This window comes from Triturus cristatus, chromosome 12, assembly GCF_964204655.1.
Source record: "Triturus cristatus chromosome 12, aTriCri1.1, whole genome shotgun sequence".
Taxonomy (NCBI): Eukaryota; Metazoa; Chordata; class Amphibia; order Caudata; family Salamandridae; genus Triturus; species Triturus cristatus.
In genome coordinates this window covers 810434047-810578225 of record NC_140595.1, presented here as the reverse complement: position 1 = coordinate 810578225, position 144179 = coordinate 810434047, and the positions used below count along the sequence as shown (strand labels likewise).

The 144179-nt window shown below is 47.8% G+C and overlaps 1 protein-coding gene across 1 annotated transcript; it reads right to left on the bottom strand.

Annotated features, from left to right (window-relative positions):
* Positions 1–27861: 27861 nt before the first annotated feature.
* Positions 27862–136573, bottom strand: CD68 (CD68 molecule). The gene is made up of 6 exons (XM_085637332.1): positions 136185–136573; positions 119926–120683; positions 90841–90963; positions 46891–46963; positions 43686–43853; positions 27862–29357 (listed from the first exon to the last, which is right to left on the bottom strand). Exons 1-6 carry the CDS (start codon positions 136231–136233, stop codon positions 29218–29220), a joined length of 1311 nt encoding a protein of 436 aa, XP_085493458.1. The 5' UTR covers positions 136234–136573; the 3' UTR covers positions 27862–29217.
* Between the last annotated feature and the right edge of the window lie 7606 nt (positions 136574–144179).

The window sequence follows — 144179 nt, the reverse complement described above, 5'->3', positions numbered from 1 at the left end:
CTGAGCACCCACACTGGATGTGCACCTCCCTCCCCAGGACTTGAGGAGTGTTTGCGGGGCCCACCCTCCCACAGCATGCGGCCTCTTACCATGGTGAAGGGGAGTGAGTGCCGAGAAGCAAAGGGCAGTTCACTTTATTGCAAGGATCACTCCCCTTGGGTCCTGCAGCACTAGCCCACAACTTCTCTCTCCTCCCTGCCCCCTTCTGCACTCCCCACTGAGTGCCTTCACTCCTCCCTGCCTGGATCCCTCTGTTCTTATCCACATCCCCTTAGAGCTCTCCCCTAGTACACCATGGTCTCTCTCCATGACCTTCCTCACTCTCCTCCTGCTGCACTCACTCTTGGGACCGCCACTCTCACATGGGTGCTGTTGCACTGCTCCCTGGACCCTTCCCTCTTACCTGGGTCCTGCTGCGCCCCCCTTCCAGACTCACGGCACTTTCCACAGGGACCTTCACTCTCCCCATCACCCTGCGGCACTCTCTCCTGGGGCCATCCCTCTCCCCCGTGGCCTCGGTGCACTATCCATGGGGCATGTGGCTCTCCACGGGGACCCACACTCTCTCCTAGGGTTGTCCCTTTCCCCCGGGGCCTCAGTGCACTATCCATGGGGCATGTGGCTCTCCACAGGGACCCACACTCTCTCCTAGGGCTGTCCCTCTCCCCCGTGGCCTCAGTGCACTATCCATGTGTCTCGTGGCTCTCCACAGGGACCCACACTCTCTCCTGGGGCCGTCCCTCTCCCCTGTGGCCTCAGTGCACTATCTATGGGGCTCGTGGCTCTCCACAGGGACCCACACTCTCTCCTGGGGCCGTCCCTCTCCCCCGTGGCCTCAGTGCACTATCCATGGGGCTCGTGGCTCTCCACAGGGACCCACACTCTCTCCTAGGGCTGTCCCTCTCCGCCGTGGCCTCGGTGCACTATCCATGGGGTGTGTGGCTCTCCACAGGAACCCACACTCTCTCCTGGGGCCATCCCTCTCCCCTGTGGCCTCGGTGCACTACCCATGGAGCATGTGGCTCTCCACAGGGACCCACACTCTCTCCTGGGGCAGTCCCTCTCCCCTGTGGCCTCAGTGCACTATCTATGGGGCTCGTGGCTCTCCACAGGGACCAACACTCTCTCCTGCGGCCATCCCTCTCCCCCGTGGCCTCGGTGCACTATCCATGGGGCTCGTGGCTCTCCACAGGGACCCACACTCTCTCCTGGGGCCGTCCCTCTCCCCGTGGCCTCGGTGCACTATCCATGGGGCATGTGGCTCTCCACAGGGACCCACACTCTCTCCTGGGGCCGTCCCTCTCCCCCGTGGCCTCGGTGCACTATCCATGGGGCATGTGGCTCTCCACAGGGACCCACACTCTCTCCTGGGGCCATCCCTCTCCCCCGTGGCCTCGGTGCACTATCCATGGGGCTTGTGGCTCTCCACAGGGACCCACACTCTCTCCTGGGGCCATCCCTCTCCCCTGTGGCCTCGGTGCACTATCCATGGGGCTCGTGGCTCTCCACAGGGACCCACACTCTCTCATAGGGCTGTCCCTCTCCCCCGTGGCCTCAGAGCACTATCCATGGGGCTCGTGGCTCTCCCCAGGGACCCACACTCTCTCCTAGGGCTGTCCCTCTCCCCTGTGGCCTCGGTGCACTATCCATGGGGCTCGTGGCTCTCCACAGGGACCCACACTCTCTCATAGGGCTGTCCCTCTCCCCCGTGGCCTCAGTGCACTATCCATGGGGCTCGTGGCTCTCCACAGGGACCCACACTCTCTCCTGGGGCCGCCCCTCTCCCCCGTAGCCTCAGAGCACTATCCATGGGGCATGTGGCTCTCCACAGAGACCCACACTCTCTCCTGGGGCCATCCCTCTCCCCTGTGGCCTCGGTGCACTATCCATGTGTCTCGTGGCTCTCCCCAGGGACCCACACTCTCTCCTAGGGCTGTCCCTCTCCCCTGTGGCCTCGGTGCACTATCCATGGGGCTCGTGGCTCTCCCCAGGGACCCACACTCTCTCCTAGGGCCATCCCTCTCCCCATGTTGAAAACTAAAACGGCGATATGATTAAGCATTCACTAAAGACATGAATTTTCTCTAGTTAAAACATGTTTCTTGTCTTATGTTGACTAATGTCCGGACTCCATTTTGTATTGTCATGTCTCCATGTGCTTTGCACGAGAAGAGTCCTATCTTTTCGTTAGTTGCTCTTGTAATCTGCCCAGTAACAGTCTATAAATTGCTCCTTTGTCCGGCTGGCGCATGCCCAGACTTGACCACATCTGTTATCAGTTAGTCCTTGTTTGACCATGTTTTCGCGGGCTTAGGAAATTGTTAACTCCGCCCACATATTGATCCTGTATCGAAAATGTCCATAAATGGTAATGAATTTTGCTCCATGTTGTATCCACCCACTTATGAGCCCCTCTGTTGTGTATAAAAGGGGACCGTGTACGCAAGTTCTTTGTGCTACTCTATGCAATACTGATGAGTGTTGTGTAGGTTGTAGGACCACCCTTAAGGGTTAATAAACTCTGTCTTTGTATTTGCAGTTTCCGTGCCAACTTCCTTCTAGCTTTTGTTACAGGAGAGCGAACCCTTGTATTCTGCGGGCCTAGCTGGGGCCTGTATTCATCACCCAGTGGCCTCGGTGCACTATCAATGGGGCTCGTGGCTCTCCACAGGGACCCACACTCTCTCCTGGGGCCGTCCCTCTCCCCCGTGGCCTTGGTGCACTATCCATGGGGCATGTGGCTCTACACAGGGACCCACACTCTCTCCTAGGGCTGTCCCTCTCCCCTGTGGCCTCGGTGCACTATCCATGGGGCATGTGGCATTCCACAGGGACCCACACTCTCTCCCAGGGCTGTCCCTCTCCCCAGTGCCCTCGGTGCACTATTCATGGGGGTTGTGGCTCTCCACAGGGACCCACACTCTCTCCTGGGCCATCCCTCTCCCCCGTGGCCTCGGTGCACTATCCATGAGGCATGTGGCTCTCCACATAGACCCACACTCTCTCCTGGGGCTGTCCCTCTCCCCTGTGGCCTTGGTGCACTATCCATGGGGCTTGTGGCTCTCCACAGGGACCCACACTCTCTCCTGAGGCCGCCCCTCTCCCCTGTGGCCTCGGTGCACTATCCATGGGGCTCGTGACTCTCTCCACAGGGACCCACACTCTCTCCTGGGGCCGCCCCTCTCCCCTGTGGCCTCGGTGCACTATCCATGGGGCTCGTGGCTCTCTCCACAGGCTCTCACAGGGCATTGCACCCTAAGACCTCCAGGTTGCAATTAATGTGCCCCACTCTGCTTTGCAGGTTTCCCTAGAAATTAGGTTCAGGCTTTTGGCTGTGCAGCCAGAAATGCTTTGTAAAAAAAAACGCAGACAGTCATGCCAACCAGTGGCGTAGCAAGGGTTTTGGGGGTGGCGGCCTCCTACAGGTCTTATCTGCCATCTTGGGGTGGCACTTGGCGGAATCACGTCAGCACCCCCCCCCCCCTTCTTGCTCTCATGCTGTTTTTAGTAGTAAGCAGAATGAGAGCAATGCATGGATTGGTGGAGCAGGCAAACCCAGCGCTCCAGAGAAGATTGGGGGGACTGTGCTGTATTTTCCTCTTGCTCCTTGGCAGCGCGGGTTCAAGAAGCCTAAAGTGCGCATGTCAGGTTGGCCACAGTAAGACACCTGCCCAGCCTAGTATGTGCTCTTGGCCTAATAGCCACTGACTGCCAATCAGCAGGATTGGCCATGCCCTGCCCAGCCTTCTAATGAATGACAGTGCGTGTGGGACTTACCAGAGGCTTCCCTGAATCTGCCCAGCTTATCAGTTCCAACTGGACCTTCCCTGGACCCTGCCTCTGGCCTCTGCGAGGGCGAATCCTAAACCCCACAGTAGTGCCCTCCGAGGTGCTGGACCCTTGGCTGGTGTTAGAGTGCACTCCTACTGTCTCAACAATTGGGATTTTACAACTTCTTGCCAACTTTCTGCAAGGAGAACCTCTCCTCATTTTCTTTTTAAATTGATCTTTTATATCTATTTTCTTTACATGTCACATTTTCTCTCTTTTCCTTCTCTTTTAATGTGTTGTTTGTTTTGCCTAGAAAAAGGGGGCAGGAGGAACACATCTGGAGCACGGTCGCCCGTTGCCCCACCCTGGTGACTCCACTGGTTATGAAATATATTTATCGAAAGGAAAGGATGTTGATATCTGTATAAGGAAAGAGACTAGCAAGGTCTGGCCTCATGTCAAAGTGACAGCGAAGAAGTATGCAGGGCAGAGGAAATGAAAGTTTAACAGAGATCATGGGAAGACGGCGTGACAGCCCAAGCGAGCGAAGAAGCAGAGGACGTGACAGCAAAGAGAGTGCACGCATAGAGGAAGTGACACCTTAAAAAACACAAGGACAGGATGAGGCAACTTCAAAGCATGCAGGAGCAGAGGAAGTTGCAGCCAGAGGGTACAGGGTGCAGTAAGACAGGATGTGAAAGTTTGACAAAGTGACTGATTCAGAAAGTGTAGTGAGGGAGCATGTTACAGATATTTATACCAGAGAGAGTGTGGGAGGAGACAACAGCACAGATCAAAACAACACAGGTGTAGAACATGCGAGTGCATAGGAGAGCAGAGGCAGGGAAATAAACTTGTGAAAAAGAGAGATGGTGCAAAGAACATGATAGAGCAAGAGAAAAAGCTACGGTGAAAAGGATGTGACACTGCAAAAGTACAGGTGGGGAAGATGTAAGAGTCAGCGTGAGTGGTTGTATGTGATTTCCTAGTAGAAAACTGATTTCATGGAATACCATTACTGAGAAACCATTTCATCTAAGCTATTTAATGGGAATTTTCTGAATTAATGGCATTTACAATTTCATAGAAACCACTGCTTAATTTGAGCTGGTGGTTTCCAGTGCTTTGCACCAGCACTTAATTGTCAACACCAGTGCTTACGACAGTCTGCCACATGGTGGTGTTGTCTGTCTAATTTACAAATGAGAACAACAACAGATGTCTATTACTTCAACATACTTTAAAATGGCTAATACCTGCTGCACAAGCCATTCTCATAGCTTTGGGGCTTGGAATAGTCTGAATTGTCACTCTAAACTCCACCCATTCCTGAATCATTAAACTATTTTCTATGCCTAAATCCCGCCCATCCCAGACTCCTTAAAACCCCTCACCACCCTCAAACCACCCATACCTGAACGGGAGACAGCGTTTACAACACTGTCAGTACCACACGCGTTGATAACTACGTGGACGTTACATTGTCCGCGTTGTTACCACGCATGGCATTACATCGCAAGTCGTTTCAGTGACTTGCGCTAGATGGCATGCAACACCAGCGAATGTGTTGGATTTTAAGTCCAACACATTCCCTGCTGTCGCGCTAACTGGAGTAGGAATAGAAATTTATACTATTCCTAAGTCCAGCGTGCCATCTAGTGCAAGTGGTAGAAACGACTTGCGATGTAATGCCATGCGTGGTAACAACACGGATGATGTAACGTTTGCGTTGTAACCTACCGCGTGGTATTTGCTCGCGGTGTAACGTCAGATATTCTACCTGGACCCTGAAAACACCTCTCCACCCTTAAGCACCACTCATCCATGACCCCTAGAAACCCCTCACCATCCCTAAACTCCACCCATCCCTAAATCTTAAAAATCACTTACTCCACCCTTCCCTGAATCCTTAAGAACCCTCACCACCCTCAATTGCACCCAATCCTGAACCCTAAAAACGTGTTACTACCCCTAACCTCTACCCACCACTGTGCCTTGAAAACACTCACCAGCCCTAAACTGGTCTATCTATGAACCATAAAACCTCTCAACATCCCCACTCCTCACCACCCTAAATCCACTCATCCATGAACCCTAAAAACCCTCACCACCCATAAACTCTACCCATTCCTGATACCTAAAAAACCCTCATCATCCTTTAAACGCCACTCACTCCGGATCCCTAAAAACCGCTTTCTATGCCTTTACTCCACATGTTCCTGTCCCCTAAAATCGCTCATCACCCCTAAAAATTACCCATCCCTAAACTCGAAAAACCCTCACTTGTCTTAAACTCCACCCAAGTTGAATGCAATTTTGGGTTTTTCTTATAGATATCATTCCTTTCAAATGTTTCCTTTAATTTGTTATTTATTTGCATTTTCTTAACATTGACTTTTCTTAAGCTTGGTTTTCCGTGATTTTGTTTCCTTGAATGTGATTTCTCAGTTTTAGTTTTTCCATTAATTCACATTTACCAGTCAGAGTTTGTGGCAGTTGAAAAAAGTGCAGAGTATTTGAAAAGTCTAAAAGGGAGCACAGGGTATGATAGAATGAGAAACAGCAGAGGATGTGGCAGCATGAGAGAGAGGTGAAGGAAGAGTCTAAGGGAGTGCAGAGTATGTGAAAGTTTAGGGTAGTGCAGAGTGTGTGAAAGCCTGAGAGAGAGTAAAGTGTGTGAAGTCCTAAGAGAGTGCACAATATGTGACAGCTTGACAGAGGGATTATGAAACGGTTTGAGAGAGTGTAGATTATGACAGGATGTGACAGTTTGAAAGAGACATTGTGAAACGGTCTAAGATAGTGCAGAGTATGTGACAGTCTTAGAGAGTGCAAAGTATGTGAGAGCCGAGAGAGCACGAAGGATGTGCTAGTATGAGACTGTAGAGTGTGTGAAAGCATGAGAGACTCCTGAGCGTGGTAAATGCTAAGAGAGTGAGCAGTATGTGACAGCTTGAAAGAGAGATTATGAAATAGTCTAAGAGAGTGCAGAGTATGTAAAAACTTGAGAGAGCACGAAGGACGGGAAGAGTGAGAGACCGGAGATTATGTGTAAACCTGAGAGAATGCAGAATAAGTGGAAGCTCTGGGAGTGTGCACAGGGTGTCACAGCTTAAGAGACTGCTGAGGATTGTTTAGACTGAGCTCCACTTCAGAGGCGTTACTCTGGGCCCTGCTGGAGAGACAGATGGAAATGAACCCCGGGTGCTGCTGACAGGATGAGAGCACTTTGCTGATGGTCCATCTTGGACTGTCTGCCAGAGTGTAAGCACAGTGACTAGAGACAGCTATAGCAGAGAGAGTGACACTTGCATCTGGAAGCATACACCTCTCTCCCCAGGTGAGTATGAAGAGTGACTGACAGCTTAGACAGGGAGGGGGCGTGACAGCTGGGCTCCTGAGCCCCGCCCAGGGATAAGGAGAGAGAAGAGACTGACAGCTGTGACTGAGGCAGGATGTGACAGCTCGGCCTAGTTCCCTCCGTCTAATCGGTAGGTAAAGAGATCACAGACCCTCTCTCTCTGTCTGTCCCCCCTGTTCCTTCATCCTGTAAGAAACAGCATCCTCTTTACATTGGCTTGCCTGGCTCTTAAATGTCTCTATAGACCAATCCAAGTGGCTTTGGGGATTGGCTGGTATGAGCCAATCGGGTCCTTGCTCATTTCTTCGGGGTATGTGCACTTTGTGCCACTGTTTTTTGCTGACAGACATTTGGCTGTCTGCACTGCAGAGCCTCATTAAACAGCGCTGCCATTGGAGGTGGCGAAATGCCCTTGAGCAGGGTGGGTAGAGAAGCGGGAGCACCTGGGGAAGGAAATGTCCGCAGATCTTCTCTGGGCGCAGGTAACCTAAGCCGCACTAACTACAAAAGGTGTTTCTTGGATAGACGTCTGAATCTGTAGAGATTGGTACATGCTCCAGTGCTTAATTTGAGCCGGTAGTTTCCGGTGCTCAGCACCAGCACTTAATCATCAACATCAGTGCATTTCGTGAGCACCAGTAAGGACACATTTTATTATGATATGCATGAGGTGTTTAAGTGATTTGGCCAGAATCACAGGATGTTGAGCCGATGCCGAGACTTTGAAGCTGGTTCCACAGTATAATTTACTATTCCAACTCCAGTCTCCGCAACAGTAAGGAAAATGTTGGATTTATAGTCCAACATCTGTCCAACAACGCTTTCGTTAAGGCAAGTCGTTGTAAGTACTTGCGTGGTAAAGGAATGCGTTGTAAAGATGCACTCGTGGTTCAGACCGTGATGTTCAGGGACCGCGTGGTTCGAGCCGCGATGCAAAGGCTGTTTCCCCTGTGTGCTTACTTTGTGGCAGTGGGACTGGGAGGTAATCTCACGGGCAGTCCCCAACCCGGCAGTAAACCATTGTGTCCCTAGCTGCCTGTCCTGTCCCTGAGGCCAGGTCAGGCATTCATGTTCATATGCCTGTAGGCACAAGTCCATTGTTGGCACAGCAGTGCAGGCCGTCCATCCCTGCGCATGACTCTCTCATCCCAGTCACTGGTCAGGTTTGGCGCCTGCTGCTCAGGTGGGGTCGCAGCATTCTGGGTGTTCAGACACCTCAGGAGAGCTCCCTGTGACAGTGAAATCACTGGAATATTTCATGCTTGGCCTCTCGCAAGCCTATGGCTTTTTAGCAACTTTAAATGCAAAATATATCGCGTGTCCCGTTAATTCGACGTTTTATCGGGGGGGGGGGGGGGGAGTCCTTGAGGACGGCTGCTCAATCAATCAAGGATTTATAAACACAGCAAATCACCCGTGAGGGTCTCAAGGCGCGCTCAAGCTTTCAAAATAGGCATTACACGACAGCACTTTCAGGTCATCATCTGTCATGAGGTAGAATGCTCGATTTACAGATATAGAGGGATTCATCTGTTGTGTCGACTAACACCACAACATTCAAGACTCTAAGTTAAAAAAAATTACAGCACTTCTACATAAACACACACCCACCTACCCACCCCCCCCCTTGCCAGAGAGTTAGCGAGAGCACCAAAGGCTCTTGGGGTCCATGTTTGCAGTGGGCAGAGCCGGTTGTGGGCTGCGTCCAGTTGAAAGTGGACAGTCTCAGTGCTGGAAATGTGTGGCACCAATAATGGGATGGGTGGTACAAGTGTTCCCCAAGAAACATTTTGGGCACTGACACTAATGGTTTTTAATTAATGAAATCATTTATAAATTAAGTGCAACGGATTACTGGGAACTGAGGGCTCGGCGGTGCTAACAGGTAATAAAAGCAGATTCTGACTCAGTGTAAATGTTTCCTGTCTGCAGAGTACATCACGTGACCAGGAGCGAGGAGGGGAGTCACCCTGTGCACGAGGAAGGCAGCAGCACCCTGGCAGGCATCAATCATGTGATTCGTGGAGAGTCTGGGAGCGGGTCAAAAACAAGTACTGCCCGCTCAACCTCACTTCAAAAAACTTCAACAAATCTTTATTTTGAATGTCAGAGACAATCGTAAAAAGGAAAAAAAATTAAAAAACATACAAATACAGTTTTAAAAGTTTCAGCAACGTACAATAGGTTTTTTAAAAAAAGATCCAAGCATAAAGCAAACAATATCGTCTCTTAGCACTTGTAAAAAGAAATACAGGGTAATGCTGCAGTTTTTAAAAGTTTTGGACCACATGCATCAAAGTCAGGATTTGCGATTCCTAAATAGGGATTTTTAAGAAATCGTTATTTAGGAATCGCAAATCCCTATGCATGTACGAATTAAAAAAAAATGTGTGATTCCTACACATTCCTTAATTGCAACTCGCAAATTGCGAGTCACAATTAAGGAATGGCTTTCCATTCATTCCTATGGGCCTACAGGCCCATAGGAATGAATAGGAATTGCACACGCAATTTGCGAGTACCCAATAGCTACTCGCAAACTGCGCATGCAATTTCAAGGGTGCAAGGGGGCCAACTGGACACCCTGTTGCACCCCTGAAATTTCCATGTTACCACATGTTGCGCACACACATGCCCTTTGAACATGGAACCTTGAAAAATGTACTTTAGTGCTTTTTTTCAAAGTTTTCACAAATTACCATCAAGTTTAAATAGATGGTAATTTGCGACCTCTAATAGCTAAATCGCAATTTAAAATTGCATCATGCATTGCATTTAGGGAATCGCAATTTGCGATTCCCTAAATGCATTCTCAAGTTAAGTAATCGCAATTTTTACGATTACTCAATTTGCAAATTTGCATTTGGGTTGATGCATCCCAAATGCAAAAATACCGGTCGCAAATGCACCTTTGCGGCCGGTATTTAGTATGATGCATGTGCCCGTAGTGTCTAAGTAACTTAGGTAAAACTGCCTAGTAAAAAGTTGATCAAATTTACAAAGGAAAATAAAGTGCTAAAGTGACTGAAATGAAACACAGAAACAAGGACAGGTACAAATACTAGAATTAGTGCACTGCCTAGAGGGAAACACAGTAAATTATGAATAGTTCCGGGTCTAAACCCTTTCTCATTGACCCGGAACCAATGCCAGATAGGACTCAATGCTAGTACAAGCTTGCACATTACCTGATTTTCTTACTGAGGGTATGGTCAGTTCATAGCTTCACTTCTGTACTGTTAAAAAGTACATTTAGCTCATATTTTGACTTTCTTACATACAAAAGATGAATTTTCCAACATGAAAAGCGGATCAAGCCCCTTTAGCCTTTTAACATATTGTAGCCAGGGAACCTTGAATCTTTGAAAACAGACTGAGTAATCTTTAATGATTAACTGGCACATGCATCAAAAAATGCGATTTGCGAGGGAGGAGCTTAGCGCGTGATCAAGATGGCCGCGTGAGCCTAGAGCTCCCGAGACCCTCGCTCCCTCCGGCATCTATCCTGTCTATTATCCTGTACTTGATGCCCGGGCTATTGGAGAGGATCTGCTGCTGAGGCGGGAACCGTTGTCCGGGTCGAAATCGCCCACCGGAGACCGAAGTTATACTGCCTGGAAGTTTGGGGCCTAATCCCCGCACGGTGCCCGGGACTTGCGTTGGCACAGTGCCCGTGCCCTAATTGAACAACAGCGGCCTGGTCGGGGAGGAGTCGTCGGAGGTGGAGGGGATTTCACTTTCACTTTCGATTTCGCCTTCCAGTCTCCAGGGCGCCCGTGACGGGGCGTGCGCGGCGCCAGCCACTGGTTGCATGCCCATTTACCCTGTACGGGCCAGGAGATTGTCTACACGGCAGATTGAGATGTCGACCAGGTCGGACGCCGAAAAGCAGAAGCCCAAGAACACCAGGCGGGGCACCTCCACCCAGACTAATACCATGGACCGCTATGCCCATCAGAGGGGGTCCCCGGGCGAATCGGGCCCGACGTCGGAAGCCTCGAAGGATGCGGCGTCCCCCTCCACAGAATTAACCCTGCAGGACATCATGGGGGCCATCGAAGGGATGAAGTCCTCGATTGGGCAGCAATTTGAGACCCTGGCACAAAAAGTAGATGCCATATCGATAGATGTCAACCTGGTTCGGGCCGACCTCGGCAAAACTAATGAGCGGGTTCAGTCCTTGGACCTCAAGACTGCCGGCCTCCTGGGCGATGTCTCCGGCCTCCAGCAGGAAGTCCGTACTCTCCGGGCAGCAAATGATCACTTCGCCCGCCGGTTGGAGGACTTCGAAGGCCGTGCTAGGCGCAACAACGTCCGCATCATTGGGGTCCCGGAAAATTCGGAGGAGCAGTCGGTGGACCTGTTCGTGGAGGACCTGGTGGTGAACCATCTGGCACCCAAAGGCCTTAGCAAGTTCTTTACCGTCGAACGGGCCCATAGAGTTCCTGGCGGGAGGCCCAAGGTGGGGGCCCCACCAAGGCCGATTGTCGCCCGGATCTTTAATTTCAGGGATCGAGATGCCATACTACAAGCATCGCGGATGGCCGGCCCGCTGCCATTCCAGAACACTACTGTAAGCTTTTATCCGGACTTCACTCAGATGGTGCAAAAGCAGCGGCAAGGCTTCATGGCGGTCAAGAGAAGACTGCGTGAGATGGGACTAAAATATGCCATGCTCTTTCCTGCAAGGTTGCGGGTGGTGTTCGAAGAGCGAACTTTCTTTTTTGAGGCACCCGACATGGTCGGAGACTGGTTGGACACTCTGCCCCAAGGGCGGCCTGGCATGGAACGCTCTGGTGGCGCAGATGGTGCCGGTGACGAACATTGAACCGGGACTTAAGTACCACGACTCCGATCCCTCCGGGAGGTTGATAGTCCGGGGGGTGGCGGGGGCAGTAGGGGAGCTTTTCCTCCTCTGGGGTTCTTTCCGTAGACTAGTTTTATAAGGGGCGACAGGCACACTGCAAGTTGGGGGGCACTTTAGAGCTTACGCAGGGGTGCAGGGTGGGGGGTGGGTGGGGTTTGTTGTTGGGGTTGTTGTTGTTTTTGGTTCTGCAAGGCGTCATGATGCAAGCTCCTGTGGTTCGGGTCGGGTTCCGCGTGGGTGGTGGTGGTCTCCTTACATGCTGGGATGGGGGGTAGGGGCCTCAAAATACTCAGTTGGAATGTGAATGGCCTGGGGGATCGTATTAAGCGTGGGATTGTACTGCAATTTCTGAAGAGATGTGCCCCTGATATTGTCCTCTTGCAAGAGACGCACTTGATTGGCAACACGTGCCATGCACTCAATCGTAAAGGCTATAAGTTTGTTGCGCATTCCGGGTTCACCTCGGGTTCCAGAGGGGCGGGAATACTAGTCAGGTCCTCTCTCCCATTTGAGGTTGACTCTACTACTGTAGACGATAGGGGGCGCTTCGCGGCAGTAGCGGGACGGTGGGAGGGCAGGACGCTGGTCCTGGTGTCGGTTTATGTCCCCCCTGCATTGCAGCCCACTACCCTAGCGGACTTAGAGAGGACATTACTGGATCTCCCAGAGGGCGTGTTGGTGGTGGGTGGTGACTTTAATGCGGTCGGCTCAGGCCTGCTTGACAGGCACCCGCAGAGGATTTCGGGGGGGGCTCAGAAGTGGCTTCCTGATTTCATAGATACCCTAGGGCTGGTTGATTGTTGGAGAATGTTGCATCCCACACAACGGCAGTACACTTTCCACTCAGGTGCGCATGGCAGTCTCTCCAGAATTGATTATGTCCTTACTCTGGCTGCACACGCTTCCAGTGTCTCTGAGGCCAGGCACATGGCACGAGGTATTTCTGACCATTCTCCGGTGTGGATCTGTATGGATGTTGCCAGAGGAGTGGGTGGTAGGGTGGCCCCAATTAACCCGTGGCATCTTAGAGACCCTGTGACTCGTAGTGAGGTACTTAAGGTGATCGACCGTTATTTTCAAGAAAACCTCGGTTCGGTCACGTCGGCGGTGTCCTTGTGGGAAGCATTCAAAACCGTGATTCGGGGTGAGGCCCTCTCCTTGATTACAGCGGCCAAGCGTCGGAGGGACGCGGAGGTCGCCCAGCTTGAGGCGGAGATCGCAGACCTAGGGCTGGCCCTGGAGGGTGAGGTCACGGAGGAGGCGCTGCACGAATTGAGCCTTAAGCAATCGGAGTACAGGGCCCTCGTGACTGACGCAGCCAAGGCTCTGAGTAGGGAACAGCGGGGCCGTCTGTACGACGTCGGGGACAAGGCCGGGAAATTGATCGCGTGGCTGGACAAGAAGGAGAGGGTCAATCGAGTGGTCCCGGACCTAGTGACGGAGGCTGGCGTCCTGGTCACGGAGCCGGAGGACATAGTCCAGTGCTTTGCGGATTACTTCCGCACGGTCTATACATCCGTGTCGGACAGGCCTGTGGAGGACTCATGTGCACTCCTGCGCGATCTCGCCCTGCCTTGCCTCTCCGACGTGGACAGGGACGACCTTGATGGCGACATCACGGTCGATGAGATTGCGGGGGCGATCCGTTCTTTGCGTCCGGGCAAGGCCTCGGGTCCGAATGGTCTGCCCATTGAGCTCTACAAACTCCAGCCGGACAAGATCGCTCCGCATCTACGAGCCATGTTTGTGGAGGCGCGGGCGACGGGTTCCCTCCCGCTCGACCAGCGCCTGGCAATGATCGTGGTCATCCATAAAGATGGCAAGCCTAGAGACAGGTGCAGTTCATACCGGCCGATCTCGCTCCTTAACGCTGAGCCGAAGATCCTTGCTAAAATCCTCGCAAACCGGCTAGTCAGGGTGATCGGTGACCTGATCCACCCCGACCAATCTGGATTCATCCCACATCGGAATACTGCGTTGAATCTTAGGCGCATTCATGGTGTGATCGCAAGGGTCGGGACGATGCGGGAACCGGCCGTGGTGGCGGCGCTCGACGCAACGATGGCGTTCGACACGGTTGAGTGGGCATATTTGTGGGCCGCGCTCGCGAAGTTCGGCTTCGGGCCCGGATTTGTGGGCTGGGTGAGGCTCTTATACGAAGGACCTCTCGCCAAAGTTGCGGTTAACGGGAGGGCCTCCAATCCCTTCGACTTGGGAAGGGGTACCAGGCAGGGTTGTCCCCTCTCGCCGCTGTTGTTCGCTCTCGCCCTTGAGCCACTAGCGGCATGGATACGGTGGCACCCAGACGTGAGGGGGATTCGCTGGTCCCCCGATCACGAGGACCGCATTTCCCTCTATGCCGACGACATTCTGCTCTATCTTACCTCACCCCGGAAGTCCCTTATAGTTGTCTGCGACATCTTGACTTCCTTCGGGAGGAACTCGGGGCTCACCATCAACTGGGGTAAGTCATATCTGTACGCCCTGTGTGGAGACGCTCCGGTTCCCCCGCGGAATTGCCCGATCCAGATCGCCCGGGAGGGCTTTCAGTATCTTGGGATCTATATTTCAGCCGACCCCACGGTACGGTATGAGCGAAACCTGCTCCCTCCGTTGGCGCGCCTGCGGCGGGACGTGGCAGGCTGGAGGCGGCTGCCGCTTTCCCTCCTCGGTCGTGCGGCGCTCTTTAAAATGATGTCGCTTCCCCGCTTTCTCTATGCCCTGCAGAACACCCAGGAGCCGGTCCCGGCCAGTTACTTTCGGGAGATTGAGAGTCTACAGCGTTCGCTGCTGTGGGACGGCCGCCCGCGTATAGCGATAGCAAAACTAACTCTCCCTTGGTATGACGGGGGTATCGCGCTTCCCGACATCCGGAGATACTATTGGGCCTCCCAACTGAGCGCAGTCAACCACGGAGTCTACGGTCCTGCGCTTAGCCCCGGCTTCACTATGGACCGGTGGTTGTTGCGGGGTGGTGGCTACTATAGAGCACTTTATTCAAGGGCCCCGGCTGGATCCCTCACGGGGCCGACCGGGGTGGTGGTGCACGTGTGGAAGGCAGTCACGAACTCCCTGGGGTGGAAGGATAGACTCACACTGGCCACTCCGCTGTTTGACTCGGACATGCTGGGGAAACTCTGGAACTCTAAGGGTTTCGACAAATGGGACCTGATTGGTATCTCCAGGGTGGGGGACATGCTGGCCAAGGGGCGGATTAAGTCGTTTACAGAGCTGCAGACGGAATATGCGCTAGAGGGCACGGAATACTTCCGGTACGCGCAGGTACGTCATGCGCTGCGGTCGGTCCTCGTTGAGGGGGAGAAGGTGCCCGAATCCTCTCCGTTGGAGGACCGGATCTTGGACGGCCATGTGCCGGAGAGCACAATCTCTCTCATTTACAAGAAGCTGGTGAACGTCCGTACCGATCTCCTCCTGGGGGTGCGGGACCAGTGGACTAGAGACGGTCTTGAGCTGGACGATGAGGACTGGCAGTGCGCTGTCTCCTCCCCGAAAGAGGTTGCCATCCCCGCCAGGCTGCGGCTGGTCCAGCTTAAGATACTCCACAGAGTCTATGTCACTGGCCCCCGGTTGGTCCACATGGGTTTCTCCGAGGACGGGCTGTGTAAGAGGGGCTGCGGGATGGTGGGCACCTTTCTGCACATTATATGGGAGTGTGGTGTGATTGCGGAATTGTGGAAGCAGATTCATGTTGTGATGCAGGAGGTCACGGGTATTGTGTTGCACTCAGAGGCGCGGCGCTGTCTCTTGAACGTGTGGGGCCCTACAGACTACGATGCTGCGCAGACTCAATGGGTGACCCTTGGTAATATGGTGGCCAAGCGGGATATTGCACGATTGTGGGGATCCCCTAGCCCGCCCACCCTGGATGCATGGAAGAACAACATGGACTGGTGCATGTTTCAGGAGAAAACAGTGTATTGTGCACGGGGGAGGCCCAAGAAATGGCACAAGGTGTGGGGGGGGTGGAACCAGTATAGGGGGTACATCTGCCTGCCTCCTGCCACTGACCCACCAGAGGAGCACCTTTCCCCCTAGCCCCACTTCCGACTTGAGTTTTGCGGATGAAATCTGATAGAAAGTTAGTGCCTCTGCCTCTCCCTCCCCTCCACACTTGAGGGCTGATCTGATGGTGGATATGGGGCCGCCTCATCGGTGGGATTTGACGCGAACACATGATGTATATTGCCTTGCTCGTTATGTTTTTCTTTAAAAATTGAAACCTTTTTTCTCTCCTGCATGACAGCTATAGAAGACTACATATGTTGATTGACGAGCTGCCGAACCTCCGGGTTGTCGGCTGAATAGCTGTGTCTCTGAAATATCCGAATAAAGGTTTTAAAAAAAAAAAAAAAAAAAAAAAAAAAAAAATTAAAAAAAAAAAAAAAAAAAATGCGATTTGCGATTCCTTATTAGCGAAAAATAAGGAATCGCAAAAGCCTATGCATGAAGGAATCGCTAAAAAGATAGCGATTCCTAGAAATTCCTTAATTGCAACTCGCAAATAGCAAGTCGCAATTAAGGAGTGGCTTCCTATTCATTCCTATGGGCCCAGAGGCCCATAGGAATTAATGGGAGGTGCATGTACAATTGGCGAGTACCCACTAGGTACTCGCAAGTTGCGCATGCAATTTCAAGGGTGCAAGGGTGTCAAAAGGACTCCCTGTTGCACCCCTGAAATTAATATGGAACTTTGAAAAATGCACTTTAGTAAATTTTTCAAAGATTTCGCTAAATACCATCAGGTTTAATTTTTCGGTATTTAGCGGTTCATATTAGCGAAATCGCAATTTGAAATGCCATCTTGCATTGCATTCAATGCATCGCAATTTGCGATGCCTTAAATGCAGTCGCAATTTGCGATTTTTGCATTTGGAATGATGCATCCCAAATGCAAAAATAGGGGTCGCATATGGGCAGATTCTGATAATCTGCCTGTTTGCGACCGGATTTTCTTTTGATGCATGGGCCCCTAAATGCTTAAGACTATCGAGTAGTGCGGGGATTAATCCAAAGGGACGGCCATACCATAATAGGTCTGAGTTTAATAAGATCCTCTAAGTAAGGGAGCTCAAGTTCTTTATGACAAATAAAATATGAAGAACAGGGGGAGAGAGAAAGGACTACAAATTTTTACAAGGTTCCCGATTTTGGTCCTTGACGTAATTTGCCTTTACCGTTGACAAAATTAATTATGTATTTAATTTTCCCTCGTCATTGTCTGTCGAAATTCCCCCCCCCCCCCCCCCCGCCTGGCCCCACCGCTCTTACCTGCATGGGCTGCGGCTGGTATCAGTGGCTAGAGTAAACCCCCCTATTTAAATACCCATTGAAACATAAAAGCTTCAATATTTACACGTCTGGTGTGCAGAACTATCTAGTGGGGATCTGGCCAATTTGGTTTTTCATCTAACTGTAATTAATTATACATACACATTTACACATAGCCTTTCTTAAAGTTTGAGTAGCAAGCATAAACCCCTCTATACATGCAGCAGCAATTATGGCGCGGTCTGATATACATGTGTATCATGCGGTGTAATATACATGTTTACCATTACTGTATCTGCTTATAGCAGGAAGCATAGTTCAATGTACAGTGATAGACAACCCCATCTCCATTCCGCGAGGAGCATAGTGTGTCATGTCTCAGTACGCTGTTGTGGTGTGAGTTTAATCATCAAGTTGGGAGGAACCAACTGTTTGTGGCTAGCAAATTCCATAGTCTGCCTGCAGCTTGAAGAGGGAAAGATGTGCCACCCATTTTGTTTCCTTGCATGTAGGAATGTTGAGGCAGGGAGACATTCTTGAGGGTAGGTTCCTTTGTTGATGTATTTGGTAATTTTCGTCCTGATGAAGAGTGGTCCATCGCCATGCAGTGCTGTGTGCGTGATACTCAGCAGCTTGAAGGTAGACGGTCCGGCAAGTGGTAACCAGTGTAGGGCCCTTAAGGCAGGAGAGATGTGCGCTTGTGGCTTCACAAGTAGGAGGAGTCTGGGGGCCGCGTGCTTCATTTCCTGTAATCTCATACAGATGTGCAGCACGTGGGGGAGGGGCCATGACTCGCAAGAGGTGAAGCCTAGAGTGAGTTGTGATGCCCGTCTTCTCCCTCAGCAAGGGGAATAAATAGCATTTTATATTATGTGCGTCTGCATTTATAGTTTATGCCTTGGCAATACTTATGCGTATTTGCTTTAACAAAAGATATTTAAGAGAAACCAGGATACAGGGTTTATGTTTGTGGCGGGCAGTATATTCATACTGAAGAGATATCTTGCCTTTCAGACAAGTTGTTTTCCTGTGTGAGGTGGATGCTCCATGTTATCTTTCAGGATGTGAACAGTGTTGTTCTCATGTCAGCTGTGTGTGACCTCTGCACTGCAATGACAGGTGTCTGAATGGCGTTCATTGCTACAGTTGCTCCAAATACCACGAGTTCTTGGGGGGCACGTTTGTTTTCTCTGTCATCATTTACATGTTATTGTAGAAGTGAATGAGCCCTTTTGTCACCCGAGAAAGAGTCCACACTGCTTCGAGACAGTCTGACTGATGGAAACATGGGTACATTCAAAAGAAGCCCCTGGAATCCTCCAGAGCTCTGGTTGGTCAGTCACATGTCAGGCTTGTCTCAGGGCTAGGCAAGAACCAGTCACAAGCCACTGCTCCAGCACTGCCAGCCCCCTGCGCTTCCCATTGGTCTGTATATACACACCTCCACTAATCCTAGTATTACTATGCAAAGATCTGGTCTGATTTACTACAAAACATTTTCTAAAAAAAACAGTGTACCTGTAAATATGTCAAATAAAGTCATTAGAACTGTGCAGAGTCAGAGGGCGTGGCTACCCAGGCTTTGGAAGGCGGTGCCTTCCTGATGCCTCAGAGTTGATGCTGTCTCCTCCCCTCACAAGATGGAGGCGGGACACTTTCAGAGTCGCCAGACCACACGGTGCTGGTGCAGACTTGAACGGAGTGTGGTTGAGTGGCTTTAAGTTGTGTCTGATTGGCAGTCTCCCAAGATGGCATCATCCATCCGGAGAAGCAGTGGCATGGTACCCTGACAAGCGACAGCATGTGGTACCTGGAGGGCTACAGAGCTGGGATGCTCTAGGAGACATCAAAGCCTTACAGCCTGGCCAGCAGAGCTGAGAGAAGTCCTCCAGGCTACATTGGAGGCGGGTGGGGGCGGGGGTATCTGTGGGAGCCCAGTGCTGCTTGCTTTTCACTAGGTTCAGTTAGATTTGGACTTTAGGGGCAACTAGGACTAGGCCTTAACACTGTGAGGGGCACCAATGTACCACTGCAGTGACTGTGCAAAGTGCTAGGGAATCACCAGAAAGCTGTCCCTGCCTTGCCCGTTCCATTGGCCACAGGTGCTTGATTGACATCTCCCAAAAGCCCCTGGGTGACTAGTGGTTGCTCCCAGGAGACACCGGTGCAGTAGCCTGATTTGTAAAAAAATAAAATAATAAGTGCCAGGTCTCTCATCAGGAGGGCACTGCAGCTTGCACCACAAACTATCCCGTCATGCTGCCAGTGATAGCAACAACACATCTACTAACCATCCCACTCCTACAAATGTGATAATTCAGACTATTCCAGGCCACCAAAACTATAAGAATAGATTGGGTGGCAGGTAATAGTCATTTTTAATGTATATTGAATTAATAATTGACTGTTGCTGCGGTTATCTCTCTAATTTAGCTAGACAGCGCCATATTTTGGCAGACTGTCACAATCCCTGGTGTTGACAACTAAATGCCAGTGCAAAGCACCGGAAACCACTGGCTCAAATTAAGCACTGATAATAAGCCATGAGACGAAAGAGAGGGTAAACGGGACGTAGCGGGAGGGTTTGAGCCAGTGATGGACACTATACCCATAAAGTAGTTTGTTCAATATCGCACTCGCTCTAAGAGGAAGACAGGATCTTGTCTGACTTGAAAAAAGAGAGGAATTGCTTTTGATGGCCTCCGTAGGGAACATTCACTGGCCCCAGTGCAATGCTTTTGATAGATTTCGAGAAGGCCTTTGACTCCCTTAACTGGGATTTCTTCTGTCAGGTTCTTCATAAGATGAACTTTGATCCACAATTTCTCACTTCTATTCCGATCCTTGACAACACTCCCTGGGTCTGCGCAGGAGTAAATGGCTGCTTGCATGCCCTCTTCTCCATGGAAGGTGCACTCTCCAGAAGCCTTTTCGATATCAACTTGATCAAGGCCTGAAAAAAGCTGACACCGTCTTTTATTAAATGCGCCCAACCAGGGCACGATTGAGGACTTGGAAGGGCAGACATGCAGCTCTACTGTTGGGCAGCTCAACTCAGTGCCGTTAATCAGACGCTTTTGGTAGCAGAGACGACCCAGCTCACCGGCTGGAACTAACCTTATTTGAAGGCCCCATTTGGATTGGATCTCTCTAAACAGCTCCTCAAGACCTTCTCATCTCTCCTCCACTACTAGGGATACATTGGTTTGTTGGTGCTTAATGATGGACAGGCTAGGATGGCCGGCACACAAGAAAAACCACACTGTGGCAGGGCACATGGCTGGCTTATCCAGGGAAATCGCCAGGCTTTAGGGCATGGGACCACATTGGTAGTTGAACAGAGGAGACATATGAGTAGGGAACCACATGAAATCACTTAAATAATTGAAAGAGGACTTTTCTCTTCTTAACTCACATTACCTGCAACAGAGGCACTCTCTAGATATCTAATAGGCACAAATTCCGACCCTCCTAGAATTTAGCCCCTTAGAGGCAAAGACAGCACTAGAACCACTGGGCAAGAAAGACATGTCATTGATGTACCTCTCTTTGGTGAAAAATAGCCCCAACTCCCTCTGAGATCTCTGGTCCCACTTCGAATGGGACTTGGAGTCCTCAGATGAGGAGAAATGGTGAGAGGTGAAAATCGCTCCTCGAGAGTTGGCATCCACGACATGTCCGCACCTCATATAATTTAATTATTTTATAAGACTATACCTCAACCCTGAGACGCTGTGGAAAATGAGTAGAAATCCAACCCAGACCTGCTTGAGATGACAAGATGCACTGGGGAGTTTCATCCATGTAACATGGGAGTGTCCGACAATATGAAAATATTGGTTGTATGTGTCAAAATACACTTTCGTAGTTGGATTGCTTCTTGTCCTCACACAAAAATCAGCAATCCTGGGGATTATGGAAGCTATAGGGCGACATTAAGTCTCTCGGACATTGATCGGGATTGGCTTTCTCTTGGCCAAGGGAGATATTACGCGCTTTTGGAGATCAGATAGGGGGATGGCTTAGTGGCATGGACCACTGCTCTCACGTAGAGGAGGCAGTATATAGAGCCATATGCTGTCTCTAGGAACATGATACAATATGGGAGTTGGATTATATTCACATTATTAGACCAGGATCAATTACTAATGTTTAGAATAAGATCATAAACCTGGTTAGACCCATATAATAAGTGAAATTGTACTTGCTTACACTTATATTTTCTGATTGTCTTGTGCAAGACATTGTTTGCCTTTTATAGTTTATTCATGATGCCAATAAAAATGTTTTCTAAAAAAAATAAGAATTCATTTTGGAGTGTGTTTTAATAATAAAATTAAACTAATTTAAGTTTAATTAAATAAATGTATGAGCCAGAGAGAACAATGAAAATAACATTTAATTATTTTAAATGTAATATATGAAATTTGACAAATCAGATAGGGTGTCTGGGGGGACATTATTAACATACACAGATTTTAAAGCAACAAATTAATGACATGTGAATAAGCATTTGGGGGACAAGATCAAAACAAATGAAATTAAAATACGTATAATTATTAATTTAAAGTACATGCTAAATGTGAGTTCAGTGAAAAGCTCCCTCCACTGCCATAGAGTTAAAATAAATAACTATAATAAATAACCTTAAGAATAAATACATACATTACGTGGAAAAGTAACGTTTAGGTTATTAATGTTATATTATTGCAATTACATTTATAGATTCAAAACCTAGGGGAATTATACCAAAAAAAATGTAATTATAACTTTCTTAAAAGAGATTAGGTTTGGGCTAGTAAATAAAATATATTTTAATTTAGTTGCATGTTCTTAAAAGTTAGGATAACTTGTTAAATGTAATTATTAAGGCGGCGGAGCATTGTACATGCTCAAAGACAAGCATAACGTCAACGAGTAAAGGAGCGGTAGCTAGGCTGTGGACGGTTAAAGCATTGCACTGTAGTATTCTTCAAAGAGGTGTGTCTTCAACTCTTTCTCAAACTGGACCCGCATAGGGGCAGTCCAACTGATGGAAATGGGGATGTTGCTCCAGATCCTGGGTACATAGATGGAAAAGTCTTGCTAGCTTGTGTTTTCTTGCTTTTTTACACTTCTTAGTCTGCAGCCTGCTGATGTTCTACCTGCAGATGTGTCAAGAACCACCAGAGATGGTGAGCTTGTCGGCAAAGAAAGTGTGGATGCTGCACGTGATGACTTTGTAAATGATGCAGCTTATTATGAAGTTGGTGCAGGCGGCAAGATTAGCCAATAGAGTTCCATCTGGATGGGGGGATGTGATTATATTTCCTCAGACCCTGGACAAGACATGCTGCAGCATGTAGGATGCCCTTACAAGAAGCCACGGTGAAGCCTGGGGGGCCATGGACCAAGTCGCTACCACCATCCATATGCAAGAGTAGGTAGGCTAGAACAGCAATTCAGAAGTTGCTTTTGGGAAGAAAAGGTTTAACTTCCTTTAGAAGATTTTTCCTGGAGGGTGACGTTGGTGTCCAAGGTGAATCCAAATGACATGGTAGTCTGTGAAAGTTGGAGTTCATATCCATCATGGTTCATGTAACTGAGCCAGGTTAGTACTAAGTCTTGCTGTTGTTCTTGTCAAATAACAAGAATTCGGTCTTGTTTGGGCTTCAGGTAGGCCTGGGACATCCTAGATGGGGTGATTCAGGCGGTGCATGTTTGTAGCAAAGGAAACTTTCAAGAAGAGTTGTGTATCTTTGGCATATTAGTGAATTGTTTTTATTTTTTTTATTGAATTTTATTCAGCAGTATCAGATTTCAAAGAAAAAAAGATTACAAAAGAGCCAAATTTTATACAGTAAAAACAAAAACAAAACATAACAGACATAGATTCCCAAACTGCAGCTTTTTAACATTCATCAGTATTTAAATCCAACCGGTTATTGGTGCCCATAATTGCTCGCCAAGTTGCTTTCTTCTATGACCCTTCAATTTATAAAGAGCCATTTCCATCTGATATAAAGCAAGAATCCTAGCTCTCCATTCCGAAAAAAGGGGTGGATCCAGGCTCAGCCACTGTGAAGTTATACAAAGTCGCATCACCGCCATACATAAAAATAGAAAACCCCTGTGTGATGCTAGCCTTTTACTAATTATCGAATCGAGCTCAATACCAAAAAGGACAAAACCCGGATTAAATACCACCGATATTTCTAAGGAGGAGTTAAAAAAAAATTGCAAATCGGAAAGTAAAGGGGCCAATGACGGACACAAAAAAAACATATGTGCAGCATCCGCTGCTATCTCTCCGCACCGAGGACATTTATCTCCCCTTCCCGATTTCCATTTTACAATCTTAGCTGGAGTATAATAGAGAACAAAAATTGACATAAAACACTGACTCTTTAAACTTCCGGACAACAAGATTGAATTTGCCAATTCTAAAGACTCCTGAAGGTCTATATTCTGAATTCCCAGCCTTCTTTCCCATTTTAGTTCCTGAATAGAGAGATCATCTAGCTGTCCTCGAACAACTTCTTGATATATTAGCGCCATCTTCCCCCTACATATTATAGCCTCCAATATGGGAATTCCCTCTAAAGAGCAAATACCCTTCATAATATTTTTATCTAGAAAGCTACGGAGCTGTAAATATTTTAAAAAGTCACCCTTATCTAATTCAAATTTCTCTCTCAGTGAAGCATATGACATTATTCGACCATGTTCACATAAGTCCCCAACCGTCCGTATGCCAACGGTAGCAACAGAGTCCATAAGCACTGTAGAGAGAACCCCTGGCAAACCAATCGGAGTATAACAATTAAATTCCTTAATCTTACATAACAAATGTATCTTTTTCCAAACAAAAAGTGCTGCAGATAGAATTTTAAATCTAGTTTTTTTGTAGTAACTTGGCTCAATAACCCTAACTAATAGATACCGTGCTTCTAAGCCCAAAACTAATTCATAAATAGAGGGAGAGATAGCCAAGTCCTGACTGACCATTTCTCTAGCAATCAAAATTCCAGAATATTGAAGCATCGATGCATAATAATAAAAACGAAAATTAGGAATGGCCCACCCCCCACGAACAAAAGGCAGATAAAGCCACTTCATGGCTCTTCTCGCCCTTTTATAACTCCATAAGAACCGAGAACACATCCTTTCTATCTTCAAAAATAAAGAATTAGGAAACAATAACGGAACAGCCCGAAATACATATAAAAACTTCGGAAGGATTAGCATTTTAATGACATTGCTTCTCCCATAAAGTGAAAAATGCAGATGATCTAATCTCTCCAGAGTTTTTTTAGAATCTGAGACAATAGGGTCAACATTTAAAGCTGGAATATCCTGTACTTTTACCGAAATTTTAATACCCAAGTATACTGCCTCATCGACTATTTTGGGGTCTACTGGGCGTCCCTTTTCCGAGTGCAAAATCTGGGTCTTGGCTAAATTCAACTTATAACCTGAATACCGAGCAAAATCGTCCGTCACAAACTCGATTCTATTTAGCGCACTGCCACATCGCTTGTCACAACCGCTAGATCGTCCGCATTGGCTAAAACTTTTATATCATATAGCTGAGGTTTAACAGGAATAATTAACGGGTCATATTCCAATTTACAGATCAATGGTTCTATATAAAGAGCGAAAAGAAGAGGCGAGCAAGGGCAACCCTGTCGGGTGCCCCGTAGCACTTTAAACTCCTCCGATTCCACCCCAGAAACCCTAACGGTGGCAGCCGGATTTCTATATAGAGTCTGTATAGCCTTCAAAAAGTCTGAGGGGAATCCCTTCCAAGTAAGAACTGACCATAAATAGGCCCAGGAGACCCTGCCGAATGCCTTTTCGGCATCCAACAGGGCCACCCCAACCTGAGAATCTGTCGCCTGTGCCCAATCCAGCAGGGATATAACCCGGGCGATATGATCTGTAGTGCCCCGTCCAGCAATAAAACCATGCTGCCGCAATGAGACAATTGAGGTGATAACTTTAGCCATTCTCTTAGCAAGGAGTTTTGAATAAATTTTACTATCTGAATTTATTTGAGAAATGGGTCGGTATGAGCCTAGCTGTAGCCCATCCGTCCCCTTCTTCTTAAAAACCATGATTATCGTCTTAGACCATGAGTCCGGCGGAGAACCTTTAAAAGCATTTTTCATTAAAGCCACTAGCTCTGAACCCAACTCCACCCTAAACTTTCTATAGAACTCCAGAGGTATTTTATCCGGGCCCATAGCCTTACCGGATGGAAGTGAGAGGATGGCAGCCTCCACTTCTTCTAATGTAATTGACTCAGATAAAATATCTTTCTGCTCTTCTGTTAGGGAGGAGGAAATAATCCCTGCTAAATAGTTATCCGCCTTGTCAGTGTCCTCATTACAATATAGGTACTCATAGAAAATTTGTAAAGCTATCCTCACCCCTTGGGGCGTTTCCTGGAGTACTCCCTGAGTATCCTTAATTTTAAGGATTTTATTCTGCACCTCTCTTTGACGGAGTCGATTGGCTAGAACTCTACCAGTCTTCTCCCCATACTCATAGCATTCCCTTTTATATAATTGAAACTTAACAGCCACCTCCTCAGCAAACTGTTGAAATAAAACAGATCTATTAATAGCAAGCCTTCTCAATACCTCAGTCAAATCCACTCCTTCTTTAATTTTTTTATCCACCTCACATTCAATATTGCCTAGATCCTTAATGCGATGGCATATTAGTGAATTGTAATGCTATTCTGTAACTACAGCCCTAAGGGGCTCCTTGTAGCCCAAGAAGACAAACGGGAATTATATAGAATACTGGGAGACCCTGCAGGTGATCTGGAAGTGTCTATGTGAATGAACTAGGGTCAACTGGAAATTTAGGAGGAGAACCTGTGAAGGACATTAGCAGAGAATCCCATTTGACTGTGTCAAAGACACCTGAGAGGTCGAGCAGTATGATAGTATGAGACGCCAGAGGACATCTACACCTGTGGTCGGGAGGGCATTGTCTGTGGTGTGTAAAGTAGTGGTCTCCGTGCTGCTGTGTAATCTGAAGCCAGATTGGAGGTTGTGCAGGAGCAAGGTCCATTCGTGGTGAACTTGGAGTTAAGGGGAGACTGTTTTTTAAATTATCTTCCAAGGTCATCAGTGCCTAGTGCATGTTTCTTTAGGAGCGGGAGGATCTGCCCTGTCTTGAGAGCTTCTAGGAAGAGGCCTTGAGCAAGGGAAGCATTGACAGTGGCAAGTAGGGGTGAGAGACCTTCCCTAGAGAGTGCATTGATGGGAGAGTTGAGTATGTCTGCGAGATCTGCAAATGGTAGGGCTTTGAAGGATGACTTTTGTTGTAGTCTGCAAGAAGGGGTGGGTCTAAGAGGAGAAGCAGGTTTGGGGTTGTTGATGTTCCGTCGGATCTTCGGTACTTTTTCTTTGATGAAGAGATTTATAGCCTTTCACCTCCCTGACATGTGGCATAGGAAGGTCGGGCATGGGGGTTGATGCAGAGCTTGATTGTTTTGACGAGTGTTCTGTTTTTGTTCATTGATGGTGTTGGTCTAGTACTTTGCTGTGGCTGATAGGATGAGTTGACTGTGTGTAGCATTGAGGCATTTCACTAACATGAAGAAACCAAGAGTTTTGTGTTCCTTCCATTGTCTTTCCTGTCTGTGGATGGAGGGCCTAATGTCATCGAGGTCTTTAGAGTACCAGGGTGCTGAAGGATTTCTATTGCACTTGTGTGTTTCATTGAGAACATGGGTGGGCAGATACTTTTCACAAACGTGTTGAAGTTCTTTAGAAGAGTATTATCCCCGGACGTGGAGTTTATAAGGTGAGAGATGAGTTCCAGCATTAGGTTATGCATAGATCTTCTCTTTTTTATTGACCTTGGTTGTTGAGCAATGAGACAGAGATGTCAAAGTGGTCAATCCAGTCCAGGGGCACGGGTGATTTGCATTGGATTGTTGGTGATGTTAAGAAGACAAGGTTGAGAATGTGGCCTTTCAAGTATGTTGGCTTGGCGACGTGCTGTACCACGTTGTGTTCTGTAGTCTGAGTGTGTGTGGTAGTGGGATGTGTATGAAGTTGGGTGCATGTGTTTTGAGGATGCTGTATGAGTGTTTATGTTGTCTCTGTGTGATTTTGGGGATTGGTAGCATGAGGGGCTGGGTGAGGCACAATGAACATTATCATAGGCAACAAACCATGCAAGTCCAATGAATGAGGTAATGGACCAATACCAAACCCGAAGGACCCAGAGAGCTGCTGTTTTTATTGGTCGGCAGTGCTGACTTTTTGATGCATCTGGGTATGTCCTTCTTTGCAATGAAGGGTTTGACAGGCTGGAGTCTTTTGTCCAGATTTCTTTTCTATCTCCCGCCCCCCTGTTTGCACCTCCTCTTTTTCATCACTCCTACCTCTAGACACCTAAGTCTGATAGAATGTGACCGATGGCAAATGAAACTCCCCCAAAAAATACACCTTAGAGTGTTTTAAAATGTTTATTTACCCCAGTGTCGCGAATATGCTTCGCAAGTAAATTTGACAGTGTTGTTTTTCTGATTAAACGTCAATCTTGCGAGAAAAAAACTTGCCAAATACAGTTTTAGCAGATAATTATTAACCGTCTTTATTATGATTCAAAATAAATGTAAGAAATATATGGTTTTAAAAGGGAGAAATATGAGAACACTTTTCTCTTCCACTCCAGAATTTATTTCACAACAGGAGCTCTATTTCTAACGCAAATATAATAACAATTTCATCCATTTACAAAAGTGTTACAAAATTTAGGCACAATTTTGCCTGCTAGGTAGGCAACATTTCCCCAGTTTTGCATGCCTTTAGAAGTGCACACTTCCTAGCCACATCGCTCGGAGGGATCAGTCACTTACTTGATACATGATTATTGCATTATGTGTTACAAAAAGTGCGGAAAATTTTCACAATCTGCTGTTGCGTAATTATTTGACATTTTGCAAAAATTATTTGAAATGAATAATCAGCAGTTAGCACTGTATTTTAGTGCAAAATGCGTCCTCGTGTCTATTTTGGACAAGAGGACGCATTTTGAGGTATGAAATATAACACGAAAAACCACAAGTGCGGTGAACACCAGCCACACATTGTGGTGGTTCTTGGGCTCTGGCACTAACATTTTGCCACCATATGGCATAATGGCATAGTTACAGAATTGTCGCTTAACAAGTGTAAAGTGAAATTTGCTAAATTATGTGAGATTTCGTTGGCATAATGGAGGTTTCTCCTGGGCCTAGTTACAATGTTGCTCTTTCCAAGGTTTGGTTATCCAGTGTATCGCAGTGGTGCCCTCCCCCCTCCGGAACCTTGGTGCGTGCATCATGACTCGCTGAGCAGGGGATGTAAATGTGATAGTACACTGGCCAACGGTACAGTGTTGTCATGAACACATGAGAGATGTGTGAAGTTGAAAGGTTTTTCCTCTTTCTTCAAAATTATGCTGGCTTCACAACTGTCAAAAGGGATGCAAAGTGTAACTCGTAAGAAGAAGAAGTCAGCAAAAGTAATTTCGCAGAATACAATCTCCCAATAAATAACTTTAACGGGAGAATTATCTGCCAAAAAGATTTTTGTGAGAAAGTTCTTCGGCAAATCGTGAAGTCTGTAAAACCTAGCCGCCTTCCTGAATTCGAACATTGTAAACTTTATAAAACTCCACAGAAAAATATTAAATATCACTCATCCCTTGCACGGATGCTGCCATTAAAAATACAGAAGATGGGATTCCTAAACCCTGATTGGTCCAGGTCAAAAGATAAACAAAAGAAGTGTTTCTTCAACAAAAGTGCCACAAGTTGGACAAAGAGAAGAGTAATAGAGACTTATCCGTGACTTGTTTCACCCCTGATGGTGAAATTATATTTTCCAGTTGAGAGCGGGCGTGTCTCTCCCATGTGCTGGATCCTTCGGAAGAGCCGTTCTTAGATAGATTGGTACCCGCTGTAGGATCTCCTTCGTCCAATGAGGTATGCCACCACCACGACAATGATAAGCACAGCCAATATCACCCCAACAATGATGGGTATGGCCATGCTGGGTTGGTCGGTGAGGCAGTGGTCCGCTGCGGAAGAGGGAGAGAGATCAGAATTACTTATCAGTGCAGTGGACAATCTATGTATGAAATTGCAAAACTTTGTCCCCCCCCCTTCTGATGTCCTATTACAAACTCGTCTACAAAACAAAAGAATGCAACACTCTGAGAGAGTAACATGAAGCCGCCCGCAGGAGCAAGCCTGCTCACCTCTACTGCAGAGGCGGGGCCTGCCACTGACATGGGTCACACCCAGCGGGTGTGGAGTCTAGGTTTACATCTACCCGTGGAAATAGGGTCGAGAGGGAAGAGATATCTGTACACTAGAAAAATGGCACAAGTAGCTTGACACCAGCCTTGATGAATGGCACAAGTAGCCTGACACCAGTCTTGATAAACGGCACAAGTAGCCTGACAACAGTCTTGATTCATGGCACAAGTAGCCTGACACCAGTCTTGATAACTGGCACAAGTAACCCGACATCAGTCTTGATAAACAGCACAAGTAACCCAACACCAGTCTTGATAAACAGCACAAATAACCTGACACCAGTCTTTTTAAATGGCACAAGTAACCTGACACCAGTCTTGATAAATGGCACAAGTAGCCCAACACCAGTCTTGATAAACGGCACAAGTTACCTGACACCAGTCTTGATAAACGGCACAAGTAACCTGACACTAGTCTTGATAAACGGCACAAGTAACCTGACACAAGTCTTGATAAATGGCACAAGTAGCCTGACACCAGTCTTGATAAATGGCACAAGTAGCCTGACACCAGTCTTGATAAACGGCACAAGTAACCTGACACCAGTCTTGATAAACGGCACAAGTAACCCGACACCAGTCTTGATAAACGGCACAAGTAGCCTGACACCAGTCTTGATAAACGGCACAAGTAGCCCAACACCAGTTTTGATAAACGGCACAAGTAACCTGACACCAGTCTTGATAAACGGCACAAGTAACCTGACACCATTCTTGATAAACGGCACAAGTAGCCTGACACCAGTCTTGATAAACAGCACAAGTAACCTAACACTATTCTTGATAAACGGCACAAGTAACCTGACACCAGTCTTGATAAACGGCACAAGTAACCTGACACCATTCTTGATAAACGGCACAAGTAGCCTGACACCAGTCTTGATAAACGGCACAAGTAACCTGACACCAGTCTTGATAAAAGGCATAAGTAACCTGACACTAGTCTTGATAAACGGCACAAGTAACCTGACACCAGTCTTGATAAACGGCACAAGTAGCCTGACACCAGTCTTGATAAACGGCACAAGTAACCTGACACCAGTCTTGATAAACGGCACAAGTAACCTGACACTAGTCTTGATAAACGGCACAAGTAGCCTGACACCAGTCTTGATAAACGGCACAAGTTACCTGACACCAGTCTTGATAAACGGCACAAGTAACCTGACACTAGTCTTGATAAACGGCACAAGTAACCTGACACCCGTCTTGATAAACGGCACAAGTTACCTGACACCAGTCTTGATAAACGGCACAAGTTACCTGACACCAGTCTTGATAAACGGCACAAGTAACCTGACACCAGTCTTGATAAATGGCCCAAGTAGCCCAATTCACTTATTGCTTGTGCTTTGGGGGGAACTTTGCTCATTTATAAGTATATAATTGTTGGGAAGAACTCTGCTCATTTTTAAAAGTTTATGACCGTTTATTTTGTGGGGTGTAGTATTGTGCTGCTTGATATCGCACTGACTTGCTCATTTGCACAGACTTGGTGAAAGGGGAGGAGGAGCTGCGTTCAATGCTCCGGGGGGACTCTTAAGAGGGAGATAACAAAGGTTAGCCTCCCAGCTGCGGCGGTACCGGCGTTCACCACTCCTTTTAAGGGGCAGATGACGCGGCCGCGCCGACGGCGCGCCTAAGGCAAGCCCGTCTGCGCCCGTCCGCGGCCGACCAGGCCCAGGGGCTAGGACCCTTGGCTCTGTGACCAGAGGTAAGCTCTCATATTCTTACAACCAATTACTCCAGCTGAAAGATAGTGTCTCCCTGTCATGTAGCCATTCTATGGCTCCCGATACTTGCTATCATAAATGTGGCATTGCTCTTTTGAATTTCAGTCTTTTCTTGAGTCTAGGGCTACTATCGCCCCTCATGCCAATAGGACTTTGTTTATGGCCATGCTGAATTGTCGCTCCCTTCCCAAACATTCTACAGAACTGAGGTTGCTGCTGGAGGAGTACAAACTTGATGCCTTGTTCCTTACGGAAACATGGCTATCTAGCACTGCAGATCCAGCAGTAGTTCGTACTCTCCCGTCTGGGTACTTGATCCAGAGACAAGACCGTGTTGGAGAAAGAGGAGGGGGATTAGCTATCGTGTACAAGGATATCTTTCGCTGCCAGATTACTGACAGTTTGATTTCGGATTGTGAGGGCTGCTTCTTTACGATAGGCTTCTCCCCCACATGTACCTTTTCGAGTACTCTTATTTATCGACCACCGGGCCCTAGTATCAATTTTAGTAAAGAGCTCCCAGACAGCATAGCCAAATTAGTGAGTTCCACCTCTAACTTTACAGTGCTAGGCGACTTAAATATTCATTTTGACCTGGCTTTGGACCCTGAATCTGAGGTGCTTACTGACATCTTAGACGTATTGGCCCTGAAGCAAAAAGTGTCTGGCTCCACTCATCAAAAAGGTCAACTTCTGGACCCTTTATTTTCCGATATCAACGATTTTTCAGTGGATAAACCTAGCCCTCTACCTTGGTCAGACCACTTCATGGTTCCTTTTGCTTGGACTCCTCAGCAGGGTGGACAGCCAAGGGAAAGGGTACAACTTTGGAATCGGAGCTGGGCTAATCTCTCCACGGATGCATGGGCGTCTACTCTTGATAACACTAGGCCGGTGCTTAGTGATGACCCTGAACGTGATAATATTAAATTTAATCAGTGGCTTGAGACGTCTTTAGACGTCACAAGTAATCTGACAACAGTCTTGATAAACGGCACAAGTAACCTGACACCAGTCTTGATAAATGGCACAAGTAACCTGACACCAGTCTTGATAAACAGCACAAATAACCTGACACCGGTCTTGATAAATGGCACAAGTAACCTGACACTAGTCTTGATAAACGGCACAAGTAACCTGACACCAGTCTTGATAAACAGCACAAGTAGCCCAACACCAGTCTTGATAAACGGCACAAGTAGCCTCACACCAGTCTTGATAAACGGCACAAGTAGCCCAACACCAGTCTTGATAAACGGCACAAGTAACCTGACACCAGTCTTGATAGACGGCACAAGTAGTCTGATACCAGTCTTCATAAACAGCACAAGTAACCTGACACTAGTCTTGATAAACGGCACAAGTAACCTGACACCAGTCTTGATAAACGGCACAAGTAACCTGACACCAGTCTTGAAAAATGGTACATGTAACTTGACTCCAGTCTGGATAAATGGCACAGGTAACTTGACTCCAGTCTGGGTAAACGAAACAAGTAACCTGACACCAGTCTTGATAACGGCACAAGTAACCTAACACCAGTCTTGATAAACGGCACAAGTAACCTGGCACCAGTCTTTATAAATGGTACATGTAACTTGACTCCTGTCTGTGTAAACAGCACAGGTAACTTGACTTCAGTCTTGGTAAATGAAACAAGTAACTTGACTCCAGTCTTGGTAAACGGCTCAGGTAACCTTCCGGATTTTAGAGTGCACTGCAAGCTCACACCAGCTTCAGCAATCCTCACACAAACAATTCCACACTAGATTTACCACTGATTGTGCAAGCAACTTGACACAACAATTATCACCAATTGCACATGCAACTCAGCACCAAATCACCAGATAATGTACATGAAACCTGACCTCGGAGTCACTAGCGATCGAACTGTGCAAAGAAACCAGTTTCACTAGTGACACAAGATTAACTACTGGTTGCCCATGTTACCCCACACAATGCTTACAACTGGCTGCAGATGTAACTTGACAACAGATTCCCCACTGATTTCACACAATAGATTCACAACTGCTTGCACGAGTGAACTGACCCCAAGTAATCCACCCTGCGTAATCCAGTGGTTGACACGCCAGCGGCCAGCAGGTTCTGCACAGATGACACGTGCAAACTGATAGCAGGCTCATCGGTCGTGCATGTGGTGCCACATTCACCACGAGTACCCTGACACACCTTTGTATGTTGCTTACACAGCTTGTCATCATTTAGTGTGCGTATTTCGCTATATAGCGCCTGTATCAAGGAAAAAGAAGCACAGACGGCAGCTTGTCTACGCTTTACAGCGCACCAGTGGGTTACTATACAGCCTAAATCCATTTACTGCAGATTTGAAGTAATTGTATTCAGTGTCTGAGTGTGACTGGTGAATAGCTGTTAGGTTATTTCAGCGTGGTTTGTATTTCCCTATGTCTGAAATAAGTTGTCATTTTCTGGACAATGTCCTCTAAGGTGGCACTGCATGAAAGCTTGTCATAGTCGAAGACGCGGGCACCCCTTTCAGTGAGACTCGGATGTAATTTTACAGATTGTTTCAAAATGTATTGTATCCATCTCACACACTGCCCTTTCGCCGTTGTGGCCTCTTAACTGTGTGACTAGAGAGGGTGGTTGTGTGTCCCTTTATCGAGGTCGACAATATCAGCTTTAAAGGTCACAGTGTGCCCACTCTGTAGAATATCGCTAGATTGTGCATTCACTGTATGATCAGCATTCTACACCACTCTGGTGGGTAAGAGTAAGTGGGATTAAGACCAAGAGCGGGAATTATACCCTTGATTTACAATGTCCTAGCAGGCTGATGGAGTCGATGCAACACGCAATGCAAGCCGTATGGCGACCCTCCCCCTCCCTGGAGAGTGTGTTGTTTCAGTAAATACTTTACAACTTGCACACTTGAGCTCTTGGGGGGGGGGGGAGAGGGGGGCACGCGCCTCCTAACATTGCCATGTTTTACAAAGGGTCGCTCCGAGATTGTTTGTTCTTTTTCCAGCTGACCGGTTCCAAATGGTTTCTGCATAATGTGTCTGCACCATCATGAGTTTTGGTCTTTAGAATAAGCATTAATCCTGCTGAGGAACAAAGGCAGTTCCACTGTGTGGAGCAACATACCAAACAAACCAAACTAGGGAGGGCGGGGGAGGGGGAGAGGGAGCAACCTTCCCCACCCCAAACACCCCCACCCTCCCTTTCGATCTCCCTGTGCCTGGTATCCCTCCAGCATGAGACCAATGTTTTGTTATTCCCTGGCTGGTCCTGGTTTCATCCAGAGCCAGACAGACATGCACACCTTGATTAACACCATCAGGCTCCCAAAAAGGCCTTTATTCATGGCACAGGCCCTGGCCCTTCCTCCATAGCTATCGCCACCCACTGGCACTACCTCGATAGCTATCGCCACCCTCTGGCCCTCCCTCCATGGCTATCGCCACCCTCTGGCCCTCCCTCCATGGCTATCGCCACCCTCTGGCCCTCCCTCCATGGCTATCGCCGCCCTCTGGCACTACCTCGATAGCTATCGCCACCCTCTGGCCATCCCTCCATGGCTATCGCCACCCACTGGCACTACCTCGATAGCTATCGCCACCCTCTGGCCCTCCCTCCATGGCTATCGCCGCCCTCTGGCCCTCCCTCCTCCCTCCATGGCTATCACCACCCTCTACCACTCCCTCGATGGCTATCGCCACCCTCTGGCCCTCCCTCCTCCCTCGATGGCTATCGCCACCCTCTGGCCCTCCCTCCTCCCGCCGTGGCTATCACCACCCTCTGGCACTCCCTCCATGGCTATCGACACCCTCTGGCCCTCCCTCCATGGCTATCACCACCCTCTGGCCCTCCTTCCATGGCCATCACCACCCTTGGCCCTCCCTCCATGGCCATCACCACCCTCTGCCCCTCCTTCCATGGCCATCACCACCCTCTGCCCCTCCCTCCATGGCTGTCACCACCCTCTGGCCCTCCCTCCATGGCTATCGCCACCCTCTGGCCCTCCCTCCATGGCTATCACCACCCTCTGTCCTCCCTCCATGGTTATCACCACCCTCTGGCCCTCTCTCCTTGGCTATCACCACCCTCTGGCCCTCCCTCCATGGCTATCACCACCCACTAGCCCTCCCTCCATGTCTATCGCCACCCTCTGGCCCTCCCTCCATGGCTATCGCCACCCTCTGGCCCTCCTTCCATGGCTATCACCGCCCTCTGGCCCTCCCTCCATGGCTACCGCCACCCTCTGGCCCTCCCTCCATGGCTATCGCCACCCTCTGGACCTCCCTCCATTACTATCGCCACCCTCTGGTCCTCTTTCCATGGCTATCGCCACCCTCTGGCCCTCCCTCCATGGCTATCGCCGCCCTCTGGCACTCCCTCCATAGCTATTGCCGCCCTCTGGCCCTCCCTCCATGGCTATCGCCACCCTCTGGCCCTCCCTCCATGGCCATCGCCATCCTCTATCCTCCCTCCATGGCTATCGCCACCCTCTGGCCCTCCCTTTATGGCTATCGCCACCCTCTGGCCCTCCCTCCATGGCTATCTCCACCCTCTGGCCCTCCCTCCATGACTATCGCCACCCTCTGGCCCTCCCTCCATGGCTATCGACACCCTCTGTCCTCCCTCCATGGCTATCGCCACCCTCTGGCCCTCCCTCTATGGCTAACACCACCCTCTGGCCCTCCCTCCGTGGCTATCACCACCCTCTGGCCCTCCCTACATGGCTATCGCCACCCTCTGGCACTCCCAACCCAATGGCGGCTGACAAAGATAAAGAGTGGTGAGCGGGTGGAGGGGGAGTGGGCTGAATGCGAGGGGAGCGCGTGGTGGGGTTTAATTATAATAATTTTTAAAAAGTCTTACCTGGTGCTGCCGGCTGCCTCGCGCTCCTCTGTTCCAGGTTCCAGCTATCCCTGGGACAGCATCACTGACTCCTCATCCAATCCCTGCGCTGCTCTCAGGCATGAAAGCAGCATGGGGATTGGCCTGACTGGGCTGAATTAACACTCGCTCAGGCACAGGGAGTCTGTGCAGTTTCTCCAACCCGGCTGTGCAATACAGCTGGTTTGGAGAAACCTAAGTGCGCATGTCAGTATCAGCCTTGTGCATATCTACCGCTCTTCAAGCCTCTACACTAAAATACTTTTTTTTTAACCCCCTTACCCATCAATCCACACAGTTATTGGCCAGCCAATCATGGCAAAGTGTATTTCGAATCACTCCAAAAACACTCAATTTCCCTTTTTATCCACATTTAAAAATAAACACAGACAAGAAAATAAATGGTTTTCTGTCTGTATTTATCTGTAAAAATCTGTAAAAACGGAAAACAGGCAGCCTTAATCATAACTTAGCAGACGCCGATCATCTGACCTCTGCTGCAATTTGAATTAACTAGAGGTTTCTCCATAGCAGTTCAGTGCTGGTCCAAAGAACCACATGCCACCAGCTGGACCAGTACAAAAGCATTTGTAACTTCCTTTGCTATTGTAGGGGTGTGACGCTGCGCACAGGCCACGAGCAGCATTCGCATGTCCAGTAAAGGACCTTCTGGGGGTTCAGCAAAGGAACAGTGGCATGGAAAGGTTGAATTCTCTGCTCAGGGGCCATGAAAGGAGTAAATTACACCGTTGTAGGATTCCTTAACACTTACTCCTACAACCTTCCAATAACACTGTGTCCTAGTTATTGTGGACAGTATTACAAACACCATAGCAACTTTATAATACTGGGTTTGACAGACACCACTTCCCAGGAGGATCTATGCAATTCTTTAGTTAATTTCCATGGGTCTTATTCCCAAAGGTAAATGTACACATGTAGATTTACTCTTGTGTAAATCTACTCCTGCACCTAAGAATAGCTTTACACTTTTTTGCTATTCACCATTTGCGAGTGTAAATTTACTCCATTTGAAAGTGTAAAGTTACTCCTAGCTGTAGACTTACACATCTGCACACCCTGCTAGAGCCTGCTAGAACAGGATTTACAAATGTAAATGTACTACTCGTAACTTTTCACACATAGATGGGTCTCTCCACCCCAGGGCAGAAGTCACCCTGTGGTAAGGCATAGGAATATTTTTTAATCTATTGAACTTAAAAAAAATACTACAAATAATGTATTATAAAAATTTAATGTAAAACAATTTTATATTTGCAAGATCTAAAATTAATAAAAACAAATGTACAGCACATCAACTTAAACATGATTTAAACAGCTATTTATTTAAAATACATGTAATTAATCATAGCTCTAAATAATGGTTTTAAACATCCCACGTGCATTCGATTTTTTATTTATTATGTATCAGAATGTATTACGTGGGATGTCTACAAATAATTATAAATGCTAAATTTATTTAACAAATATTTTAATGTTTAAAAGTCAAAATAATGTCCTAATATTCTGTAGCATGTTAAATGTTGGCTCCCTGACTCCATTAATTTATATGCAAGTATGTTGCAGTACCTGTGAGTGACCATGTGTGGTGCTAGATTTGCTCCAGTGTTGGGCTGGAGTACCTGTATGACTGTTTTAGGACTTTCTTTGCTTTAGTAACTTTAGAAGTGCAAATTGTGAATAGCAATGGGTGGACCCTTGAGTGGTTGTGGTTTGTTTTTTCATTTCCTCTCCCTAAACCCCTCTTTATCAGTCCCTAAACCCCTCTGTTCTAGTAGTAAGCTATTTTCCAGCCTCCTCCCCCTCTCATATTTACTAATAAAAACATTGACCTACGAGGAGGCAGCTCTCTGCACTTGTGGCGGGAGATCTCCCTATAGAAAGAGAGAGGTGGAGGCGGAGACCGCCACACATACGAGGAGGCAGCTCTCTCCACCTGTGGCGGGAGATCTCCCTATAGAAAGAGAGAGGTGGAGGAGGAGACCGCCACCCATACGAGGAGGCAGCTCTCTGCACCTGTGGCCTAAATCTCCCTATAGAAAGAGAGAGGTGGAGGCGGAGACCGCCACACATACGAGGAGGCAGCTCTCTGCACCTGTGGCCTAGATCTCCCTATAGAAAGAGAGAGGTGGAGGCGGAGACCACCACACATACGAGGAGGCAGCTCTCTCCACCTGTGGTGGGAGATCTCCCTATAGAAAGAGAGAGGTGGAGGCAGAGACCGCCACACATACGAGGAGGCAGCTCTCTCCACCTGTGGCGGGAGATCTCCCTATAGAAAGAGAGAGGTGGAGGCGGAGACCGCCACACATACGAGGAGGCAGCTCTCTCCACCTGTGGTGGGAGATCTCCCTATAGAAAGAGAGAGGTGGAGGCAGAGACCGCCACACATACGAGGAGGCAGCTCTCTCCACCTGTGATGGGAGATCTCCCTATAGAAAGAGAAAGGTGGAGGCAGAGACCGCCACACATACAAGGAGGCAGCTCTCTGCACCTTTGGCCTAGATCTCCCTATAGAAAGAGAGAGGTGGAGGCGGAGACCGCCACACATACGAGGAGGCAGCTCTCTCCACCTGTGGCGGGAGATCTCCCTATAGAAAGAGAGAGGTGGAGGCGGAGACCGCCACACATACGAGGAGGCAGCTCTCTCCACCTGTGGTGGGAGATCTCCCTATAGAAAGAGAGAGGTGGAGGCGGAGACCGCCACACATACGAGGAGGCAGCTCTCCACCTGTGGCGGGAGATCTCCCTATAGAAAGAGAGAGGTGGAGGCGGAGACCGCCACACATAGGTTGTAATAAGTAATGATACTTTAGAACTACTTTACATGTTACAAAATGCAGTTTGTGAATTGGGGCGTAGGCATGCAGATGTGATAGCTGCATGTACGCATGCACAAATACTTTGCAAAAGTACATTTCAAATTAAAAACAATATTGTTTTGATTTTTTTCTTCTGAACATGGAAATAATTTTTCCACTTGGAGAAACTGCTTTCCTTATAGTCCCCTCCAATATTGGGGATTGTCCCTCTAAATTCCCACCAAGTAATTATATCCTGACTTTGATGTGTGTAGAACTCCAACCATGCGTAAAGGTGCGATGTAAAGGTTTGGGAATGCCCACAAACCTGCACATTTCAAAGCCTTTTCTACTCTAAAATGATCACTCACCATCCTTGTGAGTAGATTTTCTAGCATGGAAAATGCCAAAACTATGGTGTAATTTTAGGTGTGAGTAAATCACTTTGTCGGAGAAACTTCACATTTTGTGAATGTACAACAAGCTTTCACACATCTCAGGTCAACTTAAGTGTGCACATACCCTGAGAATCCGCCCCCTAGAGTCCAAACATGCACCCTGCCACAAGTCCAGATCCAAGTCTGCCTCGCCCACTTTTAGTAACAGCCACCAAGCAATTAATATCTCACAAGGCATTAGCAGTGGGAATTAAATACAGAGTGGTTGAGAATTATTGTAAAAACAAAGGCTACTAAAACAGCTTCATACCATGTTTGTCCTCCTACATTCAACTTCTCCTTTTCCAAAGTGTGAGAGAATGACAATACAGGGAATGAATCAGAGGTTAGCAACAACACCTACCACCATGACTCATGGGAGGAGATTCTGTAGGCCTGCTGTTCCACCAGGATCTGGTACCTAAAGCTAATGCTTGTGGGAAGAATGCAGGGTGCCCAAGCGGCTGCCTTGCACATTGTGTAGATGGTCCCATGTCACTACAATATGAGAAAACCTTTGAAAGTGAATTTCCTGCTTGCTGGAGCAAGGAGTACAGTTTGATTTTCATTGGAATGTACAGAAATTATTATTATGAAAAGTAATGCCAAACACCTGCCTAGGAGGAGACTGATCCCCATAGGGGATAAAAAAGGAATCTGGGCTTCCTTGTGACCCTTATCCAGTCCATGTAAAATATCAGTACCTCGTTGATGTCCAGCTCACGCAGTGCTGCGTCTGTACTGAAGCTGTGCAGCCTAGTGAAGAAGGTAGGAAGACAGATCTCTTAGCTGATGTGGAAGTCAGAAAGTAAACTGAGAACAAAGGAGGTGGACATTACCTTTCCATAATGCACAAGAGGGATTCAAAGAGCTGAGTGATTTGGACAGAGCTATAGTCACGAAAGACTATGCACCATTTCACCACCTCACCATCTCTCGCTGCCATGGTTTCAAACATGCAATAAGCCAGTCTGGCTAACACAATATTCCAATGGTGCTCTGTCTAGGGCTCCACCACAGTCAGAAAAGGGCACACCAAGGTTAAGGTGGCAACATAATGCTTGAATGGGCACAGAAATGTACCTATGGATTCCAATCAGGCCAGATAGCCTGTGTGAATTATGGTGCGGGTTGTGCAATGGGCAGATATGAGTCCAACAACAGTGAGGCGTGGCATGAAGCAGGCGTGCACTGAACGAATGAAAATCCATCAACATGGAAACGTGAGGGGGCAACTAGTCATGCGATGGACAAATGAGAGTATATTGACTGAGGACATAAGGGGGTAATCAGTCATGCAATTGGTAAGTCAGTCTATCAACAGTGAGGCGTCGGAGGGCGTCCAGTCATGCAAGGAGCGAATGAAAGTCCATCACAGTGAGGCATGATGGGGCAACCATGCATGCAATAGATGAATGAGAGCTCATCAGCAGCGAGTCTTGGGGTGGGAGGGTAATTCAGCCGCGCAATAAGTCAACAAGAGTCCTTCAACAGTGAAACGTGGGGTGAACCAGGCACACAGTGGGTGAGTGAGAGTCCAAAAACAGTGAGGTAATGGGTTGAACCAGGCAAGCAGTGAGCAAATGAGAACCATCTACAGTGAGACATGGGGAGGGTCAACCATTCTCGGGTTAACCAGTTGTGCAATGGGTCTATGAGAGTCCTTCAACAGTGAGGCACAGGGTGATCAACCAATCATCCAATGGGCGAATGAGAGTCATCTATAGTGAGACATGAGGGGGGCAACCAGTCATCCAATGGGTAAATGAGGGCCCGTCAACAGTGAAGCCTGGTGAGGGCAACCAGTCATAGAGTGGGTGAAAGAGCCCATCAGCAGCGAGTCTTGGGGTGGGGAGAGTAATTCAGCCGTGCAATAAGTCAACGAGAGTCCTTCAATAGTGAAACGTGGGGTGAATCAGTCATACAGTGGGTAAACGAGAGCCCATCAACAGTGAGGCAATGGTGTGAACCAGTCAAGCAGTGAGCGAATGAGAGCCCATCTACAGTGAGACATGGGGAGGGTCAACCATTCTTGGGTTAACCAGTTGTGCAATGGTTCTATGAGAGTCCTTTAACAGTGAGGCACAGGGTGATCAACCGATCGTCCAATGGGCGAATGAGAGTCCATCTACAGTGAGACATGAGGGGGTCGACCACTCATGCAATAGATGTATGAGAGTCCATCTACAGTGAGAAATGAGGGGCAACCAGTCATGCAATGGCAGCATGATAATCCATCCGCCTTGAGGCATAGGGTGATCAACCAGTCATGCAATGGGTAAATGAGAGTCCGTCAACAGTGAGGCATGGAGTGTCAACCAGTTAAGTAATGTGTAAATGAGGGCCCGTCAACAGTGAGGCATGGTGAGGGAAACCAGTCAAGCAATGGGTAGATGAGAGTCCATCAACAGTGAGGCATGGTGAGGGCAACCAGTCAAGCAATGGGTAGATGAGAGTCCATCAACAGTGAGGCATGGTGAGGGCAACCAGTAAAGCAATGGGTAAATGAGAGTCCATCAACAGTGAGGCATGGTGAGGGAAACCAGTCAAGCAATGGGTAGATGAGAGTCCATCAACAGTGAGGCATGGTGAGGGAAACCAGTCAAGCAATGGGTAGATGAGAGTCCATCAACAGTGAGGCATGGTGAGGGAAACCAGTCCAGCAATGGGTAGATGAGAGTCCATCAACAGTGAGGCATGGGGTGTCAACCAGACGTCGACAGACCACTGCACACGCTGAACTCCCCCATTCTCTCCTCTAGCTCCATTTCCAAGCCTGCAGATCAGCAGTACTCAACTTGAGCTCCGCTGCAAGATACGGTGTGCGCCAAGTGGCGTGCACTACATGAATGTCCCCTTGCACTCCTCCCATCACCATGGATGCTGCCCTTGACTCAGTCTACTCTGTTACAGTCTATAGACAAGAAGTTCTTGCATGGGCTCTCCTCTCGCCTTGCACTCTCCACTTTTCCACTATTGCTCCAGTGAGCAGCTTGAACCCCGGCCATACCTCCCTTGAGCTGTGCTGACTGCGATGTTTAAGTTTGATATAATTTATTCTGATTATTATTTGGGCTAATTGAACCAATTACCTATATTGTACATAACTTCAGCAACTATGCTGTGTTCTTACCTTACCTTACCTTACCTTACCTTCTCTTCTCTTATCTCATGTTGAGTTATCATATGTTGTGTTGTATACCCTGTAGCTGAGTCGAAATATTTACTTCTTCTGCACTGTCAACTATGCTGTTACTAATGAGTGTCTTAGTTCAGGCGCCCTGCTTCTCTGTCACCTTGTTCTTTGTGTTTCTTCTTTGCAAACAGGCACATGTGCCGCACAGTTACAGAAATGTCCAACATGTATCCTGACACAACAGGCATCTCCACCCAGATCTACTTTGGGACAGGAGAATAATACGCAGTGAGGCGGCATGGGGACATGTGAGCGGGGGGGTGGTTACCTCTGTCCGAAGCCCCAACAGAGGAAGTGACCATCAAATATAAATTTATGGATGAATTCCAAGCTGGACAGTCTGAGGAGTGCGTGCGTTGTCGTGCGCTCACGTGTGGAGCAGGTACTTCCCCTTGGGCAGTGAAGTTGGATCCTACCCGTTACCTTACAACTCACCCCACAGGGTTTGTAGGCGTACAGTAGTGACTCACAGAGCATGGCCCACTTCATGCCTGTAGTGGAATCAGTAGGTCTCAGCGCCGGTGACCCCGCTCCATCGTCTGCGCTTCGCGTCTGAAGATGATGCGCTCTGCCACAGACAACCCTTGGGAATTGACCACCGGTGGTACCAGCAGCTCAGATCTGCCCTAGGGGCAAGCTGCACAGCCGCTGGTTCTTTAACGCCCTGGTTCATCCTCCAGAAGGGGGGGCTCGCCAGACTCTGCTCCAGGCATGCCTGGTTACCGTATACTTCCTTCCAGACTGGAGATACAATGTTAGGACTTCCTTCCGGACTCTTCAATGTCGGCTTACCCAGAGTGCACCTGCTGCAGTGATCCTCTGCACACGTCACTCACGCAGTAGGGTAGGCAGGCCTGTGTTTGCACACCTTGCTTGCAGTACCTTTCAGACTTTGTGATACAAAATGTTCTAGTATGTGTGTCCAGAAGCTTTTTATTTATTGCATGCAAACTCTTCGCACCTGCTGTTTCATAGTATATCAAAACAAATCAATGTACAGGAAACCTTACGTCACCTACCTCGACCAAACTGGCCATTCTGGAGCTGGAAGGCCTGCACCTGCTCCTGCACAATGTTCAGCGACACGGTGTGGGACACGTCTACGGTGAGGTTTTTACACTGGTAGGATTTGCCAATCAGTGTCTCGAACTCGTGGAGACTGGAGTTGCGGGCATGGAAAGACGTCTCTGTAGAAGGAAGGTCAGAAAAGAACATGTAAATCAGGGTGGGGGCAGTGGCAGACGTCGAAACCAATAACACCCCTCAACAATTTGCACCTGTGTTAGTACCTCCTTAGCAGGCCAATCCCCCCACGAGCCTTAGGTACCCAAGTGATGGATGTTGGATGAAGACCTGGGTCTGGGAGATGTGCTCCAGCGATGAAGGTGCAGAGTGTAGAACCTACAATCCTGGATTGCAATCTCTGCTTCCCCACTTCAGCAAATTGTTTGATCCCGGGCTAATCCGTTATCTCCCTCCATTACTTGTATACGTATTTTGAATTTATAAAGCGCAACAACCACCCAACTAGGGTATCTTGGCGATGATAAAACCAAAAGAAATATCACCAGGAAGGCACAGTTTTCTATGAAAAGAGAGGGCATAAAAAGAACTATCTCCTAACTAGATGGAAACTACCAAGGCTTTTATGAAACATCTTTAGATTTGACCCTCGAGGCAGATGTGAAGGCATAGAGTTCCATGTTTAAGCTGCAGCAGCGGACAAAGCCCTACCACACACAGGAATCTGAAGAAATATGGGAATGGCCAAAAGAAATGTTGTTTTTGACCCGAGCAGACCATTGGGACAGTCCTACTGGAATGGCTGAGGGAAAGCAGATGACTAAAGGAAGTAGACAGTTTTATGCATCAAACACTTTGATTGGACAATGGTCTTCTCCTTCCAGAGAGCCAGTGTAGTACAACCAGGGACGGAAAAATGGGACCTTGTGAATGGAGGTTCAGAGTCGATCTGGCAGCAAAATTCCGAAATATCTATAATCTCTGAATTCAATGAACTTTTAATTAAAAATGTACAGAACTACGGAAATCAATCTGAGTTGATAAAAACAAATTCAGAACCTGAATCTAATGTGGCAATGAGAATAACTGAAGAACAAGACTCAAGAAGCAAACTGGACAAAAAGGATTTAACCACAAGAGCAATTTGATCAGCCAGAGTCAAAGATGAATGCCATCTGACTCCCAAGATCTTAATACACTGGCTATGAAGAAGGACTCAGTGCTGGCTATGGAGGACAACACAGGACTGTAGCCCAAAAAGGATTTTTCCAAAGAGAAGAAGGACCACTTGGGCACAGAATCTCAGTTTTGTCGCCATTAAGTTTCAGTTTATTCAAACTCATCTATTGCTGAACTAGCAGAAGACAATCCTGGAGCTTCGATGATGTGTGGATGGCAACACAAGTGCAGAGAACCCATCCAAAAAGGACAATGCTCCCAACACAACATATGATGATAAATCTCCAGTTAGATGAACAGCAACAAAATAAATGTTATCCTACAACAACCCAGTGTAGCTCAGAAATCTACTTCTTAGTGCCGAATGCCCACACAAGTGCGAATACAGCACACTGATTCTAGCAAGGTTGGAGAAGCTTTCAGAGAAAATTACTCAATGCTCATACATGTAAGACCATCTCATACCCATCTGTTGGGTCAATCAATGCCTGCGAGCAGACCAAACGTACAGTGATACCAAGACACTAAAGTCAACTTTCTGTTAGTTCCACAATGCATTTACCAATGCTTATGGCAAGTCCAGTGATACAAATTAGTTAACACACAGCTCCGGCATGTGAGCATAGGCTGCCACCTTCCGCTTGTGCAAAAGTTGCAACAAGCAAAATTAACTTATTTACCGGGAACTGAAGTTTAAAAAATCAATTCAACCATTGTGTTAGCCCTCCAAATAGCTCAAGGAGATCAAGAGGTTCACAGTTAATCAGCACATATATGTTAGCAGGGAGTTGTGGCTGAAATAAGTGGTTGTTCCAAACGAGTATGTTCTTTAAGTAAGCATGTAGGCCATAGAACCTGGGAAATTAGCCTGATTGATGATAGCAAAGAAAATCGACAAATCTGAAAACTCTATGGTAGTGACAAAAGGCCTCATCCACTTTGGAAGGGCAACAACGTGTGGAAAGAAAGTCTGAAACTGAACCTCATGGACGTGAAAAGAGGTGGGATTAGACAAGGCTGAATCACATTAGAACTTCAGCAACACCACCACCAGCACGAGATGATATAATGCATAACAAAATCATGTTCGAAGCAAACACAAGATGTTGTCGGCATTATGCATTGTAGCACTACCTAGCCAATACAGGTTACATACAAATATAGATGAGGTAACAACTCATATCAATTGCATCATTCATTCTATTTGGGCACATAGTATCCAATCCATTTATCCAATAGATTTCTCGTTCCTTTGTGACAATCTTGTTGCTTTGTCTATTCCCCGAATATTACCAGAAAAGGTTTCCAAAACATGAAATCTTAATTGTGTGATGCTGTGACTTTTCTCTCTGAAATAAGCACAGACTCTAGGTTTTGTGTTTGTATTTCTGATTGTGTTCTGACCCAAGGAGTGGGGTTCTGAACCATGGGAGAGATGCTCCGTGTGGCTGCTGGAGCACTGTGCGACGGGGACCAAGGTGGAATAAAGCATGGGGTCGCTATGTTTCTTTCCCTAGCCCCTTACTAGTCAGCTAAAGAGCATTAAAGCTAGTGACCGAGGATCATGGTGTGACGTAGGTAGAGCAGATGGGACTCTCAGTGGGTGCTGAACAAGTAATTCCAGCATACAGAATGAGAGGGGAGTGGCTCGGGTTAGGTGTGGGGGAGGGTTCAAGGGCAGGCAGGAGGCTGACATGATAGGGAAACTACAGCCTGGAGGATTTCATTCAAGGGTTCTATCAGATTTAGAAATCTAGTCTGCCCGAAGATGTGCGGTAAATCATAGTGTTGCTGTAAGGCGGACCTCAGAGACCTGAGCACGGCCGCAGGTCACAGGGCATTTAGCACCCATGTGTTTCAGGATTGCCTGGAGGAACATGCTGCCAATTATGGTACTTGTGCTGGGACTGGGATGCAAACCCCGCGCCTTGGCCTTGCTTAGAATTCACTCATAGTCACACTTAGCAAAGGCATCCTGATGTAAATTCAGCCAGGTCCTCCTCTTACAAGCAGATAACTCACCTTGGGAGTCCTGGAAAGTGTGGTTGATGCTTAGAAGAATGTCACTCAAGTAGACATACTCTAGAGAAGTGTTCTGCAAATGAAGAGAGAAAAGCCACTGTGATTGGGCTGCAGGGTAATAAGGTTCCACACAAACTGCAGGTGGCTCTGTGTAAGTAGTCCTCATCTATGTACAGGTCATGCTTTCAGTAAAGAAAAGGTTACTTACCTTTAACCATAGGATTACAGCTAGAGCTGTGTGAATTTGCATGATCTACTCAACAACAGAGGAGCAGGGATTCTATGGATTCATTATATGTCCTTCCAAACACAAGAGAGAGCAACAAGAGGTCCTGCAAACCTTAATGTAAAAGAAAAGACCGGAAGCCCTGGCCTCCCTGAAAGAGCATCTCTTATTAGGATGCGGGACCCTCGCCCACCTTGAGGTGGCACTTCACCATAGGGCCAGCTCCTCATGCAGAGCAGGGAACATGCCTGTCTGAATGGGCTCCTGTTGGAAGGACATCTTGTGGAGATTTTGATCCAAAACAGTATCACTTTCCTAGTACAAGGGATCTTGAAGCAAATGTGACTAACATTGCCTGGTAGTCAACCTTAGGAATGTTGTGGCTGCTCCCTGTAACACTAAAAACAAAGAACAGAGTTTAGATGGTGTAAGAAGATAATGGATCCCAGCATCCAGTTGGTTCCAGACATGGTATTGGAAGGGGAGCCTTTCAGACACCATCTCCACCAGCGGTTCCACCTCAGAGAGGGCTTTCTCAATGGTGGGACAGCTGCCAGTGTTTGGTAGATACCCCATCACTGCCCACCTCCAAATGAGGCTCTCAGACTAGTCTAAAAGCTGCAGAGACAACAATGAGGTCTCATTAGACCAGAGAGAGAGTGCTGGAAAGCTGGAATCCTATGAAAGAGACGTTGAGTTTGTGGACCAGAAGGTAGGATGTAGTGTACATGACAGTAGTTTAGATGAAGAACAGTCTGACTCCTTACAGTATTGCAAACCCTAGTTCTTCCAAGGCCTGATGCTGAGGAAGAGTTTCTCTCTCTTGTATCCTTGCATGTGCTTGGGTTAAGACAGCATGCTGCAGTAAGCAGATGAAGTAAATGTTGTTAGTTCATCTGAAGGTTTGTTTTGAAGGAAACTTCCCATTCCTTTCACTGGGATATAGAACCCGTATCTGTAGTTTTACTTTTGTGGCAGGTTTGCTCTACGCTTATCATGTAAGAGTTTAGTGCAGCCTTAGAATAGTCGTTAGAATTGTTATGATAGATTGATGTCCTGGTCTGCCCCCCACCCCCAAAAGGAATGAATGGTGCCTCAACCTCAGGTGAAAAAAGGTCCTCGTATTCAATAGGAAGACCTGTGCGGCTGCTTGGGGGCGGGGGGGGGGAGTAAGGAGGCAGTTCCTTTCTTTGGGGGCTTCGGAACGCCTGCCTCCTTGCCCCCAGCCTGTTGACTGGAGCTGGCCCTGTTCCTGTTCGTCTTCTCATCATGTCCAAAGAGGGGACATTAGGAGAGGAGTAAATGCTGGAAGGTTCCTCATCCAACCCTTCACGCCTCTAGTAGCGATGCCGGGATAGTCCCTGTTGGTTGGATGTCTCTGGCAGGCTCTCGAGGTCCAGCAGCCTCTCTGGATCTCTTTTGGACTGCAGTCACTTCAGGACTCAGAGGAGGTGTGTTCGTTTTGTAGCTCATGGATGAATGAATGAATAAATTGTGAGATTTATAAGGCACGCGGCTACTCAGAGAGTGTCCCGGCGCTAGGACATCTACCATGTAAGGAATGTGAGATCTAGTCCTGGAATAGGTATGTTTTTATTTATTTCCGAAATAGTTTTTTGGCTGCAATACACGTGAGAGGGATTGGTAACGTGTTCCAATGTCTTGCCGCCAGTAGTGAGCAAGCGGTGCAACCCCATTTTTTCTTTCTTTGTGGCAGGGATAATGTGCTGATTGTGAGCGAAGGGGTCTTTGAGGGATGCTGTTAAGGGCCCCACAATATCATTTTGGCTGCTAATAGGGACCTATTGGCTTCGCCAATGCTTGTTGCTGATGATGTCCAGCATCAGCAAAAAAAAAGGCATGATGATGTGTTATGATGCAGACGTCATTGGTTTAATTTACCAATCCAAGAGGGCAGACTCCAACTTGGAGAGGTGGATTTAAAACATGGGTTACAAGTGCACGAAAACGCTCCTTGAAAAAGGGACAACCCACGAGCAAATTGAAATAAGGAAAGAGTAAAAACAAACTTTAAACAAGCATTGGCATAGCCAATAGGTCTCGCCTTTGGGACCTTATAAGTGTTTAGCCATGCAACAGTTGCATAACTAAATACTTATAAGGTCCCAAAAGCGAGACCTATTGGCTATGCCAAGCGGCCGTGCGGCCGCGAAAGTGAAAGTAATCGTGGTAAAGCGTGGCTCGCACGCCCGTGCACATGCACTGTAGCTCTAGGCTGGCCTGGTAGCACTTTTTGGAGCCCTCTCAATAAGTCTCGACAGACCAGCGCATGCGCTGTGTCAGGCGAGACCTAAAAAGGAATGTGGTGGGGAGAAGACGGGGAGCAACAGCAGAGTGGGTGAAGGAGGTTAAAAAGTGAAGGCTCTCGGGTGGCGGTAGATATCAGGTGATTAAAGTGGAGGGGAGATGCAGTCATACCGAGGATCCCCAGGGAGTGGGAGAGCCATGAGAAGCTTGCGGGTGGGAGGATTTAAAAAATAATAAACAGAAGGTGAAGGGGAAGCAAAGGACGAGCTTGGAGGTGTGACAGCAGTATAGAAAGACGTGGGGGGAAGTGGCATCTGAGGGAGACAGCAAGAAAACACATGCACTTACCCGGAGAGCTGAAATGAAAAAAGTAGTTCCCTAATTGTAAGCAGTGGAAGGATGCAAGTCAGCCAATGAAAAGGATGATAAAGAAGCTATGCTCCAGGGGAAAGACAAACACGAATCGAGGAAGATTAACCATTGAACGAGCCAGAAGAAGTCGAGGGTGGCAAGAAAGTCAACCAGTGGTAAGCAGTAGCCCACAGCCCACTGTAGGTTCAGCGTTCTTTCGACAACAAATAGCTGAAAGCTGTCTACAAGTGAGACCTAAAAACTGCATTTAAGAGTTAGCCAGGCTGACAGGTCCATGCCTGATTTGTCCTATTACAGCTCATTGACAGCCGTCGAGAATACAAGATTCTCAGAAAGAACCAGTTCTTATACTTATATCTAAGAAGGGGAGAAGATGTTTGTTTGCCCACAAATTGTCACCTGGTCGACTTTTGTAGACATATTTTTTACCAGGATTTACCATCGCATTAAGTGTTTGGGGCGCTGAAAACGTTCTGTGACACCTTCCCCAGTTTAGGTTGAGATTTGTTTCTTCAGTGATGAACACTAAGAAGCCGTCGTCCCTAAGAGCTGAAAAGGCAGCGTAGACCCTCCACGTGCCTCCTTATAGGGGATTTGTGGCTTTCTCCACCACCTCTTACAAGGTTACTTGATCATCATGTGGAAGGAACTCCAGTTGGTATTAAGATTAAAGACCACCCAACCAAGTCCATTGTGTTTGCAAAGAGATATACAAATCAAACTGAAGGCAGAACACAAAGAAGATTAAAGATGCTGAGAATTTGAATATTTGGCCACAATTATAGGCAGGAGGTACATTGAAAATACATATGTATATGAATTGTATACACTGTAAATAGGGTGGACAGGACATCCCCAAATTTTTCATGCAAGTTTTTAATCCGCCAAACTCTAAATAGGCCCCACAATGTGGTGTAGTAGTATCCTCAGAAGCGCTCTTCTCAGGAGGGGTAATTTCGATATGATGAATTCTGGGTAATTGTACTTCCATACAGTTGTGTTTTATGTAGTGCTATGCAGGGTAATGACCATATTGGACTGTCCCCAGCCAGAGATATTGCATTATCGACTTGTTTATTCGCATGCAGCTCTCCTTCACCCAACGGTGAGCGTGCTTGAGCTGTAGTAAGGTGTTTCTGATCCGTAGATATGGAATTGTTCGGTAATCCGGTCCAACAACACTGTTCTGCCGTAAACATCAATGTGACGAGGTGAAACTCTTGGGCAACCATCATTTCTTCTTCTCGATTCGGAAGTCCGATGATCCTATACCGACTAGCAAGCAGCGGATAAGGAGGAAGGCCCTGAACCGAGCGAATGCCATCCATGAATCACTATGACTTGACTATAGAAGCGGACCCTGATTACTACATTTTATTTCTGTTTGTTGAGGGACGTTTCCTGGCGTTAGTGATCACTTATACTTTTGCATATTACTCGTGTGTATCACAATTTGCCTTTGCACCGAGTACGCTTGCTCACCTCACTGCACCTTGTGATGTAATGATTGCAAATATTTATCAATTTTATGACATGCAAACATAGATGGATTTTTAGAGTATAGGTATAGTCGCTTCACAATAGGGACCACTGAGCCAGTTCCCTAGTGAACCCATAATAACTCTCTTGTTACAGATAATCCATGGATCACCAGCCATTCCTCCAGCGGAGTACCTTCTGATGATCCTCCATGCCGTACGCCACCTAGACCTTCGGCAATACAGCAAATGGTTGTATCTTGTTCATGGAGGAAGGTCCTCTCAAACGTCCACCAGAGCCAGCTGTGTGCCTCCTGCAGGTCAGACCCTTTGCTGTTGACCATGAAGCGGCCCACCAGCATCTGCAAACTCTTGAAGTGTTAAGATTAACCACACTCTTCAGCGTCTACCTTAGACGTAGCAGGCTGTGGACTCGCCTAGAAATGATGAGTAAAACTGTACAACCGCTTCTAATCCACGTCTTTTGTTACGAAGGGTCCTATAAAAGATAGCCGACCCTGACAGAAGCCTGTCCCTTGTCAGCCTCACCGTACATATGCGTCGTCTGCTGCGACTGTGCGTGGGTAAGGGACCATTTGCAGTAGGGAGATGTTTGCTTTGCTCACGGACAACATGTGAGCAGAACGGGCTTAGGCAGGGAAACTGGCTGGGACTAACCATGCTTCCCTGGGGTGTGACCGTATAAAAGGTGGACCCCATGGGCTTGTGCTCTTCCACAAGTCCACTGAGCTATACTACGGAGGATGTGTATCCCGAGGTGAATTGGCACGCGAGTCGTCCGTGTGATTGAGAAGATTGAGAAGATGAGATGTGTGATTGGTCTGAGGGGAACAAGGTATGTACCTGATTGCTGATTGGATGAGACTGATGAGGTAGCTCGACGCATCATTGGTAAATGTGTTTGTCAGTCAGATGAGGGAGTGCATCCACTGAGGCCGACAGGAGGGATTGTGAGGAGGCTCTGACAGACCAGAATCTGTGATGTGTTTGCTACGGGGACCTGCTTTGGAAAGCATCTCCATTGAGGGAGCTTCTGGGATACCATGACGGGCCCTCCCAAAGGCCATACCAGTTAAGGAAGGGGGCGGGGGTCCTTTACTGCTATTTACTTTGAAAATGAGTCCCTTAGTGCGCAACTAGAAGGAGTGACCTACTGTTTCCGGTACGTCGGCTGAATCACCCTCTGCACAGAGGCGCAGACGAGAGAGCATGTGGGTGGGTCCCATTTTGCCTGGCTATGGGGGGCACCTCCTAGAGTGTTGGGGAGCCGAACCCTTTTAACCCCTGTCACAGTGTGTCTATTGGACTCACTATCCATAAAGGGTGTTCTCTGAGGAGTTGGGGTGTAAGTGCCTGGGGTGTGAGCATACTCACCCTCACAAGAAGGGCTCCCACAGGATCCCTGATGTATAGGTTCTCTGTATGGGAGTCTCTTAAGTATCAGCAACTCTACACCTTGCTGAGGACCATGCGCAAGGGTCCTTAATAAGTATGTTATGTGTTCCTCGATTGAAGGTCCTACTGACTTTAGTGAGCACCGCCTTGTATGATCACGTGTTGGGGTATCAGAGCTCAGCTGTAAATGTCCATCCTTGAGCTGGTCCTAGTAGTTGCGTTGTTCATGTTACAACAACGAGTAGTGTACAGGAACACTAGGTGTAGATACTGTTTTATAACAAGATTGTGTTGTTAGCCTTGGGCCATGTCCTCGTAAATCACGCGTGGGCCATGTCATCGTCATAGATCAGCAAGCATCTTACGTTGAGGTGTCTCAGGGGCTTCGCATTTCCTCTTTGCTGTAAGGGAGGAAGCCCAGAGCTGTAGGGTCCCTTCTAGAACCCTGGACGTATAGTCTCTAATGGACGGGGTCTGAGAGCAGGTTAACACCACCCTAGGACAGCCATGACTGAGCATTTAAAGAGCTAACTCAGTTGGTAGTCACCCCTGCTGCTCTGCCTTGGTGGGAATGGACGGACATAGTAAGTAATAACTTCAGTGCCATATTAAGGTGTCAGCCCCATATTCTTCAATTATTTCTATCTTAAGTTGGTCCAAAACTGCAAGTGATGGCCATGTGGCAGCAGTGCAAGCATCTGGAGTGTACAGATGGTAGGCACTCATTTATGGGATTATGGCATAGGACAGAGCAGCAGGGCACCTTGCTACGCTGCCCTACGCCAAAGTAAAAGGGGAGGAATATACCGTGTTTATGCAATACAGTGCATTCCTGTCCTTTCCCTCTGTGCTGGCGCCATTTCGGCAGCCCTGCTCCAACCTTGGCACCCTGGAACCATGAGGCAAGGGTGCCTGTGTTGTCAGCAGGATTTCTTTTTGTGCAGGAAGGGGCACCCTTCTGCACAAAGGCAACCCTAAGAGGTATTTTCTCTTTCTATGTGTGCTGCTGAAGACAGCACACATAGAAAGAGGAGAAAACAAGGAGAAATATACATACTTCTCCTCGTTACGTCTCGTCTCTCCGCAGGAGGCTTATCGATTTGGCACTTCCTCAGGTTTACATGATTTTGCAAATCTGGGGCAGAGTCACAATCTATGGGTGTTTTGTGGGAAAACCCATCGCAACGTCCATGGAATGCCTCCCGGGCGCAGAGTAAGGTGAAGCAGCGATTTGCCCTGTGTCGCATTACTCAAGATTTATGAGGCCACTTTAAACCGCGCAGGGTGGCTTTGCGTGACTTCATTAATCGGATTCAGAGCCCTGTGTCACGCATGTACCACTTTACGAGGGGCAAAAGTGACTCAGGGTCTAATAAATAAGCAGCTGAAGTGCACCTTCACCAGGGGCAGTGCCAGCCAAGCAGTGGATGGGTGCAGCACGTGCGCACTCCCTGCTCCCTAGCTGGGGCTCTACTGCCAGACGGAGGTCCTTTGGCAGAGCAGTGGGCACTGCCCTTGGTGAGCCTCAGCCTCCTCTGACAGCTGTTTTCTTGCCAGAATATCGGAATCGGGAGTCAGACTTTCCTGTTCCTCGAATAGGGAAGCTGAGACAGCACAGCGGAGGAGGGGGGTGTGGGGGGGGGGGGGAGGAAGGGGAAATGAGGTTGCTACATTTATGACGATGACAAGAGCTGAAAACCAGCATCCGCTTCTTGTAACCAAAAGTCTATAAAAAGACACAAGCACGAGCCTGCTCAGGGGACACCCTTTGAGGAGTGTGGTATTATAATAGCATGAGACTTGAAAAAGGGGGCGCACAAAGAGGGGCTGTTTGGGGGGGTACGGGTGAGCTTCTCAACTTGCTGTAGCGCCTTGAGACCATGCTTTTAGGAGCTATGCTGCACTTACTTCATCTGTGTTATGAGATCTAACCCTGTGCTCTGCTGGTGTTGGGACACTTTATCCACTTTAAGGCTAACATTATAAACAACTTTCACTATCACGTGCCACAGCAGCAAAAATAATACAGAAGATAGAACACTTAACTTACACAGCTCCATGTGGCCCCTCCCCCTTAAAGGGCCCTCAGCAAACCTTCTGCCCTCTTTCTTGCTGCTCAACCCCACACAAGCATGGCTGCGAGGGCTGAGTTCTACTGTGTATGTTACTGAGTTCAATGTCAGGTACAGGCAGTGATACAGAAGGTAGAACACTGAACTAATACATCACAATGTGGCCCCTCCCCCTTGAAGGGCCCTCAGCAAACGTTCTGCCCTCTTTATTAAGGCCCACCCCCAAGACAAGCTTCACTTTGCGAGCTGAGTTTCAGTGAATGTGTTACTGAGTTCGATGACAGGTCTAGACTGAGGCAGGGTCACCTTTGGGTGACTGTGTGCACAGTGTCGGTGCCAGCCAGCTGCGTCTTATGCTATGCTAATCTATTTAAGGTTGTCTCTTGCTGTGTTGTGTGATCCAATGCTGTTGTTTGCTGTGCAGTTAGGGTGTGTGGTTGTGACGCCCTGCTCTGTAGTATTGATGGAGTAGACGTAAATATCCCCCACCCTCGGATTCTCACCGACCCTGTCAGTCAATCATGATCACATTGATTGATCTCTCTGAACTGATACTTGGCTCACTGAAGTATTGAATAGGCGCTAGACCAGTGAACTTTAGTTCAGAGTTTATGGGTTTCTACCCCCTTCCTGGCGTTCAATGAAGGAAGTCTGAGATTGTTCCAAGTCTAAGGAAACTGCGCTATCAGGCAGAAGCACCCCTTAAACAGAAGCGGGAAGGGGCGGTCTGGGGCCACCTCCAACTCACTTTCCTGGTGCCGCCGTCAGATGATCCAGTGATGAGCAGTTACCAGGTCTCTGAGTGGAAGACCTTGAACCAATCAACTTCTAGTCTTAGGGGGGGGGGGCGTGTGAGCCTTACGCCCCACCGGCCTTCGGGACTGGGACAAGTGGTTAGTGTTAATCTGTGGCAGTGATGAGTCATCTCAGATGACCATTAGAACCAGCTCAACGGCACTAGTGGGTCCGAACCCCTACTTGAAGACGATGATGTGGTGTCTTCAACGGGTCTGTGCCCAGTGTCTGGCATTGTGGTAAAAACGTGGACTCAGATTTACCTCTGGGTGTCTCCAGAGTTAATGACCTGGGAGGCGAACCAGGAGATCTCAGGATAAATGGCTAGTGTATCGTTAAAGTTTATATCATTGAAGACTGGGTGGACCTTGGTACCAGGAGAAACCAGTATAAATGACTAGTCTATCTTTGGAGTCTACATCATGGGAGGCTGTGTGAAGCTTGGTACCAGGAGATCCCAGACTACAAGGCCAGTCTGTCCTCAGACTTCATGACATGGGAGGCTGGGTGGGGTTTGGTACCAGGAGATCCCAGTATAAACGGCTAGTATATCCTTAAAGTTTATATCATTGAAGACTGGGTGGACCTTGGTACCAGTGGACTCCAGGGCACATGGCTAGTATGTTCTCAGAGTTCTCTCAAAGTTGCTTCTTCCACCTTAACAAACTTAGATGAATCCTCACATATGTATTCTTTTAGCACCAGGTTACAGTTCTCAACTTTTCTACTTCATCAAATATGGATTTTGTAGATGGAGCGTACCTGGCCGTACTCATTCCTCTATCCACTGATTGAAAGGTGTTCAGTAATGTAATGTTATTCCCCATTATTTCCATCAGTTTGTGGTCTGGTTTACCATCTGGAGGTGGGGCCTCAGGATTCAGTGGTTCTCAGTGGCCTTAGATCTCAGTAGATACAATGTTAGGTGTATAGATGCAGCCCCATCGCCACAATTAGAGTTAACTGAGGAAGTACAATAAAGAGAATGTTTGCACTTCAAACAGTTTCTTTTGTGAATAATACTCAGATTAAATAATAACATTACACATCAATATGTTCAAAAGAGCGAAATAATAGTGCAATCTTAGATTTGACCAGAGGATCACAGCCAACACGTGTTTCGCCCCCTCATGGTTCGCCTGGGGCTTTTGCAAGGCATTTTGAGGAAAGGATGTACAAAAGAATGTACAGAAGTTTTGGTCTTGCTGTATTACGTCATCATTGATATATTGATGTGTTATGTATTGCTTAGCCTGCCTGAGCATTATTCTCAAAAGAAACTGAAGAGTAAATATCCCTCTGTATTATGCTTCACCTGTGATCTGGGGCTACAACACTTTGAGCAAATTATATTCTAAGTCGGATATTACTCGTTGGGCTCAGATGACCCCACCTGTGTATCCGTGTGTATCGCACACTGACAGGATGACTCCCAGGTGAACTGATGTGTAAGCCAGAAGATGAACTCCCCTGCAGGCAGGATTGACTTTCTTTCAGGTAGATTGACTCCCACGCTGGCAGAGTTGATTTTGATGCATGTAGATTGACATCCTTGCAGGGAGAGTGACTCTCACGCAGATAGAGTGGTTCCCATGCAGGTAGAGTGACCCCCATGCAGCTGGATTGACTCTTAAGCAAGTAGGTAATGACGTATATGCAGGCAAATGTGACATTCATGAACACAGGGCTAGGTTAACTCACTCACAGGTAGGTAGGTAGATTTTTTAGTAACCCTGGGTGGTGAACGCTGCTCCGCTCGCGGAGTTTGCGGAGTTTCTCACACTCCGCGTTACGCGGAGTTCTGAAAAACTCCCTTAGGTGCAGGGGAGCGAAGTTTTTTTCCTTGCTCGCGTTCACCAACGTCACGTTGGTGAGCGCGAGTGAGGAAAATCCACCTCCCGTCGAGATTTTTCCTCGTTCGCGATCGGCAACATCAAGTTGGCAAACGTGAGCGTGGAAAATAAACCTCCCGGCGAGATTTCTCAACGTGGGGGGTTAGGTTTCCAATTGCGAGTAGTTGCATATGCTTGTGACCGTTCGCATTGAGAAACTGCCCGTTCGCGTTGAGAAAGCTGCCGCTCCAGTAAAAATCTGCTTGAGCAGCAGAAAAGGTGCATGGTGCTGTTCGCAATGTTTGCACAGTACGGACAAGCATCCGGCACTGTGCAATCACCGCGAACTGCATTTTTCTACTGTACTCCGCCGCTCACGGAGCTCTGCGTAGTGCGGCTGAGTTTTTTTGCAGTTTGTGTAGCTTTGTGTGGTGCAACTCCGCAAACTCCGCCCTGGGTTAATTTGTAGCCAGGTAGGTTGAGCGGCTTGCGGCTTCAGTGACTCCCATGCAGGATGCGTGATACCCAGGCAGATAGGGTGAATTTCACGCAGGTGGGGTGATTCCCGGGGGTCACGGCTCTATCCTTGACCTTCACCCCAGGCTTGCAATGTGAAGGCAGCGCTGATGGAAAAGTGTGCCTCATCCCGCTCTGTGCAAACACTGAACCTGCACACGGCCCATTTGGGATTAATCACAGCCTACAACGCTTCCTGCGGCCGTCATGCTTGGAGGTCTTATCTTCACCGGCCGCTTCCATTGGACTCTTCCTGCCCTAACAGGCTGTGTGGCATTTTGGAAGCATTTGTGGTTCTTGACTACTTTTGAGGCGTTTTGTTTGATTTGACCATTTGACCATTTGTGTCTGCACCGTGTATTTCACGCTGTCGTTTTGCGTGCTCCTGGCCTCCTTAACTCACAGAACTCATGAACTTCTTAACATATGCACAGTTCTTGTTTCCTTTAGTCTCTAGCTGTAATAGGCGGTTGTCGCCACAATTCTAAGAGAAGCCTTGTGCCTTGTGCTCGGCCCAGCTTCCACCAATGGGAGCTGTATAGTTACCTGATGGAGGTATTGCCAGTCCAGGCCTGACCTTTGCTGCTGGATTTTACTGATTAGTGTGTACAGCGCCCTACGACCTGGAAAAAGAAAAACCTCACACCTGCATGGCATAGCATAGGACAGCATAACAATGCATAGCCTGGCAAGCATTGCAAAACACAGCACAGCATACCCCAGCATCCCTTAGAACGCAACAGCATGATATATTACAGCAAAGACTTCCACAGTATATCATTGAATAACATAGCATAGCCTGAACGAGATAGCATAGTTTAACATCACATTACATAACACAGCACAATATACTACAGCACAGCACTCCATAGCATAAACAATGCAATTTAGCATAGCAGGACAAAGCTTAGCTTAGCAAAACCCACCACACCACAGCATAGCACTGCACTGCACTGCTTACCTGGGAAGAAGATGGCATGGTTTAGCATAACATAATATAGCATAAAATATGACAACACAGCATTCCAAAGTATAAACAATAGAGCTTAGCATAACAAAGTTTAGCTTGGCGTAAAATAGCACAGCACTGAACAGCTTAGCATAGCCTGGACAGGATAGCACAGTGTTACTTAACACAACACAACACAACACAGCAGAGTATTACACAGACTTACATTCCATTGCATAAAGCAGTATAGCTTAGCATGGCAGAGCCCAGTAAAGAACAGCATAACGCAGCACAGCAGTCAATAACAATAGCACAGCATGACCCGCATATCTTTCTAAGCTGCTCCAGCCCCTGTCATGAAGAGCATTACTTATAAAGCACAGTGCATCCGTCCAGCCACATTGATGCCCCAGCCCTGCCTGCCCTCTCCCGCCTCTGGTGTGCACCCTCGGGGGTGCTTTCTGCTCTCTCTGCTCCCAGCGCCTTGTGTGCCTTAATGAACCTCGAAATCCACCAATCAAAGCTTAACTTGTACTGAGCACAACATAGCATAGTATATTGGTGCATTGCATAGCATAAACGGCAAGTATCGACGAAGAAAACACAGAGGAGCATAGTGTAAGGCAGTATAATGTGCTCTGTCATAGAGCGGCACAGCAAACCACAGCACAGCACACCACACAGCATATATTGCACTGGTCTCAAGCGACAGCATACCATAGCACAGCATGGCACACCACACAGCATACATTACACTGGCCCCACGCGGCAGCATACCATAGCACAGCACGGCACACCACACAGCATATACTGCACTGGTCTCAAGCGACAGCATACCATAGCACAGCACGGCACACCACACAGCATACATTGCACTGGCCCCACGCGGCAGCATACCATAGCACAGCACGGCACACCACACAGCATACATTACACTGGCCCCACGCGGCAGCATACCATAGCACAGCACGGCACACCACACAGCATACATTGCACTGGCCTCAAGCGACAGCATACCATAGCACAGCACGGCACACCACACAGCATACATTGCACTGGCCCCACGCGGCAGCATACCATAGCACAGCACGGCACACCACACAGCATACATTACACTGGCCCCACGCGGCAGCATACCATAGCACATCACGGCACACCACACAGCATATATTGCACTGGTCTCAAGCGACAGCATACTATAGCACAGCACGGCACACCACACAGCATACATTGCACTGGCCCCACGCGGCAGCATACCATAGCACAGCACGGCACACCACACAGCATACATTACACTGGCCCCACGCGGCAGCATACCATAGCACAGCACGGCACACCACACAGCATATATTGCACTGGCCTCAAGCGACAGCATACCATAGCACAGCACAGCACACCACACAGCATACATTGCACTGGCCCCACACGGCAGCATACCATAGCACAGCACGGCACACCACACAGCATACATTACACTGGCCCCACACGGCAGCATACCATTGCACAGCACGGCACACCACACAGCATATATTGCACTGGTCTCAAGCGACAGCATACCATAGCACAGCACAGCACACCACACAGCATACATTACACTGGCCCCACGCGGCAGCATACCATAGCACAGCACGGCACACCACACAGCATATATTGCACTGGTCTCAAGCGACAGCATACCATAGCACAGCACGGCACACCACACAGCATACATTGCACTGGCCCCACGCGGCAGCATACCATAGCAGAGCACGGCACACCACACAGCATACATTACACTGGTCTCAAGCGACAGCATACCATAGCACAGCACAGCACACCACACAGCATATATTGCACTGGTCTCAAGCGACAGCATACCATAGCACAGCACGGCACACCACACAGCATACATTACACTGGCCCCACGCGGCAGCATACCATAGCACAGCACGGCACACCACACAGCATATATTGCACTGGTCTCAAGCGACAGCATACCATAGCACAGCACGGCACACCACACAGCATACATTGCACTGGCCCCACGCGGCAGCATACCATAGCACAGCACGGCACACCACACAGCATACATTACCCTGGCCCCACGCGGCAGCATACCATAGCACAGCACGGCACACCACACAGCATATATTGCACTGGTCTCAAGCGACAGCATACCATAGCACAGCACGGCACACCACACAGCATACATTGCACTGGCCCCACGCGGCAGCATACCATAGCACAGCACGGCACACCACACAGCATACATTACACTGGTCTCAAGCGACAGCATACCATAGCACAGCACGGTACTCCACACAGCATACATTGCACTGGCCCCACGCGGCAGCATACCATAGCACAGCACGGCACACCACACAGCATACATTACACTGGTCTCAAGCGACAGCATACCATAGCACAGCACGGTACTCCACACAGCATACATTACACTGGCCTCACGTGACAGCATACCATAGCACAGCACGGCACACCACACAGCATACATTGCACTGGCCCCACGCGGCAGCATACCATAGCACAGCACGGCACACCACACAGCATACATTACACTGGTCTCAAGCAACAGCATACCATAGCACAGCACGGTACTCCACACAGCATACATTACACTGGCCTCACGTGACAGCATACCATAGCACAGCACGGCACACCACACAGCATACATTGCACTGGTCTCACGCGACAGCATAGCATAGCACAGCACGGCACACCACATGGCATACATTGCTCTGGCCTCACGCAACAGCATACCATAGCACAGCATGGCACTCCACACAGCATACATTGCACTGGCCTCACGCGACAGCATACCATAGCACAGCACGGCACACCACACAGCATACATTGCACTGGCCCCACGCGGCAGCATACCATAGCACAGCACGGCACACCACACAGCATACATTACACTGGTCTCAAGCGACAGCATACTATAGCACAGCACGGTACTCCACACAGCATACATTACACTGGCCTCACGTGACAGCATACCATAGCACAGCACGGCACACCACACAGCATACATTGCACTGGTCTCATGCGACAGCATTGCATAGCACAGCACGGCACACCACATGGCATACATTGCTCTGGCCTCACGCAACAGCATACCATAGCACAGCATGGCACTCCACACAGCATACATTGCACTGGCCTCACGCAACAGCATACCATAGCACAGCACGGCACACCACACAGCATCATTGCACTGGCCTCACGCGCCAGCATGCCATAGTACAGCATCGCACACCACAGAGCATACATTGCACTGGCCTCATGTGACACCATACCATGGCACATCATCGCACACCACACAGCATACATTGCACTGGCCTCACGTGACAGCAAGTGACCGAGAGTCATATCAGCAACAGCCGACAATAATTATCGCTAAGTGTGCTTAGCTCGAGGATAATTATCGCCGGCTATCGCTGAATTTTATCGCAGAGATAGCGTGCTATCAGCAACGCTGATCTCCAATGCGATAAAAATCCAAGTGCTAGCTGCAAAATGTGCGATAATCGCACAAACATAGGCGATAGCTTGTTGATAGGGCAGGGCCAACTTAGCCATAATATCCACCTTCCATTGGATATAATGGCTAAGTCAGATTGAAAGCAGGCGCAAGGAATGTAGCGATAAGCGCGGTTAGCGTTACTTTTCTTATCGCTATGCAGGTTAGCGTGCAGCTTGATTATTGGAGAAATGTCGGTTAGCGACATTTCTCACGTTATTTTGGGACGGAACGCCCACTTTGCATCTCAGTAGAGATGCAAAGCTGGGCGTTAAGGTAAATGGGGTTGAGGCACGGAAACACGCGTTAGTGTGTCCTTGCTGATATTGCGATAAAATTATCGCCGCTTTTCGTCCGAAAACGGACGCTAAAGCGGCGATAATTTTATCGCGGGGCCTTGATGATATGCCCCCAAGTGTATAGGGCCATGGCCCCCAGGAACATCAAACGAATGGGCTCCCCAGTAAGAGACTGTCTCGAACCTCCTACTCAGCAACCAGGAGAACCAACACAATCCCACTTAAGTGGAGCTGGATGGAAGAGGGCAGACAACCTCGACGTGGGCTTCGCATTCACCCCCCATTACGTTTCAAACGGCCCTTCGGACATCTTAAATAGAGGGAACCTTCTACGATTATTCCAGCATATACCATCTTTGAAACACCTTACCACAGTGGAACTCACTTCGGTTAAATTTGCCCATATCCCCGGAACAAGGACATGTGAGTCCACAATCACCAACTGGGATTCAACAGCAACCAGAGACGCCATCCTGAAGAAGCCCCTATATTCGAGGAATGGGGCATTGAGCTTCAATCCACTTGGCCACGGAAATGCCCACATGTCCTACTCAAAGAGTGCAAAACATCCCCTAGAGGAAACTAACTGCAGGGAGTCTGGGGTGAAACCCATGACTGGCCAGTATGGTCCACAATGGCATCTAACCCCTTGGTAGTTCATTGTGGAACCAAGGAAAGAACCATCAGAGGGCGAACAGTAGCCCAGAACCACGAGGGGAGAACCCAGCCGCCAACACCTAGGTGTAGCAATCTTCATCCCTCCACCAATCAAATTGGAGATCTTCTCTCCTTCAGCATCTTTGTGCCTCCAGACTAGAAAACAGGCAATAAAAAATCAGCTCTCTACTATCTCCTGGAACGTGACAGGTCTGGCTTCAACGCTACGTTCCAATCCTGGCCGCGAATTCCTCACAACTAGTGACATCCTATGCCTTCAGGAGACGTGGACACTGAATCCCATGGTAATATATGGGTTCTATGAACTTTTTCAATCAGCAACAAAAACAAGCTTATTCGGGCGGCCTTCAGGGGGTCTCTCGATTATCTTAAAGCAATCAGGCATAATTTTGACCTCATTACCTATACAAACCCACAGGGATTTGCAAGCCTTATCCATAGAAGGTTTAAAAATTGGTCAGAAGGTCTTCCCTCTGCTCCTCATTAACTGTTACTTCAACCCCCGTAAAACTCCAAGAGCTCGCGCTATGGGCTCCTTGTGCTCAAGCATAAAAGAAATCATCGAGTCCTACCCCTCTCATGAAGTTATGCTGGTAGGGGACTTTAACATCAAATCCCTTGGTAACCATCACAAAAGTCATGCAAACGAGCAAGGAGCAAAAATAATTCAATGACTTACTCACTTTATTCGGCCTAAAATCAGCGGACCAGATCCAGATGTGCACTGGGAACAAGGACATTTCAACATTAGACTATATCTTCATGTCAAATCCCCTGGCAAACCATCTCCAGAGCTTTGATTTAATAAACCTTGAAGAGAGCGAGCATAACCCTCGAGTCATAAGCTCGGACCTAAACCACCAGACATTGGCCAGGGGCTAGGCTTCTCTATGGGAGCTGAAACAAAGACACTAGTCAGAAGAATCAAGTGGCAACCTTTCCACTCACCTCAGGTGGCCAAATGACTCGCGATGGGAGGGCCCAGTATAAGAAACAATCAGGGGAACAACTTTTTATAAATTGGGACTTCATGACCAGAGATCTTGTAAAATCACCTCAGGGCCGCAGGGGTTCCCCCAACGTGCACACAGCGGCTACCCAGACATCCAAAAAAACTCCTGGTGCAAGGGAACATCAATCCCACGCAGAAGAACTTAAGGAGGATTACACGTTTGTGCAAACTTAATTCATCGTCCAGAAACCTATAGGCTGCAAAAGATGCACTAAAGCCCACAAAAAAGTTCTCTGGGCCTTGAAACTAGCACAACAAGAGGAGGAGTGGGAGAAAATATTCGATATGCTCAAGGAAATCCCTTAGCCTGTTTCTGGAACCACGTGAACAAACTAAAATCCTCAGAGAAAACGCAGTTCCCGGATCAGACTGGGAGAACCACATGATGGCCCAGTTTCTTGCAAATAATCACACAAACACCATAGAGCTCTGCCCTCCGAAAGCAGAAGAACATCAAGATTTAACCTCATGCTCGGAAATAGTCAAACTAATAAAGGTCATGAAGGCGGGCGGAGCTCCTGGCCCATACGGGCTCCCAGCCGGGACCTTCCTTTGTGCCCCAGGTGACAGGGCCATTAAGATCAATGGGGTCACCCTGTCTCCCTCAGAACCTGGGTTCATATACAAAAAGCTATGAGTGGTTTCGTTGGGTAAGCACCGCAAGGTACTTTTTCAGAACCAAAACATGTCTTCAAAATCACTATTATATTGTATTAATCATTCATGAATGTTCCACACATACAACTATTTATCAAAAATAGATTAATTTATTAATGTGTTTTCAACTTCGCATCAATTTTGTGAACAATTTATACAGAAAATCATTTTTAAGACAGCCCTCATGATTTTCTGTATAAATTGTTTACAAAAGTGATGCGTAGATGAAAACACATGAATAAATTAATCTATTTTTGAGAAATAGTTGTAGGTGTTGTACATTCATGAATGATTAATACAATATAATAGTGATTTTGATGAAATGTTTTGGTTCTGAAAAAGTACCTCGTGGTGCTTACCCAACTGAACCACTTGTAGCTTTCCAGATGACTGGGCAGCATTACTACCACCTCTTTTTAACACAGTCTACACACTGGGCAAAACCCCTGCAGATTGGCAAGGCTCAATACTGTGCCCGATCTTCAGAAATGTCTACCTCTTAAAAACAAGCAACTACCGCCTAATAGCTCTGCTAGATCTGGAAGCAAAAGCATAAGCACGAATACTACTGAGAAACCTGGAAAGCTGGGTAGAACAAAACGAGTTGCTCCCCTTTTCCCAAACAGGCTTCCGTGGAGGCGCTGCCACCACCGAAAACATGATAGCACTATCCGCTCTTTGCCATCAAGCCACCCGGCAGAACCAACCCCCACTGTTCTGCTGTTTTATCCATCTCACCGCAGCATTTGATAAGGTCGATAGACAGACCCTCTGGAAGAAGTTAGCAAGCTGGGGTATTCCATCTCCTCTCTTATTAGCCATAATCTCCCTCTAATCAGAAACCTGGGTACGAGTGAAAACAGGCCCAACTTCTCTATCAGCTAAAATTTGCACCACTGGGGGGCTGAAAGAAGACTGCGTGCTGGCACACTTACTTTTCAATCTCCCACTGCTCCCTGGTACTCAGAAAAGCTTAAGGCTAAGAAACTGATATGTAAAAACGCTGAAAGGAAATGGCGTAAACATTATGCAGAATCTGATAAGGTAGAGTACAAAACCGTTATTTCCAGTTATAAGCAATCTCTTTTGGAAGCAAAGAAATAGTATTTCTCACTGCAAATAACTACGGCCGAATCCAATTCTAAAGAACTTTTCAAAACCGTCATTAAATTGTCCAGTCCCAATACGCCCAAGAATCAGGGTGCTCCTGATTTCTGCAACAAAATTGCTGAATTTTTTAAGTTGAAAATTGAAACTATATTTTCATCTTCGAGGTGACACTTGACCATTTGACCCCCCTGGAGAGGTTAGATACACTGAAACTGCTGAACTGCATCAAATCTGGTGCTCCCAGTGACCCTTATCCGGTTTGGATTATTAAGCAAATCCCCGATATTATTGGTACCGCACTTACTCGCTTGCTTAATGCTGTTTTTTCATCCGGAATTTTTCCAAAAATATGGAAAAAAACTTTTGTTCTTCCATTGTTGAAGAAACAGTCATTGGATCCCAAGGACCCCAATAACTATCGACCGATCTCTAGGCTTCCTCTGCCAGCCAAATTACTGGAAAAAGATATGAATAGCCAACTCAGTGACTTTCTTCTTTCTAACAACTCTTTGGATCCATCGCAATATGGGTTCAGAGACTGAGTTGGCTCTGTTAAAATCCACGGAGGAAATTAGAGAGGCCGTGGATAGGGGAGGCAATGCTACGCCGATCTTATTAGACCTATCCGCGGCTTTTGATACGGTTCACCACATGGTACTGCTTAACAGGCTATCTGAAATAGGTATAAGTGGTTCGGCCTGGAAACTGTTAAAATCGTTCCTGTCGGACAGGTCACAAACTGTAGACCTAGATGGTAACATCTCAGAACCTTGTTTACTGCCGTGTGGGGTGCCACAGGGTTCAGCTTTTAGCCCCACGCTTTTTAATATCTATGTGGCACCCCTGGCATGGAATCATTAGGTCCTTTGGTTTCCAGCTCACCTCTTATGCTGATGACACACAAATTGTGTTGTCGCTGACGAAGGGAGTGGAAAAGGAGGCAGGCGATCACTTCCATGACTGTATGGGATCCATCTCAGCCTGGATGTCCGCCAATTGTCTAAAGCTTAACTCGGTTAACACCAAGGTTTTAAAATTTGGCAATAATCCACGGGTGTGGACACCAGAGTGGTGGCCAGAGGATCTGGGCTTGTGTCCTGTACCATCAAGAAAAGCCAAGAATCTTGGTATAGTGGTGGATAATAAACTCACCATGGGGGACCAAGTGAGCATGGTGACCTCTGCATGCTTCATGGTACTCAGAATAATCTAGAAAATTAGGTTCTTCCTGTCTGAGAGGAGCCTTAGGACTGTGGTGACGGCACTCATAATGTCACGTCTCGCCTATTGCAACAGCTTATATCTCAATGTTCAAAAACAACATCTGAACAGGCTGCAAGTGGTCCAGAATGCGGCAGCTAGCTTGCTGACCGGAACACCCAGGTTTGTCTCAGTTAAGGGAGAACTTAAGAAATTGCATTGCTTCCAGTACCATTAAGATCTTGCTTTAAAGCTCTTTCTATTGTCTTTAAAGCTGTGAATGGAACAGGTCCTGAGTTCCTTAAATCCAAATTCTCATGGTATATCCCAAACAGAACACTAAGGTCAACTGGGTCTAAACGAGTAATAGCTCCCCCCCCCCCCTTTTAAGAAAACTAACTGGGGAGGCAGAAGCTTTGTTCACTGTGCCTCTAAGGCATGGAATGAACTGCCGTTCCAACTGAGAAATGCCCCAGATCTTATTTCTTTTCGGAAGGGTTTGAAGACATGGTTCTTTTCTCACCTCTAGGCCTTACGCTCCTCGGGTAATCAGTGCTTAGCGCCAGGACACCCTAGGGTAACCGTGCGCTCTATAAGCATAAATAACATAACATCTGTGCACAGTGGATCTTGGAAAAGCTCTGACCAACAGCTGCCTGGTCCCGCCCCGCTTAAGCCACCGTCCCCTTCACATCCTCGAATACGCGGACGATATGGTCATCATGGACCCCACCAAAGTGGGGCTCCAACACGTATTGAGCAGCCTACCTAAATACAGTGCACTGAATTACCTTACCATCAATCCAGACAAGATGAAAATCCTTCTATTCGGCCGGCACAAGAACAAAAAACAAATTGCATGCACCATAGGCCCAATGTCTATCACGTCAGCCCTGAAATATAAGGGAGTCTGGTTCACAGAATCTGCCCAATCATCTGCACAAAAAAAAAGATCTGACGAAGACATCACCGGCTATCACCTATGGCTTAATTAAACTCAACAACAATCTACAAAGTCGACCAGCAGAGGGAATAAGGAAAGTCATTCAAGCATCTCTTCTCACAGCGCTTTCCTACGGACATCAAGCTTTTCCTGGGGCCTGCTCAGAAATCCTAGAGCGGGCACAGTGCGTGGGCTATAAAAAAGATCTTCCGATTACCAAAACACCTTCTCAGACTGGCACTCGGGCTGGTCAAACAAGTATTAACCCTCAATGCTGACTTTCTTATTTCTTAAATATTACATCCGTACATTGAAATCTCCGTAAAAATCTCTAAAGAGCTGCCTCAGAGACATATTTGAAAAAACAGGCTCCCAGTGGAACAACAAGCTCAAGAGAGCCCTTGCCACTACACAGATAGATCAATCAGCAATTGCTCTGTCTAGTATTTCCTATGCAACCTGGAAAAAGACAACAACAGACAAGTGCAATTAGCCTCATTCCAGCAAGACCAGGCCTCCTTAAAATCATCACCTTTCCTGGTCCCGCTAAATGCCTTATATCTGGTAACTAAACCCCAGCCTTACCTCTCAGCTCCCCTCAATCGTAAAACTAGGAGAGAAATCATGTACCTGCGATTGCTGGCCCTAGCGATAGTGGATTTTAACCGGGCTTGGGCCAACCAAGAAAATGGAGGAGCCTGCAGATTATACGATTACAAACATGAATCGTGGCTGCACCTTCTGCGTTGGTATTCCACCATAGCATACAAAAGGAGAACTTACTCAGGGAACTTCTTCTGAGGCAAAGAGCAAGCACCTGCCTAGAGGCCTTGGCAATATGTTTTTCACAAAAGGAGCCCTCCACGTTGGGCCGCTGTGGAATATTCATGCAAATTCATAGGCACGCTCTCCAGCCCCTTCCTGGCACCCTTCAACGCCCACACAAAGTCCAAAAGCTGATACCGGATTATTTTAAATAGAAACCAGGAGATAGACATTCCACCCAACAGAAATGGGTCATGTTTCTACAGCATCAAAGACTTGCTAGCCGATGGAGCCTATAGCATTCCCACAAGACTAACAACCATCTTCGAATTAAGAACTCCAGTGATTGGGAATTACCAACTTCCTTAATCATTAAAAGCAAAAAAGAAAAAATGGCATTAGCGAGTTCAGTCCACTGCGCCTGCTTTAGGCTCCACGATTGCACAAAGCACATGCACTTTATCAGAGAGTCAGGACTATGGGCAAAATACGCACTGTCAAAGGGATAGGGGGGAAGAACTGGAAAACTGACGGGACACAAACGGGTGGTATATTTACTGGAGATGAACCGATGAGTAATGGACAGCTGCTAGCATGAAACTCAAGTTTTAGACTTCCTGAGTGCACAAAGCACACACACTTTATTAGAGAGTCGGGACCATGGACAAAATATGTGTTGCTAAACGGACAGGGTCGCAGAGCCGGAGAACTGACGGGACAGAAACTGGGGACATGTTTACTGGACATGGTTGAATCAGTAATGCGTACTTTCTTGCACAAATCCTGAAGATACTTTGCCATTTACAAACTATGACTCAAGGGCCAGCTGCAAAGCTCCACGCAAAAACTGTCTTTTAACTGGACCCCAGAGTAACTGGTATCTTTTTAATGGTTCACTGACATCGATATAAAAAATATCGATGTTAAAAATATCAAGGAAAAAATATCGACAACAAAAATATCGACTCCTATACTTAAACAGGTAAGTACAAAAATATCGACTACAAAATATCGATGTAAACAATATAGATGTATAAAATAACGACTTTTATATAAATATAAAAAATATATATATTAAATATTAAATATAATTTTAACAAAATAAAATACATTTAGGTGCCGATTCCGCTCCTGTAAAAAGGCCCTACGAATCGTCGTACGGAGCGTTTTCTCCGTACGACTCGTACCCGGTAAACTGTCCGTACAACCTAGGATGTACGACTCGTACAGAAAGCCTATTTCCGTACGAATCGTACAAAAGACCGTACGGGTAAAAAAACCCTACGAATCTGATCTGGAACAGCCTGTACGCGACGTCCATACGTATGTAAGCAGCATTTTACGGCCCAGCAAGTACGATCCGTCCCTACGACACTCCATACGGCTCTTTTTTATGGGAGCCAATAACAGCCATAAAAGCTGAGTCCCCAGTGGTACGAGTCATACAGGCCCCCCCACCTGCGTATGTATGCACCGTACCCCCCGTATGTACGCACCGTACCCCTCCCGTATGTACGCACCATACCCCCGTATGTACGCACCGTACCCCCAGCGCGTACGCACTGGGGGTACGGTGCATACATACGGGGGTACGGTGCGTACATATGGGGGGGTACGGTGCGTACATACGGGGGGTACGGTGCGTACATACAGGGGGTACGGTGCGTACATACGGGGGGTACGGTGCGTACATACGGGGGGTACGGTGCGTACATACGGGGGGGTACGGTGCGTACATACGCGGGTGGGGTATGGTGCGTACATACTTTTCCCGGGCTACGAGTCGTACAAACTTTGCTTCGTAGCGGGTAGAGTCATTCCCCGTGTACGGGACATTTTCCGTACGATTCGTAAATCGGATAGCCGGTCCGGATCGTACTTGTACGCTCGGACTGTATTTTTACGAATCGTACGGAAAAGTGTCTGGGTACGTCTCGTACAACTTTTCCCGCTACGATTCGTACGGATCGGGCCGATCCATATGTACTTTTTCCCGTACGAATCGTACTTCACGGGTCGGACGTAACTTGTACGATTCGTACGGAAAAAAATATGGATACGAGTCATACGGAAATTGTTTTTAACGGATCGGAATCGGCACCTTAATATACATTTTAATAAAATATAACAAATAAACGTAATCAAAAAATAAACACACAAACAATAATTTATACATATATATTTACTTTAAAACAATTATTTAACTATTATTTTGGATTTATGCTAAAAGTTTAAAATAAGAGAAAAATATATATTAATGATTTACAATATAAAAAAAACAAAAATCTATAACAAATTAAAACATTAAACTATCAAAAAATATTCAAACTTAAATTTCACAATACAATCAGTGGAACAGTAGGGAAAGTGTTAGATAACAAAGGGGTGAAAATAACTATTCGCATTCAAATGAGTGCAACAGTAGGGTAAGTGTTGGATAGCATAGGAATTAAATATACTATTCCAACTCCAGTGAGTGCAACAGTAGGGAAAGTTTTGGATAGCGTAGGGGTAAAAATTACTATTCCAACTCCAGTGAGACCAACAGTAGGGAAAGTATTAGATAGCAGAGGGGTAAAAATGACTATTCCCACTCCAAAAAGTGCAACAGTAGGGAAACTGTTAGATAGCGGAGGGGTAAAAATTGCTATTCCCACTCCACTGAGTGCAACAGAAGGATAAGTGCTGGATAGCGGAGGGGTAAGATTTACTATTCCCACTCCACTGAGTGCAACAGTAGGGAAAATGCTGGATAGCGGAGGGGCAAATTTTATATTCCAACTCCAGTGAGTGCAACAGTAGGGAAAGTGTTGGATAGCGTAGGGGTAAAATTTACTATTCCCACTCCAGTGGGAGCAACAGTAGGGAAAGTGTTGGATAGCGGAGGGGCAAAAATGACTATTCCCACTCCAAAGAGTGCAACAGTAGAGAAATGTTGGATAGCGGAGGGGTAAAAATTATTATTCCCACTCCACTGAATGCAACAGTAGGATAAGTGTTGCATAGCTGAGGGGTAAAATTTACTATTCCCACTGCAGTGAGCGCAACAGTAGGGAAAGAGTTGAATAGAAAAGGGGTTAAAATTACTATTCCCACTGCAATGAGTGCAACGGTAGGGAAAGTGTTGGGTAGCAGAGGGGTAAAAATTACTATTCCAACTCCAGTGTGTGCAACAGTACGAAAAGTGTTGGATAGCGGAGGAGTAAAAATTACTATTCCAACTCCAGTGAGTTCAACAGTATGGAAAGTGTTGGATAGCGGAGGAGTAAAAATTAATAATCAAACTCCAGAGAGTGTAACAGTAGGGAAAGTGTTGGATAGCGAAGGGGTAAAAACTACTATTCCGACTCTAGTGAGTGCTACAGTAGGGACAGTATTGGATAAGGAGAGACAAAAATTACTATTCACACTCAATATATATATATGTATATATATATATATATATATATATATATATATATATTATCTACTGGCGGTCGCCAGTAGATAGTTATAGTTAGGACCGTGTTTCCATAGGAATTCTGAAAATTCTATTTTGAATAACTTTGGCGCCGGTTGACGGATCCTCGCGAAATTTTCAAAACTAATGGGGCGCTCCGCTCAGCTCCTACCCTGGAAGTCTCGGGGTGATTCGTCAAGCGGGGGCTGAGAAAAAAGGGGGGTCCCAAAACACGTTTTCCCCATGCATTTTCCCATAGGACCGTTAGTCGAAGGTACAGCCCGAACGGCTGAACAGAATTACTTGAAATTTGGCAAAGAGGTAGTCCTCACGTCAGGGATGTGCCTTTTGCATATATGGTGTCAATCTGTTCAGTAGTTCCTGAGAAAATTGCAGTTAAAAGTACATAAATATCTATATGCGCGCACGGTGCGAGCACCGTGCATGCACCGTGCCGTGCGCGAGAGTAATTCTGATTGGTGGTTAGATGTTAGTCAACATTCGAATCGGTCGAAATCAGAAAGTGTTGTCCGCCATTTTGTGTGTGACAGTGAAAAAGAAAGGTGTAGAACGTGAAAAGGGGGCAGGGTACAGAGTTCCTGACCCCCTAGCTTTTGTCAGGGGGTCCCTGAAAGACCATGAAGGGTGAAAAAAACATTTATTTTTTTTTTTTAAATCACGGGGTGCGCAGAGAAGAGCATTGCACGCATTGCACCGTATAGGCACCCTCTTGAAAAGAGGGTGTATATCCAGAGGAACAGAAGCAGGTGAAGCTGCCGCCGCAGATGAGGTGCTCGGCTGAGCTGCCGATGATGTGCTCGGCTGAGCTGCTGCGGATGTGCTCGGCTGAGCTGCTGGAGGGTTTTCTCTAGCAGCTCGAGCATAAGCCACAGGATGTACTTCTCTAACGTGCCTGATCATAGTGAAGATACTAAAAGAGTATTTCTTTTTAGGATCTCCTCTTGATAAGACACCACCACAAATAGTGCAGGTGACTTTTAGAGCATTCACCTTCTTCTGCCCCTCTGGAAAAGTGAAAAATTGCCATATAAAAGAGTTTTTCTGTTTCCTCTGCCTCTGTGGTACAAGGGTCTCCTGCTCACTCCCAGAAGATGACTGCTGCTCTGCCATTCTCAAGTACAGGAGTACTGGAAAAGCTGCTCAGCTCCTTCTCCCAGGGAATCAGAAGTAATAATGAGGGGAGTGGGTGTGGTGTTGGAAGTTTCTGAAACTGAAACTACTATAAACCAATGAAAAGTGTTGTTTCTTAATCACATGACCTGAAACTACTATAAACCAATGAAAAGTGTTGTTTCTAAATCACATGACTTGCCGTGCACGCACGGTGCGTGCACGGAGCACGCACGCATGCGCGTACGGAGCACGCGCGCATGTGCGTACGGAGCACGTATGACATACGCATGCGCACGTGGAGCACGTACGCATGCGCACACGGAGCACGTACGCATGCGTGCACCATGCGCGCACCGTGCGCGCATGGTCAAAAACCCTTAAAAAAAAAAAAACATTTTTAAAGTGTTTATAAGTTTATAGAAGATATTAACTATGCTGTTCAACTTTATCCAAATTAACAAAAAAAAAAAATAGCTGAGCCATTCCATATTACAGGATAAAGTCAATCTATAACTATATATACAGGTAGCTTATTGTAAAATAAATATTTAAAAAATATAATAATACATTCATAATTTAGCATTTAAAAAACCTTGCAAATTCACTTAAAAAACCATAGGTTTCACACACGTTATAGTTAGGAATTAGCATTTAAAAAACCTTGCAAATTCACTGAAAAAAACATAGGTTTCACACACGTTATAGTTATCAGTGATGTCATCAGTGATGTCATCAGTGATGTCAAGGACCATGTCATGAGTGATGTAATATGTGACATCATCAGCAGTGGATTGCGGGCGCGCGAGTTATAGTTAGCTGAACTAACTATAACGGGGGAATTTCATTGGTTTTTTACGAGTGAAATGTCCAGCTAACTATAACGTGTGTGAAACCTATGTTTTTTTCAGTGAATTTGCAAGGCTTTTTAAATGCTAATTCCTAACTATAACGTGTGTGAAACCTATGGTTTTTTCAGTGAATATATATATATATATATATATATAAACACACGAGTTGCCCCAAAAGGAATCGCCACACACGGAGAGATATCCGCACTAACACCACAGGTTGCAGAGCTTCAGAGCAGATAGCAGATAGCAGCCTTCCCTTCTGCCATACGCGTTTCGAGTATTACACTCTTGATCACTGGCTGGCTGAACACAGGAGGCGGAATCAAAGAACAAATTTATTTAAATGATAAGCCCCGCCCCAGTGGGCGCCGTAGCATGCTGGTAATTGCAGTTTGTAATATACTACACAGGCTCAAAAGTTCACTCCCCAAGTGGGTTCCGCTGCCTCCATTCGTAAAAATGTCATACCCAATAGGGCGAGAGGCTTCACCAAACTGTCCTCCACTTGCAAGTAGTACACTGTGATACAGGCATCCTCCGTTCACACGAGCGCTCCCATCGAGCACTTCAGACCCGCCTTGGCAAGCGGGGGGGCTTTTCCGTGGCTGGACAGCCACTAAATATAAACACACGAGTTGCCCCAAAAGGAATCGCCACACACGGAGAGATATCCGCACTAACACCACAGGTTGCAGAGCTTCAGAGCAGATAGCAGATAGCAGCCTTCCCTTCTGCCATACGCGTTTCGAGTATTACACTCTTGATCACTGGCTGGCTGAACACAGGAGGCGGAATCAAAGAACAAATTTATTTAAATGATAAGCCCCGCCCCAGTGGGCGCCGTAGCATGCTGGTAATTGCAGTTTGTAATATACTACACAGGCTCAAAAGTTCACTCCCCAAGTGGGTTCCGCTGCCTCCATTCGTAAAAATGTCATACCCAATAGGGCGAGAGGCTTCACCAAACTGTCCTCCACTTGCAAGTAGTACACTGTGATACAGGCATCCTCCGTTCACACGAGCGCTCCCATCGAGCACTTCAGACCCGCCTTGGCAAGCGGGGGGGCTTTTCCGTGGCTGGACAGCCACTAAATATAAACACACGAGTTGCCCCAAAAGGAATCGCCACACACGGAGAGATATCCGCACTAACACCACAGGTTGCAGAGCTTCAGAGCAGATAGCAGATAGCAGCCTTCCCTTCTGCCATACGCGTTTCGAGTATTACACTCTTGATCACTGGCTGGCTGAACACAGGAGGCGGAATCAAAGAACAAATTTATTTAAATGATAAGCCCCGCCCCAGTGGGCGCCGTAGCATGCTGGTAATTGCAGTTTGTAATATACTACACAGGCTCAAAAGTTCACTCCCCAAGTGGGTTCCGCTGCCTCCATTCGTAAAAATGTCATACCCAATAGGGCGAGAGGCTTCACCAAACTGTCCTCCACTTGCAAGTAGTACACTGTGATACAGGCATCCTCCGTTCACACGAGCGCTCCCATCGAGCACTTCAGACCCGCCTTGGCAAGCGGGGGGGCTTTTCCGTGGCTGGACAGCCACTAAATATAAACACACGAGTTGCCCCAAAAGGAATCGCCACACACGGAGAGATATCCGCACTAACACCACAGGTTGCAGAGCTTCAGAGCAGATAGCAGATAGCAGCCTTCCCTTCTGCCATACGCGTTTCGAGTATTACACTCTTGATCACTGGCTGGCTGAACACAGGAGGCGGAATCAAAGAACAAATTTATTTAAATGATAAGCCCCGCCCCAGTGGGCGCCGTAGCATGCTGGTAATTGCAGTTTGTAATATACTACACAGGCTCAAAAGTTCACTCCCCAAGTGGGTTCCGCTGCCTCCATTCGTAAAAATGTCATACCCAATAGGGCGAGAGGCTTCACCAAACTGTCCTCCACTTGCAAGTAGTACACTGTGATACAGGCATCCTCCGTTCACACGAGCGCTCCCATCGAGCACTTCAGACCCGCCTTGGCAAGCGGGGGGGCTTTTCCGTGGCTGGACAGCCACTAAATATAAACACACGAGTTGCCCCAAAAGGAATCGCCACACACGGAGAGATATCCGCACTAACACCACAGGTTGCAGAGCTTCAGAGCAGATAGCAGATAGCAGCCTTCCCTTCTGCCATACGCGTTTCGAGTATTACACTCTTGATCACTGGCTGGCTGAACACAGGAGGCGGAATCAAAGAACAAATTTATTTAAATGATAAGCCCCGCCCCAGTGGGCGCCGTAGCATGCTGGTAATTGCAGTTTGTAATATACTACACAGGCTCAAAAGTTCACTCCCCAAGTGGGTTCCGCTGCCTCCATTCGTAAAAATGTCATACCCAATAGGGCGAGAGGCTTCACCAAACTGTCCTCCACTTGCAAGTAGTACACTGTGATACAGGCATCCTCCGTTCACACGAGCGCTCCCATCGAGCACTTCAGACCCGCCTTGGCAAGCGGGGGGGCTTTTCCGTGGCTGGACAGCCACTAAATATAAACACACGAGTTGCCCCAAAAGGAATCGCCACACACGGAGAGATATCCGCACTAACACCACAGGTTGCAGAGCTTCAGAGCAGATAGCAGATAGCAGCCTTCCCTTCTGCCATACGCGTTTCGAGTATTACACTCTTGATCACTGGCTGGCTGAACACAGGAGGCGGAATCAAAGAACAAATTTATTTAAATGATAAGCCCCGCCCCAGTGGGCGCCGTAGCATGCTGGTAATTGCAGTTTGTAATATACTACACAGGCTCAAAAGTTCACTCCCCAAGTGGGTTCCGCTGCCTCCATTCGTAAAAATGTCATACCCAATAGGGCGAGAGGCTTCACCAAACTGTCCTCCACTTGCAAGTAGTACACTGTGATACAGGCATCCTCCGTTCACACGAGCGCTCCCATCGAGCACTTCAGACCCGCCTTGGCAAGCGGGGGGGCTTTTCCGTGGCTGGACAGCCACTAAATATAAACACACGAGTTGCCCCAAAAGGAATCGCCACACACGGAGAGATATCCGCACTAACACCACAGGTTGCAGAGCTTCAGAGCAGATAGCAGATAGCAGCCTTCCCTTCTGCCATACGCGTTTCGAGTATTACACTCTTGATCACTGGCTGGCTGAACACAGGAGGCGGAATCAAAGAACAAATTTATTTAAATGATAAGCCCCGCCCCAGTGGGCGCCGTAGCATGCTGGTAATTGCAGTTTGTAATATACTACACAGGCTCAAAAGTTCACTCCCCAAGTGGGTTCCGCTGCCTCCATTCGTAAAAATGTCATACCCAATAGGGCGAGAGGCTTCACCAAACTGTCCTCCACTTGCAAGTAGTACACTGTGATACAGGCATCCTCCGTTCACACGAGCGCTCCCATCGAGCACTTCAGACCCGCCTTGGCAAGCGGGGGGGCTTTTCCGTGGCTGGACAGCCACTAAATATAAACACACGAGTTGCCCCAAAAGGAATCGCCACACACGGAGAGATATCCGCACTAACACCACAGGTTGCAGAGCTTCAGAGCAGATAGCAGATAGCAGCCTTCCCTTCTGCCATACGCGTTTCGAGTATTACACTCTTGATCACTGGCTGGCTGAACACAGGAGGCGGAATCAAAGAACAAATTTATTTAAATGATAAGCCCCGCCCCAGTGGGCGCCGTAGCATGCTGGTAATTGCAGTTTGTAATATACTACACAGGCTCAAAAGTTCACTCCCCAAGTGGGTTCCGCTGCCTCCATTCGTAAAAATGTCATACCCAATAGGGCGAGAGGCTTCACCAAACTGTCCTCCACTTGCAAGTAGTACACTGTGATACAGGCATCCTCCGTTCACACGAGCGCTCCCATCGAGCACTTCAGACCCGCCTTGGCAAGCGGGGGGGCTTTTCCGTGGCTGGACAGCCACTAAATATAAACACACGAGTTGCCCCAAAAGGAATCGCCACACACGGAGAGATATCCGCACTAACACCACAGGTTGCAGAGCTTCAGAGCAGATAGCAGATAGCAGCCTTCCCTTCTGCCATACGCGTTTCGAGTATTACACTCTTGATCACTGGCTGGCTGAACACAGGAGGCGGAATCAAAGAACAAATTTATTTAAATGATAAGCCCCGCCCCAGTGGGCGCCGTAGCATGCTGGTAATTGCAGTTTGTAATATACTACACAGGCTCAAAAGTTCACTCCCCAAGTGGGTTCCGCTGCCTCCATTCGTAAAAATGTCATACCCAATAGGGCGAGAGGCTTCACCAAACTGTCCTCCACTTGCAAGTAGTACACTGTGATACAGGCATCCTCCGTTCACACGAGCGCTCCCATCGAGCACTTCAGACCCGCCTTGGCAAGCGGGGGGGCTTTTCCGTGGCTGGACAGCCACTAAATATAAACACACGAGTTGCCCCAAAAGGAATCGCCACACACGGAGAGATATCCGCACTAACACCACAGGTTGCAGAGCTTCAGAGCAGATAGCAGATAGCAGCCTTCCCTTCTGCCATACGCGTTTCGAGTATTACACTCTTGATCACTGGCTGGCTGAACACAGGAGGCGGAATCAAAGAACAAATTTATTTAAATGATAAGCCCCGCCCCAGTGGGCGCCGTAGCATGCTGGTAATTGCAGTTTGTAATATACTACACAGGCTCAAAAGTTCACTCCCCAAGTGGGTTCCGCTGCCTCCATTCGTAAAAATGTCATACCCAATAGGGCGAGAGGCTTCACCAAACTGTCCTCCACTTGCAAGTAGTACACTGTGATACAGGCATCCTCCGTTCACACGAGCGCTCCCATCGAGCACTTCAGACCCGCCTTGGCAAGCGGGGGGGCTTTTCCGTGGCTGGACAGCCACTAAATATAAACACACGAGTTGCCCCAAAAGGAATCGCCACACACGGAGAGATATCCGCACTAACACCACAGGTTGCAGAGCTTCAGAGCAGATAGCAGATAGCAGCCTTCCCTTCTGCCATACGCGTTTCGAGTATTACACTCTTGATCACTGGCTGGCTGAACACAGGAGGCGGAATCAAAGAACAAATTTATTTAAATGATAAGCCCCGCCCCAGTGGGCGCCGTAGCATGCTGGTAATTGCAGTTTGTAATATACTACACAGGCTCAAAAGTTCACTCCCCAAGTGGGTTCCGCTGCCTCCATTCGTAAAAATGTCATACCCAATAGGGCGAGAGGCTTCACCAAACTGTCCTCCACTTGCAAGTAGTACACTGTGATACAGGCATCCTCCGTTCACACGAGCGCTCCCATCGAGCACTTCAGACCCGCCTTGGCAAGCGGGGGGGCTTTTCCGTGGCTGGACAGCCACTAAATATAAACACACGAGTTGCCCCAAAAGGAATCGCCACACACGGAGAGATATCCGCACTAACACCACAGGTTGCAGAGCTTCAGAGCAGATAGCAGATAGCAGCCTTCCCTTCTGCCATACGCGTTTCGAGTATTACACTCTTGATCACTGGCTGGCTGAACACAGGAGGCGGAATCAAAGAACAAATTTATTTAAATGATAAGCCCCGCCCCAGTGGGCGCCGTAGCATGCTGGTAATTGCAGTTTGTAATATACTACACAGGCTCAAAAGTTCACTCCCCAAGTGGGTTCCGCTGCCTCCATTCGTAAAAATGTCATACCCAATAGGGCGAGAGGCTTCACCAAACTGTCCTCCACTTGCAAGTAGTACACTGTGATACAGGCATCCTCCGTTCACACGAGCGCTCCCATCGAGCACTTCAGACCCGCCTTGGCAAGCGGGGGGGCTTTTCCGTGGCTGGACAGCCACTAAATATAAACACACGAGTTGCCCCAAAAGGAATCGCCACACACGGAGAGATATCCGCACTAACACCACAGGTTGCAGAGCTTCAGAGCAGATAGCAGATAGCAGCCTTCCCTTCTGCCATACGCGTTTCGAGTATTACACTCTTGATCACTGGCTGGCTGAACACAGGAGGCGGAATCAAAGAACAAATTTATTTAAATGATAAGCCCCGCCCCAGTGGGCGCCGTAGCATGCTGGTAATTGCAGTTTGTAATATACTACACAGGCTCAAAAGTTCACTCCCCAAGTGGGTTCCGCTGCCTCCATTCGTAAAAATGTCATACCCAATAGGGCGAGAGGCTTCACCAAACTGTCCTCCACTTGCAAGTAGTACACTGTGATACAGGCATCCTCCGTTCACACGAGCGCTCCCATCGAGCACTTCAGACCCGCCTTGGCAAGCGGGGGGGCTTTTCCGTGGCTGGACAGCCACTAAATATAAACACACGAGTTGCCCCAAAAGGAATCGCCACACACGGAGAGATATCCGCACTAACACCACAGGTTGCAGAGCTTCAGAGCAGATAGCAGATAGCAGCCTTCCCTTCTGCCATACGCGTTTCGAGTATTACACTCTTGATCACTGGCTGGCTGAACACAGGAGGCGGAATCAAAGAACAAATTTATTTAAATGATAAGCCCCGCCCCAGTGGGCGCCGTAGCATGCTGGTAATTGCAGTTTGTAATATACTACACAGGCTCAAAAGTTCACTCCCCAAGTGGGTTCCGCTGCCTCCATTCGTAAAAATGTCATACCCAATAGGGCGAGAGGCTTCACCAAACTGTCCTCCACTTGCAAGTAGTACACTGTGATACAGGCATCCTCCGTTCACACGAGCGCTCCCATCGAGCACTTCAGACCCGCCTTGGCAAGCGGGGGGGCTTTTCCGTGGCTGGACAGCCACTAAATATAAACACACGAGTTGCCCCAAAAGGAATCGCCACACACGGAGAGATATCCGCACTAACACCACAGGTTGCAGAGCTTCAGAGCAGATAGCAGATAGCAGCCTTCCCTTCTGCCATACGCGTTTCGAGTATTACACTCTTGATCACTGGCTGGCTGAACACAGGAGGCGGAATCAAAGAACAAATTTATTTAAATGATAAGCCCCGCCCCAGTGGGCGCCGTAGCATGCTGGTAATTGCAGTTTGTAATATACTACACAGGCTCAAAAGTTCACTCCCCAAGTGGGTTCCGCTGCCTCCATTCGTAAAAATGTCATACCCAATAGGGCGAGAGGCTTCACCAAACTGTCCTCCACTTGCAAGTAGTACACTGTGATACAGGCATCCTCCGTTCACACGAGCGCTCCCATCGAGCACTTCAGACCCGCCTTGGCAAGCGGGGGGGCTTTTCCGTGGCTGGACAGCCACTAAATATAAACACACGAGTTGCCCCAAAAGGAATCGCCACACACGGAGAGATATCCGCACTAACACCACAGGTTGCAGAGCTTCAGAGCAGATAGCAGATAGCAGCCTTCCCTTCTGCCATACGCGTTTCGAGTATTACACTCTTGATCACTGGCTGGCTGAACACAGGAGGCGGAATCAAAGAACAAATTTATTTAAATGATAAGCCCCGCCCCAGTGGGCGCCGTAGCATGCTGGTAATTGCAGTTTGTAATATACTACACAGGCTCAAAAGTTCACTCCCCAAGTGGGTTCCGCTGCCTCCATTCGTAAAAATGTCATACCCAATAGGGCGAGAGGCTTCACCAAACTGTCCTCCACTTGCAAGTAGTACACTGTGATACAGGCATCCTCCGTTCACACGAGCGCTCCCATCGAGCACTTCAGACCCGCCTTGGCAAGCGGGGGGGCTTTTCCGTGGCTGGACAGCCACTAAATATAAACACACGAGTTGCCCCAAAAGGAATCGCCACACACGGAGAGATATCCGCACTAACACCACAGGTTGCAGAGCTTCAGAGCAGATAGCAGATAGCAGCCTTCCCTTCTGCCATACGCGTTTCGAGTATTACACTCTTGATCACTGGCTGGCTGAACACAGGAGGCGGAATCAAAGAACAAATTTATTTAAATGATAAGCCCCGCCCCAGTGGGCGCCGTAGCATGCTGGTAATTGCAGTTTGTAATATACTACACAGGCTCAAAAGTTCACTCCCCAAGTGGGTTCCGCTGCCTCCATTCGTAAAAATGTCATACCCAATAGGGCGAGAGGCTTCACCAAACTGTCCTCCACTTGCAAGTAGTACACTGTGATACAGGCATCCTCCGTTCACACGAGCGCTCCCATCGAGCACTTCAGACCCGCCTTGGCAAGCGGGGGGGCTTTTCCGTGGCTGGACAGCCACTAAATATAAACACACGAGTTGCCCCAAAAGGAATCGCCACACACGGAGAGATATCCGCACTAACACCACAGGTTGCAGAGCTTCAGAGCAGATAGCAGATAGCAGCCTTCCCTTCTGCCATACGCGTTTCGAGTATTACACTCTTGATCACTGGCTGGCTGAACACAGGAGGCGGAATCAAAGAACAAATTTATTTAAATGATAAGCCCCGCCCCAGTGGGCGCCGTAGCATGCTGGTAATTGCAGTTTGTAATATACTACACAGGCTCAAAAGTTCACTCCCCAAGTGGGTTCCGCTGCCTCCATTCGTAAAAATGTCATACCCAATAGGGCGAGAGGCTTCACCAAACTGTCCTCCACTTGCAAGTAGTACACTGTGATACAGGCATCCTCCGTTCACACGAGCGCTCCCATCGAGCACTTCAGACCCGCCTTGGCAAGCGGGGGGGCTTTTCCGTGGCTGGACAGCCACTAAATATAAACACACGAGTTGCCCCAAAAGGAATCGCCACACACGGAGAGATATCCGCACTAACATCCGTATATTACAAACTGCAATTACCAGCATGCTACGGCGCCCACTGGGGCGGGGCTTATCATTTAAATAAATTTGTTCTTTGATTCCGCCTCCTGTGTTCAGCCAGCCAGTGATCAAGAGTGTAAAACTCGAAACGCGTATGGCAGAAGGGAAGGCTGCTATCTGCTATCTGCTCTGAAGCTCTGCAACCTGTGGTGTTAGTGCGGATATCTCTCCGTGTGTGGCGATTCCTTTTGGGGCAACTCGTGTGTTTATATTTAGTGGCTGTCCAGCCACGGAAAAGCCCCCCCGCTTGCCAAGGCGGGTCTGAAGTGCTCGATGGGAGCGCTCGTGTGAACGGAGGATGCCTGTATCACAGTGTACTACTTGCAAGTGGAGGACAGTTTGGTGAAGCCTCTCGCCCTATTGGGTATGACATTTTTACGAATGGAGGCAGCGGAACCCACTTGGGGAGTGAACTTTTGAGCCTGTGTAGTATATTACAAACTGCAATTACCAGCATGCTACGGCGCCCACTGGGGCGGGGCTTATCATTTAAATAAATGTGTTCTTTGATTCCGCCTCCTGTGTTCAGCCAGCCAGTGATCAAGAGTGTAAAACTCGAAACGCGTATGGCAGAAGGGAAGGCTGCTATCTGCTATCTGCTCTGAAGCTCTGCAACCTGTGGTGTTAGTGCGGATATCTCTCCGTGTGTGGCGATTCCTTTTGGGGCAACTCGTGTGTTTATATTTAGTGGCTGTCCAGCCACGGAAAAGCCCCCCCGCTTGCCAAGGCGGGTCTGAAGTGCTCGATGGGAGCGCTCGTGTGAACGGAGGATGCCTGTATCACAGTGTACTACTTGCAAGTGGAGGACAGTTTGGTGAAGCCTCTCGCCCTATTGGGTATGACATTTTTACGAATGGAGGCAGCGGAACCCACTTGGGGAGTGAACTTTTGAGCCTGTGTAGTATATTACAAACTGCAATTACCAGCATGCTACGGCGCCCACTGGGGCGGGGCTTATCATTTAAATAAATTTGTTCTTTGATTCCGCCTCCTGTGTTCAGCCAGCCAGTGATCAAGAGTGTAAAACTCGAAACGCGTATGGCAGAAGGGAAGGCTGCTATCTGCTATCTGCTCTGAAGCTCTGCAACCTGTGGTGTTAGTGCGGATATCTCTCCGTGTGTGGCGATTCCTTTTGGGGCAACTCGTGTGTTTATATTTAGTGGCTGTCCAGCCACGGAAAAGCCCCCCCGCTTGCCAAGGCGGGTCTGAAGTGCTCGATGGGAGCGCTCGTGTGAACGGAGGATGCCTGTATCACAGTGTACTACTTGCAAGTGGAGGACAGTTTGGTGAAGCCTCTCGCCCTATTGGGTATGACATTTTTACGAATGGAGGCAGCGGAACCCACTTGCGGAGTGAACTTTTGAGCCTGTGTAGTATATTACAAACTGCAATTACCAGCATGCTACGGCGCCCACTGGGGCGGGGCTTATCATTTAAATAAATTTGTTCTTTGATTCCGCCTCCTGTGTTCAGCCAGCCAGTGATCAAGAGTGTAAAACTCGAAACGCGTATGGCAGAAGGGAAGGCTGCTATCTGCTATCTGCTCTGAAGCTCTGCAACCTGTGGTGTTAGTGCGGATATCTCTCCGTGTGTGGCGATTCCTTTTGGGGCAACTCGTGTGTTTATATTTAGTGGCTGTCCAGCCACGGAAAAGCCCCCCCGCTTGCCAAGGCGGGTCTGAAGTGCTCGATGGGAGCGCTCGTGTGAACGGAGGATGCCTGTATCACAGTGTACTACTTGCAAGTGGAGGACAGTTTGGTGAAGCCTCTCGCCCTATTGGGTATGACATTTTTACGAATGGAGGCAGCGGAACCCACTTGGGGAGTGAACTTTTGAGCCTGTGTAGTATATTACAAACTGCAATTACCAGCATGCTACGGCGCCCACTGGGGCGGGGCTTATCATTTAAATAAATTTGTTCTTTGATTCCGCCTCCTGTGTTCAGCCAGCCAGTGATCAAGAGTGTAAAACTCGAAACGCGTATGGCAGAAGGGAAGGCTGCTATCTGCTATCTGCTCTGAAGCTCTGCAACCTGTGGTGTTAGTGCGGATATCTCTCCGTGTGTGGCGATTCCTTTTGGGGCAACTCGTGTGTTTATATTTAGTGGCTGTCCAGCCACGGAAAAGCCCCCCCGCTTGCCAAGGCGGGTCTGAAGTGCTCGATGGGAGCGCTCGTGTGAACGGAGGATGCCTGTATCACAGTGTACTACTTGCAAGTGGAGGACAGTTTGGTGAAGCCTCTCGCCCTATTGGGTATGACATTTTTACGAATGGAGGCAGCGGAACCCACTTGGGGAGTGAACTTTTGAGCCTGTGTAGTATATTACAAACTGCAATTACCAGCATGCTACGGCGCCCACTGGGGCGGGGCTTATCATTTAAATAAATTTGTTCTTTGATTCCGCCTCCTGTGTTCAGCCAGCCAGTGATCAAGAGTGTAAAACTCGAAACGCGTATGGCAGAAGGGAAGGCTGCTATCTGCTATCTGCTCTGAAGCTCTGCAACCTGTGGTGTTAGTGCGGATATCTCTCCGTGTGTGGCGATTCCTTTTGGGGCAACTCGTGTGTTTATATTTAGTGGCTGTCCAGCCACGGAAAAGCCCCCCCGCTTGCCAAGGCGGGTCTGAAGTGCTCGATGGGAGCGCTCGTGTGAACGGAGGATGCCTGTATCACAGTGTACTACTTGCAAGTGGAGGACAGTTTGGTGAAGCCTCTCGCCCTATTGGGTATGACATTTTTACGAATGGAGGCAGCGGAACCCACTTGGGGAGTGAACTTTTGAGCCTGTGTAGTATATTACAAACTGCAATTACCAGCATGCTACGGCGCCCACTGGGGCGGGGCTTATCATTTAAATAAATTTGTTCTTTGATTCCGCCTCCTGTGTTCAGCCAGCCAGTGATCAAGAGTGTAAAACTCGAAACGCGTATGGCAAAAGGGAAGGCTGCTATCTGCTATCTGCTCTGAAGCTCTGCAACCTGTGGTGTTAGTGCGGATATCTCTCCGTGTGTGGCGATTCCTTTTGGGGCAACTCGTGTGTTTATATTTAGTGGCTGTCCAGCCACGGAAAAGCCCCCCCGCTTGCCAAGGCGGGTCTGAAGTGCTCGATGGGAGCGCTCGTGTGAACGGAGGATGCCTGTATCACAGTGTACTACTTGCAAGTGGAGGACAGTTTGGTGAAGCCTCTCGCCCTATTGGGTATGACATTTTTACGAATGGAGGCAGCGGAACCCACTTGGGGAGTGAACTTTTGAGCCTGTGTAGTATATTACAAACTGCAATTACCAGCATGCTACGGCGCCCACTGGGGCGGGGCTTATCATTTAAATAAATTTGTTCTTTGATTCCGCCTCCTGTGTTCAGCCAGCCAGTGATCAAGAGTGTAAAACTCGAAACGCGTATGGCAGAAGGGAAGGCTGCTATCTGCTATCTGCTCTGAAGCTCTGCAACCTGTGGTGTTAGTGCGGATATCTCTCCGTGTGTGGCGATTCCTTTTGGGGCAACTCGTGTGTTTATATTTAGTGGCTGTCCAGCCACGGAAAAGCCCCCCCGCTTGCCAAGGCGGGTCTGAAGTGCTCGATGGGAGCGCTCGTGTGAACGGAGGATGCCTGTATCACAGTGTACTACTTGCAAGTGGAGGACAGTTTGGTGAAGCCTCTCGCCCTATTGGGTATGACATTTTTACGAATGGAGGCAGCGGAACCCACTTGGGGAGTGAACTTTTGAGCCTGTGTAGTATATTACAAACTGCAATTACCAGCATGCTACGGCGCCCACTGGGGCGGGGCTTATCATTTAAATAAATTTGTTCTTTGATTCCGCCTCCTGTGTTCAGCCAGCCAGTGATCAAGAGTGTAAAACTCGAAACGCGTATGGCAGAAGGGAAGGCTGCTATCTGCTATCTGCTCTGAAGCTCTGCAACCTGTGGTGTTAGTGCGGATATCTCTCCGTGTGTGGCGATTCCTTTTGGGGCAACTCGTGTGTTTATATTTAGTGGCTGTCCAGCCACGGAAAAGCCCCCCCGCTTGCCAAGGCGGGTCTGAAGTGCTCGATGGGAGCGCTCGTGTGAACGGAGGATGCCTGTATCACAGTGTACTACTTGCAAGTGGAGGACAGTTTGGTGAAGCCTCTCGCCCTATTGGGTATGACATTTTTACGAATGGAGGCAGCGGAACCCACTTGGGGAGTGAACTTTTGAGCCTGTGTAGTATATTACAAACTGCAATTACCAGCATGCTACGGCGCCCACTGGGGCGGGGCTTATCATTTAAATAAATTTGTTCTTTGATTCCGCCTCCTGTGTTCAGCCAGCCAGTGATCAAGAGTGTAAAACTCGAAACGCGTATGGCAGAAGGGAAGGCTGCTATCTGCTATCTGCTCTGAAGCTCTGCAACCTGTGGTGTTAGTGCGGATATCTCTCCGTGTGTGGCGATTCCTTTTGGGGCAACTCGTGTGTTTATATATATATATATATACATATTTAAAAAAAATAAACAAATCATAAAAATAAATAAACAATATTTAACAAATGAAAAATCAAATATAATAAGTATATAAAAAGAAAACATAATATAACATTAATTTCACATAACGAAAACCTAAACATATTATATAAAATAAAATAATAAATACATTAAAAAAAAAAAAACTAGAAAATATTTACAAACAAAAAAATGAATTAATACATGCAGTATTTATTTTATTTCCTACCCTATAACACCACACCAAAAACAAAACACTTCAACATTTTAAATTAAATGTACTTCCATAATTAACATAATTATTAATCAATTAAAATATTATTAATAAAAACAACTAATAAATATTAATTGACTACACACACTTTAACACTATAATATCACACACATCTAAATTAAACTATAAAATTATAAAACACAATTAAAACTTATTTTTAAATTAAAAACTATTACTATTAATAACTAATAATAAAGTAATTAAAATGTATTCAATACCCACCCTTCACCCCTTTAAAAGTAAAAACAACACACACAAAAATAACCAATAACCCCCAAAAATATCAAATAATTAACATTAATTAATAACTATATAATAATTAAATATTAAAGGCACAAAATGGCAGCAAGGTTTATTAACACTGCACTACCCAGTCTAATCACTAGTGTATTCTGGCACACGTATTGCCCACCTCAAATGACCAGCTGCCACATGGCCACAGAGAAGACTCAGTTTGGACAGAATGATGAGAGGCAATACAAATTAGTACAGTAATGAGTCAATGGACAATAAAAATTCTTTCCAAGGTTCTGTTTGTTGTGCGTTGCAGATTAGTTATTTCTTATATTCTTTTCACAGTTTGGTACTGCCAACGTGTTTCGCCCTGGAAAGGGCTTCTTCAGAGAAAGCTAATATAGTAGGCACAGTTCAAGTGTTCACCGTTCGAAACCGCAGTAATGAAATGCATCAATAATGTCCCCTGGTCAGTCAAGTATGCGCCACGTCCAGTATTCCAGTATCCTTAATGTAGATGATATATCGTAATCAATTCTGTTATCTTAGTTGCCTCTGCCACTGATAAGTCTTCACCCGTGTATGGACCAACGTCAACTGCAGTTGACGTTGGACCATACACGGGGGAAGACTTATCTGAATTGGAATACTTTACAGACTTTGGAAATGCCAGAGGCAACTAAGATAACAGAATTGATTACGATATATCATCTACATTAAGGATACTGGAATACTGGACGTGGCGCATACTTGAATGACCAAGGGACGTTATTGACACATTTCGTTACTGGTGTTTCGAACTGTGAACACTTGAACTGTGCCTACTATATTATCTTGCCCTGAAGAAGCCCTTTGTAGGGGGAAACGCGTTGGCTCTACCAAACTGTGAAGAGAATATAAGAAATAAAGAATCTAAAACGCACAGCAAACAGAACCTGTGAAATAATTTTTATTGTTCGTTGACTCATTACTGTACTAATTTGTATTGCCTTTCATATATCAATTAAACACAAAATACTTCCCAACCTCTACTCCTATAAACACCACAACACACACCTAAAATTAATTACACAATTATATAATACAATTTAAATTAATATCAATTAACAAAAAATGAATAATAAAAAATAAATAAACTACTTAACACCCTTTACCCCATAAACCCCAAAACACACACCTAAAATTATTTTCCCAAATACCATAATTAATTATCAATTAATTAATTAAAAGTAATTAACAACCAGTTATTAATTCATCAATTAAAAAATAGATTACTTCCCACCCTTTACACCTATAATCACCACAACACACATGTAAAATTAATTACACAATTACCATAATTAAATAGCAATTAATCAATTAAAATTAATTATCTACCAATTAATAATTAATTGATAATAAATTACTTTACACATTTAAAATAAGGGTGGGCGTAGTTCGCAAAGTAGCACTTCGCGAAGCTACGCAAAGTGAAGTTCGCACTACGCGAGCTACGCGTAGCACTTCGCGAACTGCGAAGTAACATGTTCGCACTGTGCAAGATGTTGTTTTCAATGATTGCACAGTGCGGACAAGCAACCGGCACTGTGCAATCATTGAAAATGGCATCTTGCACAGTGCGAGCTGTAGTTTTCTGCTGCTCGAGTAGATTTTTCCTCGAGCTGCAGCTTTCTCAACGCGAACTGGTAGTTTCTCATCGCGAGCGGTCGCGAGCATACGCGACCCCTCGCAATGAGAAATCTGACCTTCTCGCGTTGTGAATCTCGCCGGGAGGTTTATTTTCCATGCTCGCGATCGCGAACAAGGAAAAAGTCTCGCCAGGATGTCATTTTGCTTGCTCGCGGTCGCCAACTTGACGTTGAGGACCGCGAGCAAGAAAAAAATGACCGCAGCACTACGCAACACTACGCTACGCGTGTTCGCACTGTGCTACGTGCAGTTCGCGTAGTGCGAAGTAGCGCGAACTTCGCAAACTACGCGAGCGTAGCGTAGTGCTTCGCCCAGGCCTAATTTAAAACTATAAAACCTCAATTACACAAATATAAATTAACAAAATATAATCAATTAATTTAATATAATTAAGTTACTTCCCACCCTATTCCCCTATAAACTCACAACCTGCTATGGAACTAAAAACGCAAAATGCAATTAAAAATAAATTAATAACTAGTAAAAATGTAAAAAATATATTAGAAATACAAACAATTATTATACAAAAAAAACTACTCACATACATAACAAATATATACAAAATACATAACATTAATTAAAAAATGATATTTTTAACAACTATATTTTTGCAAACTATATTAAACACTTTGATAATTTTAAAATTGATATTACTTACCTTAAGTCGATATTCTTGACCACGATTTTCTTACTGTCGATATTTCTGAACCACGATATTTCTTACTCAATATTTGTGCAACTCGATATTTTTTACTCGATATTGTCTGCACACCCTTTTTAATGTAATTGAAGATTCTAGCTAGTGCATATATTTTTACGATTTATTATTCTGACTTTCTTTTTTCAATGTTATTTTACTGTAATGCAATGGTTTTAATTAACTTATGCGAATAAACTTCACTACCATTACCATAGCACAGCATGGCACACCACATAGCATACATTACAAGTGTCTCACGTGACAGCATACCTTAGCATTCCACAGCCTACCTTCTGGAATGTGAACTGGATGAAGCCGTCTGGGAAGGTGAGCCTCAGCATGGCTGTTTCATTGAAGCAGTACCCGGATGTGGTGGTGTAAGCGGGCCCTGGCACTGTGATTGACCCCCATACCTAGTGCAAAGAAAGACACAAAGGACACATCAACAACAACGATATACCAGCAGGATGCGATGAGGGGGTGACATCATGATACCCATGGGGAGATGGGGCCACGCAGTGCTGTAAATGGGAAAGCATAATGCAGGTCTTCATTAAATTGAGTTGGGGGCGTGGCTAGTGTGTGGGGTTAGAGGTGGGGCGAGACATGATGATACAAAGTCACTTCTAGTCTCAAACTTCCAAAATGTGCAGACTCACGGCTAGTGCGATGCCATAGCCCCCTGAAATAGGCACGCTGTCCTTTGCATTTAAAGGGACAGGTTAATTTGGACCATCGTGTTTATGCCTCAGGCACAAGTTTACCAGGTTTAGAACTGTGCATAAGGGTCAGCAGGATCCTGGTTATAATGTCTGGCCACCAGTATGTGATCTTGGCTAAGCTTTGTGATAAGTTGATCCAGTATTGTATGATCCTGGACTCTTTGGCCCAACATTGAGTGAAATTGGCACAGCACTGTGTGATCTTGGCCCATGCTGTGTTTTCTTAGACTAGTAATTAACGGACTTGGCTCAGTGCAGTTTATTTTTAAGCCATCCTTATCTGTTCTTGAGCCATTGCTGTTTAGGCCAGCCCTGGCTGATAGTGGACCTTTGATGTACTTTATTGTGCCAGTGATGTGGGGTCTGAGCTCCGCCCTGTCTGATCTTGGCTCAGTATTTCAGATCTTAGCCCAGTGCCTTGTTCCTCACTGAGGACAGATGATGAACAGATCATGGTGAGTTCACGAAGGGCAGCAATCAGTTCCTAGTGACATCCATGCAAAAACTCATGAAGGAGACTGAGGGTGCTGGTCCTGCACAGCAGTTTCAACACACACTCACCCATCACAGCGTTCCCTATTTTTTCTTTTTAACCAAGTAGCACCAATTCATACCTGTGCAGTCCTGGGTACCACAGTTTTAACCACGTAGCACCAATTCATACCTGTGCAGTCCTGGGTACCACAGTTTTAACCAAGTAGCAACAATTCATACCTGTGCAGTCCTGAGCGCCACAGTTTTAACCAAGTATCACCAATTCATTTTTTTTACTTTTTATTGTTTTTGATAAAAACACAACAACAAGACACTTGAGTAGACAGTTTGTTTGTATCATTCGACAATACAACATCCCAATTTACTCCACGGACAAAACCAACATATCGGCAGTGTAGTCCATGGCCGGCTTCAACCGTTCCCATTGCCGTCCCCACATCTACTGCATCAATCTGAATCAGAGGTGTCATCATGTGGCGTCGGTGGTGGGTCACATATGCCTCCCCTGAATTTGTTCCATGCCTCCCATACCTTATCCCACTTGCGGGGGCAACCCCGCCTAACAAAAGCTGAGCGCTCAGCAAACATGACCACGTCCATATCTCTCCCCCATGCAGTTAGTGAAGGCACCTCCCCCACCTCCCACTTTTGGGCTATGTTTCTCTTCGCCGTCATTATCCCCAGCGTGACCCAGCTCTGGGCCTGGCGACTGAGGTAGTTGGGCTCCCACACATTCAGCAAACAGCGCCGGGGCTCCGGCACCAATGAGACGCCGCACGCCTGCAACATTGTATGCATTATCCGCTTCCAGAACTCCTGGATTACAGGACAGTCCCAAATGGTATGATAAAAGGTGCCTTCCTCCCCACAACCACGCAAGCAGAAGGGGTGTGGTGCTCTGCTCATTTTATGTAACAAATGTCTGGTATAGTATGAACGGTGCAGAATTCGCTAGGCACCACAGTTTTAACCAAGTAGCACTAATTCATACCTGTGCAATCCTGGGTACCACAGTTTTAACCAAGTAGCACCCATTCATACCTGTGCAGTCCTGAGCGCCACAGTTTTAACCAAGTAGCACCAATTCATACCTGTGCAGTCCAGGGCACCACAGTTTTAACCAAGAATCACCAATTCATACCTATGCAGTCCTAGGCACCACAGTTTTAACCAAGTAGCACCAATTCATACCTGTGCAATCCTGGGTACCACAGTTTTAACCAAGTAGCACCAATTCATGCCTGTGCAGTCCAGCGCGTCACAGTTTCAACCAAGTAGCACCAATTCATACCTGTGCAGTCCAGCCTGCCACAGTTTTAACCAAGTAGCACCAATTCATACCTCTGCAGTACTGAGCGCCACAGTTTTAACCAGATAACACCAATTCCTACTGGTGAAGTCCTGGGCGCCACAGTTTTAACTAAGTAGCACTAATTCATACCTGTGCAGTCCTGAGCACCACAGTTTTAACCAAGTATCACCAATTCATACCTGTGCAGTCCTAGGCACCACAGTTTTAACCAAGTATCACCAATTCATACCTGTGCAGTCCTGGGCACCACAGTTTTAACCAAGTATCACCAATTCATACCTGTGCAGTCCTAGGCACCACAGTTTTAACCAAGTAGCACCAATTCATACCTGTGCAGTCCTAGGCACCACAGTTTTAACCAAGTATCACCAATTCATACCTGTGCAGTCCTGGGCACCACAGTTTTAACCAAGTAGCACGAATTCATGCCTGTGCAGTCCAGCACGCCACAGTTTTAACCAAGTAGCACCAATTCCTACTTGTGCAGTACTGAGTGCCACAGTTTTAACCAGATAACACCAATTCCTACTGGTGAAGTCCTGGGAGGCACCGTTTTAACTAAGTAGCACTAATTCATACCTGTGCAGTCCTGAGCACCGCAGTTTCAACCAGGTACCACCAATTCAGACCTGTCCAGTCCTGGGTGCCACAGTGTTTACCAGATAACACCAATTTATAACTGTGGAGTCCTGGGTGCCACAGTTTTAACCAAATAACACCAATTTCTACCTGTGCAGTCCTGGGTGCCACAGTTTTAACCAGATAACACCAATTCATACTTGTGAAGTCCTGAGCGTCACAGTTTTACCCAGAGAAAACACCAATTCCTACCTGTGAATTCCTGTGCGCCACAGTTTTAACCAAGTAGCACTAATTCATTCCTGTGCAGTCCTGAGTGCCACAGTTTTAACCAGGTAACACCAATTCATAGCTGTGCAGTACTGGGCGCCAGAGTTTTAACTAGGTAACACCAATTCAGACCTGTGCAGTCCTGGGTGCCACAGTTTTAACCAGGTAACACCAATTGATACATGTGCAGTCCTGGATGCCACAGTTCCAACCAGGTACCACCAATTTTGACCTCTGCAGTCCTGGGCGCCACAATTTTAACCAGGTAACACCAATTCCTACCTGTGCAGTCCTGAGCGCCACAGTTTTAACCAGGTAACACCAATTCCGACCTTTGCAGTCCTGGGCGCCACAGTTTTAACCAGATAATACCAATTCATTTCTATGCAGTACTGGGCGCCACAGTGTTCAAGTGATCCTCATGTTAAGGGCTCATCATCTTTTCCTCAATAAGGGGCTTGTTCGCGAGATTCCTTGCATTTATCTGGACTGGCCGCACCACACCACGCTAAAGGGTCCTTAGAACAAGTTTCACAGATTAAGAACAGTGCACTCTGTCCATCACTGTGTGTGATATTAGGTCTGCACAGTGTTGTTGGCCAGTGTTATGTGATCTCAACACTGTGGTATTTTGGGCGATAGCAGGACAGTGTGTGGATTCCGTTCCATTCAGTGTGTGCTTTGTGATACCAGGCCCTATTTTTGTGACACTGCCACAACGTTGAGTGATCCTGCCTACCAGTTTCTATTTAAATGGACTTGGCCGGCACTGTATATTGCGACAAGTGTGACTAATGCACCAAAAGGATGTACAGGCAATTGACCATTCATTGAATTCAATGTTTACCAGCCCTGCTAAGAAGAAACTTTTATTGCAGCTGAGGCATGAGTATCCTCAGCACAAGACAGAAAAGCTTGCCACAGTTAGTCAGGTGTACTGAATGTATGAGTGAGTGTTAGGGAGTTACAATGCAACTGACATAATACTGAGGGCGTGATTCACAAAAGTAAACATGCACTTTTGTGTAAGTTTACGTTTGTTTTGGATTTCACAAACCCGCTGGTGACCAGTGCGCCCCGTAAGGGCTCTGGGATGGCGGCGTTACACATGAGTTCACTCTCAGCCCCTCCAGGCTGGCGACCAGTGGCCACGGATGGACTCTGGGATGGCGGCGTTAACCATGAGCTCACTCTCAGCACTTCCAGGCTGGTGACCAGCGCGCCCCGGAAGGGCTCTGGGATGGTGGCGTTAATAATGAGTTCAAACTTAGCACTTGCAGGCGTAACCAGTGGCCACGGATGGACTCTGGGATGGTGGCCTTAACCATGAGTTCACTCTTAGCACTTCCAGGCTGGTGACCAGTGCCCCCCAGAAGGGCTCTGGGATGGCGGCGTTAACCATGAGTTCACTCTCAGCACTTCCAGGCCAGTGACCAGTGCACCCAGGAACGGCTCTGGGATGGCGGAGTTAACCATGAGTTCACTCTCAGCGCTTCCAGGCTGGTGACCAGTGCCCCCCCGGAAGGGCTCTGGGATGGCAGCCTTAATAACAAGTTCACTCTCAGCACTTCCAGGCTGGTGACCAGTGGCCACGGATGGATTCTGGGATGGTGGCTTTAACGATGAGTTCACTCTCAGCACTTCCAGGCTGGTGACCAGTGGCTACGGATGGACTCTGGGATGGCGGCATTGACCATGAGTTCACTCTCAGCACTTCCAGGCTGGTGACCAGTGCGCCCGGAAGGGCTCTGGGATGGCGGCGTTAAACATGAGTTCACTCTCAGCACTTCCAGGCTGGTGACCAGTGCGCCTGGAAGGGCTCTGGGATGGCAGAGTTAACCATGAGTTCACTCTCAGCACTTACAGGCTGGTGACCAGTGCGCCCGGAAGGGCTCTGGGATGGCGGCGTTGACCATGAGTTCACTCTCAGCACTTCCAGGCTGGTGACTAGTGCACCCTGGAAGGGCTCTGGAATGGCGGCGTTAACCATGAGTTCACTCTCAGCACTTCCAGGCTGGTGACCGGTGCGCCCCGGAAGGGCTCTGGGATGATGGCTTTAACCATGTGTTCACTCTCAGCACTTCCAGGCTGGCGACCAGTGCGACCCGGAAGGACGCTAGGATGACGGCGTTAACCATGAGTTCACTCTCAGCATTTCCAGGCTGGTGACCAGTGCGCCCCGTAAGGGCTCTGGGATGGCGGCGTTAACCATGAGTTCACTCTCAGCACTTCCAGGCTGGTGACCAGTGCACCCAGGAAGGGCTCTGGGATGGCGGCATTAACGATGAGGTCACTCTCAGCACTTCCAGGCTGGTGACCGGTGCACCCAGGAAGGGCTCTGGGATGGCGGCATTAACAATGAGGTCACTCTCAGCACTTCCAGGCTGGTGACCAGTGCACCCAGGAAGGGCTCTGGGATGGCGGCGTTAACCATGAGTTCACCCTCAGCACTTCCAGGCTGGTGACCAGTGCGCGTGGAAGGGCTCTGGGATGGCTGCATTCACCATGAGTTCACTCTCAGCACTTCCAGGCTGGTGACCAGTGCGCCCCGGAAGGGCTCTGGGATGGCGGCATTCACCATGAGTTCACTCTCAGCACTTCCAGGCTGGTGACCAGTGCGCCCCGGAAGAGCTCTGGGATGGCGGCGTTAACCATGAGTTCACTCTCAGCACTTCCAGGCTGGCGACCAGTGTGCCCCGGAAGGACGCTGGGATGACGGCGTTAACCATGAGTTCACTCTCAGCACTTCCAGGCTGGTGACCAGTGCGCCCCGTAAGGGCTCTGGGATGGCGGCGTTAACCATGAGTTTACTCTCAGCACTTCCAGGCTGGTGACCAGTGCACCCAGGAAGGGCTCTGGGATGGCGGCATTAACGATGAGGTCACTCTCAGCACTTCCAGGCTGGTGACCGGTGCACCCCAGAAGGGCTCTGGGATGGCGGCATTAACAATGAGGTCCCTCTCAGCACTTCCAGGCTGGTGACCAGTGCACCCAGGAAGGGCTCTGGGATGGCGGCGTTAACCATGAGTTCACTCTCAGCACTTCCAGGCTGGTGACCAGTGCACCCAGGAAGGGCTCTGGGATGGTGGTGTTAACCATGAGTTCACTCTCAGCACTTCCAGGCTGGTGACCAGTGCCCCCCGGAAGGGCTCTGGGATGGCGGCGTTAACCATGAGTTCACTCTCAGCACTTCCAGGCTGGTGACCAGTGCACCCAGGAAGAGCTCTGGGATGGCGGCATTCACCATGAGTTCACTCTCAGCACTTTCAGGCTGGGGACCAGTGTGCCCGGAAGGGCTCTGGGATGGTTGCATTCACCATGAGTTCACTCTCAGCACTTCCAGGCTGGTGACCAGTGCGCCTGGAAGGGCTCTGGGATGGTGGTGTTAACCATGAGTTCACTCTCAGCACTTCCGGGCTGGTGACCAGTGCACCCTGGAAGGGCTCTGGGATGGCGGCGTTTACCATGAGTTCCCTCTCAGCACTTCCAGGCCAGTGACCAGTGCCCCCCGGAAGGGCTCTGGGATGGCGGCATTAACCATGAGTTCACTCTCAGCACTTCCAGGCTGGTGACCAGTGCGCCCCAGAAGGGCTCTGGGATGGCAGCCTTAATAACAAGTTCACTCTTAGCACTTCCAGGCTGGTGACCAGTGCGCCCAGAAGGGCTCTGGGATGGTGGCATTAACCATGAGTTCACCCTCAGCACTTCCAGGCTGGTGACCAGTGCGCGTGGAAGGGCTCTGGGATGGCTGCATTCACCATGAGTTCACTCTCAGCACTTCCAGGCTGGTGACCAGTGCGCCCCGGAAGGGCTCTGGGATGGCGGCATTCACCATGAGTTCACTCTCAGCACTTCCAGGCTGGTGACCAGTGCGCCCCGGAAGAGCTCTGGGATGGCGGCGTTAACCATGAGTTCACCCTCAGCACTTCCAGGCTGGTGACCAGTGCGCGTGGAAGGGCTCTGGGATGGCTGCATTCACCATGAGTTCACTCTCAGCACTTCCAGGCTGGTGACCAGTGCGCCCCGGAAGGGCTCTGGGATGGCGGCATTCACCATGAGTTCACTCTCAGCACTTCCAGGCTGGTGACCAGTGCGCCCCGGAAGAGCTCTGGGATGGCGGCGTTAACCATGAGTTCACTCTCAGCACTTCCAGGCTGGCGACCAGTGTGCCCCGGAAGGACGCTGGGATGACGGCGTTAACCATGAGTTCACTCTCAGCACTTCCAGGCTGGTGACCAGTGCGCCCGGAAGGGCTCTGGGATGGCGGCGTTGACCATGAGTTCACTCTCAGCACTTTCAGGCTGGTGACTAGTGCACCCTGAAAGGGCTCTGGAATGGCGGTGTTAACCATGAGTTCACTCTCAGCAATCCAGGCTGATGACCGGTGCGCCCCGGAAGGGCTCTGGGATGGTGGCTTTAACCATGTGTTCACTCTCAGCACTTCCAGGCTGGTGACCAGTGCGCCCCGGAAGGACGCTGGGATGACGGCGTTAACCATGAGTTCACTCTCAGCATTTCCAGGCTGGTGACCAGTGCGCCCCGTAAGGGCTCTGGGATGGCGGCGTTAACCATGAGTTCACTCTCAGCACTTCCAGGCTGGTGACCAGTGCACCCAGGAAGGGCTCTGGGATGGCGGCATTAACGATGAGGTCACTCTCAGCACTTCCAGGCTGGTGACCGGTGCACCCCAGAAGGGCTCTGGGATGGCGGCATTAACAATGAGGTCACTCTCAGCACTTCCAGGCTGGTGACCAGTGCACCCAGGAAGGGCTCTGGGATGGCGGCGTTAACCATGAGTTCACTCTCAGCACTTCCAGGCTGGTGACCAGTGCACCCAGGAAGGGCTCTGGGATGGTGGTGTTAACCATGAGTTCACTCTCAGCACTTCCAGGCTGGTGACCAGTGCCCCCCGGAAGGGCTCTGGGATGGCGGCGTTAACCATGAGTTCACTCTCAGCACTTCCAGGCTGGTGACCAGTGCACCCAGGAAGAGCTCTGGGATGGCGGCATTCACCATGAGTTCACTCTCAGCACTTTCAGGCTGGGGACCAGTGTGCCCGGAAGGGCTCTGGGATGGCTGCATTCACCATGAGTTCACTCTCAGCACTTCCAGGCTGGTGACCAGTGCGCCTGGAAGGGCTCTGGGATGGTGGTGTTAACCATGAGTTCACTCTCAGCACTTCCAGGCTGGTGACCAGTGCACCCTGGAAGGGCTCTGGGATGGCGGCGTTTACCATGAGTTCCCTCTCAGCACTTCCAGGCCAGTGACCAGTGCCCCCCGGAAGGGCTCTGGGATGGCGGCATTAACCATGAGTTCACTCTCAGCACTTCCAGGCTGGTGACCAGTGCGCCCCAGAAGGGCTCTGGGATGGCAGCCTTAATAACAAGTTCACTCTTAGCACTTCCAGGCTGGTGACCAGTGCGCCCGGAAGGGCTCTGGGATGGTGGCATTAACCATGAGTTCACTCTCAGCACTTCCAGACTGGTGACCAGTGACCCCCCCGGAAGGGCTCTTAGATGGCGGAGTTAACCATGAGTTCACTCTCAGCACTTCCAGGCTGGTGACCAGTGCCCCCCGGAAGGGCTCTGGGATGGCGGCGTTAACCATGAGTTCACTCTCAGCACTTCCAGGCTGGTGACCAGTGCCCCCCGGAAGGGCTCTGGGATGGCGGCGTTAACCATGCATACACTCTCAGCACTTCCAGGCTGGTGACCAGTGCACCCAGGAAGGGCTCTGGGATGGCGGCATTAACCATGAATACACTCTCAGCACTTCCAGGCTGGTGACCGGTGCGCCCGGAAGGGCTCTGGGATGGCGGCGTTAACCATGAGTTCACTCTCAGCACTTCCAGGCCGGTGACCAGTGCGCCCGGAATGGCTCTGGGATGGCTGCGTTAACCATGAGTTCACTCTCAGCACTTCCAGGCTGGTGACCAGTGGCTACGGATGGACTCTGGGATGGCGGCATTAACCATGAATACACTCTCAGCACTTCCAGGCTGGTGACCGGTGCGCCCGGAAGGGCTCTGGGATGGCGGCGTTAACCATGAGTTCACTCTCAGCACTTCCAGGCCGGTGACCAGTGCGCCCGGAATGGCTCTGGGATGGCTGCGTTAACCATGAGTTCACTCTCAGCACTTCCAGGCCGGTGACCAGTGCGCCCGGAATGGCTCTGGGATGGCTGCGTTAACCATGAGTTCACTCTCAGCACTTCCAGGCTGGTGACCAGTGCACCCCGGAAGAGCTCTGGGATGGCGGCATTAACCATGAATACACTCTCAGCACTTCCAGGCTGGTGACCGGTGCACCCCGGAAGGGCTCTGGGATGGCAGCATTAATCATGAGGTCTGCATCAGTTGCAGGTCAAACCAAAACACGTGAGAAATGTATCAATACAAACAAAAGGCGTTAACTCGCCACACACAAAAGGCTCCCGTGGGATTATTCCAGCTAGCGGCGGTGCTTCCATGAGGGCGGAGGAGCGTCACCCACCCTGCAAGTGCAGCAAACATGAAAAATAATACGGTCATAAAATGATTTTATTGATGTTTTATTTTTCAGTGCAGGGGTCATCCCGAGCCAAGTGTTGGGGCGGGGCCCTCCCTGCTGACTGGCAGCAGGGAGGAGGAATGGTGCACACCTAAAGTTTAAAGTTTACATGTCACTTTGGTCGGCTGTCTTGCGACGGCCAGCCTGACATGCGCACTTTAAATCTCTCCAACCTAAGCTGTCTTAGACAGCTGGGTGGAGAGCAGGCACAGGCCTCCAGTGCCTGTAGGAGTGCTGAGCCAGCCAGCTCCAACCAATCCTGGGGCTTCTCTCATGCTGGTTCACAGCACGAGAGCAGCATCTGGATTGGTATGGGGAGTTGACTCTGAGACCCCTTGCTGCCTTTTGCGAAGGACTGAGGTCGAGACCGGAGAGGAGTAGGTATGTACTTTTTTTTTTTTTAAATTAATTTTTGTGTTGTTTGACTTTTCTGTCCACACTACCAGGCAGGTGAGAAACTCACACTATCTTCAGCCTTCACTCCAGAGCTCTTAATTGTGGCTTGTTATAAACATTGTTTATGAAGGACCACAATTGAGAGCTTTGGGGTTGCACCTACGGGCCTTCCTGGAGTGCCTGCCTGATAGCCTCACCACTTTCTAAAGCAGTGAGCCGCCACTGGTTACTGTACACCGACAGTGTGAATGTGATTGAGGGAGCAGTGTCTGAATGGGTCCTGCTCTGTCAAACACAGCGAGACGATGAAATTCCCATCACCTGGACATCCCTTGCATAAAAATCTAAGTCCCATATTTGTAAAACGCAACGTATCACCCCAATGGGTACCCAGGCTCTGGGGGCCGTCGGGGAGATTAAGTGAGATATTGCCCAGAGTCACATGATGATGAGCTGTCACCGAGGATCGAACCGTGAGCTCCGCGCTCTGGAGTCCGCCACTCTGGCCGCTGCGCCACACCTCTCCCACATAATGCAAATGAGCTGCTGATGAGTTGTTCAGGAGGGGCGCAGCACAAGACTAAGGAGGCGCGTTGGCTGTCAGTGTCGCTCCACTCTGACGGTCTTGAGCTCAGTAGCACTAGCACCAATTACTCTCCTTGGCAATAGATAAGTGCCGGTACTTAGATCGGTAAAATAAGAAGTGCCGGTACTCAGTACCTGTGAGCACTGGCCCATTTAAGGCACTGGTGCCACAAACAAACGAGACGTGGCACCAGGAGCCAATGATGAAAGATAACATCAAGACCAACAAGGAGAGATCGCACAGGGAGTCAACGCGGCGAGATGACATCAAGACCAACAAGGAGAGATCACACAGGGAGCCAAAGGGGCGAGTGGACATCAGGAACAACAAGGAGAGATCGCACAGGGAGTCAACGCGGCGAGATGACATCAAGACCAACAAGGTGAGATCGCACAGGGAGCCAAAGGGGCGAGTGGACATCAGGAACAACAAGGAGAGATCGCACAGGGAGTCAACGCGGCGAGATGACATCAAGACCAACTAGTGAGATCGCACAGGTGAGATGACCATCAAGAACATGAAGGTGAGATCGCACAGGGAGTCAATGCAGTGAGATGACATCAGAACCAGCAAGGATAGATCACACAGGGAGTCAATGCGGAGAGGTGACATCAAGACCAATAAAGTGGAAACGCACAGGGAGTCAACACAGCGAGATGACATCAGGAACAACAACGAGAAATCGCACAGGGAGTCAATACAGCGAGAGGACATCAAGACCAACAAGGAGAGATCGCACAGGGAATCAATGCAGCGAGATGACATCAGGACCACCAAGGAGAGATCACACAGGTAGTCAATGCGGAGAGGTGACATCAAGACCAATAAAGTAAACATGCACAGGGAGTCAACACAGCGAGATGACCATTAAGTACAACAACGAGAGATCACACAGGGAGTCAATAGAGCTAGATGACGTCAGAAAGAAGAAGGTGAGATTGCACAGGGAGCCAAAACGGCGAGATGACATCAGGAACAACAAGGAGAGATCGCACAGGGAGTCAATACAGCGAGAGGACATCAAGACCAACAAGGAGAGACCGCACAGGGAATCAATGCAACGAGATGACATCAGGACCACCAAGGTGAGATCGCACAGGGAGTCAACACAGCGAGTGGACATCAGGAACAACAAGGAGAGATAGCACTGGATGTCAATTATAAAACGTGGTGTCTTTTGTGGCCAACAAGGCAAAAATACATCATTCAAGGAGGAGAGATGGCTTCAGTAGCAAGAGAAGAGATATGGCTTCAATATCAAAAGAGGAGTTATGTCAACAGGACCAGAAGAGGAGATATGTCAACAGGGAGCAAAAGAGGACAGTGATTTTCAAAAGCTTACTTTAGGAAATGTGGTTATTATTAGAGAGGGCGAGAGCCCCACTCAAGTTACAAAGACAGTCCTTAGCAGGGTGACCCACAAAAATCACTAAATAAACCCATGCTTAACCCTCTGGTATCTTGGAACCAATGCAGTCAGGCTCAACTGAGAGGCACTGTGTAAAGTATTCATGCAGCACACAAACAGTAATGAAGGAAACAGAGAAAGCAAGACAAATCCCAAGCCAATTTGGAAAAATAGAGTAAATTGGAATAAATAACATGATGTCAAAATGACAAAATCCAGTAGGTAGAAATATAGTAATGAATTTTTAAAGTTTCAGGTAAAAATAGTGCCAAAAAGCACAAAGCACCAATTACGGTTTTCTGGTTGCTCTGGACCGGGTCGAAAGTTCCGGCCAATCGAAGTGGATTGTGGGTCAAATACAGGGGCGGCTCCTCCATTAGGGCAGAGGAGTGTCGCCCCACTGCTTTCTCGCACTGCGAGCAGCAGAAACATAGAATGGTATTTTAAATACTATTTTATGTTTCTGCTTCTTGTCCTGGTTGGGGGCGGGCGGGTGGTCGGGTCCGGAAGGAGTGGCTTGCCCACTGTTGTGGACCCTGACTGTTTGGTCGGCCCTCTGGGGCTGACCAAGTCAGTCATGGGCACTCTATATTTTCTCTATGTAGGCTGCATGCAGCCTACATAGAAAAAATTGCCTCCCTACAGGCGACCGGCTGGGTGCTGTCCGCACCAATCACAATGCTGCCATTGCAGTGTTGTAATTGGCTTAGGGGAGGGGAGCGAGGATGCCTGTTCCTGGAAAGCAGCAGGAAAACGCCCGGCCAGGAGCAGAGGCGGCGCGGGAGCCGGTGTGGTAATTTTTTTTTTCTTTTACCAAACCCCCCCATTCACTTCCAGCGCGGACCCCCATGCCACCTAACCACCCGTCCCCCACCCCCCACAAATCATGCGAGCCGTGACTGACCAGATATAGGGACTGGTAGAGAGGTTACCCTCTCACACAGTCCAGTTCAGTGCAAGAAGCATCAGCTGGAGCTTCACGTTGGCAGGAGCTGCAAGGAGATCGCTGTCAGCATGAAGAGCAGGTCACTGTCAGACCTTTGCATTGGCGGCAGAGGTGGGCTATTATTGCTGACACGAAGAGCAGGTCACCATTGGAGTTTCTCTTTGGCAGGAGACTCAGGCGGTCGTTCGTGGATGCAATGAGCCTAGAACCTCTGAATTGTCACCTGGAGTACAGGTCTTGAGGTTTTCGGGATAGAGGAGTACACTCTGACACCAGCCAAGGGTTCAGGACCAGGGATGCACCTCTTTGGGTTCAGGACTCATTTGAATAGAGTCCAGCAGCAGGGTTCAGGCACGTCCTGTGGGTGCTGGTCAGCTGGGCCTCTGGAAGCATATTGTGCCCCTAGAGATCAAAGAGCAGTCAGCCAAGACACTTTTCACACAAAGTACCTAAAGAACCTTTTAGAAGACATGGTGGACAACATCATAACAGCAACTAGAGCAGGGGTACTAAAGGTACTAAGCAATAGCCGGAGTGATGGGGCTCCAGGACCGAATGGCATTCCGGTGATCATTTTAAAAGACGACTGAACATTCTGGGCCCCAGTGATGCTTAAACTGGTTAACGAATGCCTTGCCACATCTGCTATACAGGAAGCATGATAGGGCTCGATCCTCTACCCAATAGATAAAAAGGGAGATCCAACATTGCCGGAAAACTACAGGTTAATTGCCCTCCTCGACGTTGATGGCAAACTCTTTGCAAAAATTCTCTTAAAAGAACTAGAGCAATGGATCAAAGACAATAAAATCATACCACCCTATCAGACAGAATTCAGGCCCAATGCATTAACTCTTGACAACATCATCGCTCTCGCCTACCTGGGCTCAAAGGCGCGTGAAAGAACCACTCCGTTATATGCCTGTTTTGTCGACTGTAGTGCGGCCTTTCACGGCACTGACCGTAACATCCTGCGGAAACAACTGGCAGTATGGGACATTCCAAAACAACTGCCTGCAACAATTGCAACCTTATACATGGATACATTTGTGAGGATAAAGCTAACGAAATCACACGCCGCCAGATGGATTTTCACATAGAGGCTTAAAGCAGAGGTGCGTACTTGCTCCAACTTTATTTAATCTTTATACAGCGGATCTAGGGGAAGACCTTTTAAAAGGCAGAACCTTTCCACCATCGTTAGGACGGAAAAAAATCCCAATAATACAGTACGCGGACGACTTGGTCTTGATGGATCAGACACAAATAGAAATGAGGAGGGCCCTAGACATATTACACGAGTATAATAAACGCAGTGCCCTCCACGCAAATGCGGGAAAACAAAAGTCCTGATATTTGGCCAATGCCCTCTACAACGCGAACTCAAGTGGAAACTCAGACCATTAAAGGTTGACACGGACTCCAACTACCTTGGAGTTTGGCTTATGGACTCAGGGAAACGCATGCTGCAGGTAAAGGCTATAGGAGCCACAGCAGCAAAGACCATGTATGATCTATCTCGCCTCAACCATATGCTAAACAGCCACTCGGCACAGGGAATACGAAGAGTAATCGAGGCCAAACTCATACCACCACTAAGTTACGGCCACCTCGCCTACCCTGGAAGCCTGACAGAGGTACAAGAGCAAAACCACACATCATCATACAAAAAGGTATTTGGCATGCCAAAGCACACAGAGCACACTTTATTATGCCTGGAATTTAATCTCGTAAGCATGGACATAGCATGCAAAAAAGACATAATTATCTATTACCTCCAGGTGAGCCGGGCAGATCATGATTCTCTGCGGGGTGCCCTTATGGCATTGTTCTCGCACAAGACAAGTGCCTGGGCGAAGTACCTGGAACTACCCGCTTCAACATTATCACTGGATCTAACATCATTGACGGCTCTCAAAATTAGCAAAGCAGAGCTAAAAAGCAAAGTAAAGATACAAGCTAAGAAACCCTCGAGGGATCTGGATCTTATCAAGGCAAGAAGCATTAGAGGTGCTGAGGAGGTTGTAACATCCCACGAAACCTTTCTTTGCCAACCATACTTGAGAGCAGCAATTGGAAAGCGTGCATTTAAGAACGTTTTAATGTTTAGGCTACTGACTAAAACATTAGAGAGTACAGGGGACTATGGAACAACTGCGCACTGGCACAGGAGCAATGTAGACTGTGCAATTACCACTCCGAATCAGCTGCCCACATCGTATGCTGCTGCGCAAGCTTATTATTACAGAGACGTAGGTATTTGCGGCCCATCCTTATGCAACACGAGATAAGATCATTCAAGGAAGCACTACTATTCATATATACATCTGTCACTCCAAAAGACCTGATTACTCACTATAAAGAAAAGGACATAAAAACTAAAACGAGTGTGGGGCTATTGTACCCCAATCATTATGGGGGGGTGTGTGTGGGAAAGAAATCGAATTTCTTAATACTGCATTCACACACCGGGCCGCATCTGACGCCCAGGTGCAGACCAACACACTGAGCGGAGCGCTATTTTTTTAGAGTAAAAAGTGGTGAGGAAAAAGAGGGGAACAGCCATTACAACGCGGTTTTTACCACGCAGTGCAGTTACATCGCATGCGTTACAACGCATGCGATGTTACAACGCTATGCCATTACAACGCAAGTCTTTACATCGACTTGCGCTAGATGGCGTGCTAACATTACAAATAGTGTAGTTTACTATCCCAACACCTTCCCTACTGTTAAGTGGACTGGAGTTGGAATAGTAAATTACACTTTTTTAATGTTAGCACGCCATCTAGCGCAAGTCGATGTAAAGACTTGCGTTGTAATGGCATAGCGTTGTAACATCGCATGCGTTGTAACGCATGCGATGTAACTGCACGCGTTGTAAAAACCCGCGTTGTAATGTCATACATCCGGAAAAAGAATATAAAGACAAATGACAAATGAAAGAGAAGGAAAAGAGTAGTTCCTTCAAGAAGGGATCAGAAAGTGCAAAACACAGAAAATAATGGTAAAACTATCTGAGGGGAACCGAGGTTTCCTTTATTTTTGGTCACCCACGATAGGATTAAAAATGTATAGGATACATCGGGGGAATTAATACCGATACATCCTCTTTGCAGGAACCAACATGTTTCTTCCTAAATGTATACCCTCAGGGGTCACGACGGCCTTCGTCAGGGTATTGATACCTTAAGAAAATTCTTGGTCTTAACCCGCATTCAGGTCTTATTCACTGGATAATCTCCATATCTCCCTTTATGCAATTGCGTAGAGGAACAAAATAACCGAGTTTCACAGCTATTTGCTGAACCCGGGACCGTCGTGGGGCCGTGATCAAATCGTCACACTTATTCCATGATCTACGGGTCGTCCTCATCCCACGCAGAGTCCACCGACTGCGGGGGCAGTATTAAAAAATTAGATTTCTTTCGCATACTCACCCCCCCATAATGATTGGGGTACAATAGCCCCCCACTCATTTTAGTTTTTTATGTCCTTTTCTTTATAGTGAGTAATCAGTTGCGGATGGGGAGTTAGAAAAGGCACATTGCCTTGTCTCTTCCTTTTGTGATTTCTACTCCAAAAGACCTAGCACAGGTCAGTAAATTCTTCGCGGAAGTGGGCAGAATACTACGAGAGTCTGGGTCACCATTAGGGGGAGCTGTTAACTGCACAAAATCCTCCCTGGAGCCACCCCTGTCCCGCATGACAGTACCCAGCAGTACTGTAGCACTTGGAGTTGACACTTTTACAAACCTGCCCGTTCGAAGGAGCTTACACATGCCGATTGCCAACCATTAAAAGACCTGGGTTCCATCCCGCTGCAAACACTGAGGAACTTGCACAGATTTGCACAGATTTTAAACGCGTCACATTTCCTTATAGTTAAGCCTATTATCTCTGCCTGCACAAGCCATTTGGAGGGACAGAACAATAGTCAGGCAAGCCCAGGTGTCAGCTGCAATTGCCAGTCACATAGCAGGCAGCTTCAGTCAGGAAGGGGGTGTGCATAGCCCGCAGACTGCCCTTTGAAGCTCACGAAGAGCTGAGTATAGCCCCTATGCCATCCTGCTCAGGAGAGGAACACCCTTCCCACACTCAAGGCCCTTTTGTTCCCTATCTGGAAGGAACACACATTACATCACAGGAGAGCCATTAACAGTGATGGGACCCTGGACAATGGCAGAAAGGCACATTTGGCTTAGGCAGAAAAATGCCAACTTTCTAAAAGTGGCTTTTTCAGAACAGTAATTTAAGATGTGACTTTATCAGTAAAGAGGATTTCAAATTATAATTCAAATGAGTGGGAGTATTTCTCTATCTGCTTCCAGACTGAACTTTTCACATATTATGTGTAATAAGGTAACCCAGTGTTAAGCTATGGGAAAGCTAGCCTTGCTACAATGAAAAAAGACTCTGGGTTTTTTCACTGCCAGGACATGTAAAACTTAAGTACACATGTCCTACTTTTTAAATACCATGCACCATGCCCTGTAAGGCTTTAGGGCCTACCTTTGAGGTGAGTTATAAGTATTAAAGGAAGGTTTAGGCTGTGCAAAAAGCTAATTTTTACTCAAGGTTTATTATGCCAGTTTAACACTGCATTACAGGCTGCAGTGGCAGGCCTGAGCCATGTTTCACAATGCTACTTTAGTGAGGGACACAATAAGTGCTGCAGCCCACTAGTAGCATTTAATTTACAGGCCAAATGTGTGTAGTCCCATATACCAGGGACTAATAAGTAAATTAAAATGTCCAAACAGGCATATTTTAATTTTACTATGTTTAGTAGGGAGAGCACAAGTACTTTAGCAATGGTTAGCCGGAGTAAAGTGTGCAGAGTCCTACAAGCCAATAAAACAGGTTCAGTAAAGGAAGACAAACATCTGGGATGGCCTTGCAGAAAGGGCTGGGTCCATCACTTATCAAGACAGATGGCATCAAGAACAAATGAAGGGCGGTGGGATCAAGAGGTAAGGAGGAGAGCTGGCATTTTGCATCCAGTGCTTAATTTGAGCCGATGGTTTCCGGTGCTCGGCAAAAGCACTAAATTGTCAACGCCGGCACTTATGACAGCTGCCACATGGTGGCCATGTTTATGTAATTTAGAGATGAGCAGAACAGCAGTTGTTTAATAATCCAATATACATTTTGGAGGACTCAAACAGTCTGAATTCTCACACTTGTAGCAGTGTGATGGTTAGAAGTTTTGGAGGGTCCATCTTTCGCAGCGCTGGCAGTGGGAATGGGTGACGTGAGCTCCGGTGGTCTTCTGATGAGGCCCCTGGCACTTATTTTTTTAAACAAATTAAGCACTACTTGCATCAATGAAGAGGGATGGCAACCACGAGCTAAAGAAGAGATATAGCATCATAAAAAAACTGATTCCATCTGGAATCAAGATAGTAATTGTATCCCGTGCCCTGGAGAAGAGCTGCCAATAAAGATCGGTGAACACACTAGTGAGGGGTCTCAACTGAGAATGAGACGTAACCCTTGAGCCCCTTCCTCATCCTGTGGCTGCAAGAGCTACAGACAGTCATAGATAGTTCACCACAGTAGCTTGTGTCTCTTCATAGATGTGCCATTCTTGTCCATATTCAATTAGAGCTCTGAGTGGGGCATAGGCAGGGTCCCGCTTGTAGCTTTCTTCTGCAATGAGTTCATGATACTCACACAGGGGATCCATGAAACTCGAACAAATCACACGAGATTTTGGAACGAGATTTGGAGCGCGGCTGGATTGAATCGCCCGCCCGCCCGCTGCTGGGTCGGTGGCTCCCGTTAGGACTGTTAGGACTGTCCGACTGCCGACTGTGGTGTGTGTTCCTATGGTGCCCCCCCCCCTCTGCTCAGAAGAATTGGAAAGAGTGCTGCAGAGGGGACCGGCAAGATTAAGACGGATAGTAGTGAGCACTGGGAGGCAGTTGTGCATGCAGCGAGGGAGAGTGGAGCGGAGAGCGGAGGATCTGGCAGGGTGACCACGGAAAATCGTCCCAGGAGTGTCCCCGGAGTGTGCTAGTGCACGGAAGCCCGCAGCATGAGTAGTGAAGTTGCACAATGGTCCGGGGGTATCCTGGAGAACTGCACTATGCCTCATGGCCCATGTGTTAACCGCGCCGGGTAAGAGCTAGAGAGAGGCCGGCTATACTGGCTGTGGCAATCAAAAGACAGCTGAGAGTGGCGCGCTGCCTGTGAGGCTCTCAAATAACTCACACGGATCCACACGGATCCACACACGGATCCACACAATATTAGCATTGAAAACAGGGTGCTAATAGGCGGAAAAGTGACCGGATTGAGGTGACTGTTGAGACTGCTGAGATAGTGCGCAGGTGGGATACAAGGCAGCGTCATCAAGGTTCTGTGTTTCCTGCGTTTCCTGCGTTTCCTGCGTTTCCTGCGTGGGGGGGCGATAACATTGACGCTCTCTACCTGAAGGAGGTCTGTGTAGGACTTTTAGTCCCAGGAGCCCCGTGATTGCCTCACCTGAACTCACCTGAACACACCTGAATTTGGGCCTCTCCAACGCCCACTGACTTTCAGTTGGGAGGCTGTTTGGTCGGCGCGCTGGAGAAAAAGTCTGGGGTAGGGCCGGGACGGGACCTCTCAAACGCAAGTTTGTGCCCCGTTGTTAGGGGTTTGTGCATTACCGTATGACCATATTAGTATAATTGTGCTCTTACATTGTTTATTTAATTATGGCAGGTAGTCGTGAATCAATTGGGAGAAGCTCTAACATTGGTGTTGCTGGGACATTAGATAACTTTATTATAAGAGCTACTTCGGTCCTGGAAAAAGAGATCGCATTAGCTGAACGCCGAGTGTCTCTCGATTTGGAGTATACTAAACGTTCCTCGCTGGGGAGATTGGCTAGAGTTCCCTCCCCGGTTCAACTTCCACCCGATGGCCTAATTCAGTCCCACCCGGTAGACTCAGTTCTGTCCCTATCTAATCAGATTGTTCATCCAGCAATTGAGGGACTACCACAGAGTTCTGCTTCACACCCTGTGACATTACGGGTGTCAACGAGATCCACACCGCATTTGTAACCAAATAAATCTGTGCCCTCCCCCCTAGGTGCTCATGCAGGTAAACGTAAACGGGGTGGAGGCTTATTGAGACAGATAAATGCGAAAGCTGGTAAATCAAACAATGGTTACTCACACAAGTAACTATGGTACTCCTAGTGATTCAGGCTTACAGTAATTCAAATGCATGAGGCATCCATTATCAGTAGACGACTCTCGAACAGGTGCTTGGGGTATCTAATACCTCTGGAAAGAATCAAAGTGAGTTCATGGGACATCCAATATGACAGGTTAGTCCCAAACAAGGTGCAATAAATACCCACCTTCATTGGATGACCTCAGACCAGGTGCAATGGGCTTCCCCCTTCAACGGATGCTAACAGACAAGGTATCACTGTATAGTATCAGACAATAAGTGTTGGGCATCCAATATCACTGGATGACCCCAGATCAGGTGCAAGGGCCAGCCGACCTCATTGGATGAAACTAGACAAGATGTAACAGGCATCCATTCATAGTGGATGGCGCCAAAGTAGGGACATTGGATATCCAACATCATTGGATGACACCAGGCAAGGTGCAACAGACATCCAATAATATTGGATGGTTCTAGACAATGTGCAATGGACATCCAGTTTTATTGAGTGATTCCAGAGAAGGTAAAATGGACATTGGACATCATTGGAAGGTACCAGGCAGGGTCTATTAGACAAGGTGCAATGGCTATCCAATATCATTTGATGGCAGCAGACAAGGGTGAAAGAACATTATTGGCTAGTACACGACAAGGTGCAGTGGAACCCAATATCACTGGATGGCACTAGATAAGGTGAAATGGACATCCAGTGTCATTGGATAGTACTATACAAGGTGCACTGGACACCCAACAGTAGTGGATGGTACCAGACAGGGTGCATGGAACATCGGACCTCACCGTATGGTACCTGACAAGGTGCATGGGACATCGGACCTCACTGTATGGTACAGGACAAGGTGCATGGGACATCGGACCTCACTGTATGGTACAGGACAAGGTGCATGGGACATCGGACCTCACTGTATGGTACCTGACAAGGTGCATGGGACGGCCAGAAGAGTTGGATGGTACCAAAGAAGGTGCAATGTATATCCAATAGCATTGGATTGTGACAGACAAGGAGTATTAGACATCCTGTATCACTGTTGGTAACAAACAACGTATATTGGACATCTAATATCATTGGATAGTACCAAACAAGATGCAATGGATATTATTGGATGGCTTCATACAAGGTGTAATGGCTACAGAACAACATTGGAAGCTACCACTGAAGGTACAAGAGACACTCAGTATCATTGGATGGTACCAGACAACTTCCATGGAACAGCAAACATCATTGGATGGGACCATACAAGGTGCATGGAACAGCCAGTATCACTGGCTGGTATTAGACAAGGTGCAATGGGCATCATCGGATGGTAAGATAAAAGGTGCGTGGGTCATGCAACATCAGTCGACCTTACTGCTTAAATTGCCCCATTTGTTTTAGAGTTAGCATCCGTTTGATGGCATGGGTAAGATAAGGGTTAGAGTTGGGTTAAAGTAAGGGGGAGGGTTATGGTTTAGTGTCAGAGTTGGCTGATGCAACATTTTTGTAATTCTGACATTTCTAATTATGCATTTATCAATCTTTAACCAATATATAATGAAATATTCATAATTCTAACTTTCTTATTTTTTCACTTCTTCATAATAGCATTCTTTATTTTCATTTTGCTTCACATGAAATATATTTACATATGCTTACCATTGTTTCAAAAGAGCTGCATGCATGCGCACGCGCACACACACACACACACGCACGCATGCACACACACCATATTCTACTGATCCAATAGCTCTCACCTGCTGGTGTTGGTATATTGGATCCAGAGCTTCAAGCCCAGATTAGCACGCAGACACATGCACACATACACACACTCACATACACATGCACACACTCACTCACACACACACACCATATTCTACTCATCCACTAGTCTCACCTGCTGGCCGCTACTGTTGGTATACTGGATCAAGTGCTTCAAGTCCAGCTTAGCGTGTACACTGTGAGAAGTTGGCCTGGTATATGCTGTCCACTAGTTCTAGTGGGCACCTTGCACCAGTCCAAACAACCCCTTATTGATGATAGGTTAAAGACAACCTTTGTTGAAAGCTATCCTAGTGGTAGCTATGGAGAGCAGCCTTCAGGCTAAGTCTTGAAGGAATGTAAAGCAGCTTGTTTTACCAGTCTTATAATCTCTTGCGTGGCTAAATGAAAGGAGACCACACCAGGTATATATATAAAATATATGTATTTATTACTAAACATACCCCTCTAGTCTCTTTATGAGGCTAGAGGCAAAAGCACATAAGTTACACTTCGAATATTACAGTAAATTAGCACAATATATACGATAGGCCCTAGGAGCGAACCAAACCATATATTAATAAAGTGGTATAAGAACCACGACTTGCCTAGACACAAGGCTTGGAGCCTGTAGAATCGCTGGAACCCCAAGGAACCATCCAAGGTAGTGACACAGGGGACTGACGGGGGACATGTGTAGTGTGAGAACACAGCCGCGAGCTCCCGTTAGCTTCTATGGGGAAAGTCGCGGTTAGAGTTTTAAAGTTTTAGGACACTTCGGAGTGGACTAGGAACAACCCCTCTTGGACTTAGATAGTTCTAGGGCCAACACCCACGGGAGCACTGGAGTACTCTTGTTACCTCACCCAGGGAAGCCGGGTGCATAGGTGTCAAATGGTGTTGGGTCGCGTCATCGTTTTCAATGGCAACTTGCTGAAAAGTGCTGCTGTCAGGAAGATGAGAAGTGTCTGAAGAGATCCAAACCTGGATCAGAGATGTGAAGAACCTGAAAACAGAGGGGACAGAGTCTGGGTCACTTGCCAATGACCAGGGGCACAATAGTCGAAGGCCCACCGATGTCGGGTGCTTCAGGTGAGAAAAGGGGAAGCTTGACTCTTCAGCCACGAGGACCAGGAGGCATCGAGGACAACCAGGAGCTAGATTCGAGCTGTCCCATGAAGGATGTCGAGTGCTGTAGTGTCGGTGCCAGGATTAGACACAACAAGCCTTGGCAACAGCAACCCACGCAGGAAGAGGAAAGATACTTCGGTGCGGGCCAGCAAGGTCCAGGGGACTCCCCAAGTGAAAGAGAGTCAGGGTACATCTGGAGCAACCAGGGAAGCCCAATGGAAGTAAGAGTTGCCTTCACAGGGACCCACCAGTCGACGGAACAGGGATCGCGAAGGAGCCTCGAGCGAAGGTACAAAGAGTAGGCTCACGGAACACTCGTGGAGTGTAGGCCAGCAATCTACAGTGCAAAAGGTGCTCAGGGTCTGGGCGACAAGTAACCTGATGCACAGCCTCAAGGGACGTCAAGAAGCTGATGCACTTGCAAATGTGCACGGTGTCCAGGGGTTCCGGTTCCACGGTACCCACGAGGGCTACGGGTCTCAGCTTTGCTGGGGACTCGGGCCAGCCTCTGGGAAGTCTGGAAACCTACCTCCTGGGCTGCAAAAAATTCGGCGTCCGGCGAGAGCTTTGGAGATTCAGACCGGTCAGATGCGTCTTTGGTGCCTGCCAAGCAGGGGAGTAACTCCTTTACTCCAAGGGAGATTCTTCAGTCATCTAGTCATGTAGATCATCGAAGTTCTGGGACTTCTGTAGCAGAGTTCGTCCAAGTGTAATCTAAAGTCCTGTAGTCAGGGGTTCCTTTTTTATAACCAAGGAAGGGGTTGGACATACTCTGGGGACCCACCTATGGGAGAGTTTGGAAAGAGGGGTGGCTACACCCATTTCCTTTGTCCAGTTTCACGCCAGAGCAGGGGCTGGTAGCCCCTGCAACTGGTTTGAACTGTACTATGCACAGGGACACCAAATGTGCCCCAAGTGCAGACTTCAAAGCACTCTTGGAGTGCTCCCACCCAGCCCTAATCCACTAAGGCCTGTCTGGGAGGTGGTGACACCTCCCTGTGACAGGAAACCTATTGTCCAGGTCTCCCCTGCTGGAGTTTCGGTCAGCAGCAGGAGGCCAGACCCGTGTCTGTGGCTGGCAGCATCAATTTTGTGATGCCAGGGCTCTGTTAGCTGGTACCAGGTATACCGGTGCTGTCATGTCTCTCCCTCTAGCAGGGTGGGATCATACTCCCACACCAGTTACTGGTGTGGGGGTATGATTCCAAGGTGTTTGACACCAAACACGACATGTTTCCGTGCAGCCATCCCAAAGTTAGCATTTACCGAAGGCTGCAGAATGGCTCTGCTCATGCACGGGCACCCTCTCACACAAAACCAAGCACCCTGCCTTCAGGATTGATAAGGCCTGCCATAGGGGTGACTGATAGGTTTATATGTGCAGTGATAGGGTGAGATATAGTGAACCTATATCTCAGTAAGGGGTGCATGCACCACCTTACTCAGGCTGCAGTAGCAGACCTGTGGTGTGATCCAGTTATTTCGAATCTCTCTCAGATTATAATGCGTGCTCCCATTCCACAGGCTTGGACTGACCATTTTCTGGTTTCCTTTTCCCTGCAATATCAGGCCAAGGCTGAGTACAGCTACCCCTCAAAAACCCTGAAACGCGCTTGGCATAGGTTTAACCCAGAGATTCTCTCAGCTTGATTATCCAGCCACCAACCACAGCTACCCTTGTGCGCAGATGCAGCGAATCAGTGCTATCAGGATTGGCTGACGGCGGGCCTAGATAATCACATTCCTGCTAAATGGGGAAGGAAAGGCCGCGGGCCATCCAACCCGTGGTTTAATGATGCTCTTCTATTGGCCAAAAAGGGTTGCAAACGGCTGGAGCGCATCTGGAGACTCACCTTGCTGTAACTGCTAAATTGGAATATCAAACAGCTCTTAAGCTATACCATAAAGATATTCGTAGAGTGCGGGCGGATTTTGTGGCCAGCAGAATCCTGGCCAGCTCAAACCCAGCCAAGACCATTTTCTCTTTACTAGGCGATATGAAGAATTCCGGCAGCAAGGGGGTTTCTCCGATTGCCTCCAACCACCAATGCGATGAGCTTGCCCTACACTTTATTAACAAGGTGGAACTGATTTATCAGGGACTTCCGCAAGTATTTTCCCTGCCTGCAGAGGCGGACTTTCTGGGGAATGAGATTGTGGACGGCCGTAGTCTGGAGGTATTTCCTTCCATCTTGCCTTTGGAGTTTGCGGCCCTATGCTCTAAAATTAAATCTGGCTCCCCTGCTGACCCAGTGACTCCCACTCGCTTTCGTCAGCTCTATTCTTCCATCTCAGAGGTTTGCCTAGACGTGGTTAATCGTTCATTATCTACGGCATCAGTTCCACGAGCCTGGAAACACGCCATAGTCGTCCCTTTGTTGAAAAAACCTTCCTTACCCACCTCCGAGCCAGGAAATTATCGCCCAATTTCGCTGCTTCCCTTTCTGGCTAAAGTGACGGAGGCGCACGTTAATTCTATCTTGGCTGGCTTTGTGGAGCGAGCAATATGCTATATTTGACCCCACACAACATGGTTTCCGACCCCGGCACAGCACGGAATCTGCGCTTCTGGTTGTGTCGGAAACGATTAAGAGCCATTTGGACGTAGGCGATTCAGCGGCCCTGGTCCTTTTGGACCTAAGTGCCGCATTTGATACGGTTTCTCATAAAATACTCCTGAGACGCCTGCAGGATATTGGGGTTAGGGACCTGGCCTTGGCCTGGATCAAGTCATTTTTATATGACAGATCTTTTCAGGTCTCTGCACCTCCCTATGCTTCACATAAGTGTGCGCTTCACCAGGGGGTACCACAGGGCTCTATACTTAGCCCACTATTATTCAACCTATATGTTAGTCCACTGGCGGAGCTGGCTAGGGGAAAGGGGCTGTCACTGGTATCATATGCTGATGATACCCAATTGATGTTTGCCTTCTCTAAGAAATGTACCACCAATCTTAATAACTTTAGGGAAGACCTGCTGGCTATCTCCGACTGGATGGCAGTAAACTGCCTTGAGTTGAACTCTGGGAAATCTGAAATCTTGCTTTTCGGGAAGGATAGGGAGTTATGGACTGATTTCTATTGGCCTGACCGCCTGAAACCTGCCCCAGTCCCTAGAGACACTGTAAAAAATCTCGGGATATGGTTTGATCGAGGAATGACCTTTGAGAAACAAACTAAGGCTGTTGCTGGGGTTTGTTTTGGACTCCTACGGGGCCTTAAGCCACTGCTCGGGTTTTTTCCTCCTTCGGTGCGGCAGACTATTGTCCAAGCGTCTATTCTCTCTAGATTAGACTATGGGAACTGCCTGTATTTGGGAGCTACTGGGGCTAGTATAAACCGCCTTCAGAGGGTCCAGAATGCAGCAGCACGGATTCTGGTCTCACTACCCAAGCATTGCTCAGTCGCCCATGTGCTCCCTAAGCTTCATTGGCTGCCGGTGGGTAGGCGGATACAGTTTAAAACACTGTGTATCTCGCACAAGATTTTAGCTAAGCAGGCTCCGCTGGGCCTCCTTGGTTTGTTGAAAGCCTATGTACCGGAGCGCTCACTGCGATCTGCAGAACAATCTTTGGTCTGTGCTCCTCGAGTGCGGAGGGGCAGGGGGGCGCTCGTATCGATCCCTGGCGGCCAAACTCTGGAACTCACTTCCGACATCTATTAGAACGACCCCTAACCATTTGGCCTTTCGTAAGGCTGTGAAAACCTGGCTTTTTCCTCTTTCTACCATTTAACCACTGTGTTTTGTTACGGCTCTCGTTTTTGGCTCTTGCTGCTGCGCTGGGACGCCTCGTTGCTGTGGCAGCCATGCGCATTATAAATCCTCTAATAATAATAATAATAATTTGGGAGGGCTTCCTAGGGTGGCATAATACATGCTGCAGCCCCTGGTAGGCCTCTGGGGTACCTATGCCCTGGGTATACCATATACTAGGGACTTATATGGGCAATCCAGAATCCAATCTGTGGTGTACCTAAGGTACTAGGAATCCTTTTGTAAGAGAAAGCAGATAGGCTGGGGACCTGAATAGCAGGTTCCCAGCCAAACAAAGTCAAAAACCATCAAAACACCAGGAAAAAAGTGGGGGCAACCATGTAGTCAGATTCCACCTTCCTACATACACACACAGTCACACACTCATGCACACACACCATAATCTACTTATCTAGCTCTCACCTGTTGGCCACTACGGTTCCAGAGTTTCAAGTCCATCTTAGCATGCAGACACACACACACTCTCACACACGCATAGACACACACCATATTTTACTCATCCACTAGCTCTTACCTGCTGTCAGCTGGTGTTGGTATACTGGACCCAGAGCTTTAAGCCCAGCTTAGCGTGCAGAGACACACACACTCACACACTCATGCACACACTCACTCATACACACACCATATTCAACTCATCCACTAGTCTCATCTGCTGGCTGCTGGTGTTGGTATACTGGACCCAGAGCTTCAAGCCCAGCTTAGCGCGCATACACACGCACACATACACACACTCACATACACATGCACACTCTCACTCACACACCATATTCTACTCATCCACTAGTCTCACCTGTTGGCCGCTGGTATTGGTATACTGGATCAAGAGCTTCAAGTCCAGCTTAGCCTGCACACACACACACTCACATACTTATGCACACACACACACACACACACAATATTCTATTTATCCACTAGCTCTCACCGTTGGCCACCGGTGTTTGTATACTGGATCCAGAGCTTCAAGCCCATCTTAGCATGCAGACACATGCACAAATACACACACACACACACATTCACACACACACACTCGCTCACACACACACACCATATTCTACTCATCCACTAGTCCCACCTGCTTGCCGCTGGTGTTGGTATACTGGATCCAGAGCTTCAAGCCCAGCTTAGTGTGCAGACACACACACTCACTCACACACTCATGCACACACACACACCTTATTCTACTTATCCACTAGCTCTCACCTGTTGGCCGCTGGTGTTGGTATAGTGGATCCAGAGCTTCAAGCCCAGCTTAACGCGCAGACACATGCACACACTCAAGCACATGCCCATACACACACAAGCACACATGCACACATGCACACACACACACACACACACACCCCGTATTCTCCTTATCCACTAGCTCTCACCTGCTGGCCGCTGGTGTTGGTATACTGGAACTAGAGCTACAAGACCTTCTTACCGCACAGACACATACACACACAAACACATTCACTCACATACACACACACACCATATTCTACTCATCCACTAGTCTCACCTGCTGGCCGCTGGTGTTGGTATACTGGATCCAGAGGTTCAAGCCCATCTTAGCATGCAGACACACGCACACATATACCCACACACACATGCACACAATAACTCACACACACACACCATATTCTACTTATTCACCAGCTCTCACCTGTTGGCCACTGGTGTTGGTTTACTGGATCCAGAGTTACAATTCCATCTTAGCACGCACACACACACACACACACACACACACGCATATGCACACACACACACACACACCATATTCTACTCATCCACTAGCTCTCACCTGCTGTCTGCTGGTGTTGGTATACTGGACCCAGAGCTTCAAACCCAGCTCAGCGCGCATACACACACACACACACTCACACACACCATATTCTACTCATCCACTAGTTTCACATGTTGGCACTGATGTTGGTATACTGGACCCAGAGCTTCAAACCCAGCTTCGCGTGCAGACGCACACGCACACTAACACACTCATACACACACCTACACCATATTCTACTCATCCACTAGTCTCACCTGCTGGCCGCTGATGTTGGTATACTGGAGCCAGAGCTTCAAGCCCAGCTTAGCATGCAGACACACATGCAGACACACACGCACACTCACACACTCATGCACACACATATACCATATTCTACTCATCCACTGGTCTCACCTGCTGGCCGCTTGTGTTGGTATACTGGATTCAGAGTTTCAAGCCCATCTTAGCTTGCACACACACACTCCCACACTCATACACACACACACAAACACCATTTCTACTCATCCACTAGTCTCACCTGCTGGCCGCTGGTGTTGTTATACTGGATCCAGAGCTTTAAGCCCATTTTAGCGCGTAGACAGACATCAGATCCATTCTTCACAGTGTAGTCTCCTACCGGAATATCCGGAGTGATAGTGGGGATCATTGTGGTACTCGGAGCTGCTGTGTGATTGCTTGTGTGTGGTGCAGCTGTGTGATTGGCTGTCATGTGAGTGTCTGTTGTATTTTCTGTTATGTGATTGGTTGTTGTCTGGGGTGCAGAGGTATGATTGGCTGTTGTGTGAGTTCCTGTTGTATTTTCTGTTGTGTGTTTAGTTGTGTGTGGTGCAGAGGTATGATTGGCTGTTGTGTGCAGTGCAGTTGTATGATTGGCTGTTGTGTACGGTGCAGAGGTATGATTGGCTGTTGTGTGCGGTGCAGTTGTATGATTGGCTGTTGTGTGCCGTGCAGTTGTATGATTGGCTGTTGTGTGTGGTGCAGTTGTATGATTGGCTGTTGTGTATGGTGCAGTTGTATGATTGGCTGTTGTGTGACCTGTTGTGTGAGTCGTGTGTGGATGTGTAGTTTGTCTTGTGCTTGTATGAGGAGTTGTGGTGTGATTGGCTGTTGTGTATGGTGCAGTTGTATGATTGGCTGTTGTGTGACCTGTTGTGTGAGTCGTGTGTGGATGTGTAGTTTGTCTTGTGCTTGTATGAGGAGTTGTGGTGTGATGTGTTGTGGTTGTGGTTTTTTTGTGTGGCGGGCAGCATTCGTTTTCCTGAGCAGAACTGGAAGCTGAGAAATGGAGAAAATTCTGAATATTAGCAATGGGAAGCAGAAAAAAACAGCAATAGATGTCTTTTCATTTCAAAAGTAAAACATCAGTTTTGTTACTTTGTGAAACTCAAAAGAGAATTTACAAAATAAACGTTTTGCAAAACGCACCGACTCATGTCAGGGCTAGAGCAGAACTCAGTGACACACACCACCAAACATGACATCTATAGGCCACACTGCAACACAACGTGCAGAGCAGCACCTCTGCAACCAAGCGCTCCATATGACGTAGAAGGGTATCCAGGCACTAACAGGCGTCAGTGCCTCGTCTGAGGTGCAAAGCACTAGTTACATGCAATTTCAATAAAACACATGCACTCTTCATGGGTTTTTTAAGCTTCAAACGTCAAACCTTTGAGCGAGTTCTAAGTTTCCCTCCTTTTTTGCTTCTTTTAATGATAGGTTTCCAAGTCCCTGGTTTTCCTCTATGGTGTTTCACTGTTTCTTTCTTTTCACTCTCTCACTGAAATGTTCCCGCCCCCTCCCTTTCAACCGTAGGTTAAAAAAAATCGTTTTGCTGCCAATACATAGTTCATTCAGGCTCAGTGCTCCAGGGTTTGTCTTCACAGAGGCAGAGCTGCAGATTCAGGCGGGCTTTACAGGTGGAGGCATCTTAAGCTATGTGTGATTGAGAGATGTATGTTTGAATGTATGTTTGAATGAGAGAGATGTATGTGTGAATGAGAGAGATGTATGTTTGAATGAGGGAGATGTATGTTTGAATATATGTTTGAATGAGAGAGATTTATGTTTGAATGAGGGAGATGTATGTTTGAATGTATGCTTGAATGAGAGAGATGTATGTGTGAATGAGAGAGATGTATGTTTGAATGAGGGAGATGTATGTTTGAATATATGTTTGAATGAGAGAGATTTATGTTTGAATGAGGGAGATGTATGTTTGAATGTATGCTTGAATGAGAGAGATGTATGTGTGAATGAGAGACATGTATGTGTGAATGAGAGAGATGTATGTGTGAATGAGAGAGATGTATGTTTGAATATATGTTTGAATGAGAGAGATGTATGTTTGAATGAGGGAGATGTATGTGTGAATGTATGTTTGAATGAGAGAGATGTATGTGTGAATGAGAGAGATGTATGTTTGAATGAGGGAGATGTATGTTTGAATATATGTTTGAATGAGAGAGATTTATGTTTGAATGAGGGAGATGTATGTTTGAATGTATGCTTGAATGAGAGAGATGTATGTGTGAATGAGAGACATGTATGTGTGAATGAGAGAGATGTATGTGTGAATGAGAGAGATGTATGTTTGAATATATGTTTGAATGAGAGAGATGTATGTTTGAATGAGGGAGATGTATGTTTAAATGGATACTTGAATGAGAGAGATGTATGTGTGAATGAGAGAGATGTATGTGTGAATGAGAGAGATGTATGTTTGAATATATGTTTGAATGAGAGTGATGTATGTTTGAATTAGAGATGTATGTTTGAATATATGTTTGAATGAGAGAGATGTATGTTTGAATATATGTTTGAATGGGAGAGATGTATGTTTGAATGAGGGAGATGTATTTTTGAATGTATGTTTGAATGAGAGAGATGTATGTGTGAATGAGAGAGATGTATGTTTGAATGAGGGAGATGTATGTTTGAATGTATGCTTGAATGAGAGAGATGTGTGAATGAGAGAGATGTATGTGTGAATGAGAGAGATGTATGTTTGAATGTATGTTTGAATGAGAGAAATGTATGTTTGAATATATGTTTGAATGAGAGAGATGTATGTTTGAATGAGGGAGATGTATGTTTGAATGTATGCTTGAATGAGAGAGATGTATGTGTGAATGTATGTTTGAATGAGGGAGATGCATGTTTGAATGAGAGAGATGTATGTTTGAATGAAGGAGATGTATGTTTGAATGTATGCTTGAATGAGAGAGATGTATGTGTGAATGAGAGAGATGTATGTGTGAATGAGAGAGATGTATGTTTGAATGTATGTTTGAATGAATGAGAGAAATGTATGTTTGAATATATGTTTGAATGAGAGAGATGTATGTTTGAATGAGGGAGATGTATGTTTGAATGAGAGAGATGTGTGGATGAGAGAGATGTATGTTTGAATGAGAGAGGTGTATGTTTGAATGTATGCTTGAATGAGAGAGATGTATGTATGAATGAGAGAGATGTATGTGTGAATGAGAGAGATATATGTTTGAATGAGGGAGATGTATGTTTGAATGTATGTTTGAATGAGGGACATTTAGTGCTAAGGGACAAGGACACCAGTGTGAGTCGCTGCTACCAGCTATACACTTCTCCGTCCAGGTTTGTACCTGTGTTGGCTGGCCAGTGATTGGCCCTCTCCGGGGTAAGGGAGGACCATGGACAGTGGCGTCTGGGGTGGCATGGGCGAAGCAAGGTGGGCACGAGCTGCTGTGAAGGGATTCATTTTAGCCAGAGAGGGCGCTGCCACCTTAAATAGCCTACAAAATTCCTGGGGACAACGACACCTCCCCTTTTCCATAGCCAATCACATCCAGGCACCCTGGACCATCAATGACATAGAAACAGGACTAGAATATGAGGCTTGCTTCAAATCCCTTTGCAAAGAGCATGAATTATTTTGTGTAATGTCAGCCTGAATTTTAATAAAACAGAATCCCTGGGCTATTCTTACAGTTCTCTGCTGCCTTTTGGCTAGGTTTGCGCTATGGAAATACCATATACGTCCACGTATGGGCTTTCTGGCCTGGTACGCAGCAACAGAAGCACTGGGTAGCATATATGAGGCTTCCACCCGTCCTGTAATTGGTCCACTTCTCTTGTTAATGACCACACAGTAGCTTCCCCAGAGGCAAGAACACCACCGGAGGGCAGTTTATATGCACGTTGGTGCAGCGGGCTAGGATTATGCATGTGAGCTTCCACCGTTTCAGCCACTCACATCCACCCACGTGCAGCGATGCATAGGATCAAAGGTAATGCAAAAAACTGTATTCTGCCTGTATTCCTAAGCCCCGCTGTTTCTTTTTTTCCTATAGCAATATTTCGATGCAAATGGTGCTACCTCATCATTAAAGTCAAACTGAGAGTCATTCTCTTGTGGTTTTCACAAGACCCTACCACCAGCTGGGGGAATGGACTGCCTGCTGCAGTTCTCAATCCGCAGACATGGCTGCTATGACTGCTCCAGAGCTTCCAAGGCCAGATTGACGTATCGCGAGATCAGCCCCGGACGAGCAGTTAGCTACCATCCAGGGTGCCAAAATACAATTCATCCGTAATGCGGTCTCAGTCACCGCCACACCAGATGTGATTTCAAAGACTTCCTCTGGACTTTGCAGCTTTTAAAGTCAATCCCTGGTGCTTCATTTGTAAAAGAGTAAGTGCTGGGGCCCAAAGTGTTGCTTTGAAGCCCTCGACTGGTGTGATGGAAGGTCGGGGTAACCAATACCAAGGCTGTGTAGTCCAGATTCCACCTCATTCCTCTTTCACCCACCACCAATCACTCCTTGCTTCTTTATGTCATTCTCATAGGTTCTTCTACATCACTGATTTCTCTCGTTCTCACTGATTTTCATCTTTATTCTTCTCATTTCTGTTTTTTCCTCTCTTGCTCAGAATCAAAGTCCCTTGAGGGAAAAATAAGTGATGGTCCCTGTATGGGAATGCCTCTTTTTGTATGGGCACCCCCAAAGTTCTGGACTGATGCTGGTGGTTTTTCGACTCTGAGAGTGAGCTGAGGCCTGCTGACCAGACCTCTGTGCCAGTGCCTTGACCCCAAAATGTGTATGTTACATTGGCTATAGCCACTTGGCATAGGCTAACTTACCTGTAAGTCCCTAGTATGTGGTAGCCAGAGTACCCAAGGCCTGTAAGTTAAAGGGTCGCCCAGGGATTGCAGCACGGGTTGAACCACTCTGGATGGGACATGAGTGAAGAGGAGACCCCCAGCCCGCCATCGCAGACTGGAAGCGCAGTTTCAAACTGCGAGCCCAACTTTGCGATAGAAACTAATCGCAAAGGCAAAACGTCCTCTTCAATATGTGTACGTCACCCGTATGGCAGGCCTTCCGAACCCTGAGGAAGGGCGCAGCATATTTCACAGGCAGATCATGTATTTTACAGGTTCTGGCAGTAAAAGCGCAAAGCTGTTGTTTTTACTGTAGAGAGAACTGATTGCCCAATTGCTGAGTACAGAGTAACACGCTGACCCCGGCTGTGCTAACTCCTGAACAGTGCGACCGAAGTTGACACTCCAAGGTATCAAACAACACGTTACTTTAAGCTCGACTTGATTCTAAAGTTGAAATTCATGAGACAAGTAACCGGGTGAAACTTTTACAAAGTTGCCAATTTGTTGTCTTCAATCTTCTGTGCTCTTAACAGTTACATAAACAGCTCAAACCCGAGACAGCTTTATGCCCTCCTAGGGAGACGTGCTTCCAGGAAGCGAGACAATAGGTGTCTGAACTGGGGAGTAGTGGTAACTCCCTCCTTCAGGGAGCCACACGGGTGTTGGCCCAAAAGACGAACTTCAAAGCTGTAACCTCCTTTGAACAGACAGCGAATGAGGAGCACTTGAAAAAAGGGGCAACCCTATTGTTTAGGCAGACCTGGAAAGAGAACAGATACTTGTTAGCAAACCGTTTTTACAGGGGCGTTTAGCCCCGTTGGTAGTCACAACTCTGGGTTGGGAGCTCGGGACACTGAGAGGAGTTCTGCCATGTTGGAAGTTCGCAGAATGGTGCTCCTTTTTGATAGCCAGGTGCCACACCTCCCAGAGAGTGGTCATCAGGAGGAAGGGAACCTGGTATCTCATTGGCTACCAACCACATCCTACCCCGGGTGCATTTTCTGAGCATTAATAGGGCACCCCTGGCACCCAGAGCACAATTCTTAACTGGACTAGAAGCAGGACTGAAGAAGACCAGCTGCACTGTGGGACTGGCAAAGAGAGGCTGTGTCTGCGTGCACTGCACCTGCTGAACCTGGTGGCTAGCAAAGAAAAAGGGCTGTGCCTGCTGTTTCTGCTCAAGCAGAATTGTCTCCAAAGCCTGGTCAAAGAAAAGAGTCTCCAAGGGTCAGCTGGCTAACCTCCTGTTCACAGCACAGGACCACAATGGCTGATGAGCCTGCTGGAGCAAATGGTAGCCCAGAATCTTCGGACCACTACCACCCGCCGCTGTGCAGCATCAGAGAACAGTACCCAAAGCTCAAAGTTGTACTCGAGTTTGTTGAGCCCAGTAGAATGCAGCTTGCTCACCCAGAAACAGAGTTATCACTTAGGAAAGGATTTGGCTGTGACTGTGATACCAGGCGACTCGTAGCCAAGTGGCAACTGGACTTCTACCCGTACTAAGAGGACTTCGAGGGATGTGGACACTGTGACCAGAATTACCTCACCACCTTCATAGACCGAGGAGTAGTAGCAGGAAGACCCCTGTTGACCGCATCGCACTCACACCATCTTTGAGCATCTTCAGCATTCTTCATCCCTTGCATCAGGACCAGTTCCATAGGAATCCAGTGCAAAGGGGATAAAGTGCTGGAACTGCCTGGAGACTAGACTGCTTTATCTGTGAAGGTAACTGATTCTGAGGACCTTGCTGGTCTCACTGACTGGCTCTCGGCTGGAGTTGGTTGCCTCGAGTGACTCTATGTGACCGCAATACAGCTAGCCTAACTTTTAAGTGAAAAGGTTTTTGTGTCAAATGTATTGAATTTGCCAATGCTTGTTCACAGTTGAGTGAAATGCTTTGATTTACTATAACTTGTAAATTTTACATCTCCAGAACCCTGCAGGGGATCTTTTTTGTTGGGGTGTCAAAACATACATAAAAATACAGACTATTTTTGCAAATTGGTGTAGGATTTTCTGAGTGTCTTGTCAATTTCTTCTCCAATTGTTTTGGAACTATTTAAATACTTTACACTTTACTCAGGGTTGAGCTGAAGGTTCGACGAACTAAACCTACTGGTCATAATGGGTTTGGTGTGTGTACTACATGGTGAGGTCACACAACCACACTTAATACTACACCCCATTTCCTCACAGTCCCCAAAAATGAGTGCCGGTGGGCCCTACCTGCAGCCACCGGCTCACATTAGACACTGTAAATCCCTGCACCAAAAGCCACACCAAGGCCACCAACTTCAACTCAAGTTTCATACTGGGTTCTCATCTAAGACACTGGTGCATATTTACATGAAAACTAGCGCGGGACTTTGCTGCAAGCAATTTTAATGCCCGAGCTCCATCAGTTTTAAATTGCAGGGATGTGCCGTATTAACAAGAATACGGCACATCACTTGTGCTCACTCCTGAGCCGGTGCTAAAAAAGCTGCCTAGTGCCAATGCAGGCCCCCTTGCACCATGGTGTAATGGTGCCTGCATTGCAGGGATGATTGGGTTTGTGGATGAAGGGACACCTTCCTGGATAAAAACAAATAATTAATGTGCTTTGCTCTTCCTCTGTGTGCTGCAGAATGCAGCAAACAGAGAATGAGCAAAAAATAAGGAGAAATAAAGGAATTTCTCTTCGTTGCACCACGTTAACGCCTCCTTTTGAAAGACGTTATTTGTTTTGCGCTGCTTGAGATTTACAGATCCTTGTAAATCTGGAGCAGTGTCAAAAAGCCATGGGTGTTGCTGGGAACGCCCACAATAACACCCATTGCACGCTCCTTTGCCACTGAAAACTGCGTTGCAGAGGGCCATATTTACAAGGCTGTGTTAAGCCACGCAAAGTGGCCTAGCGCTGCCTTGTAAATATGGGCTAGCATAGGGCACCACCGGAGCTTCAAAGAAAAAGAAGTGCCACTCCAGAGGGGGCTTTTAAATATGCCCCTGGTACCCTTCCAGCAGCAGTGAGGCCCCGATTCTCTACCTTTGATTCAATTCCTGTTTAGTTATTTCACATTGTCTAATGTGTTTTGCTCTCAAATGACGTCTATCACCTACGCTTCCGTCAGGAGGTTTGCTGTGTACTTCTTTTACACAAAAACTAAGGGCCAGATTTACCACTTATTCACGCAGCGCAGTGCAGCAGCCGTAAATGCTGTGCTGCGTGAAAAGGAGAGAGGGGCAGAGCGCTATTTTTCAGAAATATGGCGCTCTCCTTCCTTTACTCTAGCACCAGCGCTGAAATCAGCTCCCATGTGCCACGGAGAAGCCTTTGTGCCATGACGCAAAGGTGTCTCCGTGAGTGTAGCGTAGGTTTTGTAGTGGACGGAGAGCCTTCTAGTACAAAATACCATGCTTAGGCTAACTTTAACCCTTTTCCTACCTTGTATGTGTGCTGTTTTTTTACGCTAAACCCTGCCTACTTTATTTAGTAAATTGGGCTTAGCATCAGAATCCTTGGATGGTTGTATGGGAATGCCCATGCACCACCCATGGTACGTCCCCTTGGCGCTAAGTAATGTAAAGCAGGGCTATACGTTGCTTCGCGTTACTTTCACGTTATTTCTAGCACTAAACAAGTTTAGCGCAGGAAAGTAAATCAGAAAAAAAGATTTTGTGTCGATTTGCGTCACATTTGTGACACAAACACGGCACAGAATCTTAGTAAATCTCCTCCTTTGTTTTTTCTTCCTTTGTGAAAAATCCGATGCTACACCCTTTCTGTTTGGGAAATTCGCTCCAGTGCAGGGTTACCAGTGGAGAAAGTCGAGATGCACCAGTTGCAGGAACACTTCACTACATGTTGTTTACAAGAGCTGCCCTCAACGTACTGTATGCAAAAATATTGTCTGATATAAATATTGTGTTCCAGATAGCTTTTACAAAACATCATTTTTTTATTAACTCCAATGGGGCAATATTTTGTAAAAATTAATTAGAACATAATATTTATGTCAAACAATTTTCTGGAAATGTTCTTCTACCACCTACCTTTTGACACAATCAAATATGCACAAAATTATTTTTGGGGCACTTTGACTGTGAAAAGACACGTGCATTAGGTTAATGTGACCTGCTTGAGCCATGTTCCTTGCTCAGGCGAACATTGACCGCAGGAAGTGCCCTCCTCTGACATGGCTCCTGAGATATGAAGACAAGAGAAGGGTTCTCTGGAGGCCATCCCTCCCTGTAAGGACTGACCTTGTGTCTACAGCTCAAAGCATGAACAGCAGAGTGTACATCTGAGTCCTGCCTTCTGTCCATGAGCTGGCTTCCTCTGACACTTGCAACCAACCCCTGGCCCACTGGCCCTGTCAGTCACTGAATATTCAGTTTTGTTTTGCAGTAAACACTTTCGATGTTGATTTCTTAGACAGGACATGCGACTAGAAGCACACACCAGAGGCCCCGCGAGGGAAGTGAAACTTGCAGACTTTGGAGCTGGTCTGGATTGGAAAGAAGCTGAGAAGCTGACGGAGTCGCTGAGTTGCAGAGAAACTGTGGCGTGTGTTCACAGATGGTGCAATCCGTGTGAACTCGTGATGAGCACGTGACAAGATATCAGTGCACGACATGAGAAGAAAGTGCACTGGGGTCCACCACCATCATCATCCCCCTGGGGGAGGGGCAGGGGAGATGTGGGAGCTGGAGTCAGCAAAGGAGATGGGTAGTGGGGTCTGCGACGTAATGGTGGCAGGAAAGCGCCACGAGGCCTCTACAGTGTTGATGGTACAAATAAACACAGGGGTTAAGCATTTCATGGTACATTATTTAAACTGTACTTGCACTTATCAAGATGGCTGCTCTTCTAAGTATTGACTGCACCTTCACTTGTCACCGTTGCTACAATTCTGGTAATGGACTGTACCTTCTAGTCATGGGTTGTACCATTACTTGTAAGCAGGGCTGCTATTCTAGTCATGGGATGTAACATTACTTGTAATCAGGGCTGCTATTCTAGTAATGAGATATACCATCACTTGTAACCAGGACTTCTATTCGGGTATGTACCATCATTTGTCAGAACGGCTGCTACGCCATCACTTGTAAATAGGGCTGGTATTATGGTAAAAGGCTGTAAAGTAACTTCTCCGCAGGGCTGCTATTCTGGTATTGGACTGTACAATCACTTGTAACCAGCACTGCTATTCTAGTTATGGACTGTACCATCACTTGTAACCAGCGCTGCTATTCTGGTAATGGACTGTACCATGGCTTGTAATCAGTGCTGCTATCCTGGTAATGGACTGTACCATGGCTTGTAATCAGTGCTGCTATCCTGGTAATGGACTGTACCATCACTTGTAATCAGTGCTGCTATCCTGGTAATGGACTGTGCCATCACTTGTAATCAGTGCTGCTATTCTGGTAATGGACTGTGCCATCATTTGCAATCAGTGCTGCTATCCTGGTAATGGACTGTGCCATCGCTTGTAATCAGTGCTGCTATCCTGGTAATGGACTGTGCCATCACTTGTAATCAGTGCTGCTATCCTGGTAATGGACTGTGCCTTCGCTTGTAATCAGTGCTGCTATCCTGGTAATGGACTGTGCCATCGCTTGTAATCAGTGCTGCTATTGTGGTAATGAACTGTGCCATCACTTGTAATCAGTGCTGCTATCCTGGTAATGGACTGTACCATCGCTTGTAATCAGTGCTGCTATCCTGGTAATGGACTGTGCCTTCACTTGTAATCAGTGCTGCTATTCTGGTAGTGGACTGTGCCATCACTTGTAATCAGTGCTGCTATCCTGGTAATGGACTGTGCCATCATTTGTAATCAGTGCTGCTATTCTGGTAGTGGACTGTGCCATCGCTTGTAATCAGTGCTGCTATTCTGGTAATGGACTGTGCCATCACTTGTAATCAGTGCTGCTATTCTGGTATTGGACTGTGCCATCGCTTGTAATCAGTGCTGCTATCCTGGTAATGGACTGTACCATCACTTGTAATCAGTGCTGCTATCCTGGTAATGGACTGTGCCATCACTTGTAATCAGTGCTGCTATTCTGGTAATGGACTGTGCCTTCACTTGTAATCAGAGCTGCTATCCTGGTAATGGACTATGCCATCGCTTGTAATCAGTGCTGCTATTCTGGTAATGGACTGTGCCATCGCTTGTAATCAGTGCTGCTATCCTGGTAATGGACTGTGCCATCGCTTGTAATCAGTGCTGCTATCCTGGTAATGGACTGTGCCATCACTTGTAATCAGTGCTGCTATCCTGGTAATGGACTGTACCATCGCTTGTAATCAGTGCTGCTATCCTGGTAATGGACTGTGCCATCACTTGTAATCAGTGCTGCTATTCTGGTAATGGACTGTGCCTTCGCTTGTAATCAGTGCTGCTATTCTGGTAATGGACTGTGCCATCACTTGTAATCAGTGCTGCTATTCTGGTATTGGACTGTGCCATCGCTTGTAATCAGTGCTGCTATCCTGGTATTGGACTGTGCCATCACTTGTAATCAATGCTGCTATCTTGGTAATGGACTGTGCCATCACTTGTAATCAGTGCTGCTATTCTGGTAATGGACTGTGCCATCACTTGTAATCAGTGCTGCTATTCTGGTAATGGACTGTGCCTTCGCTTGTAATCAGCGCTGCTATTCTGGTAATGGACTGTGCCATCACTTGTAATCAGTGCTGCTATCCTGGTAATGGACTGTACCATCACTTGTAATCAGCGCTGCTATCCTGGTAATGGACTGTGCCATCACTTGTAATCAGTGCTGCTATCCTGGTAATGAACTGTGCCATCGCTTGTAATCAGTGCTGCTATTCTGGTAATGGACTGTACCATGGCTTGTAATCAGTGCTGCTATCCTGGTAATGGACTGTACCATGGCTTGTAATCAGTGCTGCTATCCTGGTAATGGGCTGTACCATCACTTGTAATCAGTGCTGCTATCCTGGTAATGGACTGTGCCATCACTTGTAATCAGTGCTGCTATTCTGGTAATGGACTGTGCCATCATTTGCAATCAGTGCTGCTATCCTGGTAATGGACTGTGCCATCGCTTGTAATCAGTGCTGCTATCCTGGTAATGGACTGTGCCATCACTTGTAATCAGTGCTGCTATCCTGGTAATGGACTGTGCCTTCGCTTGTAATCAGTGCTGCTATCCTGGTAATGGACTGTGCCATCGCTTGTAATCAGTGCTGCTATTGTGGTAATGAACTGTGCCATCACTTGTAATCAGTGCTGCTATCCTGGTAATGGACTGTACCATCGCTTGTAATCAGTGCTGCTATCCTGGTAATGGACTGTGCCTTCACTTGTAATCAGTGCTGCTATTCTGGTAGTGGACTGTGCCATCACTTGTAATCAGTGCTGCTATCCTGGTAATGGACTGTGCCATCATTTGTAATCAGTGCTGCTATTCTGGTAGTGGACTGTGCCATCGCTTGTAATCAGTGCTGCTATTCTGGTAATGGACTGTGCCATCACTTGTAATCAGTGCTGCTATTCTGGTATTGGACTGTGCCATCGCTTGTAATCAGTGCTGCTATCCTGGTAATGGACTGTACCATCACTTGTAATCAGTGCTGCTATCCTGGTAATGGACTGTGCCATCACTTGTAATCAGTGCTGCTATTCTGGTAATGGACTGTGCCATCACTTGTAATCAGTGCTGCTATTCTGGTAATGGACTGTGCCATCACTTGTAATCAGCGCTGCTATTCTGGTAATGGACTGTGCCATCACTTGTAATCAGTGCTGCTATCCTGGTAATGGACTGTGCCTTCACTTGTAATCAGAGCTGCTATCCTGGTAATGGACTATGCCATCGCTTGTAATCAGTGCTGCTATTCTGGTAATGGACTGTGCCATCGCTTGTAATCAGTGCTGCTATCCTGGTAATGGACTGTGCCATCGCTTGTAATCAGTGCTGCTATCCTGGTAATGGACTGTGCCATCACTTGTAATCAGTGCTGCTGTCCTGGTAATGGACTGTACCATCGCTTGTAATCAGTGCTGCTATCCTGGTAATGGACTGTGCCATCACTTGTAATCAGTGCTGCTATTCTGGTAATGGACTGTGCCTTCGCTTGTAATCAGTGCTGCTATTCTGGTAATGGACTGTGCCATCACTTGTAATCAGTGCTGCTATTCTGGTATTGGACTGTGCCATCGCTTGTAATCAGTGCTGCTATCCTGGTATTGGACTGTGCCATCACTTGTAATCAATGCTGCTATCCTGGTAATGGACTGTGCCATCACTTGTAATCAGTGCTGCTATTCTGGTAATGGACTGTGCCATCACTTGTAATCAGTGCTGCTATTCTGGTAATGGACTGTGCCTTCGCTTGTAATCAGCGCTGCTATTCTGGTAATGGACTGTGCCATCACTTGTAATCAGTGCTGCTATCCTGGTAATGGACTGTACCATCACTTGTAATCAGCGCTGCTATCCTGGTAATGGACTGTGCCTTCACTTGTAATCAGAGCTGCTATCCTGGTAATGGACTATGCCATCGCTTGTAATCAGTGCTGCTATTCTGGTAATGGACTGTGCCATCGCTTGTAATCAGTGCTGCTATCCTGGTAATGGACTGTGCCATCGCTTGTAATCAGTGCTGCTATCCTGGGGCACCATCCCTGTGAGGGCCATTGTGCTACGCGGACTGGGCCCCATAGTGTGTTTAGGTAGTTTCAAGTGATCGTATCAAAAAACAAAAAGCACAGATATATTTGCTTTGCTTCGCTGTATAACATACCCTAGTATCAAGTGAGGGTGTTGAGGACGGACACGTGTGTGAGGGTATGTGAGGGTGTGTGTTACCTTTCTCTCGATGTCACAACCCCCTTTCATTTCTTTTTTTATCACAGCTCTTTTCCTACATTTTCATTTAAACACTTTGTGGCTTATTTACAAGCCTCTTGCGTCAATTTTGCGTCACTTTTCCCGTGTTAAAAATGACGCAAAAGTGTTGCAAGGGGCTTGTAAATCTGCCCCTTCGTCATTTTCACTTTTCCGGTCACTGTTTGCCTATTCGCTTTTCTCTTTGTTCATTCATTTTTTTCTCTGTCCTCTTTTACATCTTTATTCTTTTCTTTCCAGAGGTGATGGCAGGAAGGGTGAGTGGATGTACCACTTCCAGGAAATGGAAGCGGGAAGGCTGCAGCGTTGCACCCCCACATGGTGCCGGAGGATGAGTAGGGGATAAGCAGGATGTCAGGGACTCTGTTGACCTTGTGGTTCCAGCTGGAATCTCCTGAATTGAATTAGGACCTGAGACCGCTGGGGACACCAATTCTGTCTGGTGGTCCCAGGGCTTTCAAAAGAGAAAAGTATGGAAGGCGCCAAACTGCATCAGATCTTCCGTCCAACTGATGTTCCTACCCCTCACTGCCCTGAGCAGCCCTAAAGTATTATATAAAGGTGCAACTAGCTTTTGCCTGTCTGTATGTACCTGTGTATTTTTAAAAAGCATTGGCAAAGTCAATGGGCCAGCATCGGCTGCCATCCTTTAGGTTTTGTCAATGCTTGTTTTGCTTTGTCATGCTTTTTGCACTACTTAATTGTTCGAGGCACTGTTGGGTCCTCATCAATGTAAATTAAAAAATAGATGAAAGTGTGAACATTTGTTGGTATCACAAAGCATACATTGCCATAATAGTTCCTGGCACTGGAGGGAACTACTTTGTGTGTGGATGTGCACCTTGTGAAAGGGAAGAATTCCATCAATCACAGTGCAGTTAGCCAATGGCTGAAGTGGGCTGACCCATTGCCCCAGCTGTATGCTGGGATGGGAGTAAGAAAAATATGAATGACACTACAACTGACCAATGGATGAAGAGGTATGGCTGAAAACTCACTACATTTATGCATATTGTATAAGTAATTTTAGTAAAATCAAAATGGTTTGGCTTCCGCCAGACCTAAAAGTTACTCTAAGTTACCAGCCATGAAGTTATGCAACTTTACGCACTTCTACTGATGAAGCGAAGAATGTATCAGAATGACCTTAGTGGAGCGACTGATATTGGTCGCGTAAGATCATTATACCGAGTGAACCAGCCGATTTTGAAGCAGCAACAGACATGAGAGGCCCAGTTGGAGTAAAAAGCTGACAGCTGAGGTCCATAAGTCAGGTGCAGCCGTGCGGCGTAGTCTACTTTCGACATCTTTCATTGTATGGTTGGCACACCTGCCCATGGTGCGGACACATAGTAGAAGCGGGATCGCGTAGTGCTCCGCTGCAGCTCTGGATTGCGGGGCTGCTGCACCACTGGTAGCTCCCCCCACAGTGTGTGCGCTGTGGTTCAACCGCTGTAGAGGAACTCACCGCTGTATTCCCCTGTGTCTCGGGAACTGACTATGCTGGGATCCAGGGCTCTACAGACACCTCACCAGGATACCTCAGTGATGCCAGGAGAGGACGCCGCATCAGACACATGATGGCTGCAGAAATGGCACAACGCCAGCACAGCACATCATGGCATAGTAGAAAACCTGGTCTTACCCTGGTGCAACGAGGCGAAATGGTTCATTTCTCCTGGTTTTTGTTGTTTTATGTATGCTGCGTTGTGCAGAACACATGAAAACAGCAAAAGGCCAGTGATTGTTTATGTACAGCAAGGTCCCCCTTCCTGCACATCAACAATCATTTTTTTAAAATGCCGTTTTGCAACTTCTATGTGTACTGCATTAAGCAGCACACATAGAAGTTACAAATCGGCATTTCAAGATTGTTTATGTACAGGAAGGAGGATTTTCCGCATTTGCAATATAATCCATCATTTGCTGCAGAATTTAACTGAAAAATTGTTTCTAGCTCAAACGGATCAAAAGTTACTAAAAACATGGCGACATGTCGTGTAATGGAAAGCCCTTTGCAACGGTTGACTGGTCACCATTCTGATGCTTATTGCCGCATTTGGGCGCAGACATGAGGTATAGAGAGGGTGGAAAGTCTGAGGCTGTAGCTGTGTAACGGGGTTGTAGGACATGCATGGAACAACAGACTGTTTAATAAATACCCCAGCCCCCTGCTGGTTTCTGTTCTTCTTTCCATAAAAGAAGATTCTGTGATGATGAATTATGTGGCAAATGCGGGAAACCATAATTATGCGGAAAACGCCGCAGCCGCACAATCGCATATTTCCAGTGGGCCTGTCTAACATACACTGCGCCGAGGTTCACCTGCATTAAGCCACGCCCTCGGTTACAGAGGCCTTATCCGCTCCCAAAGGGCTTGGTTAGGCGTCTGAGCTCACCCCTCCTTTACAGAGCACCCCACGATTTCCCTCCACTTGAGAGAAACAGTGAATGTGGCGAACGAGAAGGAAAGGCAGAGGGGCGAGAAGGGGAGAGGGAGAGCACCATCGTATCAGCGCCGGAGGGAACGAAAAGGGAATGGAGGAGAGGTGGGAAGACAATGGCAGTGGTGGATGGGGAGACGAGAGTAGATATTGGAGAAAGGAGGCAAGAAAGAAGGGGGAGAGAGAAGGAGATACAGAGGACAAGAGTGGAGAACAGGAGGAGCGGGAGAGGGAGCCACAGAGGACAGAAAAGGCCCTGTAGGTGACGAGTGCCAGATTGTAGCTACACATTGTAGATTAAAAACATACCTGCGAGAAGGAAGGCGAGAGCCAGGAGCCGGGCCACGGAGCCTTTCATGGCGGTGATGGAAGCCGGTCCCAGGAAGTGTGATCTGCTTGTTGGCCGTGAAACCAATCCACGCGGGTCTAATCCTGGCTCCCCTCTTGACCAGGCGTGCGCTCCTGGGACAATCGTTTGGTCTCACTGGGCTTCAGTTCCCTTCTCGGCCGACCCTGGGATCCCTCGGAAAGATGCCCAGCACCGGAGTGAAGCTCTCTATAAACCCAGAGAGGTCTGACCCAGAGCGGCGCTGCAGCGGGCCCTGGCTCGCCCTTTGCTAAACAGAGACAACAAGTCCTGGAGCAGCTGACTCCTTCCCTCTCCGATAAAAGGAGGAAACGCAACCTGAAATCATCCCACTCAGCACTGCGGGCCCGGCTCACCGCTCCTCCCCGGGCCTGCCCCGGAGGAAGCTGCCCGGAACTTGCACAAGCTCCAGGGGCTGACGAAAAGAGTCATGGGGGCCTCAGGTGACTCCCGCACCCATGGGCGGCAAGGAGGGGCGCCCCTGACATTTGGAAGAACCTGGGTTCTAGTGGGGCTCTGATCCCTTTCGCCAGTGGGGGGCGCGCTCCTAGGTACCTGTGCGCTTTGGAGCAGGAGACATGAGCATCTCTGTCGAGCCAGGAGAGAGGATCTGAGAAGAACCGGGAATGCCTCTTACAGCAGCCCAGAGGGCATGGTGAATCTCTCTAAGAAGACACGAGAATCAAGCTCACACGAGGGAATCTCTAAGGAGACCTGAGCATCCCTCACAGAGGTCCAGAGCACAGAGACAGTCAAAGAAGACCTGAGAATCCCTCTCAGCCGTCTAGAGCACAGAGCCAGTCTATCAAAGAAGACCTGAGAATCCCTCACAGAGGCCCAGAGCACAGAGACAGTCTAAGAAGACCTGAGAATCCTTCACAGCCGTCTAGAGCACAGAGCCAGTCTATCAAAGAAGACCTAAGAATCCCTCACAGCCGTCTAGAGCACAGAGCCAGTCTATCTACGAGGACCTAAGAATCCCTCACAGCCGTCTAGAGCACAGAGCCAGTCTATCTAAGAAGACCTGAGAATCCCTCACTGCCGTCTAGAGCACAGAGCCAGTCTAAGGAGACCTGAGAATCCCTCATAGCCGTCCAGTGCACAGAGACAGTCTGTCTAAGAAGACCTGAGAATCCCTCATAGCCATCCAGAGCACAGACACAGTCTGTCTTAGAAGACCTGAGAATCCCTCACAGCTGTCTAGAGCACAGAGACAGTCTATCTAAGAACACCTGAGAATCCCTCACAGTCAGAGAGGGCACAGAGCCAGTCTATCTAAGGAGACCTAAGAATCCCTCACAGCCGTCTAGAGCGCAGCGCCAGTCTATCTAAGAAGACCTGAGAATCACTCACAGCCGTCTAGAGCACAGAGCCAGTCTATCCTAGGAGACCTGAGAATCCCTCACAGCTGTCTAGAGCACAGAGCCAGTCTATCCTAGGAGACCTGAGAATTCCTCACAGCCAGAGAGAGCACAGAGCCAGTCTATCTAAGGAGACCTGAGAATCCCTCACAGCCGTCTAGAGCACAGCGCCAGTCTATCTAAGAAGACCTGAGAATCACTCACAGCCGTCGAGAGCACAGAGCCAGTCTAAGGAGACTTGAGAATCAGTCACAGCCGTCCAGAACACAGAGAGAGCCTGTCTGAGAAGACCTGAGAATCCCTCACAACCGTCTAGAGCACAGAGCCAGTCTATCTAAGGAGACCTGAGAATCCCTCATGGCCGTCTAAAGCACAGAGACAGTCTATCTAAGAAGACTTGAGAATCCCTCACAGCCATCTATAGCACAGAGACAGTCTATCTAAGAAGACCTGAGAATCCCTCACAGCCGTCTAGAGCACAGAGCCAGTCTAAGGAGACCTGAGAATCCCTCACAGCCGTGCAGAGCACAGAGACAGTCTGTCTAAGAAGACCTGAGAATCCCTCACAGCCGTCTAGAGCACAGAGACAGTCTATCTAAGAACACCTGAGAATCCCTCACAGCCGGAGAGAGCACAGAGCCAGTCTATCTAAGGAGACCTAAGAATCCATGACAGCCGTCTAGAGCACAGAGCCAGTCTAAGGAGACCTGAGAATCCCTCACAGCCGTCCGGAGCACAGAGCCAGTCTATCCTAGGAGACCTGAGAATCCCTCACAGCCGTCCAGAGCACAGAGCCAGTCTATCCTAGGAGACCTGAGAATCCCTCGCAGCCGTCCAGAGCACAGAGCCAGTCTATCCTAGGAGACCTGAGAATCCCTCACAGCCATCCAGAGCACAGAGCCAGTCTATCCTAGGAGACCTGAGAATCCCACACTGCCGTCCAGAGCACAGAGACAGTCTAAGGAGACCTGAGAATCCCTCAGAGCCGTCGAGAGCACAGAGCCAGTCTAAGGAGACCTGAGAATCCCTCTCAGCCATCCAGAGCACAGAGCCAGTCTATCTACAGAGACCTGAGAATCCCTCACTGCCGTCCAGAGAACAGAACCAGTCTATCTACAGAGACCTGAAAATCCCTCACATCCGTCCAGAGTCTGTCACTGCCTCACTGGGGATTCTATCTTAGGAGACTTGCGATTCTGTCTCAGAATTTACCATAGGACTGGGGCTCTGTTTTAGGAGTCCTGAAAATCTATCTCACGACTGACCGTAGGACTGGGGCTCTATTTTAGGAGACCTGTGAATCTATCTCACATCTGGCCATTGGACTGGGGCTCTATTTTAGGAGACCTGTGAATCTATCTCACATCTGGTCATTGGACTGGGGCTCTATCTAAGGAGACCTGTGAATCTACCTCTCAACTGACCATAGTGCTGGGGACTCTATTTTAGGAGATCTGTGAATCTATCTCACATCTGGCCATAGGACTGGGGCTCTATCTTAGGAGACCTGTGAATCAATCTCACATCTGGCCATAGGACTGGGGCTCTATTTTAGGAGACATGTGAATCTCTCACATCTGGCCATTGGACTGGGGCTCTATCTTAGGAGACCTGTGAATCTACCTCTCAGCTGACCGTAGTGCTGGGGACTCTATCTTAGGAGATCTGTGAATCTATCTCACATCTGGCCATAGGACTGGGGCTCTATCTTAGGAGATCTGTGAATCTATCTCACATCTGGCCATTGGACTGGGGCTCTATCTTAGGAGACCTGTGAATCTACCTCTCAGCTGACCATAGTGCTGGGGACTCTATCTTAGGAGATCTGTGAATCTATCTCACATCTGGCCATAGGACTGGGGCTCTATCTTAGGAGACCTATGATTCTATCTCAGAACTGACCATATCAGCGGTGGAATCCATCACAGAAGACATACGAGTCTCTGCCACGCTCACTCAGATTACAGAGTTTAATCTAAGGAGCCCGGTGAATACCTGTGTTGACGTCAGTGTGTGTTTCAGGGTGTTGCAGCTGAACACACGCAGCGATCTAGCTCCTTCTGATACCAGATTTAGCAGCTGGTGTTGATCGGCTTGGGATCTTCAGACAAGAATTGCGTTGTCTAACAGACCATACTTTATTTCACCATAGAGTGTGGACAGTTACTCCAGTTCTTCTCATTGTGCAGCACACATAGACGTTGCAAATCATCATTTTTTAAATGATTGTTTATGTGCAGGAAGGGTCACCTTCCTGCACATGAACAATCACTAGTGGCGATTTGCTGTTTCTATGTATTCTGCGCAATGCAGCTCACATAGAAACAGCAAGAACGAGGAGCTGTTAAGCATTTTTCCTCTTTTCGCCATGTTAAGGCCAGTTTCTCCCTGGTCTTAATTTTGGCACTGTCTCCTATTTACGCCACCCTTGTAAATAGGGGGCAGCGTCAAAATCAATGGGTCTTGTGGCGGAACGCCCGCAGCACCCATTGCACGCCCGTTTCCCACTAAGTGTAGCACGAAAGGGGGCCTGATTATCAAGGCGGCGTTAAGCCACATGTAGTGGCTTAATGCCACCTTGTAAATAAAGCAAAGGGTTTATTGCCACAAAAAAGTGGCATTCCTGTGGCTATAGGGGCTTGTAAATATGCCCCCAGTGTTTTACTGCACTCATCAGTGTGTGAAGTGAAGGGTCTAAATCGTGGAACCCCAAGTGGGAAATGGGCCTGGTTAGTTTGAGGACCCACATGTTTGTCACCAGTCCTGGGCCCTTTAAATCATAATGACAGGTACTAGGGGTGGAAATACCCGCCGGGAGAGGTAACCTTGGCCCTTAAACCTCTCCTTCCAGTCACGGGAGATTTCATTCTGAGGGTCCAACTAGACTGGAGCTCTGACCTCGGCGCATCTTTCTTTGCCCCTCAAAAATCACAAATCATTGTGGGTGTGGCATTCCAGTTCACATTTGGGTGCTGAGATTTTGAGATTTTTACATAATTCACACCCACCTAGGATCAGCCCTCCTTGAGCTGTCAGTCCTTGAGCCCAGGGCTTCTGAACAGAGCCAGAGGGGAGTTTAGTAGTTCATATTTTGGATACCAATTTGCCTCCATATGGAACTCGAGTTACTGAGTAAGGGGACAGGTCTTTAGCTCCTTACCAAGAATGGCCCCTTTGCTACAAGACAGGAGCTATATCAACTCTTTAGACAAATTAAAGTAGGCTGTTTTTGTTATAACACACCCCCCCCCTTCCAGGATTGCCAGTGGACAGTGACCTTCACAAACAAATGTACGTGCATGTCTACCCACCACCAACCGCACCATCCCTCCAGAGGTCTTTACTTCTGAGAGAACACCAGCAAAAGAAGTGGAAGAGGTGGGGAATTAAAACAAAGACACGGGGGCATTTTATCAAGCATGGCGTTAAAATTATCGCCACTTGAGCGGCAGAAAACTGCCGCTAAAGCGGTGATAATGTGCTTGATAATATGCCGCAGAGAATTCCAATAGAAGCCCATGTTCACACCAGAACACGGGCTTCTATGGGAATTCTCAAGGGCATATTATCAAGCCCATTATCGCCGCTTTAGCAGCAGTTTTCTGCCGCTAAAGCGGTGATCATTTTAACGCCGTTTCTTGATAATATGCCCCAAGAACCTTATATGTATTATATCCCAACTGGTGAACAACAAACACTTATATGACTAAAATCCAAACAGGATACAACCATTACGTCTGCTGATAAAAGGAAGTGTGATTTTTGTACAAACTAATACAGAGATGAAAGCAAAAGACTGTTAATGGATAAAAAAAGAATTATCAAGATTCTCAAAGGTCCAACAGTATTTAAAGAGCAAATACAACGCCTGGTCCTAGAGGGAGTGGGGGCTAGGTGTCCAAGAGAAAAGGGAATTTCTCAAGCACAGAAAACAGGAAAAGGTAACATTTTTATATTCTCTGCAAAATTCACAAACTTCAGACGCCACCCCCGGTCTGGCCTATTATTTCTGGTATCGGTTGAGCACTAGAACCCTTGTCACAATTGGTGGATTACTTTCTGAGTCCAGAGATCTTTAAAATGTCCAGCTATTTGAAAGGAACAAAAGATGCCCTCAATTTGATAAAGGACCTCTCCGCTGATCCTATACGTCAGACCGCACCGAGTCTTAATGTAAAGACATTATATACCAGTATAGCACAGAGAGAAACATTGAGGGGAATAGAGTGAGGGCCAGCGGTGTAATAAAACTTGAGGGGCCCCCTGCAAAGTACATTAAGGGACCCCCCACGCTCCGGAGCCAGTCAGGAACTCTCACGCCAGGTCCTGCCACCCATGCACAGTGCCGGAAGGACCCCCTGGAGCTTGGATCCCCCCACACCACGGGGGCTGCGGGGCTAATGTTACACCACTGGTGAGGGCGTACATGCTCATAGAACTAGCTGTTTGTACTCCTGCTTTAGCATGATTGTACATTTACACATATTTTAGGTGCACTGCCCTCTTGTTATCCCGTGTTGTACAATGCACATTTAGCCTAACCAACTAAGCGCAGCCTCGTTCTGAAGTCGGCACACAGCGAGATGAGACCTGCTGGCGTAGTGACGTCAGCCTTTTTACCACAGCTTGTTGTATCTCTTGCTCAAGGCCGTCTCACATTCTTTCCATGAGTAGAGACCGGCACGCGCTCATTAGTGACTATCTGGGGTTTCTGTTCGATCCCGTGCCCTTTCCTACACTTACTGCACTAAGAACAAGCATTGGCATAGCCAATAGGTCTCGCCTTTGGGACCTTATAAGTGTTTAGCCATGCAACAGTTGCATAACGAAATACTTATAAGGTCCCAAAAGCGAGACCTATTGGCTATGCCAAGCGGCCGTGCGGCCGCGAAAGTGAAAGTAATCACGGTCAAGCGCGGCGCGCACGCCCGCGCACATGCACTGTAGCTCTAGGCTGGCCTGGTAGCACTTTTTGGAGCCCTCTCAAAAAGTCTCGCCAGACCAGCGCATGCGCTGGGTCAGGCGAGACCTAAAAAGTGTATAAATGCAGCACTAAAGTGTGCAGATTTGAGCGTTACGTCCTCCACACGATCGGACGGCGAACGCCGGGCTCTCGAAATGGCAGTCTGCACAGTGAGTGGTTTTGATGCCTGCTGCTATTTTGCATTCAACGTGTTAGACTTCTATGAGCTTTCCCGAGTGTCTGATTTCTTTCACAAGAAGAAATCCTCCTTTGAGAAACAGAACAGACTCATAACACTCTTAATTGATCCGGAATGGAGTGTGCAGATCTGGAACAAACAGGGAATTATTTTTACTCTAAAGAGGACATTTTTCTTCAAGTTAATGAAACTTCGATAGGCTCTCAATAGGCACCGACCGAGGGGCAGCGCTGCTGTGAGCCCTGGTACTCTAAGCTGTGTACGTCACCAGTGGGATAGCTCTGCTGTCTGAGACCTGAGACTCTAAGCTGTGTACGTCACTTGTGGGATAGCTCTGCTGTCTGAGACTCTAAGCTGTGTATGTCACCAGTGGGATAGCTCTGCTGTCTGAGACCTGAGACTCTAAGCTGTGTACGTCATTTGTGGGATAGCTTTGCTGTCTGAGACCTGAGACTCTAAACTGTGTACATCCCCTGTGGGATAGCTCTGCTGTCTGAGACCTGAGACTCTAAGCTGTGTACGTCACTTGTGGGATAGCTCTGCTGTCTGAGACCTGAGACTCTAAGCTGTGTACGTCACTTGTGGGATAGCTCTGCTGTCCGAGACCTGCATTTCTAAGCTGTGTACGTCACCTGTGTGATAGCTCTGCTGTCTGAGACCTGAGACTCTAAGCTGTGTACGTATCCTGTGGGATAGCTCTGCTGTGAGACCTGAGATTCTAAGCTGTGTACGTCACCAGTGGGATAGCTCTGCTGTCTGAGACCTGAGACTCTAAGCTGTGTACGTCACTTGTGGGATAGCTTTGCTGTCTGAGACCTGAGACTCTAAGCTGTGTACATCCCCTGTGGGATAGCTCTGCTGTCTGAGACCTGAGACTCTAAGCTGTGTACGTCACTTGTGGGATAGCTCTGCTGTCTGAGACCTGAGACTCTAAGCTCTGTACGTCACCTGTGGGATAGCTCTGCTGTCTGAGACCTGAGACTCTAAGCTGTGTACGTCACTTGTGGGATAGCTTTGCTGTCTGAGACCTGAGACTCTAAGCTGTGTACGTATCCTGTGTGATAGCTCTGCTGTCTGAGACTTGAGACTCTAAGCTGTGTACGTCACTTGTGGGATAGCTTTGCTGTATGAGACCTGAGACTCTAAGCTGTGTACATCCCCTGTGGGATAGCTCTGCTGTCTGAGACCTGCGACTCTAAGCTGTGTACGTCACTTGTGGGATAGCTCTGCTGTCTGAGACTCTAAGCTGTGTACGTCACCAGTGGGATAGCTCTGCTGTCTGAGACCTGAGACTCTAAGCTGTGTACGTCATTTGTGGGATAGCTTTGCTGTATGAGACCTGAGACTCTAAGCTGTGTACATCCCCTGTGGGATAGCTCTGCTGTCTGAGACTTGAGACTCTAAGCTGTGTACG

Bases quoted from the DNA above. Each gene is read 5' to 3' on its own strand.
- CD68 (XM_085637332.1), bottom strand. From the start codon at position 136,233: ATGAAAGGCTCCGTGGCCCGGCTCCTGGCTCTCGCCTTCCTTCTCGCA. The intron at 43,854-46,890 runs GTGAGTTATCTG...TTCCTTCTACAG, and splicing joins CACTTTCCAGGACTCCCAAG to AGACGTCTTTCCATGCCCGC. The intron at 29,358-43,685 runs GTAGGTGACGTA...CCTCTTCCGCAG, and splicing joins GAATGGCCAGTTTGGTCGAG to CGGACCACTGCCTCACCGAC.